This window comes from Urocitellus parryii, chromosome 2, assembly GCF_045843805.1.
Source record: "Urocitellus parryii isolate mUroPar1 chromosome 2, mUroPar1.hap1, whole genome shotgun sequence".
In the NCBI taxonomy this organism is placed as follows: Eukaryota; Metazoa; Chordata; class Mammalia; order Rodentia; family Sciuridae; genus Urocitellus; species Urocitellus parryii.
Genome location: NC_135532.1, coordinates 126309040 through 126453218, shown reverse-complemented (window position 1 = coordinate 126453218; position 144179 = coordinate 126309040). Strand labels below are relative to the sequence as shown.

Here is a 144179-nt window from a genome sequence, read left to right as displayed (position 1 = left end):
AAGGGACTTGATATGTACATATAAAAAGGAAAGAAACATAATGATATTTCTGTGCTCAGCCTTTATGACCACACAACAATTAATTCTATAAATCATTTCTGGATGAAAACTTGTCCTAAGCACTGGCATACAGTTAGGAATCATGAGACAGAGCTTCTGTCCTCCTGGAAAAGATTATCCAGATGGAATACAAGTTAGACAGTTTTAAGATACTGCTTGCATGCATGTAGGGAAGTCTTTCTGATAAAATGGCATTAAAATTCAGATTATAAGGAAGAGTAGACATTATTGAAATGCAGTTTCATAATTGGATGAATCAACACAAAGTTTCATTTGAAAATAACATGTTGAAGGATATCAAATGGATGCAGAGAAACCATCAGGATTTTGCCATAGTGAGGAGAGAGATGTGGTGACAGTATGCCCAGAGACTAGTACCCAAAAGATAGTGAAGACACAGAACCAATCTACTGGTTTAGATAATTGTTCAATTCAGTGATAGAATAAACAAAATTACTATTAACTTTGAGTAAATTAAATGTTATATATTGATATAGAAGAACTCCAAAGCAGGGAAAATTTGTGGGGAAAAACCTTGGTATATCTGAGTTTAGACATTCTGAGCTTGAGGTGTATGAGTTATTCATTAAACACAGACAGGCTACAGTTGGGAGAATTATCTTTCTACTCTTGGAAATTGTTCCTCTAGATTGGATATGTACATCAGGATATAAGTTCAAATACGTATTTGCTTCTTTTTTCCTTTTGTGTGAAAGAATCTTAAATATGCTTCAATATGGTTGGGATATAACCAATGAAAGAAAGAAGAGACAAGACTAAAATGGAAGACTTTTATAGCTGAAGAGTTTTGGGGGAGGGGCATTTTTGTAAGTATTCATTCATTGTAAGGAGAGTGTTTTATGGTAAGAAGAGGGTCATTAATCTATTGGATCAAGTTTGTTATTGTCAATAGAGAAGCTTTACACAGGGCTGGGAGTAATTTTAAGCAATGAAACAAGGATGGATTTTTGAGAAATAAGGCTAAGCTCACTTTAACTGAATGAACAAAGAGGAGATTGAAACCTGATGAATAATACTTAGAAGTTGGAACAAATGGTTCTGGCTTCTTAGGAAGGAAAGGGTAGTGACATAATGCTGCCAATAATGTAAACACACTGTCAAAAAGACACTAGACACTTTACAGGGGTCCCTTGGATCAATCAATACATGCATCTACACTTAGAGCACAACTTTATTATATGATGACACATAAAATCAGTGCCAGAACACAAATTTAAATATGATTCTTAGGATAAACATACCGTCACACTTTAATGACAGGAAAACATTAAAAACAATAGGAATAAATGGATAAAGAAGGTGGATCTCGGGCTGAGGTTGTGGTTCAGCAGTAAAGCCCTCGCCTAGCATGTACGAGGTCCTGGGTTCAATCCTCAGCACCACATGAAAACAAATAAATGAAATAAAGGTATTGTGTCCAACTACAACTAAAAATAAATATTTAAAAATTAAAAAAAAGATTGATCTCAGTTAGATCAACTTGTTAGGAACATGGATAAAACAAAGTTGTTGCCAGTTCAATATAGGCAAAATATGGAGAAGTAATAAAGGGAGGGTATGTGAACATACAATACAATGCCACTGAAAAAATGCCTAAGAACCTTGCTCAGCATAGTGGGAGCCATTTGCCCACCCATGAGACAGGCTCAATAGCCAGATCACAGTTGTGATCAGGATATACAGAGTAAAAGTGGGGAGAGATTTAATAATAGTCACAGAGTCCAAGCAGACAGAGAGAAAAAAAAAAAAAGCTGACTCCATTTTGATGATGAGGTATGACATTTTCCATTCTCATCATGATGCTTGTAATACATTAAGGAATCAATGAGAGAGATTTAATTCATTTGTGATTATTGGTTATGTTCTTGCTCCTCTTTTCACAAGGCTTTGTGGAACGTGATAGTCTCCTTTCTATTTCCACATATGTCTCTACCCATCTCACAATTTTCAGAGGTTACCTCCTGTATTAGTTTCTTATTACTGTTATAACAAATGGTTACAAATTGATTGGCTTAAAACAACACAGTTTTAAGAGCTGAACTGTAGTTCAGTGGGAGCATGTGGGACATACAGGGTGAAATTAAGGTGTGGTCTAGGCTACATTTCTTCATTCCTGCCCCCAGCCCCTGACACTGACCTTCCAGTCCCCCTTCTATAAGGAACATTTTGATTACATCAGGTGTACATGGATCACCCAGTGTCTCCTGTCTCAAGTCTATTACATTTCAGTGTTCATTTTGTCAGGTAAGATACAATGTCTACTGGCTTCTAGGATTAGGAAACAGATGCCTTTGCAGGACCATTATTCTGCCCACCACACCTCACAGAATGACACTTCATGCCAGCAGCTGACAAGTAGTTTTACAGAGGACTATGTCATGGGAATTGATTAACAGGACCTTTGTTTTTGGTATGCCAGCAAAGCTTTTACAGAAAAGAAATAAATTGAATCGAATTTTTAAGATTAGATGAGTATTCTATTGTCAAAGAAAGATAAATTCCTAGGATGCACATAGAGAAGAATGTAGCATGAAGAAAGATATGGAAGAAGAAAAAGATTTTAAAAAGAGATTTGTAGTTGGTAGAAACAGAATATTTGCATCAGGAAATGATGGCAGCTTGAGAAGTTAGATTTGGAAAAAAAGTGTGGAAATTTTTGAAAGTCTACCAAAAAGTTTTCATTTCAACGCCAGATCATGGGTTTTCCAATGATATTGGTGGTAGGCTGTGGTTAAAAAGAATTAGAGAAAGAATTTCAAGAGCTACTTCAGTGTGGAATCATAAGGTTCAATCTTGAAGTTCCAAGTGCCCACATGCATTAATGAGGTATAAAACAGAAAGCATTAAAATGCTGGATTTTACTTCAAATTTGAATGCAATCTTTATTTGTCATATATAGATATATAAAATATATTTGATGAGTATAGATAAATGTGACTAAAACATTTTATTATTATTTGTCAAATTTATTGTCAGATTTTTAAAAACTGAATGAGAGAAATCTTAGCAATAAATCAAATTGTAATGTTTATATAATTTATAATTCATATTTATTCATCAGTATGCTTTTACATATTTCATGCTTTTCACCTGGGCATGAGTAAATATTGCTGAAATTCAAGGTTAAAGCTAAAGTCCTAATTTTTTAAAAAAGCGAATTTTTGTGCTAATTTTATATATTGACACTATTTAGAAGGCTTGTTTTTCTTCTTTGCTTGGTATTAGTAGCTTCATCATCACATACTGCACAGCCTAAATCAAAGCTTGCTCAGTTGTCAGAGATGTATCACATTATCACAAAGGTGAGAAATATAAAACTACAAAAAATACTATATGATTCATGAGCAATTCTTGTACTATAAATGTAGAAGTGAATTTTTTCATGACAAAGACATTTAACCCCACATCTCAGAAAATAATTGATGATTTGAAAATAAGATATAAAATAAATACTGTTTTTTTAATATTACATACAATCAATGGAAAGATATTATATAAAAAGATGGGGAGACATTCAGAGAATAATTTGCTCTGTGGCAGGTATGTTGTATCATTTAATTCTCATAATGCTACATTCTAATGTGAGAATACTAAAAGTTAGAGATAGTTAATGTCTCAGCCACAGAACTAAAAATTGCTGGTAGGGGCAGTAAGGTTCAAACACAGTATTTTTATACTTGCTACCCTGTTGCTTTAACTCTCTATATTTGATAGTGTTGACTCTTTGAAAATTAGATATGCTTTCCAAGAAAATGTACTTTCTAGTACTCACATTCTATAAACATTAGTTTATCTTGGAAAAGAACATGAATCCTAGTTCTTTTATACTAAACTTTTAATAAAAATAAATGATTATTTATGATCTAATTCAAATTATGATCTAATTCAAAAACTGAGAAGTATAAGCCACAAAGCAAAACAGAATTCTTAGTAACTAAATTGTTTGAATAGTTGAATTGGTGCATAGTCATTAAAATTTTTTATCTAAAAGTTATATTTTAAATTTGAATATCCAAAGGAGGGATTGTGGCAATTAAATTTGTTATGAATCTAGCAGGAACTAATGATTCTCTGAACACTTATCAATGTGAAAAATGTTAAAAAGAAAAAACAAAACAGCAATAAACACGAACTAGTACATATATCAATAGATTGTAGATTTTTGTCAGTGTTTTTCAAACTCCACTCTACATTTGAATCATCTAAGGGACTTTTTAAGAAGACCAATATCTGGACCTCTCCACCATGAAAGTTTGATTTCATTGGTATGTCATGAAATCAATTTATCTATATTTTAAAATATCACTTTCATTTATAAGGTTGTTGTGATAAGAACCTCATTAAAAATACTGAGGGACTATGGTCCTCCAGTCATACCCATGCCACAATATTTATCTCTTTTACAGTGAGTTTTTATGGAACAATGAATTACTAAATAGATGGTAGCTACACTAGGTATTTCACAACACTAAATGTTCTTACTGTATGCCAAAAGAAAACTCTGGAGCCATAAGATGAAAATACAAACATTAATTATTTTTTGAAGGTGATACCAATGCTGTTTAAATAGTGTATGTTTTCATTACACGTGCATATATATGAATAAATGTATAATGTAAAAATATATATGTACATTTTCTTGTTTTTTTTAGTATTGGCCATGGATGAAGTATTTTCAGAATATAAATTTCACAATAAACAATGCTGAAATATTGTATCTGGTAGGCAATTTGTTGAAAGAAGAGATGCTGAGGGAGAGTCGAGACTATGCTATGTGTCCTAATATGGCCTTATATTTTTATGTTCTCTATAAGTGTCACAGAATGTTGATATTCATCCTGTTAAAATGTCTCAAATAGACAAAGAGAAAACCTAAAAATACACAACTGTTCTTGAGCTGGTTTCTTCTAAAGAGTGTTTAATGGTATTTGAGGGTTTATTTTAAATATTAACATTACTAATTTTAAGAAATCTCTGTGAAGAGAATGATATAGAAATCCTTAAGGCATAATAGTACAGGTATGGTCCCTCATAGGCCAGTGTTTGCACATCGTTGGTTTGTATTTGGAAATTCGTTGGCTCTCTCACTGTGAACAAGCTGTGAGGGATGGTGCATGACTAAGCCTATTGTTCCAAGTTCAGGATTTCAACCTACTATCTCAGAAAATGAAGCAGGAAGATTTCCTTAAGTAAAAGTGAAAGTTGAACTGCAAATATTTTTACTGTTAATGCTGGGTAAATAGTATATCTTGTGAGTCACATATGATGGAAGTAGGGATCCATCTGTACATGTTTGGTTTTGAATTTTTTTTTTCAAATAAAATGCTGGCAAAAGAAGAAAGCATGCTCTTCTGCATTATGGAAACTATTCTGAAACATACTTGAGATCAAACATCTTAAGAATGTCATCTTGGGAGGAAAACTCTGGAATAATATCGTAAAGTCAGGAGGTGAGTATGCTTGCCCTTCCTTTATCCATCATGGAAAAAATTAGTATTTAGAAGGAATTATTTTTTAATGACAAAATACTCATCTAATCTTCAAAATTCTACTGAATTTACTCTCTTCTGTGATGACTTATGTGGCAGGCCAAATTGAAAGTTTTTTCCTCAAAATAAACTCCTGTGACATGCCCTCTGTAAAACATTTTTTGACTGCTTCCTTGCAGCTTCATTTTGTGAAGTGTAGTGGGCACAATAATGGGCCTGCAAAGGTGACCTCCTCCTAATCCTTGAAGCCTGTGGATATTGTACCTTACCTGGCAAATGGACTCTGAAAATGCAATAGACTTGAGACAGGAGACACCGGGTGATCCATGTGCATCTGATGTAATCACAAGGGTCCTCCTAGAAGGGAAACTGATGGGTCAGTGTCAAAAAAGGATGTGAGGAGTGGAAAAATGGAAACTGGAAAAGGCAAGGAAATGTATTTTCCCCAGTATTTCTTTTAGAAGGAATGCAGCCTGGGCCACACCTTGATTTTAAAACACTAAAAATTGTGTGATGTGTTGACATTCACAAATATTGATATCAATTATTTTTGCTCATAATTTATACTCTTCTCATGTTCAAAAAGTTCCCATTATATAATACCTTCAATTTCACTTATGAATAAATGATGGTCTCATTTATTAATGACAGTGAAATGTTATCCAGCTCTAGTTTATTTAAATTTTAAAATATAAAGTTTAGTAAGCCAAAGGAAACACATTCAAAGATAAAAATTTATACATTCTCATAGTAAATTTTATGAAACATAATAAAAAATAGTATGCCATACAATAGACATATTTTGTATGCATGTGAGATAAAACTTAGATTTTGTCTACTGAGTTACATTTTTTTCAGAAAAAAGACATTAATTCACATAAAATGCCTGAGATTACATTTTTTTATCTAAAGTTTTTCATGATATTGTATTTACATTATTAGTTAACAAGAATGTACCTTTTCTCTTGTTGAACTCAAAGAGCTATATAGAAATGCATATTTGATAATGTTACACATATAGCTCAGCTGTTTCTTGCCAGATTGTACCTTAAAGGAGTTGCACTGCATTTTCATGCATATTGCCATGCACTCTTTTCAATCGTTATGATGCATTCGTAAATGATTAATTAGAATATAGAGTACAAGATGAGATATTTCATTTTTAAGCACATAGAGATATTTTCACCAGGTTTAAAATTATCCAGCTGAGAAAATAATTCCTACAGTTTTTCTTTAAAGTTAGCAAGTAGTACAGAAAGTGAAATTGTGTCCTTACTATTGTACACACATTGTTTTTTTTTTTTTTTAAATTCATCCTTTATCATGAACTGTCTTCTAACTACTGATTAGTAGGGCTTTAGTCAGTTTTTTGCGCTGTGACCAAAAGACCTGACAAGTACAATTTTAGAGGAGAAATCTTGGCACTCATGGTTTCAGAGGTCTCAGTCCACAGACCATCACTCAATAAGTCTGGTCCCATGGTGAGGGAGAATATTGTGGAAGGATAGTGGAGGAAAGCAGCTCAGCATATGGCCACCAGGAGGCAGACAGAGCTCCCCTCATGAGGAACAAAATACATACCACAAATAAACATCCTCAGGGACCCACCTCCTCCAGCTGCACCCTACCTGTCCAAAGTCACCGCCCAGTGAATCCCCACCAGGGGATCAATGCACTGATTATGTTGACTCATAACCCAATCACTTCACCTGAATTTTTTGTTTCACATGTGAACTTAGGGGGAACATCTCACATCTAAAGCATAACAAATCTCATCCAAAAATATCACAAAAAAAGAAAACTAGAAACCAAGAAATTGAAAGTAAAATAGGGAGAGTCCCTTTGGAGCAGGTTATTTTATCTAATCATTTTTTACTGCCTTTTAGATATGGAATAAAGGACCCAAGGGGTAAAAAATGCAAGTATTAAAATAAGATTTGTTGCATTGTCCTGTTGATGATGCTTTTCAGGTTCAGTCTTTGTGGAAGTTAAGAGCTTCCTGTCATTGTGTACTCATTCCGTAAACCCATAATGGTCACATAGTATATCAAATCCTGAGCAAACATAGTCCATTGTCTATCTTTTCTTAAAGACTGCTATTTTTGTTGCTTTACAGTCACTTAAAGTCCAAATCTTGAGGCTCAAAAATATTGTTTATCTATTTTATTGATAATTTATAGCCAAATTAATACAACATTAGTAATATTTTTTAACTTGGTTCTTTGCAAAAGACAGTACAATCTTTAACTACTAATGGGATTGTATTATTTTATGGTGACAACTAGAAATGGAATAGGAATAGTAAAGTCTACATGAATGGTATGTTTTGTGACTATGGAAAAGCCAGATTTATAATTGGAAATAACATTAATAGCTGACAATGTTTAATCATAAATTATTAGGAATCATAATAGGAAACATAAATGGGTATTTCCTTTAATTTTTAAATAATTTCTGGGTTAGATCCAATGAAACAAAGCTTAGAAAATTTGTGTAACCATTGTGGCTTTTTAATGAAACTGTGTGAACAAAGAGAAAGGCCAGTAGATGTGAAGTCAGAGAAGTGGCTTTGAATTAAAAATAGACTGAGGCAGATAAGTGTATAGAGACAGCTGAGAAAGCTGTAGTAATAATGCAAGTGAAAGACAATGGTAGCTAGGATGCATGATAAAGGTGGGCAGGTACTGCAAGTATTTTCTGTATGTCTCCTGCAAGGATCACTGTTAGCTTATATTTAAAGTACTCTCAAAAAGGAAGAATAGAATTCTCTTTAATTTTATATAGGAAAAACTTGAAAGGAGCAGGTTACTGAAGACAGGCTTTCCCTCTGTGCTCTAAAGTCTGGAGGTGACAAACTTTGCTGATCTGTAGAGAAAACTGCCTGAAAATGAAACCAACACAGAGGAGAGCAGATGCATTAGATGGGCAGAGAAAAGCTCCCATTTGCTTTCACAAAAATCACAAGCTGGCTTTCATTCATCTCATCCTTACTTGCTGGTTTCCAGCCACAGTGACATGCTTTTCATTTCTCATACAGGTAAATCTCTTTCTCATTTCATTTTTTTCCACTCACTGTTCTATTTGCCTAAAATACTTCCTTAGTTCCTTGGACTGCCTTTTGCATACCTTTCAGTTATTAACATGAGTATTCACTTCCAAGAGCTATATTCTGCATTCTTTAATTGCCCAAAATAAAGTAGAACAATCTATTGTTACCTGTTACATTCACCCACTATGTCTTTTATTATATACATGCAGTAATGTATATACTACAGTGTCTATATGAACATATATACTTCATATATATATATATATGAATATACTTCATGTGTTCATATATATGCTTATTTCATTAATATGCTGGCTCATTATATATCCGTTTAATCAACTTAGTTTATTAATTAAATTTAAAAGCATGAGGCTATTATTTACTGCTCTATTCCCAGAATTTATCACAACCCTTAGAATATACAATATGTGAATGAATTAATAAATTTTCTTTGCTGATTTTCTGTTGTCTTTGTATTAGCCGCCCTCCTCCTCCTCCTCCTCCTCCTCCTCCTCCTCCTCCTCCTCCTCCTTCTTCCTTCTTCTTATTTTTCTTGAGACAGGGTCTAAGTTGCTGAGGCTGACTTTAAAATTGCAATCCTCCTGCCTCAGCCTCTGCAGCCACTGTGATTATTATAGACATCCACTACCACATCCAGCTTAATATTTAAAATTTTAGAACATTATACTTAGAAATTCCACAGTAGGTATCTACTTTGTATTCAGATATAACATTCATGCTAACTATAGAGAAAACTCTTAGTATAAATGTCCTGAGCTCCTGCCCAGAGACTAGCATTAGTAAGCCCTCACTTCTGTTTCTCTAAATAAAATAACCCCTACTCCTTTTTTTCCTCTGGAAGTATTTACATTTGCATATATTTACTATAGTTTTTTTCAGAACTCAATGAATATATTTCTAAATTATATGAAATCACATTTTCATCTTTATAGTAAAATAGTGTGGATAGAATGTACTTATTTCTTACAATTTAGGTTATATAGGTATCTTATGCTCATTTTTTATGGTTGGTAAGTATCATATTCTGTATGATTTTTAGTAAACTGACAATGACATTATTTTATAATGTGAAATTAAAATCAATTTCATTATATATGAAATTTTGAGAACTCTCTCTTTTTATGATAAATGTTTAATATTCTTCTGTATATCAAGTTATATTTCAGTTTTATTAAATACATAAATATAGGAAATTATAAAAGTCTTATAAGAAAATCTCCATAAATATTAATCAAGGTAGAAATGATCTTAGATTATGAAAAGAGAAACATTGATAAATTTTACTACTGCTGAATTTAAAGCACATATCAAAATCAGTGAAAATTGCCAGGCATTGTGGCACACACTTGAAATCCCAGTGGCTGGGGAGGCTGAGGCAGGAAAGTCGTGAATTCAAAGCTAGCCTCAGCAAAAACCAGGGGCTAAGCAATTCAGTGAAACACTGTCTCTAAATAAAACCCAAAATAGGGCTGGGGATGTACCTCAGTGAGGAAGTGACCCTCAGTTCAATCTCTGGTAACTCCCCCAGCCAAAAAATAAAATAAAATAAAATAAAATAAAATAAAATCCCTGAAGCTAAATTAAAAATGTATCTAGAAAAATGGTTACAACAAAGTGGACAAGCAAAACTAATGTCTATATTCATAAAGATTAAAGATGTATGGGATGGCCATCTTCAATAAAGAAAGCCTGTCAAAGTAAAAAAAAAAGATTAAAGGAGAGACAATTCCAATAGAATAATATAGATAAAATATGAATGAGCAGATGAAAAGCAAAAAATGAAATACAAAAGGCCAATTAATATAGAAGGAAATTTATTATCTTGAACTATCAAAATTATCCACACGAGCTCTGTTAGGAGCAGAGGTGGATTAGGATTTACAAATTGTGTTCCTAATTCACACAAAGAGAGATGGCATTTAGAGTTGCTCACCAGGGGACTTTAGGGTAGCAAATCCCTAGATGCCATTTCTAGCACGTTGCCTAAGTCAAAGAAGAACAATTTTATTTAATTGAAAGGCTGAAGCATTGGAGTTTAATAATTCCAAGCACTATTGTTAATGGGAATGTTAGATCATGTAATTTTTTTAAAATATTTATTTTTCAGTTGTAAGTGGACACAATACTTTTATTCAATTAATTAATTTATTTATTTATTCTTTTATGTGGTGCTGAGGATTCAGGGTCTCACATGTGCTGAGGGAGCGCTCTACAGCTGAGCCACCACCCCAGTCCAAGATCATGTAATTTGATTTGTAATTTTTATTCAATATAAGAAGACACTAATTGTTTGCATGTTAAAAACGATTTCCACAGAATGAAGTATAATTTAAGCCCACTAGTATACAAAATTTTAGTGTAACTGGATTTGGTAAATGAAATAATAAAACTAAGTTACTGATATTTCAAAGTATTTACATAATGTAGTCTATTTGGTGAGGCTATCTTTAAGCTTCCATATCTATTGTATTTTAAATAGTTTTAAAGATACGAAATCTTCTCAAGACTTCCAGACTGTGTCCTGATAACCTAATTCTAGACCTTCAGAAGCATCATCAGATATCAAAATGCTTACTACTTTAAGGTCTTCTCACTTCTCATTCCACATACACCACCCCTCTCCAAATCAACACTTGAAGTTTAATTATTAAATCTCCACTACAAAATCCTCAAGGAAACAATGAAAGCCATTAAGGGTCTGTTTGAAAATGTTTAGGAAGGAGAACTTGTTTCTTATTAAAATGCACATTCATAAATATGTGAAAAAATACTTTCAAAGGATGCACCTAGAAATCTACTTGATAACAGAATCCTAACAGGGTCTAGTGGGGCACATAGAGCGATGTTTAGTATTTTTGCCTGATCTCTGTGCCTGTCCTAAATTACAATTTTCCCTTCCTAAGCGGTAACTTAATGCTGAATCCTGACTCCTTCAGTTCTGGGATGTTGATTGAATAAGGTCTCTGTGTACTGATGGCTCTTGCTGATATTTCCTTCTGTTCCTTCATTGCCTTGCATGTAGTATGTGATAAATAAATATATTTAATTCTCAAAATGTGTGGAATAGACTTGAAAAATCTTAATGCACTCATAGCCACATGAGCATTTTTTCTTTTGTTGAAACAAATGTTTATAATAACTACAAATAGCCTAGTTGTGTGTTAACAGTTTCTAAAAACCACAGGTAGTGGATCTCCCATGGAAATGGAATACCTTTCATAACTTCTATGCTCAGGTCATCTACAGGAACAGCAAAATTGGAAAAGTACATTTTTTTTAAACTGAAAAATCTACCACTGTTAAGTCTGTGTTATAAAAAAAAGCTGAACACCATGAATCTACCTTCAAAGAGCTTATCGTTCAGTAAGGATGATAAAAGATGCACACAGAGAACTGCAAAACAGACAAGATTTTGAGAGGTTGGGTGCTATATAAAAGTTACAAAGAAATTGAAGTTTTCAAACACTCCATTGTGACAATATGCATGCCTGTGGAGAAGTAGAGCCAAGATTTTGGGGGAGATATGTATAGGTTATCAATTTGCAGAAAGATTTTTTTATTCAAAATAAACTTGACATTTTGAAAAAATATATTTTTGCTTTTCTTATTTATATTATTGCATTATATAGATCCAGAAAAAGGAAAATAGTTAATACATAAATTCTCAAGCATAGAAAACTCAAATCTTGACATAGTGACTCAGGCTTCACAATTTTGACTTTTTAACATATGGATCATTACTGATTTCATCTTAATTGATATGACAATTCCCTTTACACTCTGTAGCAACATTTGGTGTTGTGGTTTTACTCAGAATGAATAACTCAAATATCTGACATCTTAATTGAAGGACATCTGTCAGTCTCAACTAAACTGATCATTGATTTTTCAGCATCAAAATATTTAGAATGTAAGGTGATAGAATATAAACTAATCTCCAAAATAATTTGATCATTTTCTATAAGTGTGCATTTAAGTCTAAAAGAATATGCTTGTACAATATATATTTTAAATCTTTTTCTTATAAATATTAACATATCAGCAAAATATATCACCCACGGTTTTGTGTTAAAATAAAGTTTTCCCTATGGAATTGCAAGAAATTTTTAAATTTCCTTTTAGTGAGATAGGATAAAATGGATTCTCCTTTTGGCTGATTTCTGAAAGATTTTTTTTTTTTATTTCTGTTACAATATCTGACCCACAAAAGAAAAAAAATTAAAAATATCACCAGTAGTATATCTTGTGATTTTTTCCCCAAAGTTTTAAAATAGCAATACCATGTTGAAATTGGTAAAATAGTGGCTGACAAAAAATGACATAAAAGATTCTCAACTGAAACAGATTTTAAAAGTCTTTAAATTAATTACCCCCACTGTGTTCTCTTTCACACAACCCCTTCTCCTTCCCTTTACTGATCACTGCTTTGGTCTGCTGTTGGTACTGACAGTGCTTTCTATTCATTATTTGTGTGGATTAACAGGCAAATGGGAATTATTTCCCAAGTGATTTGTGAGAGGGACGGCTTTTGAGAATCTTTACATTATAATGTTAAAAAGAACTTCATACTTAGTAAAAATAAATTTTTTGATACTATAATATTTAGACAATTTTCCTGAACAATGAGGATAAACACAAATTAATTCTATTCCTTTCCCAAAACTGATCATAGATAGAATCATTCTTTCTATTCAGTCTTTGCCTTTTTTGATATGCTCCCATGAATGTTAGAAAAAATACATATTGGAATTATGTTTTAAGAATTACCGAGAGCTTTGCCAGTTGTAATTATTAGCATTAAACATGGAAGAATGGTATCAGAGCCAAAGCCTGAATTTTCACTGATGCTGATGTAAATGTTTCATGGCTCATATTTGGAGAAATATGAGTCTGAAACTGTTTGAATTTTAATCCTGGTCTGCTTTCTTTCTTTTCTTTTCTTTTTTTTTTAAGTTGAGACACCTCAGGCATTACTTATTTAATGTAACTAATTCTCAGTTAACTCAACTGCATGCCAGAAATAATATGTTTCTATTTTCTAGAGTTGTGGAGAGGATGCAGTGATGTTATGCATCCAAAGTATTTTGCCCAGAGGCTGGTCCTAAGAGAGAGCTATCAAGTTCTAACATCATCATCATCATCATCATCATCATCATCATCATGAAATAGACGTCCTGTAGAACTCCAAACTGAAGATATTTAAAAGAATCTTCCCTTAATGCTTATTGCTTCCTTTGATAATATACTAGTTTATGTTTCATTAAAGTTTGGTAAGATATTATCTAGAATTCAATTTGCTTCTATGTTTTGAGCTTTTTTGGTAGGGAGTCCAGGCAGAGATATTTTTCCCTAAATATAAAAATATTTAGAGCTAGTTTACTAAAGCAATTTTTCATTTTTGTAAATGTTGCAGATTTCCAAGCTATTTTAGGTGAAAAAATAAAATATTAAATTATACCTAGCTGGGAAAAGGGAATAATTTGTTTGCCTTCAGGAATAAATTTGTTTCTTTTCTCATGATAAAAGCAAACATTCCAGGGCTGGTAGCTGCTCTCCTACAGAGAAGAACACACAGATTGTTCTTTATTCTCCTGTTATGCCACACATGAGGCAATTAAGAATTGAAGAAAAGATCCTGATCACTTTGCTCAAATATGTGTGTATATATATATATATATATATCCTGCAGTTTGGTATACCAGCAAGGCAAAAACAAAACAAAACAAACAAACAAAAAACCCATCTGAAACACAGAATTTCTGCCCTCCAATCAACAGGAGTGAGAGGGTGCTTAAGACTGGTTCTAAACAAGGTTATATTGAATGAGAAAATCTGACAGGACTACCATATTGTTTCTGGTGACTTCACTGTTCTAGGATTTGTACCCAGTTTTTTTACTCAGAGAATTCATTTGCCCAAAAGGTTTTCATAAGCAGTGAGTCAGAGGTGGGGCATACATCCACTTTCCCAAGTGATTTGTGAGAGGGACATATTTTGAACTCTTCCTAAATCTGAATAAATTGATAGTCTTCTAAATGTTTTCCCACTTGGTCCTCTCTCAATTCCCTTGAAAAATCACATTCTTTAAAAACTTCTTGAAACAATCTGAAATAATGAAAATGTTCTTTATCTTCATAGGGTGTTTTTTATGCTATTTGCACCAAACTCATTTATTTACACAATTAAAATTATATATTAAAGGTCCTATACAGAAATTTTTCAGATTTAGAAAGGAAGGACTTCTCTATGTTGATCTATATTTGAACTTTGAGGTGGAGTTTTATACTGGTTTTTATTTATATTTTTTAATTGTTAAAAGAATCATAAATATGTACTTCTTCTTGTTCACTCACAAGGTATTAAGCTTGAGTGTCAATTATTTGGTGCCCTTGTTATCTACTTGAAGCATGTTACCACTGGAAGAATAGGATTTTAATGGAAAATTCCAGCACAAAGATGAAAAATGGAAAATAATGTTTTCAGAATGATATATTCAGCCCTCATAGTTTTACAGTTCTTGTATGAATTTGAGACCAATGTATGATTTAATCTATGAAGAGTATATAAGGAATGAATATCTGATAAACATTTCTCACAACCTCCAATGTTCCTAACAGATTGTAAGGCAAAACAGCACACAATGTCCACTTTACAAGGCTACTTTGATGGACACAGTTTAACTCAGTGTATTACCTCCTGTACTCTTGTGCAAGTCAAGCAGTGCCCACTTGTGGAAGGCTCTGAGTTTGTAGAACAAACATCCTTATTCTTTTCACTTACACTCTTTTGAGATGGAGATAGAAGAAAGGACAAAATCCACATTGTTTATGTATTTTGGTGGATAAGCTCTGTTAAATAGAAAATGTATACGAATTGATTTTGTCCAGCATCCAGGTAAATGCTTTCACCTGTGTAAATGAAAAGCAAAAGTAGACACAGAGGAAAAGAGCATTTAGGGAACATTGAATTTAAAAGGCAAAGAATTAAAAGACACATACTGAAAATATGTGAAATCAGGTTATGATATATGTAGTTACCATTGGCTTCAGTTGTGAACCCGATATAATACAGATCACTATCACTGGGTTTTAGATGTCAAAACAGTCTTTTTGAGACTTAGATTTTCAGCGTTCCTACATTACTAAAACATTGACACCCAAAGTAAATAAAATTATACAGTTCATTCGTCAGGCACTTTTTGGTTAAAAGGGAATTTGTAAATCCCTGTGTATTATTTGCTAGACCATGTTAAAAGAACACAAGTGGTACTGACTCCTAGGATTAAAGGCAAATGCAATGTCAAGAAATGCATGTAAGTTTAATAGAATTATTATAATAAATTTAAGGTAGGAAAGAGGAGGGACAGGAATCAGTCACAGGACAGGACACTAAAGGGGGCTCAAAGGTTTAGCATATTACTAGTGAAATCTCCAGGCTTTCTGTTACCTGTCTAAATTTTCCAATGGCTTCTCTTTATCTCAGGGCAAAAGCCAAAGCTCTGGTTATGATCTAATCTACCCTCACTTATCAGTAAGTACCCCTTTATTCAGTCTTTCTCAGACACAACTCCCTCCTTGCTGTTCCTCAGAGGCAAAAAACATGGCTTCCACAACACACAACTGTCTGAAGCTGGTACCCTCACTTCCTTCAAGAATTTGTTTGAATGTCACTCTCTCAGTGAAGAGCACCTAATAATAAAGAACATTTAGGAGCCCTTTCCCCTATTTCTTGTTTTCTATGAGACTTTGCACCCATCACTACATGATGTACATGGGTATTATGTTAAAGTCCTATTCCCCCAACTGCATCCCGCCAGGAATTTTTGTCTTTTATTCACTGATGAATGAACGAGGAGCTACATGTGGCATGTTTAAAGCAAAAGATATTCAGGATTTCCTGATGCTACAGGATACATATCATCTATGTGCCTTAGTCCATTATACTCCTGACACATGGAGACATCAAGCAGCAAGGGCCATCCTTGAGCACAATCTCCTTGTTAGGGATTTTCCCAGAATAATACTCCAAAGACCTTACTGTTTAGCTATCTCTCTGATCCTTGACTCAAATCTCAGGACTATACCTCAGATTCAGGTTTCTTCGTATTGATGATTAGTTTGGGTTATAGTTGAACTTCTTTTCCTTCCCTCAACATCTATATATTATATTCTTGCTAACCATTCATCCAGAATCAACTCTGTCATCCTTCTTAAAGGAGGAGGAACTGACAGAAGCCTGTTTCATAATTGCTCCCTTAAAATATGCAGCCTTCAGGCAAGCAATTTGCCACCTACAAATTTGTACTTATATCCATGTCTGCAATTTTTTAAAAAATCCCTGTTATAACATGTAAAACATGAGGAGGAGAGGCTTTTTCCCCCATTACTTCTATTTCATCATCTTATTTCCTTTGTTCTTCAATCGATTTTCCTCCTCTTTCTGCTGAGTGGCTTGCCTTGGGGTTTCTCAGTGTCCTCTGGGCCTGCTTCACGTGCTTTGCCTCTCTATAAGTTAAATTTCAGAAGCAGGTGTGGAGTGTAGGCACCTGAAGCACATCATCTGCCAACAAAGTGCAGTGGCAAACACTGAGTAGAGGCCAGGGATGAAGCAGGGAAGAGGACCAGAGCCAGGGCTGAACTGGCTCATGTTTCTGAACTGTGCAATAGGAGTCAAGGAGCCAAGAAAAAGAGCCAGATATAAACTTTTCATCATATTGAGGTTTAATTCTGGGAATCAGAAAGATTTATTTTTAAGTCTTGGTGTCATCATTTGCTAGGGGTGTTAAGAGTTGAGAAAAACTTTTACTTCTGCTATTTTCATAAGGGTCTGGCAAAGACAATCTTTGCTGAATACAACTGACAAACCCTGAGGTCCTCCAGCTCCCCTGCCATGATCCCAGTCTCTTTGGGTTGGTGCCTTTGGGTAAGACTTGTGGAAAGGCGCTGTGACTTGCTTCAACTCGATACAATTTGGCAAAGGGGAGTGATGCGATGTCACTCCTGTACTTGTTATGTTATATAAGACTCCATCTTGCCAGCCGACTTGCTCTAGAGATGCTCTTTGCTAGCTCAATGAAGTAAGCAGACATGCTTGGAAAGTTAATGTGACCAAGAATGCATTAGCCCCTTGGGTCTGGGAAACCTCTAGCAGCTGAGGGTGACCTCCTGCTTCTACTAGCCAGCCAGAAGCTGGGATACTCAGTCTAACAGTTGGAAAAAATAAATAAATAAACTCTGTCAAAAACCTGAGTGAGTTTCAAAATAGAATGCTTTTCAGTCAGATCTCCAGATGAGAGAATAGCTAGCTCTAGCTGACTTTCTCTGAAGCTTTATAAGGCCCTAACCTAAGCAAATCTATTCAAGAAGGTTCCCTTCCACATTTATAAAATTATTAATTACTTTTACTCCAATAAACTTTTCTTCTTTTCTTTTCTTTCAATATAGAACTAAAATCAAGTTCTTATTTAAATTTTATAACAAACATAAAATACTCCTGACCAACTCATTTTCTAAAATCAATATAACATCCTAAAACTAGTTATTTAACACAAATAGTCATCTAGTTCATCAGGATATCATGTACTTACTATGTTTTTAGAAATGCACAGCTATCCCTCTATATTGATAGGTTCTGTATCTGGTAATTTAACCAATCACAAATGGAAAATATTTGGAAAAAAAGCTTTGCAATTTTACCTACATTTTTTCTGATTTTCATTTCCTAAACAATACAAAAACTAGTTGCATGACATTCACATTATTATGTTATTCTAAGAATCTAGAGATGATTTAAAGTAAATGGAAGATGTGTGTAGGTTATAGATAATTTTGAAACCATTTTATACAAAGGACTTGAGCACCTTCAGATGTAGGTGTGCCCTAGTAGTCTTTAAGCAATGTCTTGAGGATGAGGAAGGGAGATGGTACTTTGTAAAGGCAATGTTATACTGAATGGCTTATAGGGATAATGATATATAAGAAATACTTTAGAAGAAAATATGCAAACAGCCAGAAATACCTAAGCATTGTGAATTGAACATTGAAGGTACAGCATTAATAGAAGTCTGGTGAGTAATTTTTTGCATCAACATGGCTCAGCCACAATGACTAGATATATGGTAGAATATTATAGAGACTTTTAGAATACTGTTCTGGGTGTTTCTGTGAAGACATTTTACAACAACAAAAAACCTCTGAAGTAGAAAAATTTGGATGATTTGCACTCTATTTCTATTTTTCATCATTTGTATAATTATATTTCATTAGTGCTAAAAGACAATAGTTATAATTGCATACAAATTGAAAAAGAAAAATTTATGTGCCAATTAACCATGTTCTAAGTTTTGATTCTAAGGAAATAAGTTAATATGCATATGATTCCAGCACAAATGGTTGAAGGTAGAAAAAAAAATCTAGGTAGTATTTTCACCAAAACATTGAACACTGTTATTCTTTTCATGCATTTTGTTTTTATTCATGAACTGACCAGAACAACTGCTACTTGATTATCATTTGGTTAAGAGATATAAATTTGATATTGTTATTATATTTATTTTCAGTGGTTATTCCATCTTTACAATGCTTTTAAAAGCTAATGGTCTATAAAGAATTTTCATGCATACATCATCAAAAGCATCTACATAGAGACACAAAATAATTTATTTTCCTGATAATCTATCCATGTTGGCAACTATGTTTCTTTAAACAGATGGCACTATGATAAATTATCCAATATGTAGGAATCATGGCATGAATCTGGAAACTTTGCGCAGATGCTTATAATGAGATGCTCATGATCACACACCACTTGTACGTTCAGAGAATGACAGAACCTTCTGTTGTGAAAGACGTTTATATGCTGAGGTTTCTTTTAGTAATGTTTAGTCCTGCTGCTTTGGTTCAAGAATGATATATTCCCTGGTAAATATATTTATTATATATAGTGATTTCAGTTCTTAAGATGAAATATTACTAAGATAAAATTTGGGTAAAACAGATCAACTGAGACTTTATTCATTTTAGTAAAAGGAGCTGAAAATACTCTAAGCTTAAAGGTGTTTACAAAACTAGCTTTCCAGAGCTCAATACAATTTTAATTTTCAACAGCAGACCTCTCCAGGCTATCAGGAAAAAAAAACTTCATTTTCTAATATGGAAAAAAAAATTGTTTCAAATGAAAAATAAATGTTGATATCAAGATTTATGAATTGTGGTGCTATATCAATTCTCCTTGAAATACAGGTTACAGAAGAACAGATAAAATGGACCATTCAGAACAAAAAGCTTTTATTCAAAGGCACAAGGCTAATCAAACTTGAGTTGTAAAGAACTTTAAGATAATATAGCTAGGGAGCTAGTGACTTGGAATGTTGAGTGATGATTCCTGAGGAAGGCAGATAAATCACTTCACATAACATGAATACAAATAACTGGCAGGAGCCCAGTTATTTGTATTCATAACAATGTATTTCCTGGTTCTTTAATACTGAACAATTTAAATCTCTAATACTGGAATGTCCAAATCTCAATTCTGTGACAATTCCGATGTTTTTCTGACTTATGATGTATGGAGAAAAACCTAGATTCTAGTACATTCTAGGCCCTAGCTTATTTATATTTACTCTCTTTTTTCTGTGTATGTCTCATACATAAGCATCCACACATATACAGAATTTCTAAAAGTTTAATTAAAGCCGATAAGAGATGATTTGAGACATGTACACAATTATTTAATGTTTTAAATTCATTTTAGACTTTACATATTCAACATAAGAAAGGTTATCTATGTATGTTTATTATATTGTCAGTTACTATTAATCTTTAAGTGTATAAAACAGTGCTGATGAATTAGATGTCTAATTGTGTACCACCTATTTTCAGTTTTTTTATTTCTAAACTGTATCACAAACACTTTTTACCTAAGCACATTTGAGAGTTACTTAAAACTAGGTATAATTTGGACTAATATATATTTCATTTCTCTTATAAACATTATATCATCAGGAATTTTATTGAAGTGAAAAAAATGAAATGGTGGTATAGAAATTGAATCCCTGATCTCTGAAATCTCTAAGTTTCACATTATTTTGATTCTTCTTATATAGCTCATAAATCATCATTTTCTCATTAAGAAAATAGTAATTTGCTACTGGATCAGTATGAAAATGTGAGAGCTATTTTTTCCTTTAATTTGTACTATAATGTCAATATACCTTATTTAAGGAAAAATTTTTAAAAATATACAAAAGCAATTATGAGAAGATGAATTATGTAGAGGTAGAGAGAAGAAACAGTATATCCCTGTATTTTTCTCACTTTCTATTTCTTCACTATTTGCTTTAACTTACTTTACTTACATTGTGTTATTGTGCTTAGAGGGTCTAACAAAACAAGAAAACTCCCCTTGAATAAATAGGTCAACAGTTTTCCAAAAAGGATCCAGGGATCCCAGATGTTTCTGAGACAGTCAGGAGCTTTAGGATATCAAATTATTTCCAGAATACTGAGATCCTGTTTTCCTTTCCACATTCTCATGGGGTCCAGTGGAATTTCCAGAGGATGCAGAACATGTGACATCCCAACAGCCTAAAGGCTGAAGTAGACATGAAAATTCAGATGACATCTGTTAAGGCTGACACTGAAATAATTGTCCATGTGTAAAGCATACTATTCTCTGACAGAAATCTCTGACCAGAAAAACAAAATACATAAAAATGTACATTTTTACGTAAAAAATGTGTAACCTCAAAACATGTTTATTACTGTATTTTAAGTGAATTAATAGATAAAAATATTTTAAATTTCTTTAAGTTATGATACTGTAAATGTGAATAGGGCTAGCTCTCATTCAAAAAGAATTTGGAGGGACTGGGATTGTGGCTCAGTGGTAGAGTACTCACCTAGCACAGGTGAGGAACTGGGTTCAATCCTCAGCACCACATAAAGACAAATAAATAAAGGTATTGTGCCAATCTACAACTAAAAAATATTTTAAAAAAGAATTTGGAATCCTTAACAATTTTTAAATATTTTATAAAGAGTTCAAAGTTCGAAAACTTGAAGACTTCTCAATCCAACCCTACCAATACCTGAAATAATTGCTATTTTTAGAAATGTAAATACTTAAAGTGATTTGGTTTTTCTGGTGTGTATATATATATATATATATATATATATATATATATATATATATACATATACATACACACACATAATGTTAACCTATTTGATAAAAACATATTAAGAATTTTACTACTCAAATCACCATGCTAAATATTGGAGCTAAAAATTATCAGTAAGACCCCATATCTACCTCACAAGTAAACACTTTTCTGGAGATGTTAATAGTCTTCTAACGACTATGAGGTGGTTATCCTCTTACAATATTGTTTCTGATGCAGCATGTTTGAATACTTGGAGAATTTTTGTTGTTGTTTTTTGCATTTTTACATTGATTATTATTTTTCTTTAGGTGGAATTATACCAAAAAATCAAGGTGACTGCATTTCCATACCTAAGGTTCTGGTCCTGCTCTATGCATGCTGCCTCAAGGAATTTTAACTTTAATATGGAAGAAATAGAAAAATAAAATTAATTTATATTTTTTCTTATAAAACAGACACTTCAAATGTTTATTTTTAAATCAAATCCCTGAATTTATAAAATTTGAAGTTTTTTATAAGATTTTTTTTTTGGTACCAAGAATTGAACCTCAGGGATGCTAAGCCACATTCCATAGTGTTTTGTGTTTTATTTTGTGACAGAGTGTTACTAAATTCTTAAGAGCCTTGCAAAATTGTTGAGGTTGGCTTTGAACTTGTGATACTCCTGCCTTAACCTCCCAAGCTGCTGGGATTAAGGCATGCAACACTGTGCCCAATGAGAATAAAATATTCTTGAAAAAAAAAAAGCAAGTCACTAAACAGTAGCACAAAAGTTTAAGTCACAACAATAATTGGAGGGTAATAAAGACGTGACTTATTCCAGAAATATGTAGCTCATCTGGCCAGAAAGGAGGTTACCAGAAGAGAATGACATCTAGAATAAGAGATGAGGTTTAGGAAGATTGCATATGCAGAAGCAAATACAGTATCATAGGCCTGGATAGCAAGGTACACAGAATCCTCTCAGAGCTGCATGGGATCCATGACAAGGCTTAATCACATTAATTCTCACATGAGCACTTGCCTTAAACATGCTGAGATCTGGAGGCAAGTACATTATGCTTCTCATCATTGCCTGGCAAGGGTGTTGTTTAACAATTTTCTCCAGGATGCCCGTGAATCATACCACAAAAGTGATTCTCACCTATGCTACAAGACATTTTTTCTGAGCTTCATTCAAAAGTTCCACTGTGGTCATTAAATATTTACCTACAGAACTCTTGCAAGCCCTCTATGTAACATCATAGTATCTACCAGGTAGATTGATACATACAGGAAAGATCATAAATACCAAACAATAAACTCCAAACTCAGATCTTTTACACGTAAGGATCTATATCATTAGCACAGAGTTAGTAGTAATCCCTAGTGGAAAACTCTAGGCATTTGAACACAAGGTCATGACTATTTATGAAAACACACATGTGCATGCACGCACCCCCTGCACCCCTCCCCCCCAAAAATCAAACAACAACAATAACAACAGTCACAAAAAAAAAAACCTGGAAATTCAGGAAACATAAGAAAGGAAGAAATTTTCTTTCTTTTCTTCTCTCTCTCTCTCTCTCTCTCTCTCTCTCTCTCTCTCTCTCTCTTATTTTGGTACAGAATATAGATTTCCACAGTAACAGTTCAGATGCTTCTTTTCAAATATTGAGATAAAATTTAGAGGTCTGAGCATAACTATTTGCTAAAATAAAATTATAGGGAAGATATCATATATAAAGTGTTATGTTGTGACCTAGAGGATCTTTGAAATCCTAGAATTTCTAGAAGATGCCAGACCCAATATGGAGACTAGAAAAAAAAATGCAGCTGAAAATGTGGATAGTGAGTTACGTGAGTTGTGTTTTTGAAATTTAGAGAAACATATCACAATTAGTCTTGCCATTATTTCAAATGTGAGGGCATTCATATTACTCTTGAACCAAATGCATTTGTAACTCACAACTGGATAATGATGAACTACTTCTCAAAGAAGTTCAACTGTGCTGGTGACAAAGTTATTAGGCAAAGAAGTGAAAAATTTTTGGACTATGTCAAACCTACTAAATTAGAGACATTGAGGGAAAAATCACAGAAATCTACTTTAATATGCCTTCAGGTGATTCAGATGCATAATTACTTGGAGAATGATGGTTCTCAGGTAAGACATAGTGCCCTCTAGTGTGCATATATACAAATAACAGCCAACTCCCAGATTTTACCTTGCCAAACTTATGAAAAACAGGTGATAGAAAAATCAAGCTTGAGGATATTTGTCTTGCAACATCTAGGATTAAATGACATCCTTGTGTGAGAGACAGTGTGTTTTCCAGGTAAACATGTTTTTACATGGCTAGGAAGACGCTAGTAATATCCTGCAAATTACAATTTGAATTATATTCCAAATAATCTCAGTTGTACCATACTATATACATTTTATTAAAAGAAGGCCAAATACAATTCAAATAAATAGTTAATTGCTTAATTTTTAGTTAATAGTTGAAACATTGTAGACTATAGAAAAATAATAACCATTGATATTTTTTTCCTACATTTTAGATGCTTCTTTTCAAATATTGAGATAAAATTTAGAGGTCTGAGCATAACTATTTGCTAAAATAAAATTATAGGGAAGATGTCATATATAAATGATTTCAGGACTGCTTCAGTGTGATTTAGGAAATACATGTTTTAGCAATGACATAAATATAAATACACAGAATAGAAGTTTGTTAAGATATAGAGGAGGTCTCTGAGAAGGCACCTGTGCTGAAAATAGGGAGAATATAAAAATTTTAAAAAGGTAGGGTAGGGAACAAACTGGGAAAGAAGAAAGACCTTGCCCCTAGGTGGACAGTAATCACAGAAGACTAGAAGTAGCAGCTTGCCATGCACAGGCAGAAAGAGAGGCAGAAGTGGGCAAAGGAATCACAGCACTTGCTTGAAGCATAAAGGAACTGCAGAGGTTCTTTGTTCTTATCTGAAGTGGTGGCAATGTCAAGAAGGCCTACAAAGTTCCCTTGGGTAGAAAAATGAACCAACAGAATCTGAAAGCTTTTGATCCAAGACGATAGGAGGCATAGAATCAACATCATGGAATGCCAACCTGAGGGGTCTAAAACCAAAAGGAATGAGGGGCACACCAGCAGACATCAGTTTAGGATGGCCTGTCAGGAAGAAGCCCAATGAGGACAAGACGATGAATGGACAATACCTTTTAAGACAATTAAAAAGACTTACCTTGAACCAAAGTATGTTAGTCTAGTATCAATGACTATATGCAAAATACCTGAGAAAACTGAAAAGGGAGAAGGAGAAATTTTGACTTACACTTTTATAAGTTTTAGTCTATAGTCACTTGGCTCTGTTGCACTTAGGCCTTTGGTAAGGCAGTACATTATGGCAGAAGCCCTTGGCAGAGGAAAGCTGCTCACTTCATGGTAACCAGGAAGTTAAAAAAATAGGGAGAGCTTTCATAACAAATGCCTTCCTCTAAGAATCAATTAAGCTATGAATTAATGCATTCAAGAGGTCAGAGGCCTCATGATGAATCACCTCACAATTATCCCAACTGAACACTGCTTCATCAAGGACCAAGCCTTTAACACAAAGCTTTTGAGGAACATTTAAGAAAAAAACATAATAAAGGGTACTGAAATCTGAAAGTTACGTCAGGAAGAGACCATTTGAAGTAGAGAATAGTCCTGATAGTATGTCTTAACTTTATATTTACAGAATATTCAAGTAAAAGTAACTATACCATATAAAAATATTATATTTAATAAACAAATTTAAGACCCCCTCCTATGTTCCACCATAAACGGGAATGTGTGCTCCAAGAGACAGTGATGTCAGTTATAGACGATAAAGTTATATTGTCAGGGTTAAAATATGTAACCCAACACAGAAAAGGATTTGGGGTCCATGCACCTATGTTTTTCAGTGATCGCAAGCGTTCAAAGTAAAGCCTTTCTTGCAGCAAACGAAGAACTTTGGTAACACCTCAGGTGAGTAGAACAATTTTCTGTCCAAGACGATTTTATATTTGCACTTAAGTAAATGCATACTCCTTATCAGAAACAATAGTTATGGGCAATTTATGTACTGCATAAAGGAAGAAATAAGCTATATTTTGTTAAAATAGAGTTTTAGCTATCATACTAGAATCTCTTCAAATAAACTTGAAAATAAGCTACAACAAACAAGTTTCACAGGAATATTTTTTAAAAAACCTTAGGACTTCTTTACAAAGCTAAGCTGAGTAACATGGCATGTGTGTTTTTCAAATGCTGGCATCCATTCCAAGCCATCAGATATAGCATATAGCCAAAGTTTGAGTGCAAACAATCCAAGATATGCTACATAAAATGATGCCAAATGTGATAATAAATGCCTTCTATAAAAACAAGACTTACTCATAAAAGGCATTCTTTGTGGACAAATAACTCATGCTGACAGCTTGTGAATTCCAGTATTCTTCAGGCAGTTTTCTACTGGCTTTCTTTCTGGCCCAAGTTTATAATGTTAACTGAGCATCAAAAAAGGCAGCTAAGAATGCATTTTAAAAGCAGACTTTAGATAGCTTTGGATTTACAATGGCATGCAACAAAGAATACATTATATTGTCCTTCTAGCCTTGTAGGCAAGTAAAGGAATCTGATGTTAAAAGATTCTAGCAAAACGTGCATGGTTATATAATTAAATTTGTGGCTTTATCCTGAAGGTTTCTAAATGGTCCACATTTTAAAAATGCAGCTATAAATCTATTTAAAGGGCTTCTTATATTCATGCCTGCAAACCTTGCATTGTCTTTGTCAATTTGTCTGCAGTCCGTCCTGGCAGGTGACATTGTACCTGAGTGGTAATCAATTGATGTCTTGGTGCCATCTGGCATTCTGCTGCCGAGCACAGCTGCAACAGTGTAAGGTGAGATGTGAGTGACAAGAAGCAGAGTTCATGTTCATCAATATGTAGCAGTTCAGACTACATGGTCAATAAATCCTTCCCATGCCAGGCCAGTGCCATGAGTTGCTTCATCTTAAGAGGTGATGAAATGTCTTGGCAACTCTTTAAAAATATAGAGAGAAAAGTAACCATTCTAATGAGATTTTGAAGACCTTGCCTTGTTTACAGAGTGATCCCATGAGGAACAATACTCTTCATTGTTAGGATAGAATATGAACAGATCACTAACAGGTGCATCCTCATATTCAAAAGACGTTAATGAAAACTGATTTCATACGTGTTTTTCATCACTTAGAAATGTCTCTCTCATGGACTCCTTTTCACCATGTAGTAAGGGCCTATGTAATCTGTCACTACATTTCTAGAAAAAAGCCAACATTATTTATAGTTATGCAGAAAATAAGCATACAAAAGGAGTGTCCTAGACAAATAGAGTTTAAGTCTGTAATCTAGAAACTGAGGCCCATTAAGTATTGTAAATTCTGACTAAAATAGCTCTCAAATATTACTAATTTTGAAAACATCATAAATAATCTGTGGTGGAACTTTAGGCAAACCTTCCTCAAACCAAGTATTGTAAGATATTGATTGCAGCTGCAAATACTAATGCCTAAGCAAACCCGTCCATTCCTTTAAGTGGCTCTCTGCCATTGCACCTCATAGTTACCACCATCAGGAAAACCCACCTTGGGAATATATGTGACTAATTCAAGAACACCTTCCTGATTTGATATTCCACTTCTTCCATGGTTTCTCTTAGACAAAAGAGAAATGTCTAGGCTTCAAATAAATTGCTTCTCTGTGTGTCTCCAGCTGGAATAAAACTGGCTCAGAAAACACCTTGGAGAAAGGTACTGACACATCCCCATATTAGACAACCATCTCTAACAGATGAATGACTTCAAAAGAAGTCCCGAATGATAATAGACATCTTTTAAAAATATGTGTGTTCTCTTCCTAAGGAGGGAACTTAGAGAAAGAGGAACATTGTACATTTAATCTAGTTCAGAGAAAAATGATCCACACATTTTACACCTTCATTAATATATTCAAGCAACCACCCAAATTTTCTACTCTGTATCTACTCTGTGTCAGGGCACTTGCAAAGTGCTGTGAACACAAAGTTAAACAAAACAAAGTCCATTCTGTAAACTCAAATATGAGATGGTGGCCCTTACGAAGTGGTATGGTATTGACTCAAAAATGTTCCTCCTCATTTTCTCCTCTTGCCTCACCCTATACAATATTTTACTTGAAATAAGCACAGAGTACAATTTTCACTTAAGAATGCCTATTATTTTTTGAGCAATACAGATGAAAAGGAGGAAAAATAGAATAAAATTAATCATCCATATCCTTGCTTTGAAAGCAATGAGCTCTTGTGATATGACCATTCTTTCTCAACTTCACTGTGACTGGCCTTCAGTAGATCTTGCTCACTCTGTCTCCCCCACCCCACACCTTGCTTGAAGGTTGCTGTTTCAGAAGACCTGCTATATGCTTTCACAACAGAAGCAGAGATACTTCTCATTAATGCACTTATCTTAAAACCAGGTGAGAAGAGGAATCTAATCATCATTGACACTAGAATTTGTGTTTAGGAATAAGAATGTGATTGACAAAAACAATCTAAATATTTTTCATTTATATTTTTAAACTATTACTAATAAGTGAAAAATTAACTAATGACACAGAGCATGTACATCATCCAAGATACAACTTTAGATATATATAATATTTTTTGTTATCTCTTACTAAGGTACATTAATAAACAAATGGAAAAAATCTCATTTACTTATATAAAAACTCATGCTGTGAAAAAGCAAATTTTACTGAATTAATGGAATTATTTGATGGAATTTTAAAAATGACCATGCTGTGGGCAGACATCAGTTAGACTCAAAGAGAAGAATATCATGTTTATAGAAGGGCACAGTAGAGCATGCCTGTAATCCCAGTGGCTTGGGAAGCTGAGGCAAGAGGATCACAAGCTCAAAACCAGCCTCAGCAAAAGACTGGGCTGTTAAGCAACTCAGTGAGACCTTGTCTCTAAATAAAATACAAAATAGAGCTGGGGATGTGTCTCAGTGGTTAAGTGCTCCTGAGTTCAATCCCTGGTACTAAAAAAATAAAAATAAAATAAAATAAAATAAAAATTATGTTTCTTTCATATAGAGAAGCTAAAAGTAAATTAAAAGTGGGTGGAGGTTCATAAAAATAGAAAAGAGTAGTAGGATAGAGAAAGGGGGTTAGGAAAGGAGGAGGGGAGGTGAGGTACTGGGACGTGAAATTTATCAGATTATGTTTTATATATTCATGAAGATGCCACAACAAAAACCATCACTTTGTATAATTAATATGCATCAATAAAAATGGTTTCCTCTTCTATATGAACCTAGCTGTTTTCTTACTAAAAAAATTCTAATTTTGTTTAGGGTGGCAATATGGCATGTTAAAACACTTTCTCTTCCATGGATGTGTACCTCCATATTTTTTATGTTTATTATGTAAGAAATAATAAAACACATATTGACTTAAGCTATGATTAAGTGTTATGTTGCTCTCAAAAGGCATCAATTCTAGTGGATAGCTAGATCATTCAATTATTTTTTAAACTTGAAAACTAATTTTGAAATTTCACTGGTAATAACAAACAGAAGATCATATTATTTTATTAAAAATGTATCACAAGATACATTTTGAAGATCCAGAGAGTAAAATACTGTGATAGATACAAGAGAAAATATAGAACAATAAAACAGAAAAAGGAATCAATAGGCAAATTTACATTTTGTATGATGAGTGTGCATACTAAAAAAAGGAAATGATGATTAAATTAAGCTTAGAAAGTTATTTATGACAATTATATTAGCTCTGAACTTCATAACAACAGAAGGAGAAAGTAGTGATATACAAATTTTTAAACACTACATGATAATGGAAGAAAATATAGAGTGTGATTTAATTGGAATGAAATAGGGAAAGCCTATTTAGAATATCTAAAGCATAAATGTGTTTATAGTTAAATAAGTGAAAATTTTAAAAAGAGACATTTTAAGTAATCAAGTACACAATGATTGGACAAATAAAATAAGTGTGGTTAAGGTGGATACAGGCATTTACTCAATTCAATACATATGTAATGAACACTGGCCACGTGCTGTTAGCTCTGAATGCAAAAAGCCAATTAAACAGACTTAGTCCTGTTCTCAACGCTTAAAGTCTTTGAGAGGAAAACACAGTAAAAAATAAATAAATAAATAACTCTACAAATATGTTTATAGTTTAAAAATTTAAAAGGGCTATGGTGGAATCAAGAACAAATTCAATAAATATAGATATAATACAATTATATTGTTTTCCTCTCCAGAGAGAGCAATTATCCAAATATTATATTTATATCACAAAAAATATGTTAGTAAACCAGATATAAGATTAGTATGTACTTAAAATTTATTAAAATAGTATCATGTATTAAAAATGTCTTTTTTCACTCAATTTTACAGCACTGAGTTATGTGTATAGGGCCAAGCTACATTTTTCTAATGTCAATAAGAAAAATATTCTATGTGTACCCTTAAAAAAATGAAAAATCTTTATTATACAAATTTCAATATTTACCTAATTATTCCCAGATATGTTATATATATTTTTTTCAAAGAAATTCATTCTGTTTTTCTTGTTGCTGTATTTATTCCCACTGACTTCTATTTAATTCATTTAGAGTCTAATGTATGCAATTTCTAATGTTCTAGTTAACTTTTTTCCCCTTTTATATTTAGTTGTAAAATAAAAATTGTGTATATGAATAGGTTACCATTTGATGATTTGATGCATGTATGTATTGTTTAAATCAGGACAAAGATATCTCTCTCCGCCAACATTTATTATACTTTTTTGGTTAAAACATTCAAAATTCTTCCCTCTAGCTTTTTGGTATAAATAGTATATTATTGTTATCAAGTGTCTACCCTATGTTATGGTTTGGATCTTAAATATTCCCTGATACTTCATGTGTTCATAAATTAGAAGCCAAATTCTGGTTGGTGTAACCTTTAGGAGATGGGACATAGTGAAAAAAAGTGAGGTCCCTAGAGGCATGCCTTGAAAGGGGATATTTGGTTCTGACACCATGCTCTCTTTCTTTTGCTTCTTGGAAACCATGAGGTGAGCAATTTTCCTCCACCACATGCTTCTGCCATGATATATAGACTCACCATGCGCCCTAAAACAATAACAGGGCTACATGGACTGAAATAATGAGCAAAAATAAATTTTCCTCCTTTTAAGTTGTTTATCTGAGGTAATTTTTCAAGGAGATTGAAATATGACTAACACACCATGCTGAACATAACAAAGCAGAATTTCTTAATCCTATTTAACTGTAACTTAGCACCCATTATCAACTCTCCTCTATCCATTCATCCCTACTACTCTCCTTAGCCTCTGGTAGCAGCCATTCTACTTTAAGCTACCACAAGATCAAATTTTTCATAATGCATATATGAATGCAATAATGCCACACTTATTTTTCTTTGCTTGGATTAAATCACTTAATAGAATGACCTCCAGTTCTTCCATGTTGACATGAAGAGAAGGATTTAATTCTTTTTATGGTTGAATAATGTGTGTGCGTCAGGGAGGCAATATATAATACCATGTGAGATTTTGAAATTTGTGTGTGTCTGTGTGTATGTATATGTGTGTGTATGTGTGTGTGTGTGTGTGTGTATTGCACAGATGTGAATCTATATAAAAATATGGTATATATAATATATACATATATTTGAATATATAGGATATGTTTTTTTTCCACTCATTGTTTTATGAACAAGCATTTAAGTTGTTTCTATGTCTTGGCAAAATTGTGAATGCTACTACCATTAATGTAGAAGTTCTAATATGTCTTGATGTACTGATTTCATTTCCTTTGGGTATATATTCAGAGGTGGGATTGCTGGATCATATGGTAGTTCTATTTTTAATATTTTGAAGTCCTTCCATTTTTTCCATAATGGCTTTACTAATTTACATTCTCTCCAACATTTTACAGGGATTCTGCTTTCCTTATATCTTTACCAGTATTTGTGATTTTTTTTGATAATTGCCACATTTTCTGTAGTGAGGTAATATCTTATTATGATTTTGATTTGCATTTCCCTGAATAGATTTGGTTGCTCCAATTTTAGGTGCATATATATTTCAAATTGTTAAAAGGTCTTGCTGAAATAAGTATCTAATGACCTACCATTTGGTTTCTTTTATCTGATATAATAGGCCTACTCTTATTTGGGGGGGGGGTTCCATTTGCATTTACTCCATGCCTTCAATTTTCATTCAATGACTACCCTTCAAGGCACAGTGAAGTTTTGGCAAGAGTCACATATTTGGCTTTTGTTTTGTTTTGTTTTTCAATTATTTATGTCTTTAAATTGAAGAATTTAATCTATTCATATTTAAAGTAATTGTTAATATACTATAGCCATTTGCATCATATTTTCTATTTTCTTTGTAATTCCTTTGTTTCACACTGTCTTACATAGTGGTTAAGTGATTCACTCTGCTAGGGTGTTCTGATTTTTTATTATTTTGGGCTGGTCTATTATAGATTTTTTCTTTGTGGTTACTGTAAGACTTACAAAAAGCTATTTTGATTACAATAAGCCATTTTTAAATGATAGAAATATAAAATAATTTTAAAACCTTAGTCATCAAGGAAACAAAAAAAGAGAAAAAACATACTAATAAAAAAGTATATAGCCTACTAAATTTGTACTCCTCACCATATTTGTTCTTCCTCACATTTTAATTTTTTGACATCCCATGTTACACCTTTCTAAATTACTTAATATACAAATTGTTTATCATAATTTAATTGTTTTGTTTTATAGTCTTCATACTAAAAATGTAAATATTTGCTTGCTATGCTCACAGAATTAGAATAACTTGAGTTTCTTTGTCATTACTCTTACCCATGAGTTTTATACCTTCCTATGTTTTCCTTTTACTCATTAATGTTTCTTTCATTCTTTTGAAGACTGTCCTTTAACGTTTCTTGTATAACAGTTCTGATGGAGATACATTCTGCACTCTTTTGTTTGCCTTGGAATGTCTTTATATCTCCTCTTCATTTCTAGACATTGCTAGACACAATGTTTGCAGTCACGGGATTTTTCTTTTCGTACTGTGAAAAATGTCATCTCACTCTCTGCTATGCTTCTCTGTTAGCATATTGAAACGTTTCTCTGTTTTCTTCAAGTTAATTGACTTTTCTTAAACAACTGGTTTAATTTTCTTCTTAAGAATTCCCCATGCTAATTATCACCTGGCCATTTTTTTTTTCTCTCCTTGTTTTGTGTGCTAGAAAAGGTCATGTTTTCCTGAAAGTTCTTTATACTTTTTGGTATGCATATTGTCTAGAAATTGAAGGATCTTTTACTTATTACAGTCTTCATAATCTGAATTTTTTGTGTGTATCTTTCTAAAAATTCTAAACAAGTTGTTTATTTTCTCTTAGCCTATAATCGCTTCCACAATTTCAGCATTAGATGGCATCTAAATCCATATTTGTCAGGATTCAAATATTTGTGACTTGTTAGTTGGTATCAGAGGCAATCCAAGTCCACATTTGTCCCAGTTACTACTGGGGTGTTATTGTAAAAGAACCAGGTGAGTACCCAGAAAAAGTAATCTGCTGTCAGAAATCTCTCCCTTAATCTAGAGTAGCTCACATTCCTTGTTGATAGTTACTAACCTGTGATCAGATACTGCAGGACTTTGTCCATCTCTGAACAGTCACCATGGATGGATTAACTTCAGGCTAATGACATCACACCTATATCCAGTGATGCTACTAGTTGTGTTACACCCTGAACCAACAGCCCACCAAGAATGGTACAACATTTAGGACCAAGGTCTCTGGTGCTATGTACTGCCTATTGCTGAGATAGAGTCATGAGATAAGAGGCTAATTGGAATAGAAGTCTGATAGATTATTGCTGCAGCTTTTCCCCTGGCACTGGAACTGTTTCAGAAGCTCAATCCATAGACAGGCTGGTGAATGGGGTCCAGAGCATCTGACAAAGTATTAATCTTTGCCATCCTAGAACTAAGTTCCAGGACAAAACCTTGTGCTTACAACCTATCTTATCCCCAGAATATTGTTCTTGCACAACACTATGCTACTTAAGTTCTGCGTTATTTTAGTGAAAAAAGTCCCTTGGCCACCTAGGCAGATGCTCATATGGGTAGTGACAGTAGTGACAGTCTCATAGCTGCAAGGACCTGCATAGTCTCAGTGGTGTACTCAGATCCAGAATATAGCTGGGGGTGAATTAGGTAAAAACATGATCCCATACTGTCATGGCACGTCTCTGTCTAGTGCCAGAGCATTTCTCAAGCTCATCTCTGAGATCTGCTCTGATTATAGCTCTACTGCCTGAGATTGTGGGAGGGTGGTAGAAGCAATCTCTTAGCCACCAAGTCTTATGCTTTGAACTTCAGTCTCACAACCATAGCAATAATCATGGTCATGGGAGCAGAGCAGGTGTGTCCCAGAACTATGCTAAGGCTGGAAATGACAAAGACCCATTTGTGAGTCTGTCCCCTTGTACAAATGTCTCTGCATGATGTTGAACCAGTCTAGAAGCTCTGTCTGAGAGATTTGACCTTCATTTTCTACAGGGCGCTTGATCTCACTATGGCAGGCCTGGTGAGCCTCAAGGTAACACCCTATAATAGCTTTTTTGCCCTATTCCTGAAAAGGTAAAGTCTTGTTCCTCAGTGTAATGCCCATGGTTAGAAAAGTGGTGGAGTGAGTCAGTCACCTGGCCAAAAGGAATTTCATGAACTCAATCTGTAAGCATTGTCTTGAGAGTAGGGTCCATGAATCTTTGCCCAGCCTTGGATTTCACTGTGGTGGCTCTGGCTCTGTGTTTCAAATCCAAGGTCTGAACTTTATTCTCTCTTCCTCCCCCAAGCAGAATATTTTATCACTCATCTGGGTTGCTTGGAATTGGTAGGGGAGTCATGTGACATATCTTTTTTTTCTGCCTTCTTTATTATGTCTTTGGACTTTTTTCTTTTTTAAATACTAAAAGCAGACATTATGTTCTCTCAGTTGATTTCCTTAGCTCTTGTGAAGGTCATGTGGTGCATTAATAGATGTTTAATTTGATATGTCTACTGAGAGACTATCATAGGAGTCTCTCACTCAGCCCTCATCTTCTGCTACCTCTCTGAATTTCCTTTTAATAACAATTCACTTGCCATGGCTTAATCTGTGGTGTTATTATCACACACTAAATGCTAAATGTTAATTTGACTTTTTTTTTTTAATCCAGGAATAGTTTACCCATTGGTTTAAATCCCCATCCTATGAGGTAATAAAGACCAAACTGGTATCTATTTCTAATTATATTGAACTGCCATTAGAAAACTTGGTCTGTAGTAGAAATTATTTGGTATTTGATGTATCATTTTTTGTGATGTAGTAGTAACTGAATTGTGGAAGAGATCCCAGCATTTCACTATTTTGGAAACACAGACTATGTGTGTGTGTGTGTGTGTGTGTGTGTGTGTGTGTGTGTGTATTTATATTTATATTAGATTAGCTTTTTTGTTTTTGCTTTTTTTTTTAAACCAGGGATCAAACCCAGAGGTATTTAACACCTGATCCACATCACCAAACATCATTTATTTTTATTCTTTTTATTTTGAGATGGGGTCTCAAAAATCCCCTGGGATTACAGGCATATTCCACTGCACTTAGCTTAGATTAGCTTTTTTATTATAATGTTTCTAATATTCAAGATTCCTGTATTTTAATCTGATTAATGGAATGATTTCTTAGATAAATGTGTAAAATTATTTGTCTAATATTCCACCTTGTACCAGTATAGCTTTTTATTTTTAGAACATACATTTGTCAAACCTGTGTTTTTCAAATTATTATATATTATGATGAATTTAATGATTATATTATTATATAACAATTCTCTGAATCTATAGTTTTAATTTTGTCCCTTGTGTTTAGTGTTCTATAGCTGTACCATAATTAATATTTGTTTAGTATGAATTTTTCCATTCCATACTTCCCAAAGTTTTTAATATATTTAGGCATTTTCCTTGTAATAGAATACAACTTTCTTCTTAAAAATCCAATTTATAGCCAGGCTCAATGACACGTGCCTTGAATCCCAGTTATTAAGGAAGTAGAGGCATGAGGATACCATGTTCAAACCCAACCTAGGCAACTTAGTGGGATTCTTTCTCAAAATTAAAAAATAATAACAAAAAAGACTGGAGACATAGCTCAGTTGAGAAGTACCTGTATTCAATCTTCAGTAGTGCAAAAATAAATGAATAAATGTAAAATAGAATAAATAAAAATTCAACTTATATATTTTAATTTTAATCTTATTAGATTCCTTTTTTTTAAATATCTAGTTTGATTTTTTTCTTAGGTTTGAATTAGGTTTGATCTATTTTGAAAACAAATTTTGTGTAATTTTTACTATACTTCTCTGCTTTTTGTTCTTTCCAACTTTTAATATGATTTATTGAATGTTCTCTGCTTTTTAAAAAGTTTCCTGACTGTATGTTTTCTATCCTATTGATTTATAATTCTGCATTTAAATTTTTCTAGAACCAGTAAATTGATATCTCTACTGTTTTACAGAATAATATATAGAATTTGCATTACTTGAATTTGATCAGTCTTTTGAATTTATTAATTTCTGTCTAGACGTTAAACTCTGTATTGTTTTAATCTCATAAAATTAGTCTATGTTAATATTCATGTATGATGTTTTATAGTCAGTTAATCTTCTAATATGCAAGTTGCTTTAGACACCATAATTTCCTTTACTCGAGTTTTTTCTATCTTCCTATTTGTTTTGGAATCCTAATCCCATGTTTGTAGTGTATATTTAATAACTATTTCATCAGGGGTCTGTGAGATGTAAAATAGTTTTACTCTGTAAAGGTTTTTATGACAATTTATGGTACTAAAATCATATAAGCCTCTTCTTTGGAAAAGGAAGTTCTAATTATAACAATAATAGTTTCATTTTAGAAAGGAAATTTAATTTACATCTTAAATAAGAAACAGTTTGAAAAAATATGAATCTGTGACATTAGCTGAGTTTTAATTTTTCTTTCAAAGAAAGACATAAAAATGGCCACCAGTTATATGAAAAGGTAATCATTGATTATCAAGAAAATATAAATAAAAACCATACAAGGTTATATCCTATATCTGTATATCCATATCTATATGTAATATCTATCCTAACATGTCATGCATCATGCACGTATACAATGTCTATATACATTTAAATTCGCACACAGACATGTGACAACAAGAGTCGGAGAAGATGTAGAGAAATCTGAACCTTCACCCAATGTTTTCACTATGGAAAAGTTTGTAGGTTATTCACAAATTTAAAAGTAGAAATGCCACATGATATATCAATTCCAATTCTTTGTATTTAAAAACAAATTGAAAGCTGATCTCAAAGAGATATTTGCATTTCCATGTTCATTTTTCTACTATTCATTGTACCTAAGTAACCAAATGAAATGTTCACTTACATATGAATAGTTAAAGGAAATGTGGTGTAGACATACAACTGATTATTGTTTAAACTTAAAAATAAATCTTGTCACGTATAAAAATATGATTATAGATAATCATAAATGAAATCAGCATAGATGAGTATAAGTGAAACAAAAACAAAGACTACATGATTTAATTTACTTGATGTCTTCCCCTATTTGTGCTGCTATAATAGAATACCACTGATATAGTTAGGATGTGTGGTGTTCTGCAAAAACTCATGTGTAAGACAATGCAGGAAGGTTTAGAGGAGAAATCATTGGGCTATGAGAGTTTTAAATTAATCAGTGAATTAACCAACTGATGGGATTAACTGGGTGGTAAATGAAGGAGAGTAAAGGTCTAAAGTAGGTAGGTCCCTGGAGCCATGCCTTTGGGGTATGTATTTTGAATCTGGCTAGTGGAATCACTCTGCTTTCTAATCATGTGAGCCACTTTCTTCTGCCACCCTCTTCCACCATGATATTCTTGATGTTCTGCCTCACCTTGAGTCCCAAGGAATGGAGGTGACTATCTAAGGACTGAGACCATAGAAACTGTGAGGCCTAAGATAAACTTTTCCTCCTCTAAAATTGTTCTGGTCAGTTTCTTAGTCACAGCAATATAAAAGTGGACTCAAGAAACCAAAGACTATTTATAAAGAATAGAAATTTATATTTCACAGTTCTGGAGGCTGAGAAGTCCAATATCAAGGGAGTGCCATCTGGTAAGTGGTGCTCTGTGCTTCCATGATAGTATCTTAAATATTGTGTGCTCCAGGTGTGAGGAATCCTGCGTCTTCACAGGTCAGTGACGAATAAACCAGAAGGGAAAATCTTCCACTGGTAAGTTCTTTTATAAAGGCATGGATCCATCATTCATGAGAGCAAAACCATCATGATGAGAACACCTCCCGCTGCTTTGGCATTAGTGATTCAGTTTCCAACATTCAAATTTTGAGGACACATTCAGATCATAGCATATGAGCTCTATAAAACTGTTAAACTCATACAAACACAGAATTGAAGGTGGTTGGCTTGGGCAGGAGTAGGGGTACATGGCAATTATTTCTCAATTATTTCTTAAGTTTCTGTTATGCAAGAGGAAAAATTTTCATAGATCTACTGTGCAACATATTGTTTATACTTAATACAGCCTTGTAAACTTTACAATGTGTTTAAAGACTGAATCTCCTGTCAGACATTTGTGAACAAAGGAACAACACCCAAAAGAACACCAGGAAAGTTTGGAGAGGTGATGGATATATTCAGTACTTTGCTTATGGTGATAGCTTCACAGGTGAATGTATCACATCTGAACACATTAAAATTAAATGTGTTGGGATGCGGTTGTGGCTCAACAGTAGAGCGCTCGCCTAGCACGTGTGAGGTGCTGCATTCAATCCTCAGCACCACATAAAAATGAAATATTGATATTATGTGTTAACCTACAACTAAAAATATATATTAAAAATATTTAATGTGTTATTTTTAATTTTTAAAATATTTGTAGCTTATGAAGCAGAGTTTATTTAAAAAGGGGTAAGTAACATATACTTCTACCCAAAGGAAGAAGTGGGGCATAGCTAGTATCCTGGTACCACCAAATCAAATTTTCTTGTATGCCGGTTTTAACTATATATACTAAAAATTGTAAGTAAAAAGAAATGTGGACTTTTAATCCAGATCATTGGGTTTATCCTTTCTCTTCATATTGACTATATCACTTTGAACCAACTTAAATGAATAGTCCAACATATAAAATTAAGATAACAATTAAATAATTGTTGTACCTAGAAACTTCATGCATTTTAACTTTTTAAATCCTACAGTTATCCTTTAAATTGTGTGCTATTTTTTTCTGTAATGTTTGAATTTGGCTATCATCTTCTGTTTCTGTGTATTCCTGTCTAGGTTTTGGTATCAAATTGTTCTCTACAGAAGTCTGTCTGGTAGTCAAATGTGTTTTAGCAAGTTGTGAAAATTGTAAAATATACATAGGACAAGAGAGAAGAATAAGTAATAGATACCACTTAAAATTTCAAATATAATTAAAAATAAACGTACAATAAACTAAAAACAAATCAGTAAGAAATGATTGATGTCTTAATTATTTTTATGAGTAGTAGTTCTAATCACATTGTTCTCCAACAATATAAATATTTCACAGAAACTCAGTGTTTACAATGGCTAATTTTCATTTTCAGTTTCTTTGAGCAATTGCTTATAACTTTGAAAAAAAATAAAGTTATTTGTACTGTAGATACAATGGAGAATTTTTACCTAACATTAGTCCAAGATCACTTTCTTAAATACAACTTCAGATGGGCATACAAATCTATACTGTCATTCTCAATGATAGGTATATAGGATTGTATTGTCTTTTTTTTTTTTTCTGGGAAGTACACTGTCTAATTATTTTGTAATTGTTAATAATTGCATTTGTATTTTCATTCTGGACTTACAATCATTTTTCCTCCAAATCAGAGTCATTTCATTTTATTCATAAATTGTGGAAAATTCACTTGGAATTATTATTTTTCTCTTCAGTTGTTTCCTTCTGATATTCGTCTGGGATTTATGTCATAAATTTGATCTACTATTCAATATGTTCAATCATGTTCAAATACCAAAACTTCCCCTTGCTTAATGTGTTTATATCTATTTTTTGTTTTTATTTTTATTGCTTATTCCCATCTTTCTTTTAACCAAGTCTCTCTTGATATTTGATTTGCTGTTTTCCTTTCCATTTAGTGTTTTTATTCAACTAATATAATTTTTTTATGGATACCTTCTCGTTTTTTCTTCGTTCTAATTAGTTGTACATGACAATAGAATGCATTTTCACACAGCATACATAAATGGAGTACAACTTCTCATTCTTTTGGTGTACATGAGGTAGAATTACACTGGCCATGTAAACATATATGCACATAATGAAATAATGTTCAATTTATTCTAATATCCTTCCTACTCCCACACCACCTCCCCTCCCTTCACTCCCCTTTCTCTAATCCAAAGTACCTGTATTCTTCCATTGCACAACTCCCCTTTATTATGAATTAACATCCTCATATCAAGGAAAACATTCAGCTTTGGTCCTTTGGAGTTGGTTTATTTCATTAAGCATGATTCTTTGGCTCCATCCATTTACCTGTGAATGCCATAATTTCATTCTTCATGGCTGAGTAGTATTCAATTGTGTGTATATACCACATTTTCTTTATCCATTTATCTGTTAATCGGCACCTAGGGTGGTTCCATAGTTTAGTTATTGTATGTTGAGATGCTATAAACATTGTTATTGCTGCATCACTGTAGTATGCTGATTTTAAGTCCTTTTGGTATAATTGAGGAGTGGTATAACTTGGTCAAATGGTGGTTCCATTCCAAGTTTTTTTGAGGAATTTCCATACTGCTTTCCAAGTTTCACCAACTTGCAGTCCCACCAGCAATGTATGAGTGTACCTTTTTCCCCACATCCCTACCAACATTTACGGTTGCTTATATTCTTCATAATTGCCATTCTGACTTTCTTGAGTCTTAAATATCCACAGCTGTATTTTCTGTTTCTGTAGTGGCGTATTTCCTTACAAATATCTCTCATTCATTTGGGATTATTTATTTTGAATTCCCTAAGAATCTTTTATTATCACTATTGGTTCCTTAGAATTTTAGTCTTGATCGCCTGGGTTTGCTGAGTCTCCATTATAGTGTTTTTGCAACAAATGTGCTTCTGCATTTTTAACAACTCTTGTTTCTATTGTTGGTATTTTCCTTCATGTTTAATTCCTTTATGCTCTGAATGAGGTGATTGTCTCTTCAGAAACATGTTGAGCTTTTCATTTACTTCTTTTGGGACTCTCCAGAATTTCATTGGTTAGGAACTAATTCTTATGTTTCTTAGCTTTTAGATTCCACCATCAAATAAAAAAATATATATATATAAATTCAAATTTCTTGTGCACTTGTAGCACAAGCTTGCCTTGTGTTTTATGATAAATATATCACTCTATTTGTTATTGTTCAAATACACCTACTCACTGCTTTTTCAGTGTGACTATTTTATGCTGGCGGCAATTCTCTACTGAAGGCAAATTCATTTCACTTTCCAGCTTTACTTTAGAGTCTCACTTTTAGCTTCTGAAGGCATGTGGACCAAAGATAAATATTCTTCTAGAGCATAGTATTTAAAATATCAGGACTCCACTGTAATAATCTCAAATTGACATAATTCAATCTTCCCATTCATATAAAGCATTGCAGGAAAGAACCTTAAGGAGCCCAGTGTATTAATGCATGAATACCAGGGTGGATATGCCTCAAAAGACTAGATTTTTAAGTCCTCATTTTACCATTCGTAAGCAAATTATAACAGTTTCCTGACAATGTAAGAATATTTATAAGAAACAAAGCTAGTATATATATGAATAGTGACACATATTTAACTGAGAAAATATGATAACATCATAATTGATAACATCTTTTCCTTACATTACTTCATATGACTTTTCCCAGTATGAAATAAAATTGGCAAGACAGAAATTCATATTATCTCTTTGGGTTTTGTATTAGGGTTCTCCAGAGAAACAGAGTAGAGTATATATAGATATGTAAGAATAAATTAATTATGGAAATTGGCTCATATGGGTATGAAAGCAAAGGACTCCTGCCATATGCCATCTTCAAGCTGAAGAGCAAGGAGAGATGGGGCTGTAATTCACACTGAGTCTGAATGCTCAGATCCAGGTGACCTGAACAATGGTGTAATTTCCAGTCCAAGGTAAAAGGCCTAAGAATCAGATGGAGGATGATGTAAGTCTTCGGATCAAGAATCAGGAGCTTTCGTGCCCCAGGGCAGAGGATGATAAAGTCCTACCTCAAAAAGAAAGTGAATGTGTTCTTCCCCTGGCCTTTTTGTTCTATTTGAACATGTTTTCAAGGTATAGAAAACACTTGCCCACATTAGTGTGGCCAGATCTTCCTTAATCAACCTACTGCTTCATATCCTATTTTTTTTCTGGAAACTTCCTCACAGACATACCTAAAATAATATTTTATCAGCATTTAGGGCATACTTTAGCACAGTCAGGATGATTCAAAAAATTAACCTGTCATGTTTTTTTTCTATGTCCACTAATGTAGATTTAAAAATGCTGATACAACCATAATTTTAACAACTTATACATGAAAATCAGTGTGTGTGTGTGTGTGTGTGTGTGTGTATCAGCACGCGCGTGTATATAAACATTTCTCTAAAAATTACTATATAGAGAGAGAAATGTTTATATATATATATACATATATATATATATAATACATATATGTATATATATAGTAATTTGTAGAGAAATGCTTTTCAAGGTCTACAAATAGGTTCACTCTTCAAGTTGTGTTTCTTGAGACTTATAAATCTAATCTCTATTTTATGTCATGTTGATCATTTAAGCATATCCAAAAATAAGACTTTGGAAGAATAACCATGCAGATTAAGTGCTGAAGTGCCATGTGATGTGTTTAAGGAAGAGCTCAGAGTTAAAACCTTTATTAGGAGGAAGCAAGATGTCATGTCATTTTCTCACGTTTGGGGAAATAAGCTTCTACGAATTTAGGAATATGCTCTAGTTAAATCTGCTTTGAATAATAAAATTGTCCTATGAATGCAATTACACAATGTGAACAGACTGAAAAACAATGTTAAGTCACAGATTGTGCTAAGATAGAGCAAGATTAATTATTATTTGCCTGATTATATTTAGTAACTGCAGTAATACACTAGCAATCCAGAGCTCAGCTAAATGTCAGACTACTTGGCATTACCTTAGTAATCCAGTTCCAAAACAGAGGTGGATCTCAGCAATTCACTTTTTTTTTTCATTGTGACTTTTGACTCTTTTACTCTCTATTCCTACAGAAAATAAGATTTAAATTTTGGCATTTGCAATGCCATTCTGAGGTGTTAAAATAAATTTTAGAGAAGCAAAAGAATGGCATACATCTGGAAATATTGCAAGAGGATAAGAAGAAATAAGATACAGAAGAGAGAAAGATTGTTAGAGGAAAAGAACAAATCCAAGAAGACAGGGTCACATTACTGTGGTTTTGAAGGTTTAGATCCTGCTGTGGAAGGCAACATTGGTTGCCCTACTTAAAAACTTATCTCAAAAGTTACTGCAAATATGCTCTTATGGTGATCAAGTGTACTTAGTGAGAAGCTTATGTTTGATTTGAGAATATTTTATGAAAATTGGGAATATTTTCAAATTAAAAATGGAAAAATATCATAAAATATTTACAATTTCTCACCTCACAAATATAGTAGCATAACATTCCTTTTAATACTAAGCAAAATTCTGCCATCTCCCCTGTGTTAGGGTCAGTTCTTTGTAGTTTTGCAGCCAGTGTTTTTCCAGAATTTTGACACACAGACTCAGAGATATAAACAGGCACTCACACATGCACCCATGAGCATCTGTCATGACCTAATGAAAAGCAACCTTAGTCCCTACTGACAAATTTGAGTAATATGAAGAGGAATTTACACCTCACCACAAATTCATTCTTAGAAATCTTTATTATGCATCTGTCTCACTATCATATATTCTCTTTAGATCACTCCTTCCAAACCGTCTTCTCTTCAACTTTCATCTGCCTCTCACTTTATTTATCTCTCATATCTTAAAAAATTTTTGCACCACTTTCTTGAACTGAAAATGTTTCTTTCTTTCTGTCTTTCTTTCCAAACTGTCCTTAATGTGTTTTTCCATGGAGTTTATATCATTCCAATGACATGAATTGGGAAACTTTGCCTTCTCTCCAGTCTCTGAAGTGTTAAAAGTTAATTTATTTTTCATAATTTTAGGTGAAAATCTTAAGCTGGATCATCTGAACATAAAGTTCAGGACAGAAATTTAACTCTTATTTTTTTTTTAAATGTGATTTTCTATTCACACATATATTTATATAAACAATAGTTATAGAAACAGTTCATTCGAATTATAGAACATTGTTAAATAGAAACAAATACTTAGAAATGGTTATTGTATATACTCACTATACAGCAATAACCACTATTGACATCTGAATGTATATATTTCCAAATATTTCTGTGTGCATATTTACATATATAACAACGGGGTCATATTTTTCATAATGTTCTGTAATATATATGTAGTAATCAAGAATTTTCAACTCAGTTATTCTTTTCAGAGCTAATATTCAGAAATTATTCAAATTTCCAAAATTGGCCCAAAATACTCTTTCTGATAACCAAATGCATTTTCTTTATGAGCCAATGTGCTACTTCTGACATTTTGTTCAACCTACACACGTTTCTTTTTTTTTTTTAAATTTAATTTCTCTGTATTTTTTTCTCTTTCTACATTTTTATTGTTGCATTGCACTTGTACATAATGGTGGACTTTTTGTTAGATATTTGTACATGCACACAATATAACAATATAATTTTTCTTATATCACTCCCCAGCACTTTGTACACAAATTTGTCATTGTTTTGTTGACAAGACCATTTCAGGAAGCCCCACATCCAGAATTTCTCTGTTTGCTTCATTGTGCTTTAGTTTGGTTCTTTCATTATTTTCTTTGTTTCCTGTAAAATACAAGTCATACACTTAAAAAATAATAAAAATTCAAATAAAAATAATAACCTAGATGATGTATATGCTTAATATCCTATATATTCTACCATTCATTATACTAAAATTGAATTTTACTTAAGTTATGAAATTCCAAATGTAATCTGTGTGGTTTCATATGAATTTCACAAATATTGTTCATCATCAGTCATACACATAGTGACTTTAACAACAATGGTTAGCTCTTCTCTGAGATAATATTTTCATCAAGATTTCTGCAATCTTGTTCCTAACATATTGTCTCATCTACAAACATTAGTTTTTGTCTGTTTAACATTAGAAATATCATAAAATATTTACAATTTGTCTCTCAAAGAGAACTATTATATTTATTTATTGTCTCTCAAAGAGAACTATTATATTTATTTATTATTTATAGACAGATGGAATTCCATAGATCTTTTTGAGCATCTAGAGTTAAAGGAGCACAGTATTACAAATAACTGAAATATATCAGAAAAAATAATATGCATATGCATACAGATACACACACACTACACAGACATAGAGATAGATTCCAAGTTCTTCATCTGCTGATTCAGCCAACAGCAGATAAAACACTCCTTTTAAAAAAATTGCATTTTTACTGAATATTTACAGTTTTTCATTGTTATTATCCCTTTAACAATAGTTTACCAATTATTTTATATAGCATACATAACTTAAGACTGATTAAAAGTATATTGGAGGTTATACCTAAGATATATATAAATACTTTGCCATTTTACATATAAGACTAGAACATCTGCAGATTTGGGTGTCCAGGGAACCTACCTGGAACCAATCACCTGTTAATACGAAATGACAACAATGTGTGGGTATGTATACGTAAATATATAATGTAGATATATATGTGTGTATATATCCATATTCTTTGTAGATATATTCTTCACATATATGTTTGAAGAGAATAATATTGAAAATAGATCAAAATATTAATGGGTAGTAATATGGGTAAAAATTGTATGTGAGTTCTTTATACTGATCTGAAATTATATCTGAATAAAGCTTAAATTTCAGAAACCCCATGAAAATATATTTGATTTTAACAACAAAAGAATTCATCATAAATTGTCATACCTTTACAAATTTAAATGTAAAAAAATGAAAAAAAATGTGTAATGCCTTGTCTTTTGAGCAAAAGACATACATTTTCCTAGACAGCTGATATGCATATAAGTTGCTAATATTTCATGGATGTAGTTGGTCACATAGGTCTTATTTATAATAGTAAAAAAAAAAAAAACTTTTGAACAATTCTGGTTTAAGTGATTATTCCATGAAAAATAAGAAGTGTTCAAAATATTTAATCATATTCATTTTCATATTATTTTTTTCCAGGAAAATTCAATCTACCTTTCCAATGAAAATACACTAGGTAATTTGTTATGCTACATCCATTAAAAGTGTTAATATAGATAATATGACAAAGTTGAAAAAAAATGATAGCATTATTTTGAAGTAACTTAAAATTGGTTATATGAATATAGCACAAAAAAATATATGTGACACATCCCCAAATTACGGAAAATTGCTTAATTATACATGAGCAAAATAAAGGAAAAAGATAAAGAATAAATTTTGTAGGACAATTTCCTCAAGATATAGGGTCAAGGATTTGCCCCTTTCTGGTATAGAACTTCTCCAAACAATCTCAAAAAAATTTCATGTAAATTACAAGCATCCTTGTATAAAAAGCATCACAACTTCCTGTTACTCACTCTCCCTGAATTCAAAAAGGACAACTTGCTTTACTGATGCCCTGCCCACAGGCATTTTCATATTAGTTGTTATCTTATTCTCAAAGTGTTTTATTATTTGAGTAATTGGGCCCACTTTGAATGTCTGCTGAGAAATCCATCTTCAAACACCTGTCACATCTGGGAATGAATGTCTAGTTCTTTGGCTCCAGAGACTTGTTGAGATTTATTCTGATTAAGAACATTTCCTTTGCCAAGACTGTTGGATACATTCCTATTAAATAGTCTGTGGAGAATCTCAGAAGATGAAAAACTACTTTGTTGTAGTGATAGTCATTTATTACATTTCTGGATAAATAAAGAAAATAGGAAAAAGATATTCAAATATCCATATATAAAATGCCTGTTATAGTTACTGATCTCATGAACATTAGAAAATAACTTCAATACCTTCATAATTTGAGGAATAATTACTTAAAACTCTTTGTGGCTGAATTTCTTCAACCAAAATTAAGGATAAAAGACTACTTACTTTTAAAGGTGATTATAATTTTTAAAAGAATTAATATATTCAAAGTGTATATAACAGTGTTTGTAAATAATATTTATTATCTAAAATTATTATCATAATATAACAAAAGATAAAATAATTATACGTGTATGATAATATACCAATAATACAATGATTTAACAGGTAATTAGTACCATGAAATAAAGGAAAAATTATATCAAATCATGCAACCAATGCTATATATAGCCATGTAACCATAACCACTACAAGATTTTTCAAAAGTAAACAAAATAACCCAAAGTGATCTTTCCTGCTTTGTGACATATAAATTGTAGAAATATATTTTTTATAACTGTTAAATTATTTTTTGTAGTTGTAGATATATAGCATGCCTTTATTTTATTTGTCTCAATTTTATGTGGTGCTAAGGGTCGAACACAAGTTCTCACTCATGCCAGGCAAGAGCTTTGATACTGAGCTTCAGCCTCAGCCCAGAAATGTACTTTAATTTGCAAACCACGCTTTGTTCAGAAAATACATTTATCTTGTTAAAGAAAGTATTAATAAAGAAAATATTAGAACACTTTTATGGCATCATCAGACCTAAGAATAGGCATTTTTGCTGAGGCTGGCTTTGAACTCATGATTCTCCTGTCTCAGCCTCCCAAGCTACTGGGATCACAGGCGTGCACCACCGCACCCGGCCTCTCCTAGGAGTAATGTTAGACTCACGGTTTAAAATCTTTCTTGAATCAAGAAAACATCCAGCCCCTGATAACTGAGTCACAATTAAACCTTAAGAACTCAAGGCATCCAGGCTGGGTAAGTGGAAGCCACTGTAAAGACAAGACCATAATCCTTGCCAAGACCAAGTTTTAGCATATGTAGCTGCAAAACCTGAGCTGTATTAATGTTATGTCAAGAGTCTGTGGCATTTCTTCAGTGTCACTTTTCAGCATACTTAACATTTAACAGCAGGATCGCTAACCATCGAGGATGTGAATAATCCTTGCCTACTAACCCTGAAACACACTCACTATGTGTGACCTACATCCTCCTGCTAGTAGTGTCAGAAAAGAATGACGCCACCAAAGCAGATCAGCTGCTCTATGTTGAGCCACAGAGGAAACCACTCAAGTATGACAGGAAGAAGAGATGCTTTAAGGACGAAGTAAAGTAATGCATCTGACAACAGGGCATAGCTTAGAAACCATGAGAGTGGTGAACTAAATGGGCAAGAGCTAAAGATGACTCACTCGAGTAAAAACAGTGAGCAGAAAAAAAAAAAGTCAGGTTTTGTGATCAGTTTAAACATCTGCTTGTAACTGATTTTGGTTTTAGCATCCTTTTTTTCATAACAAAAATTAAATTATGTGTAAAAATGTGATATGTTTTGTATAGCATTGAGTGGGTATTGGGAGCATGCAAAATACTCTGCTGAATTCACTAAAATTAAAAATCCTCAATAATTGCAGGGTTTGAAAATAAGATTAACTATATACTAGCTTAGAAAACAATGCAATGGAGTTGTGTGGGTAGAAGAATTTTGACATTTGGATAAGTAAATCACTACATTGAACTAATGGCCTCTCTTGTAAGCCATCAAAATTAATGCATTTAAAAGCAAAATGCCATTACTTTGAAACCCATAGCAAAACTGTCAGCATACTTCCTCTTAAAAAGACTTTTTCTGCATTTAGATACACCATGAATTCTGTTACTTTTCTTTAACTAGGTTATTAGAAAAACTATATTCTAAATACATTATAAATCATTATTGTGAAGTTTATTAGCTAGTCCATACTGCCTAAGTAGTAATTTTCATTAAAAAAAAAGACAAGCTGAAAACAAAATGACTTTCACCTGGGAATTAGTTGACTTGAAATGATGTCAGATAAATCCATGTTAAAATTCTGATTCCCACAGCTACTTATGGTAGGACATATAGCAAATTTCTGATTTTTTCCAAGCCTTTAGCTTCATCATCTGAAAGTTTAGTTAATAGTGTTAACTAAATTTTTAAAAATATATTCATGTAAATTGTTAGTTTTAATGCTTGATACACAATAGAATAACAACAGAAATTGCCAGGTTTTATGTTTGCTTTTTAATATTTAAAATATTGAATACCGAAAATCAGCCTTTCTACAAATACATGCCTTCTGATTAGTCCTCAGTGAGACCAAAGATAAGAGATTTAAAAGTGAAAGATCTCATTTACAAAAGATGAAAAATGAAACAGCACTGAGAAGTCAGGTATTAAAGAGTTCATTAGAAGTATTTCTTTTAAAAATTTTACCTAATATGTATTTCAGGGAAGATGAGCATGAAAGATTAAAATACATCCTCCTCTGCATATGCACTGCCAGCTACCAGCTACAAAAAGCCTTTTTTACAGAGTTTGTTGAAGATCTTTCATGGTATTTTTTTATTTCCTTGACTTGGCCAGAAAATTGCAGCTTTTCATTGCGTACACCTGCATGTAGGGCTCCCTGAAAAGTAAATTACTATGAACAGTGAAATTTGTATGACTTAAATAAGTGTTGAGACATGGGGAATGAAAAGGGACACATATCAGAGATGTTCATTTAGTTAATAAAACTAGGCATTTGATTTGAATAGCTTTATATCTACAGAGTGATTGTCTCTCACTTTCTTTTTTATGATGCTTTAAAACTACATAATTTTCGCAGATTGAATAGCAAATTTCAATAACATCATTTCTTTACAACAAAGTGTGCATCTTTAAATCTTAAGCATAGGAAAAAGCTATAAAAGGAAAAAAAAAGTTCTGATAGTGTTAAGAAATCGTGTATTTTCTGTTTACAAAAGCTTCCATATCTTTTTTTTTTCAGTCTTAGAAGACTGCCTGTGATTATAAAGCATGATCCAGTAATACTTTTGTAAATGAATCACTACTGCATTCATACCATTAGCCTCTGAACAGATGTCAGAAAGTAAAGATTGGCTGCCTCTAGATCAAGTTGCTGCTGCCAATTCTCGCGAGCTTTGTCAGTAACAGTTGATTGTAATGTCAGTGCAGTCCAATTTACAGGCTGGAGCAGCAGCTGCATCCTGCATTTCCCTGAAGTATTGCATGATTTCTACTCCTTGCAAACTTTATCATCTTTATTTTTGCAGAAAGTCGGGTAAGTTGATCTGAATTTACACTTTTTTTGCAGAGATGTAAGTTACTGTGAGGCTCATTCTGTGGGAGGAGTGTGGTTTCTTCACATGTTTGTTTGCCCTTTGGTGCTCTGTGGGGAATAGTCACTGAAGCTTGCAAATGGGACAGATGAAGCAAGTGAGCCGGCACATGCATCAGATCTTTCTATTTTCCTGGGAATGCAGATCTAGTCCCCATAACTGTTGAGGGAATAGGATTTTATTCTCCACATAAAGGGCCATATCACTTGTGGAATCAAATATCACTGTGATATTTGTTCTTTCTGAGCTCCTTAAGGAAATATATTTTACACTACTTTATTCTTATATGCACTGATTAATGACTCTTGCCTTGAAAGAGTAATAAAAGTGATCTTTGACCAGGTTTGATCTATTTTCTCCCCTTTTTGAAGTGGCATAACATTAATAGTTCTCTTACTGATTACTTTGCAAAGTAATTTCTCAATCAATATTTTGTACTCTGAAACTTTCACATTATCAACAGACAGAAGCTCAACTTTTCTTTTATGTAAAACAAAAATCTGTTTCCTAAGTTGATTTACAAATGTTTTCCCTTTGCCTGGTTAGACTTCTTTATTTTTTTTTACAGGCATTTTTAAATAGTAGCAAAATATCTTATATTTACTGTTATTTTATTATTTAGAAATATTAAGCAAATAAAGACTTTCTGCTGATGTTTTAATCTTCTAAACTTAATGTTACTTTTTTGACATCAGTAACCATCAATAATCACCAGGGCATTAAGCTTTAAAAGTATAAAATGTGTTAAATTGAAAAAAGACTGAAATGTGAACACAATTGTTACATTTTTTTAAATTTCTGTTTCTTATATACATTTTTATTTTTGGAGTAGGTCTTCTACCTTTTTATTAATATATGTCAGTTAAGAATGTTATGTGTAATGTATCCCTAATATAAACTATTACTAGTGATAAATGAAACTTTCTCATTTATAAATTCTTTACTTGAGGATAAGATTGAGCATTTGAAGTGTGGCATATTGCTTAGAAGGGTATTCCTTAGAGTTCTCTGTAGGTGTAAAATAACGTGGTCTTTGGATAAAAAAAAATAATTTCTAACTGGATTTTCAAAGTCATATTTTATTTTCCTAGCTGTGTTATTTTTGTTTATTTGCAATGTCCCACTTTTTTAGTTGCAAAAAGCATCCAAGACCTATTCCATATTATATTTTATAAAGTATAAGCAAGTATTAGTTTAACAAGTCATATCTTCTGTACAAATGTAGTACCTTCTTTGATTTATTTATAGGCAATAATAATACATATTTAAATTATACAGCATGTTTGTTTTGATGCTTTTGTTAAAATTTGCTCACTCTTACAAAAACTGGACTGTCAAAGAGAAATAGAATAGATGACAACCTCAGAGAAAATTCAATTTCTGGAGAAGACCTAGAGATCTAAATATTAAGGGTTCAAATTATTTCTACAGTGAAAGTGTGTGAGCACTTTTCTTGATTGAGGACAGACACAGATCTTGTGCTTCTCATACCTAAAATATTGTCTTCTCTCTGTATACAGCCTTTCAGTGCCTACCAGATAACTGAGAGAGCCCTGAGAGACAGTGGCATAGTGAAAAATAGTCTTTCTCAATTTCCCACTTTTTTTAACATGATATGAAACAAGGTTTGGGGATTTGGTATAAGAACTTAATTGTTTTAAAATGACCAAATCATTTTAGTGTTTCGTGTTCTAGATCATATCAATATTATCTAGATTGCTATTACTTCAACATTTTAATAGGACTTGTTTTCAAATAAGAAGATACATTTTATTGTGATTTTTTAAACATTGGAAAACTAATAAGCAGAGAAGACTATTAGGAATATTTTTGACATTTCTTTATGTAGGCACTGGCTGGCCCATTATTTTAAATACTTAGTTGATATCTAATTATGCCAAATAAGTGGTAAATATATAATTCTTTATTTAAGTCAGTTAATCACATCCAGTATAGTATAACACAGCATATTTACTCTTATAACTGACTGGAGAATTTTGACAATTTTTAAATTAAAATGCAAAAAGAAGAAAGTTATTGAGTTTCATTTTTTAAGTTATATTTTTGAAAGTTCAGAATTTCAAAAAAAAATCACCACTTTAATTTGTATGTCCTGGAGCATTTGATAAAATTGGAGTTTATTAATTTACTTTTGCCTCATCTTTCTTTCAAATATTATCTACTACTTCAATAGATTAATTGATCTAAATTCCTTTTATTGTTATACTTGTGCAAATTTGCCCCATTTTTTATGATAAACTTGGTATGAATATATGTATTCAGTGGCAGTTGCCAATTATAACAGAATTTATGAAAAAATAAACAACGAATTTTTATTGAATATTTTAATCATTTTTAACAATTTAGACATGTAGACTGGTAACATTTTGTTAGTCTTCTTTTATTTATTTCTATTTTAAAAACATAAATTGGAACACTGTATAACCAATGTGTTAAAATACAGAATATCAGATTATAACAACAAAATGATGTTTATTTAAACAAAACAATGAAGGTGAATATAAAATTCTCAAACTACACAATGTATGTGAACATTTGCAAATTTTCTTATGAAGATATAGATTTACTTTTATGGTATATAACAATCTTCAACAAGTAGCATTTGGGTCAAAACTACATAGTTATCTTTGCAGTAATTGTATGCTTAAAACACTTGTTTTTAATGATAAAAATAAGATTATTTATGAGGTAAAATCTCATAATTATTGAAAAAATTCTCTAATTTATATGAATAGTATTGCATAAAATTGAGATATACTTGAAATGTAGATAAAAATATTTATGTAAATTAATGTAAGTGACATGAAAATGATATTGCAACCTTTTTGATGAAATAACACCTATTGTAAATGTAATAAAGTTACCATATTTATTAATTATATATGAAATAATGCACTTGTTAGTAATCGTACCTGCATTGCAATAAAATTAGTAAAATGTTTGTAGAAAAAAAAGTTTTTAAACAATCAGAGGCCAAAAAAGAGCTAACATTTTGTTTGATTCTTAAAGATAAACCAATATTTAAGTAAGATCAAGGAAACAATAGAGAATCTTTTCATTGGTCAGGGGGACACTGACTCAGCAAGCCAAGAAGGACAAGTGATAATCAAGAACCTGTAATTAATTTGTTGAAAGGGTGTAAAGACTAAACCTGCTTTGTATCTTATTCCTTTTGCCTTGACAATGTAGGTTTTTAAAGAGGGAACCATCCTGCACAGTACTTAATCTCATCCATTTATTTATGTAATAGGACTTACTAATTATTAGGAAAAAAGAATAAAAAGGACTATAATAGCAGTGCCTCTAAAACTCCTGTTAAAAGTCTGTAACTCCCATAGTAAATGTTAGGCTACCAGAAACTGTACATTATTATTACATATTACTTGCCTATTGTTATTATAATGCAACAAGTTACATTTACTATAATAATAATAAGTTTTAAATATCATGAGCACAGAAAATGTTAAAATATTTCTGCTTCATTAATATATTTATTGATGTTAGTACACATTCAATAGTATTAAAGCAAAGGATATAAATATAATCTGTGATGATTTAAAGACAGAACTTATTATAACTTATTTTATATATAGATATTTTTGTACTTACATATAAATATTGATAGTATTATATTTTGATGTGGATAAGGTCATAACTAGTAAGCTCTAAACTAAGTGATATAAACCATGGTTTAATTTATTCAGATATATGTATGAATCAAAAGTTGTTTTTTTTTTTTTCTTAGCTATCCTATGAACAGTGGTGAAATAAGCTGATTTTAAACATGAGTATTCAAGGTCTGGAAGAATTGAGAGTTATTCTACATACCAGGAGAGCTCTTTATTCTTTGCCTTCTAAAACAATCTAAATTAACAAAAAAAGTAAAAACTAATACAGATGTTCAAGGCTGACAGGATTAGTTTCTTGGTCATGCAAGTTGGATTTATAATTACAGCATCAGAAAAAAATAAACATTTTATATATATATATATATATAAAATATATTTTATATATTTATATAGATGAAAACCACTACTTATAAATGAATATTCTAATTGTATTTCTTGTAGTTATATAAAGATGTTAGTTCTTTTAAAAAATATTTGAGTTACATTTTTCAATCCCTCTTTAGAACATAGTCTTTGATGTGTTTTTAATATTTTTATGTAAAAGAAACTTAGATATCCATTAAAAATTTTTGATAAAACTTAGATCTATCCAAATGACATCTTTATATCATCAAAAATAGTATTTAACAAAATTTTAAATATTTATTATTTTGTAGTTTGCAAAAATTATTTTGCTTTTTTCAATTATCCCCTCAGCTATAGTCCTCTCATTTCAGTCATTTTGTCCACCATCAAAACAGAAATAACTCTTACTGTGCTAACACATTTAACCAGTTACATATTCTTCAAGAAATTAACAATTTAGTAGATGTGCATTGTGTACAATTACTTCTAAGCCAGTATCTTCTTCCATACAATTATAATATCAGTCATTGTTCTCACCACCAGATTTGTAATTCAGACAGAAGCTCCTCATCCTTATTAAATTTCAGAAAAATTTCCCTTGGATGCATCCCTGGCCCTCCTCATTTTTTTTTGCTTTAATAATGGAGCAGATTTGTTATTTTTTATGATTTATAAAATAAGCTGCAACTGTTATATTTTTGTTACTTAACATTCTATGAATACGTTGTCTAAGTCATTTCTTGACAATAGACTAAGATTGTATAGAAAGAGAAATCAGTAAGTGAAAGGACCATAAAAGGGACCATGTTGCAAAAAAGGGTAATAGTAGAAGTCTATGGATCCTAAAAAGTTCTTAATGTACTTCACAGTTTTGTCATGAGCCAACAAGCCAATATTTCAAAAAATACATGAGCTTGTATTTTGTCCTCTAAGGCAGAAATTATACCTGACATACCCCTTAATGCCATATTTAATGTGGCTGTACATAGTGCAGAATTGATATTATATATGCTTGGGACAAACTTCCTCTTTAAAATATAAAATCTTTACAGATCATGAATATTTCAAAAGCAAAGTTACTTCTACTTTCCATTCTACTTATTTTTCTTCTAAATTGAAAACTAAAATAGCCTCATTTTCTTGTCCCCCCCCCCCGAAATTTATGCCTTTGTAGTGATAGCAGACTTTGTAGTGTTCATATTTTTTAGGATAAAAAGAAGCAATATGTTTTAGTAAATTATCATCAATAAAGCATAACACTTTATACATAGACTAATCAAAATCTCTGCTTACCTCTCTTTCAGAAATCAACATGCAGAGCAAGCACTCATTCATAGGTATTCAGTTTCTCTTGTGGTTTCTTCTGCTCTGCATGCTTATTAGGAAGTCACACACTGAAGAAGATATGATAATTACAACCAAGACCGGGAAAGTGAGAGGGATGAGCTTATCAGTACTTGGTGGCACTGTCACTGCCTTTCTTGGAATCCCTTATGCACAGCCACCCCTTGGTACACTTCGATTCAAAAAGCCACAACCCCTGAATAAGTGGTCTGACATTTGGAATGCCACAAAATATGCAAATTCTTGCTATCAGAACATTGATGAAAGCTTCCCAGGCTTTCTGGGATCAGAGATGTGGAATCCAAACACGGACCTCAGTGAAGACTGCTTATATCTGAATGTGTGGGTTCCGGCACCTAAACCAAAGAATGCTACTGTAATGATATGGATCTACGGTGGTGGCTTTCAGACTGGGACATCCTCTTTACATGTCTATGATGGCAAGTTCCTGGCTCGGGTTGAAAGAGTTATTGTAGTTTCAATGAACTATAGGGTGGGTGCCCTAGGATTCTTAGCTTTACCAGGAAACCAAGAGGCTCCAGGGAACATGGGCTTATTTGATCAACAACTGGCTCTTCAGTGGGTCCATAAAAATATAGCAGCCTTTGGCGGAAATCCTAAAAGTGTTACTCTCTTTGGAGAAAGTGCAGGAGCAGCTTCAGTGAGCCTTCATTTGCTTTCTCCTAGAAGCCACCCTTTGTTCACCAGAGCCATTCTTCAAAGTGGATCCTCCAATGCCCCTTGGGCAGTAATTTCTCCTTATGAAGCCAGGAATAGAACCTTGACCTTAGCTAAATTCATTGGTTGCTCCAGTGAGAATGAGACGGAGATAATAAAATGCTTTCAAAATAAAGATCCCCAGGAAATTCTTCTGAATGAAGTGTTTGTTCTCCCTTATGACACTCCTTTGTCAATAAAATTTGGTCCCACTGTGGATGGTGATTTCCTCGCTGACATGCCAGACACACTACTCCAACTTGGACAATTCAAAAAGACTCAGATATTGGTGGGTGTTAATAAAGATGAAGGGACAGCTTTTCTAGTATATGGTGTTCCTGGTTTCAGCAAAGATAACAATAGTGTCATAACAAGGAGGGAATTTCAAGAAGGTCTAAAAATGTTTTTTGAAGGAGTGAGTGAATTTGGGAAGGAATCAATTCTTTTCCATTATGCTGATTGGTTAGATGATCAGAGACCTGAAAACTACCGTGAGGCCTTGGATGATGTTGTTGGCGATTATAATATCATATGTCCTGCTTTGGAGTTTACCAAGAAGTTCTCAGATTTGGGAAACAATGCCTTTTTCTACTATTTTGAACACCGATCTTCCAAACTTCCTTGGCCAGAATGGATGGGAGTGATGCATGGCTATGAAATTGAATTTGTCTTTGGTTTACCTCTGGAAAGAAGAGTTAACTACACAAGAGCCGAGGAAATTTTGAGTAGATTCATAATGAAATGTTGGGCAAATTTTGCAAAGTATGGGTAAGTGATGATTTTTGTTGCTCTCTGCTTTAGTTGGTTTTGTTTTGCTTGATCTCTTGATCTTTTGTGTAGACTTTCTTAAAGGCATAGAAAAGTTTGGATGATTTATTCTCTTTGTATCAAAGATAATAAATATTTTTATTATGTAGTAAATTTCAATTCTTTATATCAGAGGTGCTTTGCAGAAATCATCATAGAATTTTCATGAAAGTATTTCTTGATTTCATTTCCAAACTATTGCAGAATACTTTAACAATGCTAGTCAAAATTTGTGTGGAAATAGCTGCTTGCCTGAACAATTGAAATTTTTGTTACAGTGCTTTCTAAGCCTCCAGTTTATGATATTCACAGATTTAGGCAAGAGTAGAAAAATATATCTTTTTTATGTTTCTAAGCCTTGTAGAGTGATTTCTGCTACATGAAGTGATAATCTTTGCTCAGGAAAATGAAGGGACAAGGTGGTGATGGAATTTGCACTCAGATTATCCGAAATACACAGTATTGTTCATTCTATGAATTCATTTTCCCTAACAGATTTGTTAGAGCTCTCAGAGAGTCTGTGTTTGACAGGACCTATGAGAATCTTCATGTTTAGCTAAGCTGTTCTCCAAAGAGGTCTTATGGTTGATGTTAGATAATCAGAGACTTTGCCCTAGAAGATGTTTTTCTTATGTATTATAAATATTGCAATATATGTCTTCAAGAGTCAGAAGAAAATACATGTACTTAGTGAATTATAGATGGTTCCAATTATGCTTTGTCTATTTATTTTAAACTTACAGTAATGCAAATGTGATACCATTCAATAGAAACGGTACTTTGAATTTTGAATTTTGATGTCTTCTTGGGCCAGCAGTATTAGGCACGATACTCTTCAGGATGCTGGACAGCGGCAGCAAGTCTCAGCTCCCAGGCAGAAAAAAAAGAAAGCCAGAGTAAACAGGGGATATAAACTATAGGCTACTGTGTTGCTAAACCATAGCTTGCTCAGTAGCTTAGGTGTATTCAATGTGTTCTTTGATTTATGATATTTTCAATTTACAATGGCTTTATCAGGATATAACCCCATCATAAATCAAGGTGCTTAGAGGACATAACCCACTCATAAATCAAGGAACAACTGTAATCGGTAGGAAAAATATTTTTGAATGGGGGTGTATTCATGTAAAAATAGAATCTTTTCTTTTTCACTACATGTATATTCTCAAAAGAATTTTATACATTAAAGTAGTTTATATCATTGTGAATAATAAAAAATAGAAATTTACAGAACCTGCTTTAAAGGGAGTGTATGTCCATGTATCAATCATAAAAGTTGATTGCTTCTTTAATTAATCTGTGACAATTTCTTTAATAATTAAACATAATGTTGATAATGATATAATTGGTTTCTGGTGTTCTTAATTTAGCTTCCATTTGGAATTCTTCATTTCCATGTTATTATATGGATCATTCTGCACTATCAGTTACATCATATTATTCTCAAAACTGCATGTTATGTATTCACTGTGTGTAAAGTTATAAATTTTCCATGTAGTTTTTAAGGGCTTCTATAATCTCTCTGCAACACACATTATCTAACAACATCTGGATATGTGGTAGACCAGTTTTCTCAGAAATGCAGACTCCAAGCAGAACTGTACCCTGCAGCTGTGCTCTTGCTCTGTGTCTCCATTAAAACACCTACACTTTTCACTTTCAATCACTGAATCCTCCACTTTGTAAGATGCTGATCAACTATACATGTCATCCAGTGTTTCTTTACTACCTAGAAAAATTTCTTTTAACATCTTTTTTTATTGAGATTAATTATAAATTGTCCATATCCTTGCCTTCAATATAAGCCAATTCTTCTAAACTATATTAAATTACAACTTCTTGAAATAGAAAGTATGATTTTGATGAAGACTCATTAAAGAACTGAGATGGGTATATCATATTTAAAGATTTGGTTAATGATTGAATGAGAGTGAAAACTTGTTTAATTTTTTTAAAAATTCTTTCAAGATATGTGGGTTATTATATTTTCTGTAACTGTGAAATATTTTATGTCTTCTCAACATTCGTCTGAATGTCTACTCAAGACAAGAATCATCATATTATTTTTGAGATACATTAGAATTACTTATGTCTCATTCTGTTCTCTGCCTAAAACCTACATCCACATGGGATCATTTCAATGTTTTGAATTTTTCTTACAATAGAATTTGCAAATTATTTAAATAAAAGTATTTTTTGAACATGCATGTTCATAATTTGTAAAGGATTTAATATTTGTTGAAATTATGAAGGAATCTATATTTTGTCATAGTGGAGAACAGTAAGAATTAGATATGTTAAACACATTTTTATATAAACATAACAGCAAATGAATAAGAGAATCTTTGGCATAATAGAAACAAAATTTAACCCTCCTGAAAGGCAGGTATGATTAATATTTTAATTGGAAATAAAAGGTTTAATTTTTAATTATAATGATAAATTCATAAAACAGGTATTATAAAATACTGAAGTTTAAAGTCAACATAGTATATTATTATAACCATAACAAGATGTTACTTTATAAAAGGAAGTTCCTTTCTGGTTTATATTTGCATGATGGAACAGAGAAAATGATAATTTGTCATATATGTTGAGAGTTGACTTTATGGCAAGAAAAATGATAATAATAAATGGACTTCAGTGGAAATAAAGTTTGTAAATGTTAAGTTTGGAAATCTGACCACAGTCATGATGTTCCAACTCTTTAGCTCTCAAGAGGGGAAATTATCATCTATCCATCTCATGCCTGGATCTCATTTTGAATGTTGCACTTTGGGATGAGGTAGTACTAGCAAGGTGTAATCTTGTATCTGACATCTTTTGTTAGCATAATATATTTTCAACTCATCTCTGTCCTATAAATCAGAAGTTTATTTCTTACTCTCATAGTGATTGCTATTCCCCATGGAAGATTATGCCATAGTATGGTCATTCATCTGCTATTTGTTTTCTGCTTGGGAGTATTATGAATAAAGTGTCAATAAATATTTTGCATAAGATGTTTGTAGATATTGTAGATATTCTTTTCTCTTTTTGAGTGGTGAAGACCTAGGAAAGATATTTCTGGGAAGTCAGTAAGTACATACTTATCTATTCTAGAAATTGTCTTTATTTAGTTTTCTTTAGTGGAGAATATCATATTTCCAGAAAAAAAATGTGCCAGAGCTCCAATAGGTTCACAACCTTAGCAACATTTGCAATTATCAGTCTTTCCTGTTAGCTCTTCTGCTTGCTTTGTACTGTGATACCACAGTGGTTTTACTATTTACTGATAACTAATAAAATAGAACCCAATTTCACATGTTTACTGGTCACTTGTATTTTATATATATATATATATATATATATATCAGTGTATTTCCTATTTTTAATTAGGTTTTACTTATCAGTGAATTGTAAGGGTCTTATATAATTAGTATAAAAATTCTATTGATTTTGAACACTTTCTCCTAGTCGGCATCATGACTATGAATTTTTAAATGACTTTCTTAATAATATATAGAGCAGGATTTTTAATTTAATTATTTTTCATAGAAATACTTACATATTTCATTATTATTTATTGGAAAAGATACTTCTTTAGCTATGTAATTATGTTGTAAATTTTTTTCAAAATCAGTTGACCATATGTGTGTGGATATAACTGAGGACAATTTGTTTGTTCTACTAGGTAACCAATATCTATTTTTATGCCAGTATGTCTTCAGTAATATGGCTACATAGTATGGTTTTATATTGAATCATTTAAAAACATACAATTTAATTTAAAAATAAAATTTTAACTTGAAAAGCATGTCAGTCCTAGGTTTGAATTTCTTAATTAACTTCACATTCTTATTAAAAATTTAGTTAGAATGTTACAGTTATTGATAAAATTGAAGAGAATGTTGATCTTAATATTATGGCTTTCCAAATCCATGAATATGATGTTTGTAATGTTATTTTGTTTTTTTGCTTCAAAATAGAATTTAAAAGATTTCTGTATAAAGGTCTTGTATATGTTTCAATTTATCAACAAAGATTACACATATTTTTAAATTTTATTTTTCAATTTAGGTTTTGCTGATACATGGAAATTATAATTAATTTTTATATTGACATTACAGAATGAACCTCACAATGTCAATACTAATTTTAGTTGTTTTTGCTGCTGCTGCTGTTGTGGTTATTATTGTTATTATTTTGGAAATGGGATTGAACTGTGGACCTACACTTAACATAAGTGACAACTGAGCTCTGCCTCCAGATCTTTTCAATTTATTTTGAGACAGGATCTCACTGAGGGATATCAGCTATCCTAGAACTTGTGATTCTGCTTCTTTAGCCCTCTAGTTTATATTTGCATAATTGAATAGAGAAAATGATAATTTGTATTATGTGTTGAGAGTTGGCTTTATGGAAAGCAAAATGATAATAATAATAAGTGAACTTTAGTGGAAATAAAGTTAACTTAGATTATAGGCATATGCCTCCAAGTCTAGAAATTTCAGTCATTTTATAGAGTTATTAAGGATCACTTCATTGGTGATAAAAAACCATTTTTTAAAAAATTTTGGTAGACGGCTTGCCTTTTTCCTATCAATATTTGTGTTTTTATTTTCCTTGTTGCTGATTTGTTATTTCATTATGATTTTAAAGCATTAGTAATAATAGAGGTGCAGTATATAATATTTCTTTAAATCTTAGAAGATGTGTTTATTGTTTCCCTACAGTAGTACAACTTTATACAGTTTTACTTTCCAAGGTTTCATTTATCTGCAATAACCCATATAATTAAAATATTATTAGAAAGTTCAGAAATAGCAACTCCTAAGCTTTAAATTATCCTTCTGACTAACATGATGAAATCTCACTCTGTTCTGACATGCCCAACCTGGAACATGAATCATTCCTTTGTAACCACATGGTATGTTTTCCATCCTGTAGCAGTTGAGAAAATGGGAGACCACATCCACATAACATTTATATAGTACATTGTTATAATTTTTCTATTTTATTATTAGTTATTATTAATCTCTGTATATAATTAATAAATTATAGTTTATCATAGAAATGTGTACATAGAAAAAATATTATATATAATATATAATATATCAATATAAATATATTATATTATAATATATTATATTATGTCCCAGGTGGGACAGAGGAGAAAAAAGTGAGATTTCATCATAATGCTCAAAATGAAAATTTAAAATTTAGAAGTTGTCATTTAGACATCCATTGGCATTCTTGGAATGTATCCTCAGTGGATAACAGGGCTGACTCTATTTTCAGTAATAACAAGTTTTTCTTTTCATCAAATTGAAGATATTCCCCTATAGTTCCAGTTTCATAAAAGACTTTAAGGATGTTAAATGATAATGAATGCTCTGTCTGCTTCTATTTAGAAGGCTACACATTTTTGTTGTTATTTTTGTTTTTCTTATTAATTCTGTTAAGGTGGTGAGTTACATTGATCCAACTTTTGAATACTGAAACAGTCTTGCATTCCAAGGATACAAACAACTTGTCACAATATACTGTCTTCTTAATGTATTTCTGGATTGTTTTGACAATAATAAATATAATTTGTTGAGAAGTTTTCCTCTTATTCATGAGGATGATCAATATACATTTTTATTTTCTTTAATTATTAAGAATGAAGTATCAGAATACTCTTCCTTCTGCTTCAAAGTTTGGACATTGTACATCATAGGCATTATTCCTTTGATATTTAATATGCTTTACTAGTGAAGCCATTTAAATCTAATGTCTTTCTTGTAATTAAATTTTTGTATTATAAATCTAGCACTTTGATTGAGACAGTGCTATCTAGATATTCCAGCTCTTCTAGATTCATTTTTGGTAGTTTACATTTTTATGATATTTTTGCAATTAATCAAAGTTATCAAATCTCTTGGCATTAAACTGTGCATAATATTCCCTTATTGGTAGTATTTTATTGAATATTGTGTTTTCCTTCTTGAAATTGTTAATTTTCTCTTTTCAATCCCTTGATTATTCTTGCTTAAATATTTTTAGTCTTTTCAAAGAATTATTTTAGTCTAATTTTATCCTTTTCAATTTCATTGCCTTTTGTTGAATAATTTTCTTCTTTATCTTCTAGGGTTAATTTTAGTCCTCTTTTTTAGCTTCTTCATAAGTAGGTAAATTCTTAGGCACTTTTTTCTTTTGTAATACAGACGTTTAAATTATGTTTCCTTCTAAGCATTACTTCAGTTTCTTCCAGCAATTATGATACATTATATTTTTCATTATGATTAATATAATTTTGGATGTTCCTTTAGTATTTGTTTTACCTATGGGTTCATCAGTAGTCTGATAATTAATTTCCAATATTTTGGGAATTTTTAGGACCCTTATTGTTATGCTCTTCTAATTTAAATCAATTCTTACAAGATAATATATTCTATAAAATTTCTCCCTTTTGAAAATTATTTATACTTTCATTGTTTCTTAGGATTAATCCTGAAATTTAAATATATCATGATTGTTCAGATCTTCAAATATGTGTACTGATATTTTCTGTGTGTTTCAAATACTCTGAGAAAAGTGGTAAGATCCCCAGTTATAATTGTGGTTTTATTTATTTGCCTAAAATTTTTCTTTTAGTGTTTTAAATCTAGGTTATTTTGTGTGTGAACATTTTATTATTATGGATTCATGATTAATTGACTGCTTCATCAATGTGTAATATCCTCCTTTGTCTAGCTAATTCTAATATAGAGCTAGGCCACATTTTCCATGTTTATGTTTGCATAACACATGTTGTTACATCCTTTTATGTTAAACTTATCTATATATTCTAAAAAACACTTTTTTATATTATTTGTTTTTAATGTTTTTGATATCTAATGTAATTATTGATGTTGTTTGTTAAAGTCTATCACTGTGCTCTTATTAAATTCATCTTTTCTATTCTTTCTTTGCAGGTTTTTAAAAATTTAGTGAGCATTTTTAATATTGAATTTATTTTATATAGACTTTTTAATTTTACTTTTAACATTTCTTCATGATGAATTTAGAGCCAACAACTCTTAAAAGTTAACTTTGGACACCTTAAAACTTGACCCAACACATCCCACTTTTTCAATACCTGTTTTCTATTTTATAAATCATTCTTCCTTTTTTCTTTTTATGTCTCACCACTTTACATATGTAAGAAATTTGAAAGATCATTTAATGTATTCTCTTCCATGTTTTCCTTATTCTTGCTGTGTTTTTATAACAATATGTAAAGTAAGCCTATATTTATAATACTTTTTACTTCATTAATCGGTTATATCTAAGTAAATTGATAAACACACAAAAAATCTTTTATATTTCTACATATACTTGCTATTTCCAAAGTTCTTTACTTTTTCCTACAGTTTCTAATGTTGTGGGTTATAGGAATTATACTATGGTGAATTTCACTGTGGCTTATTAATACATACATATACTATAATTTGATCAATTTTATTCCCAGTATCTCCACTTGGCCTCTCCTTTGTCCTCCTCCAACCCCCTTTTTCTACCCTTGGGTCTCTCTTCTACTTCCTGTCTTTCTTTTCTTTTATGCCCCTAAATATTTATGCATATGAGAGAACACCTATGGTACTTTTCTTTCTGTGTCTGGCTTATTCACTTAACAGAATGCTCTCCAGTTCCATCTAATTTTCTGCCAATGACATAATTTTCATTGTTCTTTATTACTGAATAAAATGCCAGTGTGTAAATAAACCACATTTTCTTTATAAAATTCACTTGTTCACAGTCACCTAGGCTGGTTCTATAACTTTACTACTGTGAACCATGTCATAATGAACATAGTTATACGTCTATTGAGACTTTAACTCTTTTGGCTAAATACCCAGGAGTGGATTAGCTGCAAAATATAGTAGTTCTACTTTTAGTTTTGAGGAAGCTCCAAAGTAACTTCCTTAGTGTCTTCACTAATTTACATTCCAATTAGCAGTATATAAGGGTTTCTTTTTCCCTACATCCTCACCAGCATTTATTATAATTTGATAATAGCCATTTTGAATGGAATGAAGTGGAATCTCATTGTAGTATTGATTTGTACTTCCATGATAGCTAAAGATGTTGAAAATTTTTTCATGTACTTGTTGCCCTTTTGCATGTCTTCTTTTGAGAAGTGTATGGTCAATTCAGTTGAATGTATTATTTGGGGTATTTTTTTTATATCGAATATTTGAATTTTTTTTATATTGGGGAAACTAATCCTCAGAAGAGTGACTGGCAAAGAATTTTGTAGGCAGTCTCTTCATGCTGTTGCTTCCTTTGCTGACAAAAAGTTTTTAGTTTGTCCTTATCCCATTTATTGATCCTTGCTAATTATTTCCTGAGCTGTAGAATTTGTATTCAGGAAATTCCTGCTTGTGCCTCTGTGTTAAAAGGGTTGCCTCTGTATTTTCTTCTAAGCAGTTGAAAAGTTTCTGTATTTTGAGTTTATTTTTGTACAGATTGAAAAATATGGACATACTTTTATTCTCCTATACCTGGATATCCAGTCTTCCCAAAACAATTTGTTAAAGAGATTGTCTTTTCTCTAGCATATCTTTTTGGCAACTTTGTCAAAAATAAGGTAACTATACCGTGTGGGTTTGCCTCTGTGTCTTCAATTCTGTTCCATTGGTCTAATGTGTCTGTACTTATGAAAGGAGCATGCTGGTTTTGTTACTAAGGCTCTGCAGTATAGTTTAAAATTAGGTGTGAAGATGCTTCCACCAATGAATGCCTCTTTTGTGGGGGTTGGGGATTGAACTCAGAGGCATTCTACCATTAAGCCACATCCCCAGCCCTATTTTGTATTTTATTTAGAGACAGGGTCTCATTGAGTTGATTATTGCCTCGCCTTTGCTGAGGGGGGATTTGAATTCACAATCCTCCTACCTCAGCCTCCCAAGCTACTGGGAATACAGGCATGCACCACTGCACCCAGCAGCAATCCTCTTTTACCTCAAGATTAAACTTTTTCAATTCTGCATCTTTTGCCTTTCCATATGGATCTTTTAACTGTTTCTTCTTGTTCTGTGAATAATGTCATGGCTATTTTGATGAGGATTATATTGATCTATATAGATGCCTTTGAGTAATATGGCTATTTGATAATATTTTTAGAATCTTTTTTATTAATTTTTATTTAATTTTATGTATGACAGCAGGATGCATTACAATTCATATTACACATAAAGAGCACAATTTTTCATATCTCTGGTTGTATACAAAGTATATTCACACCAATTTGTGTCTTTATAGATGTACTTTGGATAATAATGTCCATGACATTCCACCATCATTTCTAACCCCATGCCCCCTCCTTTCCCCTCCCACCCCTCCGCCCTATCTAGAGTGTCTATTTCTCCCATATTCACCCTCATTACCCCACTATGAATCAGCCTCCTTATATCAGAGAAAACATTTGGCATTTGTTTTTTGGGGATTGGCTAATTTCACTTAGAATTATCTTCTCAAGGCCATTTGGTAATATTAATTTTGCCAATCCATGAGTTTGTGAGGTGTTTCCTCTCATAGTGTCTTCTACAATTTCTCTCTTCAGCATTTTATAATTTTACTTTTAGAGATTTTTTACCTCCTTGAATAGATTTATGCCTATGTAGTTAATTTTTTAAACCTATTATGATTGGATTTTATTTTGCTGATTTCTTTCACAGTGGATTAATTGTTGGTGTTTTTATAAAGTAATTGATTTTTGTGTGTGGATTTCTCATCCTGCCATTTTGCTGAATTTATTTATCCTTAGATCTAGAAGTTTTCTTGTGGAACATTTATGGGCCATCAATATAGGATCATATCATCTATGTATATTTTATTTCTTATTTTCTTATTTGTAAATCTCTTATGTATCTTTCTTGCCCAATTTCTCTGGCTAACATTTCAAGTACTGCATTTAATAAGAGTGCTGAGAGTGAACATCCTTAAAGTTTTCCTGATTTTAGAGGAAATACTTTTGTTTTTTTCTCCATTCAATATGATATTGACTTTGGGATTGTCCTCAATAGCTTTATGATGTCTTAAATAGCTTCTCTTCCTATGTCCTTCCAGGTTTTTAACATGAAGCTGTCTTGAATTTTCTTGAATGACATTTCTGCATCCATTGAGATGATCACTTTTGTTGTTGGTTCTCTTTATGGCACATTGTGTCTATTGATGTGAACATGTTGAGTCATTTTTGCATCATTAGAATGAAGCCAATTTGATCATGCTATACTGTCTTTTTCAAGTGTTGTTGAATCTTATTTCCTTATTTTTGAAGGATTTTTACATCTATATTCATCAATGGTACTAGTCTATACTTTTGTTTTCTTGAAATGTCCTTATCCAGTTGATATCAGGGTGGTACTGGCTACATAAAATGGATTTCGTTTTTTTTTTTTTTTTTGAGATATTCTCTTTCTCTCTCTCTCTCTCTCTCTCTCTCTCTCTCTCTCTCTCTAAATGTGGGTGTTCACAGCAGTAAACTTGTCTCTGTATCCTGTAGCTTGTGCTTGTATTTTGTTTGATTCTAAGAATTTTAAAATTTCCCCTTAACTTCTTTAATAATCCACTCATAATTCAAAAGTACATTGCTCCATTTCCTTATATTTGTATAATTTCTGTATATTTTCTTGCTGTAGATTTATAAATTTATTTTATTGTCTGAAAAATGCAAGGAACTATTTAAGAATTTTTTGTTTGCTAAGGCTCACTTTATGGCCTAATATGTGATCAATTTTGGAGAAAGTTTCATGAGTCTCTGAAAAGAAAGTATATTCAGCCATTGTAGATAAACTAGTGTGTAGGTGTCTGTTGAGAGCATTTGTCTATAATATAGTTTAAATCAGGTGTTTCTTTGCTGATTTTCTGTTTGGATATCCTGTCATTGGGAGTATGTATTGAAGTCCCCTGCTTCAATACATACTGGCGTCTTTCAATCCTTGTATATTGAGTAATATTTGTTTAGTGAAGTTCTATGAGTTAATATTCTTGGCATAAATATTTACAATAATAAAGTCAAATGCTACTGCAGTTTTAAAATTCCATATTAATGAAAGCCCAATATCCTATGTCTCCATTTGTAATTTCAGATAATTTTAACCCTTATATATTTCAGTTAGTTTTTGAAAACTCATTTTCTATTACATTAAAAGATTTCATGAGGGTTGGAAGTGAAGCTAAGTGGTAGAGTATATGCTTAGTACACATGAGGACCTTAGTTCAACTTCTAGCACCAAAAACACCCCAAAAAATATGAAAATGTTTAAATTTGATTTATTGGCAGAAATTATTAAATTATTCTGTGATAATATGAAATAGTATTCAAAGTTTGCATCTTTAGTTACAATGTTTTAGATTTCTTACAAATAGAAGATAGAACATAATTTTGGCCTTTCCTAAATGTGATTGCTGCCTATTTGTATTTTGCTTGTTCCTGTTCTTCTTCTAATCCCATCTATAAAAATGAACTTAAAACCTTATCCAAATAGCACATGTTCCATGTGTGTATTACAGAGAATAGCTTATAATAATATATGTTATAATAGCAAGACAACATATTTTTTTCCACCAACAAATTATCAAAGCAATGACTTGGTGGCCACAAAAATAAAATAAAATTTGTTAGCTGCACTTAGTGATATACTGTGAGCACTATCCAAGTGATAAAAGAAATTGGTAAAATCAAATTTGGTTTGTTACAGAGAACAGAAGGCTAAAGAAGAAATATAAGCCAAAATATAATTCGTACCATAAAATAGAGAAAATTCTTATTCCAGTAGGCCTCTGGTTCCTTCCTACTCTTGCAGAGAATTTTTTTTGTTTCCTATGTCCTCACTGAGTTATATCCAGAGCTTCTTCAGTGTATAACCTTTCAGGAAGCCATTTACAATGCCTGTACAGAGTCTTCCAGATTCATGTGTTGACTACCTTGCTGTGCCCAATGTTAATCTTTCTACAGATCCTTTGCATATACAACCTTTGGTGAGTTACTTAAAATTCCCTGATATTTTTCTTATCTGTTAACTGTGAATATAAATATACCTGCACCATTGACATATTGAAATATACTTTATCATTGGCAGGGAATTGCATTCATCCTCTCTATTTACAAAACAATTTCCCCCTTACCAGGCATAAAATGCTTAGTCATATCTAAGATTGAACACAGTTTTCCCCTCAAAATGTACAAATGTTTACTTTCCCAGTTTAGAACTATTTAACTAAACAATTACGTTTTCAAACAAATAACAGTAAACATCAAAATTAAGGCCATTATCTCCTTCTATATTTTAGTAATAAATCATTTATTCAGAACCCCTCTATAATTGTTAGTGTTTTCTAATGCTTTTTGTCTGATAAATATTATGACACATAATCTTTATTTTTTTCTTATTTTCATAACTTGAAACCAAAATTTATTTAGCAAAGGGATTTGGTAGTAACATTCAAGCATCCTACTGCTGTTCCCACAGAAGAGCATTTTCTTATTTATTGTGTATCACCTTGCATTTTAAGGAATTTATCACAGAGGAACAATTTATTAAATATAAATAAAATGAATTATTAAACTTTTTGATGCCATGATTAACTGACCTAGTTAAAAATATAAGATGTAATATTAACTTTTGCAATGTGGAGTAGGTTAGATTAAATTAAATTCTAAACCATAATTTGTTAAAGCACTTTTAAAAAATAATTAGGACAATTTAAAAATAGGCATAATTCTATGTACTAAACTGACAAAGTCATAATAAATTACACATTTAACAGATTTCTAAAGCAAAAAGTATTGTCTTTTGTTTAAAATGCACACACACACACAAACACACACAAATAAGAAGAATGCTTCACACTGATGATCACAAATTCATTGTATTTTTAGGAATAACAATGAATTTCCTAATTCATTGTATTTTTAGGAATAACAATGAATTTCCTAATACTTATAAGGTAAAAATAGTTTAATAATATTTGTCATTAAATTGAAATATTTCTATTAAATAAAATATTTCTATTTTATTTACTTGTATGTCACAGGAAGTAAAATAATTAAAATATTTGAATTCCACTTATTTTCCAAATGAATAATTTTCTTGGCATGCCCTTTGGTTTTTCTCTTGGAATCATTTTGTATTTTCAACAAGCAACAGAAAAAAAATGGGAAAGTCAATAAAATTATGAATGGAGAGCCAGTGCTTCTTCATTATAAATCATCATATAGTAATTTAGCATGTATCTATGTTCATAACTTAGCACTCATGTAAATTACTTTATCAATAAGTACATTTCAAAATTACACATGAATGTACTTTTTATTATATTTTTCAATTAAAAATAAATATTCTGTTACTTCACTACAGCACACCTTTTAATAGGAGGTATTTTAAATATGCTAGAGGGATATCAGTTAAAGTTACTTTTAACATGAATAATACCATCACGCTAAAAAGGTATTAAACATATGGATTCTATTATTAAGATAAAAATGATGAAACTATCTCACAGCTTTTCAGAAGAGAAAATTATGGGCCATAGAAGAAAAGTGAATTGCAGCCAATCGGTGACAGAACAAAGCTCAACTATAACTTATAACTATTAACATCTATTTTCTTATGTTGTATATTCACAAGCCTATCTTCATTATGAATTATTATAACCTGTTATTAAGTGTGCTTTGAAAATTCATTTATCTGAAAACTTATAATATTAACATGTTAGCATGCTGATATCTGTCTGGTTAATGCTTCATAGATAAGGGATGAAAGCAGACTAAAAATCAGACAACATGAACTACAGAGACAAGTTTAAGTATTCGAAAAACTGTCATCTGACCATCTACTCAATTATTACCAGACTTATAATTAGATTTTTTGACAGATAATGGTTCATGTGATTTCCAGAGTGAAGAAGAAAAAATTCTTATCTTCGTATTCTATAATTATTTATGGTACATTACCGTAATTAAACCAACTGGAACATTTTGATGATTTTGCAGAATGATCAAGACTTAAATCTTCATGGATTTATTTTATTGCTATCATGACAGCATCAAAGTTCTATCACTTCAAATTCCTTTCCTCCCCTTAGGGATTAGAGGAGTAATTACTCAAAAATGAATAAAACAATAAATGCTAACTGCAGCATTCCTGTAACTTGCTTCAACAGATAGAATATAAATGTAGGTGAAAAAACCTGATGCATTAGTACAACTTATTTGAAAAGGAAGAATTACATTATAAGACAATTTAAAGCATACTTAATAAGATCACTTGAAAAACTACTTTAGAACACAGCAGTATTTTACCATCAATGACAGGGGAATGAGATGGAAAAATCAGATGCCCCCAAAGGGACAAATTTATAAAATAAAGTATGTTCGACCAAATAATTCAGAATACTCATTCATGGCATAGTAGGGGAAAACTAATGCTTTCTTAGCATAAGAGGGTACATTAAAACATAATATATATATATATATATATATATATATATATATATATATATATATATTGCATCCATTTACTTGGAAATCATTTAATGTAATTTGTTTCTTATGTTTCCCCAAATGTCTTCTGTATTTGGAAAAATTATAACATTCAAACCACTTGGACATCTTTTCAGTCTAATATTAGAATCAATCTTTTTATATAAATCAAAGTAATAATCTTAGAAATGTTTCCAAATACCTGTCAGACACAAAGTAATATTTTCAAATATTACAAAGTAACAAAATACAGTAATCAAATATGACTTTAAATTTTTGACTGCATATATTTTTCTGAATTTTACAGTCAGATATCACTAAAATGTGGTCAAATTGATGAGTTCCAAGAAATTATTCTTTTTCCAATGCTTCCCTAGTTGATAGCATTCAAGATCATAGACAAAAAGCATAGCATCCCTTTTATGTTAATATTTTGCTTCTACTCCTTTACAACAACAGTAAAGGTACTATTAACCAGTAGAGTTATCAATTGGTTTATTACAAATGAATTATTAATATTAACTAGTCTACAGACCTTGATTAGGTGAAAACAAGAGAGTCTTCATACAGATTAAGCTCAATTATTTATATCAGTCTCTAAGAACTGATAAAATATTTCTGTTTTATGAATAGAGTTAAAATATTCATTTGGAAACTATTTTTAATCAACCTTTCAAAAATCATGGTAATAATTCATCATTGCCACAAATATTAGAATTTCAGAGTTTGCTTAAAAGCTATAACATCAGTCACAATTTTTGATTTGATTTGATTTGATTTGATTTTTGAAAGCACAAAAGCTGCAAATTTTATAAAACTCCTTTAAATAAAAGCATGCCTTATTTTAGAGTGCTACTTAATCACAAGTTAAAGTTGTTTACATGATTAGGTCCCATATTACCATAATTTGTATTTCTAATTTTTCATTTATTCCTCTAACTATTTTTGTAAGCCTATATGTATCAAATATTACTAAGTTGATAGTGTTATATAAATAAACAAAATATAAACAGGGAAAGAGGAAAACGTTTTTCACAGTAGAAGAGAGGGAATAGGAAATATTCACCTTGAAGGAACTTAGAATCTAGTAGAAGAAGAAAAAAAAATCATATAATGTAGTTCCCCTTCATCTGTGGTTACACTTTCTGTAATTCAATTACCAAATCACCTGCCATGCAAAAATATTAGGTGAAAAATTTCATTTAAAAAATGTCTTAGTTTCATTTCAAATTGTGTACCATTCTGAATAGCATGATAAAATCCTGTGCTATCCAACTCTGTCCCTCCATGATGTCTATTATATCATTGTCCACTGTTTCCATACTCTATATACTACCCCCCTTACTAGTCATTTTGTAGCCCTATTGGTTGTCAGATCCACTATCACAATAGCAGACTCCTTGTGTTCAGGTCTCCCTTATGTAGTAGCCTAACTCAATATCAAAATGCTGATGCTAATTATGTCCCTTCTTCCTATCTTGTAGGCACTATATCATCTCATTTATCATGAGAGGAAGAGTGAGTAGAGCACAACAACATTCATTCAGAGAGAGAGACAGAAATCATAAACACATTATTTTTATAGTATATCATTTTACCAATGCTATGTATTATTAGTTGTTATTACTCTGTAACTATGATTTATTTGTTTATTGTTTATTTATTGTGGTTTTGGGGAGTGAAGTAAGGGCCTCACAAATTCTAGGTAAGCACTCTAATAAGGAGTTTTATCTCGAGGCCTGCTATGCCTAATTTATAAATTAAACTTTATTATAGGGATTCAATTGTAAGAATAAAGACAACAAACAGGGTTCAGTGTTAAATCTTTAATTCCAGACCTCAACTGATGGTGTTAGAATGTATTCCCCAGAAAAAAAAGAGGAAAATACTGAAATATGTACTAATATGATGAAATCTGTGAGAAAAAAAGTATATTAAACATAGGCAGGGTCATAGACTGTGATAGGAATTAAATATATAATATTTTGAAAAGAGTCATAAAGAGCCTATGACAAAGTTATATTGAGTGAAGAGAGAGTAAATTATGTGGACATCTGTGGGGGGAGTTTACTTAGTAAGGAGCAGACCTCTAAGGTATTTAAATGTTTGAGGAACGATGCTATGATGTGATTGGAATAGATATGTGAAAGAAAAGTGATACATAGTAAAGTCAGAGATGTACAGAGGGCCAAGTTATTTAGGATTTCAAACTTAGGCAAATCATTGTAACCCTGTCTGAGTGAAATGTTAATCCTGGTCCATAGAGTGGCATAATTTGACTTAAACTTTAAAAGTAGTCCTCTGACTGGTAAGTGCACAGTAATGAAATGGACAGAAGAGCTAGAAGGCTGTTTAACATTTTAGCTGATAAATGATGATGTATATGGGATAACTGAAATGAGATGGTCACATTCAGGATACATTTCAAAGGAAGATCTAACATGATTTTCTGGTAGACTGGATATAGAATACAAGAAAACAAATGAAGAGCAGAAAGGTTTTTGACCTGAACCACTGTAGGAGCAGAGGTGTCCTTTTATTAGATAAAGACCATTATGGGAGGATGTGGTTGAGACACTGTAATTAGAAGAGCTATTTTAGACATTTTAAGATGCCTCTTTTGCAGACACATCAAACATTAAAAATCACTATTATGACAAAGAAGTCTGGAATTCCAAAGTAAAGTATGGGCTAGAGATAAAAACTTGTCCATGAAGATGACCTTTAAAGCCATGACACAGGATTATATCACTTGGGGAAGTGGTAGAAAGAACAATTGTATGAGCACTCCAAGGGTAGAGGGCAGCAGCACAGGAAGAAACCCAGCATGGAAAATCAATTGACTAAGTAAGTTAGAAGGCAAAACTAGGAGAACAAGGTGTATTCCTGACATGGTTTCATATGGTTGCCATGTGATTGCTTGAGCCTCACTATGGCAATGTAAGAGAAATGCAATCTTTAAGAGGTACAGCCTAGTAGGAAGTCCTTGTGTCACTTCCTTGCCTTCAGAAGAAAGTAAAACATTTCTCTTGAAGGCAAATTGTTAAATGAGCAAGACTGACCACTGAATCACTCTCTGGCTACCTGGTATATCCTCTTGGTCATACTTCAGCCATCTATGAGATTCTCATCAAACCCAAATTGATGCAAGCTCCATCCCTTTGAACCTCCAGAACTATGAGCTAAATAAACTTCTTATATTGCTCAACTGGTTTCCAGGATTTTGTTATAGTATTAAAAATGGACTTAAAAATACCTCAAGAACAAATGAAGAAAGTTTTTCAAGAAAGAAGTAATTTCTGCATCAAAAATAAAAGAATCATAATGAAAACTATATGAAAATATGTACTTGTGGATTTAGAAATGTGATTATTGGTAGCAAAGGCCTGTGAAGTTTGGATGACATGATAGAACCTAAAACCTTAATGGAGATTCAAAAAAGCATAAGAGGAGAAGAATCATAAATTACAATTTTTAGTAACTCTTTCAAAGACTTTTATTCTGACATGAGCAGGGAACTAATTTGGAGGATGTGGACACCAGCAAGTGGGAGGCTTTTGATTGTTTCCGAGAGATATTGTTTATGAGAGATATTGCAACAATTTTATGTGCTGATGGAAATTGCACAGTGATGATTGTGAGGAATTTGGTTTAGAGCCAGCACCATAACTATCCTCCTTATCCATTTATTTATTTATTTATTTTAGAAATTAATGCTTGTAAAAAAATGCAAAGCATTTGATTAGAACTTAGGTTGTCAGTAACTTAGGCAGTCAGGACTGTGTGGAACACAAATAAGAGAAATCAGGAGATAAGAAATGTAGAGCTCCTCTGTAGAGGAACAGAACCAAAGAGGAAAAAAATGAAAATATATATATATATATATATATATATGAATTTGAGTATTTGAATATTTATTGATCTAGTATTTATAGATCAAAAAATGGATAGTCCCACATGGTTGTTTGCAGGCAGAGAACTGTAAGAATCATAGCTGCTCTTGTGAAGAAGACTCAACCTCCAAAGAAACAGGACCAATAAAGTTCTAAAGGGCCAATGAAGAAGCCCCTGTCTGTGACTGAAGTCCAGGAAGCTCTCAACAGAATCACTGGTCAGAGTTGGATGGAATTTGGATTAGTGAAGAAGCTGGTGTATGATGTCTTCTGGCAATCACAGAAGCAAAGGAAGCTCTCACTCAAGAAAAGTGGACTTTGCATTGTGTTGGTTTCCTCTTTTTTCCCATTTTTATTTCAAAAGGGTCCACAGCCTATTGGACTGTGTCATCCACATTCAGGACAGTCAACTCCTCAGTTTGCTATCCCACCTGCCTATCATCTCTGGAAACACCCTAAATGACACAGGAGTCTCTTAATCTTAGGCATCTCTTCATACAATCAGGTTGACAATCAGATTAACTATCACAAGAAGCAAAGGACAAATGAAACAGCTACCTACACATTCTAAACATCAGAAAGAGTTATCCCAGAAAGAGCTCATTGATATTTATTCCACAAAGAAAATTGTATTGGAAACTATTGGCTTAAAATATGTGCCCTATATTCCACAATAATTACTCTTTTATTTATGAACTTTCTTTTGATCTCTTGTGTTGCTCAGGCTTATATCTAGCTAATGATCTCAAGTGATCCTCCTGCCTCAGCCACCCAAATTGTTGAGACTCCAGACACATACCACTATAACCCGATATTCCTTTACTTTTTAAGATGCACGAAAAATAAATAATAGCTTTGTCAGTAGGTTTATACAGGAGACAAGAAACTTTACAACAGAACTGTAAGGACTCAAACTAACTGGAAGATAAAAAATTGGGGAAAGGTTTAGAAATGATCTCTCTTCCTTCTCCTTGGACTATACCCAAAGGACTTAAAAACAGCATACTATAGGGACACAGCCACATCAATGTTTATAGCAGAACAATTCACAATAGCTAGACTGTGGAGCCAACCTAGATGCCCTTCAGTGTATGAATGGATAAAAATAATATGGCATATATACACAATGGAATTTTAATCAACAATAAAAGAAAATAAAATCATGGCAGTTGCAGGTATATGGATTGCATTGGAGAAGATAAAGCTAAGTGAACTTAGTCAATCCAAAAAAAAAAAAAAACAAATGCTGAATATTTTCTCTGATATAAGGAAGCTGACTCATATTGGGATAGGGAGGGGGAGCATGGGAGGAAAAGATGAATTCTATATAGGGAAGAGGGGTGGGAGGGAAAATGAGGAGACAGGGGATTAGCAAGGATGGTGGAATGTGATGGACATCATTATCCAAAGTACATGTATGAAGACATGAATTGGGTTTCAACCTACTTTATATGCAGAGATATGAAAAATTGTATATATGTGTAATAAGAATTATAATGCAAAAAAGAAAATACATGTATAAAGACATGAATTGGCGTGAACATACTTTATATACAAAAATGAAAAACTGTGTTCTATATGTGAATAAGAATTGTAATGCATTCTGCTGTCATGTATTCAAAAAAATAAAATCAATTAAAAACAAAAGAAATGACCTCTCTTAGGTATGCTGGTATAAGCAGTGACAGAATATTGACCTGAGGACATAAAATATGTAATATTTTCTTTGTTTTCTTGAATATTCATCAAAGCATTATATGATATATGAAAAAATCCAATTTTTAAAATGAATGTGGTTATAATAAAAATAACACAGCTCTGAAAGAATATACTTTTCATGTAAAATACAAAAAAATTAATTTAGCTTATTGAATGGTAAAATGTACTCAGATACTAAGTAGCCTTTAGTAATTTTAAACCTATGGTCTTGTTGGTATTAATAACAATAATTAAAATTTTTGAACAGTTAACATGCTAGCTCCCTGCTCAGGAGTTCATTTTCATTATCACAGCAGCACTTTAAGAAAGTATAATCAACATCCACAGGTGGAAGGAGATAGTGAGTGTTACATTGGCTCAAATATCCACAGCTAATTTTATAAAGCAGAGTTCCAAACTGCACTGGAGGAGCCCAGGTACATGGTTATTAAATTTTACTCTTCCTGAGTTGATTGACTTTGCATCTCTGTGACCAAAATACCTGATAAGAACAATTTAGAGGAGAAAAATAGCAGAGGAAAACTTTTCAGTTTATGGCTGGGAAGCGGGAGGGGGGGGAGGGGAAGGGAAGAAATGGGAGGGGAGGAGAGGGGAGGGAGTTCTGAGAAGAATATAGACCCTTTTAGGACATGTACCCAGTGATTTACTTTCTCCAAATTGGTGTCACTTCTAAGTAGTATATTTAGCTATTAATCCACTGATGTAGTCAGATTCCTCATAATCACAGACTTCATAATACAATGATTACCCACCTCTGAACCTTGCTGCCCTGGGGACTGTGCTTAAAGCACATGAGATATTGGGGGACATTCCACTGACAAACCATAATGCTCTCCTTTAGAATTTTTGTGTACTAGTAGCAAAAGGAAAGAATAAATTATTGCATACCTCTTTCCCTTAGTTTCCTTTTCTCTGAAATGGATGATTTAATTACCTATGTCTTGAGAGATGTAAATTTGAGAAATGATATATACTTGTGTGTGTGTGTGTGTGTGTGTGTGTGTGTGTGTGTGAGAGAGAGAGAGAGAGAGAGAGAGAGAGAGAGAGAGAGAAAGAAGCAAAGACAGAACTGTAAGTGAAATTGCCAGATAAAATTAGGATATCAGGTTCAATGTGAAGGTCAGCTTGAAAAGAAATAATTGTTTGGTACAATGTTTCCAATAAATCTTCACAATACATCTTTATAGTAAAATATATTTATTGAGCTGACCTAAATTTTTTTCTTTCTTTTTCTTTTCTTTTCTTTCTTTCTTTATTTTGGTAGTGCTAGGATTGTATCCAGTGCCTTGTACACACTAAGGAAGCACACAACCACTGAGCTACTTTCCCAAATTTGACCTTCAAATTTAATTGAACTGTTTTGTTTTGTTTTTGCTGGGTGTAATAATTCTAACTGCAAGTTAATGGCTTGGGAGAAAAAAAAAAAAAAAAAAAAAAAAACATCTAGCCCTAGTATGAGGGGTCTGATGAAAGCCAAGAAAGATATCTGTGGTAATATCAACAAAGGGTATGCAGGTTGGTAGGAAGAAAAAAAGTAAGGATCAGAACATCAAAATTAGTTGTTTTGACGACCTGCTCAGGTCAGCAAGGATGGAAGTTCTCAAGGGACACACTGAATTTCAGAGTTACTTACTTTATTCCAGAACACTGCCTCGGGGCTAGGCTATGTTCAGCTTGTAGGTTCCTGGTTTACCTTAATGGTCAATGAGTTGAGGAACACAAGAATAAACATCACAGGGGTGAAGGTTAGTAAAAGCTGTTAACATTTTATGAGAGCAATAGAGTTTTCTTCCCCTTAGCCGGAGTCTATAAAACTCTAAATATATGTTTACATAGATCTCATTATTTGTTTGCGTTTTTTTTTTTTTGATTCAGAAATGATAACCTCTGGATATGAGTGTTTTTTAACCTGTACTAAATATACATTGAATCATTTTAGTGAAACCCAAAAATAATAAAAATGAAAAATAAATCAAAAAGCATGTTATTTGTAGACTCTTGAAACTAATTCTGCATTACTCTTTGCATCCTTGGATTTAATTTAAATGATCTATTACTAAATTATTTCCTTATAATTACTCTGTACTTATCAAATATGAATTCTTAGAAAACAAATGATTCAGACCTGGTACTATAAGGAAACCACCTACATTTATTACAAACAAACCATTGTGAAAGTAAAAGAAACTTAACATTCTTAAAAATGTCTAAAATTCCAGTATATTCATGTTTTAATTCATCTATCTGATCTGTCAAATTTGGATTCAGATATTAGTTACATAGGCCTATAATAGACTATGTGTAAACTAAAACAGTTTTTTTCCTCAGCCTTAAATTTTAGCAAAGAGCCCCATCAATTGTTTTCCTTCTCTATTTAATCACAGTCATTTTTTACTTTTCATAGAGTGAAAATCATTTATGTAAAATGAATATGTAGTATTAAAGTAAGACAATTATTAACTTTTAAATATGAAATTAAATTTCATCTTTTATATCCCCTTTTCATATGCTGTCAACATTTGTAGATATTTGATTTAAACTCATAAATTTCTTTTAATTATATTTATTTCTTTCACTTAGAACTAGGAAGGATTTTGGTATAAATAAGAGAGTTCAGATGTAGAATGAATTATAGTACAAACAATATGCTCCCAATCAACTTTTCAATGTGACTAACTAAGAGTCTCCATGATTACTATTTGTTAAAGTAGTACTTTATAAAACATTGGAATGCCACATAAAAGCTTTCCTATATAAAATGTGCTCTATATGTGTAATATGAGTTATAATGCGTTCTGCTGTAATATATAACAAATTAGAATAAAAAAATTAAAAAGTTTTCATATAATGTTTATAATACATACCATATATATACAAATATATGCTATAGATATAAATATGTAATCAAATATATATGTATGTATGTAAAAATGAAAGATAACAAAATGAGGAAAAATCACAATTTGTCTTCATTCTTTATTTAAAAATTAGAAGTTATTTATTTATTAATGGAAAAAGATATGATTATGTCAAAATCAACATAATTATTCTATCATTTGATACCTAAAAAATTAAAAATTAATTTAAAAATAGAAAAATTCCATCTATAAATTATCTTTTAAATTTTTTGATTGTTTCCCTTAGCAGCATGTCATCAAGAGCTGATTTATTATAATTATGCAAATCTTATGGTTGAATTCTGTGTAGCTTCTCTTTTTACCATATTTGACTTTCTGGTAATTGTTTCAAACTGTTATCTTGACAAAGAAATATGTTGTAAATATTCATAGAATATCTGAGAATGAAAGATCAAGCAGTTAGAGAATTATGGAACTCCTGTTACCTTATAAAGGTGTCATCAACATTTCTAGTAGCTTGAAATAATAGACAACAGAGAAAGGAGTCTCAAAAAGATCTGGAAGAACTAAAGCCAGTGAAAAGGGTACTGGAGCACAGTCCCTGAATGACTAGCTTGGATTTATGTACCAAGAAGTAGTATTTCAGAAAGTACTTAACACTCACATACTATTAGAGTTTGTGAGCACTCACAACATTATGCTTTCTTCTGCATTTATGGTTGAACATTTTTTCACTAAACAGTAAATAACACTTTAGAAAATATAACAAATACATAAGAAGTATAAATGTTAGAAACTGGCAAGAAAATGTGGGAAGTTTTTAGGCAAAATATTTAATTTATCTTAATTTTCTGATACTCTGAATGAGTTGAGTTCTAAATCCAAACAAGAGATGATTTTAAAATAAAATATTTTGGTCCATGCAGTCAAAAATATCAATCTAAAACCCCCTGTAAGACTTGGATTGTACATTTACTTGAAAGTACAATGTAATTTTTGTATGGTTTCCTTATGCCTAACACGTGAAATAGATTGTTATACAAAATGAGATAATTTCTTAAACTTTAACACAGAATTTTAATAGTATTAAATATTTTATCTTTTCTGTCTTATAAGAGTGGAACATGAAATTTCAGAAAAAATTATTTGGATCCCAATTTTTATCCAATTATGGATTCATTTCTAAGAAATCATTGTATAAGAATATTATAGTATTTACTTGTTTTTCAACACTTTTAAACTATTGATAAAATTGTATATCTCAGACTTGATACCAAAGTTTGAGACTGGAAAAAAGACCCTAAACAAATTCTCTTAACAAATTTATATTTGTTCTTAATAGAATTGAGGTAGTTATTTATTCTTTAAAGTCGGTATTCACAGTATTTAGGGTCCAGCTTGCAAATATTCTGAAAATTTGGAATGATCTATGCTAAAGTAAATCTCTAGAAGTTTAATGATGAGAAAAACAGAAAGGAAAGAAAGGGGAAAATGAGGCAATATAAATTTACTGACTTTCTAATATTGGATAATATATTGAGTGACATATTAACTCATTTAAATTTGAGAAGGAATTCCTCAAAAAATATCTGTAAGGTGAAGAGAACCAGTTAAATTGAGCAAGTCCAAATTTCTAGACACAGCTTGAAAGAGGCTTCTGACCTATTTCCACAAGATCACTGAGGCATGTTGATATACTCAATTCTAATACTTTTACTACTTTTTAACCACTACTGTGTTTAGCATTTATTCACTTTTTCTTGGCTAGGTTGGAACTCCACTCAATAGAATGTTAAAACAACGGTTATTCATGTAACTTACCACCTTGCAGTGTAAATATCAAGTTAAATTATCATATTGACTTCACTTTATCTCAAATACATTTAATATTTAAAAGCTGAAAACCAACATCCCAAAGTAGAATTTTCAAATGCAAATGAAGCGAATATTCTTTTTGTCAACTGAGCTTTGTGTTCCTTTGCAAATGCAAGTAGTTCGCTTACTCCTATGACATTGCTAGCATCTATTGACGCACACCCTCCCATATGTTTAAATTTTTAAATATTTTATTATGTTTCTCCTGTCCCACATTCTTGTAGTTTATATACACACTTATACTCCTCCATTAGCTATAGATATTAATAGATATAAATTCATGAAGATATATGTATGCATATTTTTACTTTTACTTTGGATTGGCATACTTTAGAATTAAATGGAAGTTTAATTTGAAGAAGCCTTTTAACTTTCACCTGCATGTACAGAATCACTTCCAGTTTTGCCCCTTCTGTTGGGTTATGACTGCTTATTAATTATAAGGTCCAAATACCATAATTTCAGACTTTCTTGCATTTTACATTTTCACTTTTGAGCAACGTTGTTCAATTCCTAGGCTGTTATAGTCTAAAATTTAAATTGATTCTATTTTCATAGCTAAATTTAAAAATAAAAGATTTATTATATTTCAAATCCCAAATAGTACTTGAAGTTTCATTTTTGTCATCATTTTTTTTAATTGGTACTGGGGATTGAACCCAGATGTACTTAACTACTAAGCCATATCCTCAGCCTTTTTTATTTTTTATTTTGAGACAAGGTCTTTCTAAGTTGCTTAGGGCCTCACTAAATTGCTGAGGCTGGCTTTGAACTTGCAATCCTCCTGCTTTAAGTTCCCTAGTCCCTGGGATTATAGGAATGCACCACTGTACCTGGCTTGTACCACATTTTCTTGATCCATTCATCTATTGAGGAGCATTTGGGATAATTCTATAATTTGACTATTATGAATTGTGCTGATTTAAACACTTAGGTGGCTGTGTCACTCTAGTATACTGATTTTACTTTTTTTGGAATAATACCATGATTCTATACCTAGAAGATCCTAAAAGTTCCACCAGAAAACTTCTATAACTAGTAAATGAATTCAGCAATGTAGCAGAATATAAAATCAACACCCATAAATCAGATGCATTTCTGTATAATCAGTGACAACAAATCCTCAGAAAGGGAAACAAGGAAAACTACCCCATTTACAATAGCCTCAAAAAACAAACAAACAAACAAACAACAACAACAAAAAAAAACCTTGGGAAACAACTTAATGAAAGAAGTGAAAGCTCTATATAATGAAAATTACAGAACCCTAAAGAAAATCAAATAAGACCTTAGAAGATGGAAAGAACTACCTTGCTCTTGGATAGACAGAATTACTATCATCAAAATGACCATACTACCAAAAGAACTATACATATTTAATGAAATTCTGATCAAAATCCCAATGGCATTCCTCATAGAAATAGAAAAAGCAGTCATGAAATTCATCTGGATAAATAAGAGACCCAGAATAGCTGAAGCAATCCTTAGCAGGAAGAGTGAAGCAGGTAACATCACTATACCAGACCTTAAACTATACTACAGAGCAATTGTAACAAAAGCAGTATGGTATTGGCACCAAAACAGTGCGGTTTAGACCAATGGTACAGAATAGAGGACACAAAGACTAACCCACTAAATTTCAATTATCTTATATTAGACAAAGACACCAAAAAATGCATTGGAGAAAAGATAGCCTCTTCAACTAATGGAGCTGGGAAAACTGAAAATCTATATGCAACAAAATTAAATTAAACCCCTATCTTATCATCACTTTTAATAAATTTTATTAATTTTCATATAAATAAAATTCCAATGAGAACATGTCACTCAATATGTTTTAGTCAAAGTTTTAATGTATTAATCTTCAGCTAAAATCTTCTGTTCTTTCAAGTTTCTCTTCCATCTAATCTGCTGTTCTTACTCAGTGTACCCTTTGAGATGAAAGCATCACACAAGTTCTTCATTTACAGGTAGACTAAAAAAAAAAAGTTAAACTTATTTATTCACTTCAAATACTAGTAAGAAAATTGAGTCTAACAACATAGCATTTATTCAGGTGGAGAACATGATTCTACAGATGGCCACCAAAGCATAGCTAATGAGCAAGTTACTCCCTTACTCCCAGTGATAATCTAACTAGTACTATTTGCTTTTCTAATTTCCCTGTTCCCTGCTTTGTCCACTATGCTTTTAGTAGATGGTCGGAATGACTCAATGTCTTAGCCTAATCTCAGATGGAAGGCTGGCAACAATATAACACTCCAATAACAAGGGGCAAAATTATAAAGTAATAAAGCTATACAAAATATTCACTGAATATAAAAGATAGCCATCAGTCCATAAATGAATAATGAATGAAATGCTCATTCTGAGAATTTGCTTTCTTGTCGAATATATATCATATATTATATATACATATATGTATATATAATCTGTTGAAATATTTTGAGTGAGCACAGTCTTTGCAATAGAGACAATATAGGTAACTTTCATAGATGTTTTCTCTGCCTTGGAATCTGCTGCTGGAGAATCACATTATGAACATAAATATAATTTACCACACACTGATTACAACTATAGATAACACAACTAATTCAGTGGCCAGTTATCTATTTTTAAGCATTCATGAGCAAAAATGCATCCTATTTGAAACTTGCTTTTTTTTTGTCCTTATAATAAACTTCAAATTCTTAGACCAATTTAGAAATAGAGAAAGTGTTTAATTGCAATTTAAATACCATGGAATCACAATAAGCATGGTAAGTATGTATGAATGATATTTTTTAAATGATAACCTATTGTTATAGTCATAAAAATAAAAATTCTTAAGATTATGTCAATTCTTGTGAATGCTGTAAAATACCAAAGAAATTGGGACATTTTTCAATAAGCCATAACAAAATAAATTAGCTTGATAACACCTTATTTTAAAGTTTGACAGTTAAAAACTAAAAACCAATAGTGTTTGGAAATACTTCTCCTCATCTTCTTAAATGGCTGCAAGTTCAATTATCATAAAAACCATGGCATATATCTTAAGGAACTTGGCTACATTATCATATCATGCACTTTTCCTTAGAAAGTGCTATAATGAAAAAGCATGTTTCTTTTGTATTACAAAAGTACATAGTCATATGGGTGAGGGGAATATATCTAACAAACATCTGCCTTAGCATGTTTTGATATACTTTTGCTAAGTGGAACAGTTTTGTAGATGAAATTATTCAGACATACACAAAATGGAAAATAATGTATTTTAGAGTATTTTAGGTGTTAAAACATCAATCAAATCTATTCATTTATCCAAAAATGAGGCAATAAAAATTATCTTGTATTTAATTTTTATTTGGGATGCCATGCAAGAGACCCAGGAACACTCAAATTTGGAATAATATGATGTTATGACATAAAAACAAGAAACTTATATGAATTTTTATTATTAAAATTGGGTTTGTCTATCATTTTTGTCTAAATTTCAATATTTTTGTTATATTGGCTTAATATTATCCTTCCAATCCTACAAAAAGTACAACAAAATCAAGACTAAACATTTTTAAAATATAGAATTATGATAGTTCATAAAAATTCTGTCTTTCATGAACTGAATGCCAAAAATATTTTGAACACTCATTAAAATAAATCATAACCATTTCTAATAAATATTAAAATTATATGGATTATTTGATTTTTAAATATATAAAATAGTCTTTGTATTTTTAAATATTTATACAATATAACATATAAAATCAAAAGGAACAAATAACTGTAAATATATCACTATATAATAGTGATAACTTTTTTATTATCTCACAAATAATTTTTTAGAACTTTTTAATTATATTTTACTTTTGAAATTAATTCAGAAATAAGATTTTATTCTGTACTTTAGGTCTCTATTTTGGTGATATGAAAGGCATTTTAGAATTATGTATATAGCAGTCTAAATGCTATTCAAATATTGGTCTTTTGAGTTATAAAAGAAAGTTACTATAGTATATTCATAGTTATTAAGATCAAATATTTAATATTTTATGAAAGAAGACTAAATTGATATTAATTTAAATAGAAGATATTTTCTGAGGGCAATATTATTACATATTGGATTAGATAGCATTCGTTCCTAAACATTTCAAAGTGATATACAACTTTTCTTGTTGTATATGTAATTCTTACAGAAAGTTGAGGTATGTATTTTTTAAAATTTTTTTTACTTGTAGATGGACACAATACATTTATTTTATTTACTTATTTTTATGTGATGCTGAGAATCAAACCCAGTGCCTCACACATGCCAGGCGAGTGCTCTACTACTGAGCCACAGCCCCAATCCCTTGAGGTATGTATTTGATGATTAAAAAGAAATTTTGAAATCTGTTTCTCATAGTCATTTATGAATTCATAAATGGCATCTGGCATATATACCACTCCTTTTTCAATAGCTTCAGCTGAAATATTTACCATTTTTTAAAGTGGGCAATTATACTAGGTTGTTAGTTTGTCTTAAAGAAATTCAACTCAACAAAATATTAAGCATTAAACATTCACTATGAGTTATATTAAGAAATTAATAAGTTTTTATTTGATCTCAATTATTTTTAAATGAATATTTCATTATACTTACTGTACTGATGATAGCTGTTTTTAAAACAGCTATAAGTGTTTTAAATGTATTAAAATATTATTGTGCTCCAGAGAGAGAAAACTTCAGCTATATTTCTTAAGGAAATTTATTGGACAATAGAATTTGGGAAAATATTACTTTTCTTTTAAAAATGTCTTATTGTGAAATATTTCATAAAAATTGCATCTTGTACAATACACAAAAGTTGGACAAACATTATAGTTCAAATATAATTTACACAATATTCAGGGAATTTCTTTTGAACTTATGAAAAATGGTAGATGTTGGAAATTTCTAATTAATGTGAGGAACACATTTAAACATTTTCATTTGGTTCTGTAAACTTTTAACTCAATTAAGAAAGAAATGAAAATTATGAAGTATGTAAGTGTTATTCTTCACCAAAGAAATAAAACAAAGGAATAATCTCTGAAAGATAATATGTATAGTTATTTATTTTTTTATTTTATTTTTATTTTTTTAAATAACCTGGTGTGGGAGGAAATTCATTCAATAAATATTTTTTAATATTCATTTTTTAGTTGTAGTTGGGCATAATATCTTTATTTCACTTATTTATTTTTATGTGGTGCTGAGGATAGAACCTAGGGTCCCACACTTGCAAGGCAAGTGCTCTATCACTGAGCCACAACCCCAGCCCCATGTATAGTCATTTAAGGTTTAGAAATTAACTCAGCAATGGCATGCTTGCCTACCATGTGTGATTCCCTGGGTTCCATCCCTAGACTGCAAAAAAAAAAAAAAAAAAAAAAAAAGATATTTTGATTCTATTTATTTAATATAAACCCACAAAGAAACATAAACCCATAAAGAGAGACCAACATTATTTACAGTTGTATAAAATCAAAGTGTTCTGCCATATTATTTTTTTCCACTCTAAACTAACACTGCATTGTACACAATCAATACTGCCACAAAAAGACCCAATTTGGTACTTAAAATAATAAGAACAGTATTTCATCTATTTTGTCCATTATTCAAGCAGATTAAAATAAACTACATAATTATGATCATAAAGATATAATTATACCATTATGTCGGCATCTGGTTCTAGTCCCTTTTTGTCTTATTCAACATTATGAACTTAAATGATGATTAAAAAATTGAGTTTTATATTAAATTTACCTCATATCTGTATAGTATGTTAAAAATTTCATTAATTTAACCAATGTTCATAGATTACCAATAACAAGCCAGTTACTGGGATAAATGCTGTTGCACTCAGCATAAAAATATTGCAGAATGAAGGAAAGCCCAGTATCACAGAGCCTACCATTTACTGCTAGAAGGTAGCAGCAAATAAATAACTTACCACTACAATGAGAATCATACCACGGTTAATTACAGACTGGGGAACACAATCTTAAACAACCTCAATTCAGTCCAGAATCATAAAAAAAAAAAAAAAAAAATCTTTTCTCAGGCAGATAAAAATTTCTTTGGGAAGATTAAAAGTATATTCAAAGACCTAGAGGTGATAAAACAAGCAAGAAAAATAATAAGGCTTGTGTGGGGAGACATGAATCTGGAGAGCTGTGAAAACATCAAGTTACAAATTTATAAACCATGTTAGTTTGGGATTACTTGCCAAAAATGCCTGGTGAAACCCTTTTTTATTATTAATTTCAAGGGAGCAAGCTATCATATTTTGATTTTACAAAGATAATTCTGTCTAAAGAGAAAATGCCCTATAAGGGAGCAAGAAAGGTGAGAGGAAGAACAATATGGAAACAGGTCACATGGTCCAGGAAAGCAATAATAATGGTCTATATTAGGGGATAATGTTCAGAACTTAATAAAGAAAAATAGACAAAGGATGTAATTGAGCAGATTAGCAGATAACCCATGGGCTTTGGTGATTGCTTGGATAGATAGGGACAGTATAAAAAAGAAGGACAATAAATGTTATCAGTTTTTTTTTTTTTTTAAGCCTCAGTAAGAATCAGGGCCTTTACTGAGTTTAGAGTATGTGGAGGAATGAAAGTCACCATAAGTAAAATTAGAAGATGTGTTATTTCTGAAGGCAATGAAAGTAAGTTTCTCAAAAAGAAATAGAAAACCTTGGCAAAGCAAGGACTGAAAGTATGACATTTATAAGTAATGATTGAGGTCATTGCTGTCATCCACCCTGCTATATCTCAAATCTTACAGCACTATGGCAGAAGCAATCTCTCTCCATCTGTCTACACCCGTATGAGTGTACAAACATCATGTGCCATATGCAAACTATGTAATAAAACAGCTTATGCCATTAGGAGACATTAAAAGATTATTTTGGAAATGTATTTGTGTTCCTTTAATAACCTAAACTGAAATCTGCATTAATCAAATTTCCATATTTTCCAAACTTCCAAAACATGGGTGCTTCTGAGATTCCCAGCCTGGGGGAAAAAAAATCTTGGCAGTTTGAACTTTTAAACATTTCCTAACTGCTTGGCTTTAAAGGTTCTATTTCACTATCCACCTTCACAAGTGCTAGCTGTTTTTATTCTACTTCTCATGTACCACTGAGTCATATATGTCGGCCTGAGTGCTGTTTAGCATTTCTAAAGCATTACTCCTTCCTTCTCAAAAGAAACTCTGTTGGAGCAGATTCTATCAAATGATACCCATCATACCCCTTTCTTCCTGTTGTCCTCTGCTTAAACCCTGCTGAATCCTTTTCATTCATTGGTGATTTTTAGTATCCTGCTTACTTTCCTTCTCTCTGCTATAAATCCTGTAACATTTAATATCATTTCAGTGTTCATGTCAAAATTTTGTTCAATGCTTTAGCCTCTTTCAATATTTCTCACCAGTGAAAATCACAACCTTACTTAAATCTAAATATGTGTTTACCACCAGACAGCTTAATTTACATGGAAACATACACAACACACACAATGTGCTAATAAATTCAAGACCTTAAACCTAAGAGTGTTTAATGTGCCAAGCATTATAGGTTCTTAGCTAGTTCATTCTTCACATCTTTTCTAAAGAATATCTTTTCTGTTCTTACAGCTCAAAAATTTCTTCTTCCATCACACTTTCATTTATAAACTTGCTTCCTACACTGAAACAGCAATACAAACAACAACAAAATTTAGGATCAATTAGTCTACCACATCAACAAAGTTAACAAATCCATATACAAGCCCCTCTCTACCCCCCTCTTGTAATGTCTGTGCTATCCTTGTTACCCATTTTCATCCTGGAGAGTCCATGAACTCACAACAGTAAGCTCTTTGCTGAAATTATTTTTCGTTTCTTCTTCATTTTGAAATCTCTTTTTAAATGTTTTTAAATCTCTACTGCTTCATTCTTGTATGTTTGCTAATGAAAATAATATTTCTTATTCATTCTGAAAAAGAATAGTTGCACATTGTTCTATAGCTGTTTTCCCAGTTTTCTATTTTACTTGAGAGGAAAAATTGCTAAATAAAATACCTCTTTCAGTTATCTACTTTTCTCCTCTGATTCTATGTTTTAACTATTTTATTATCCCAATCACCTCCTATAAACTACTTCCATGATGCCAATCAAAAGATCATGTCTCAAGCATCTTTGTTAACCTATATTAGTGTTTGATATCTCTACTTTTCTCCTCCTTGAAACCTCTTTTTCAAATGAGTCATGGGAAACCTGAACTCACCAGCTTTACTCTAACTTTTCTAGCCTTGCTCTTTAGTTTCTTTTATTGTATTTTTTTCATTTCACATCACTGAATATTGTAATGCCTATGTTCATTGCTCAGACATCTCTTTTATGTATTTATTCCATAGTAAATATAATGTAGTAACACTGCTTTAACTACCATCTATCTACTGATGCCTTCCAAAGTTATATACAAATACAATTTTTCTATGAAGCCCTGGGCCTTATGTACATATTTGCTTACATATTTAATGAATATCTCAATTTTTATATATCTATGACTTAAGCTTAATATTCTCCTTATAGGCTTTTCTATCTCAGATAAAAAAAAATCCCATTCTCAGGGCTGGGGTTGTGGCTTAGCAGTAGAGCACTCACCTTGTACGTGCAGGACCCTGGGTTCAATCCTCAGCACCATATAAAAATAAATAAGTGAAATGAGGGTATTGTGTCCAACTAAAAAAATAACTATTAAAAAAATTTTATTCTTCCACTTGTTATGCGGAAAGATTCAGAATCAACATTGGTGCTTCTATTTTTATCATTCTCCACAGCCAGTTTATCAATAAATTCTGTCACTTCAACCTTTCAAAAATAACCAAGCCATAATTCTCTTCAAGAAAATATACCTTGCTTAAAATCTTTATGTGCATTACATATTTTTAATGATAACCTGGGCATTAGGTAACAAAGAAATATTAATATTAAATATATTAGATGTGACAGTGTTGTAGTTGTAGCTAAGTAGAAGCATATTCTCTGTTCTTGGAAGTGCATGCTGATTGCTTAGTATTACAATGCTTTGATTTTGTACTGCAGAATAAAACAAATATCTGCAAAGAGTTAAAAGCTTCCTACAGATTCTCACACATGTAACATTTCTCTCTTCTACTGCTTTTAGTCCCCTTAGCTTTTATTATTTGTCTGATTGATCTTCTTCATCATCAAGTCTGTTTTTCTCCATAATATCAGCTCCAGAAAGATATATTTTGTTTGTTGCTTTTATCCAAACTTTATTCTCAGTACCTAAACATTATGTGGTATATAATCAGTATTCAAAAATAATTGTTGAGTAAATGTGTAAATAAAACATTGAAAATATCCTTCTCCTCTTTCCTACCTCTAAATCTCCCTCAGAGCTTCATTCTTAGATCTCTTTTTCTATATTTGTTCCTAAGTCAGCTCATCTATTGCCATGGCATTAAATATCATATGTACACTTGTGAATTCTGTTTGTAGTTCCGTAAATGACTCTTTGATTTAGTTACCAAAAAGCCAAAATCTTTGCAATTTTTTTTAATCCTTTCTCCACCTCACACCAGCAAGTTCAATCAGTGCAGCCTCAAAACACATATGAAAAAAATTTAGATCGCACCATCTTCAGCTGCAAGGGTAATCTAAGCCACCAAGGAGTCTTTTCTGTTTTGCTGCAATAGCCATTCTCCCTGGTCCCACTCTTCCTCTCTCTAGTTCATTCTCCTCATTGTTGTTGGAGTGATGTTTTCAAAATATAAACCTTATCTTACCTCTGCCTACATAACATCTATTTTGATATACAATAAAATTCAATTTTTTTTATTATTTTCTATAGGGCCTATAAGACATATTCTTTGTCAACCTCTGTTGAGATTCTCTCCATGTTTGAGTACATTTCTGCCCATTTGGCTTTTTGATACCACTTGTTAAAAATTAATGAGTAAAATGGCTCTAAAAGGTGAATAACTTCATGTAGGAGCAATTACTTTTAAGTAGCAGTCTCTAGATGCAAAGCCTGTGATTTTAAACCATGTATCATGCAGTTCCCCACTTTAGGGTTTAATATGGTAACAAGAACAAGTCAGGAACCTTAGCTAAACTGAAAGAGATAGGTAGTGTGCTTTTGAGAGGACTGTGTGGGGTTGAGGATTAAAACAGCTTCTTCCTTCTACTACTCCTTTGTTCTCATTCTTATTTACCTTCCCATTGAGAATCACTGAGAGAACAAAGAGAATTTAAGAGTTTATTTGAAGAGAGAACAGTTCATGAATTGGGCAACAATCAAAACTAGAAGGAGGTCCAGAAAGATCAAAAAGCATTGCAAACACCAAGCTTTTATAAGCTAAACATGGAAACAAATCAGAGAAAACACTTGATTCTCTATAGCTAGATATCTGTCTTATTAAAACATGATATGATGAAGCATTTGTCTTATTTGGGCATAGTCTGATCAGTTGGTTACCTGTGCTTCTCTGAAGTATAGCTCTGTGTGTGTGTGTGTGTGTGTGTGTGTGTGTATGTGCGTGTGTGTATTTATATATATATATATATATATATATATATATATATATATATTTCATTTTTGATGTTTTTATATGCTAAATAAGTAGATCATGTTTTGTTCCCTGGCAATATAAAGTACAGACATAACCTCAGGCTAATGTCCCTCTGTTCATTTAATTTAACAATAGTATAAGAAGCTGACACTCACCTAAAAATATATTTTCAACTATACACTTAAAAGAGAAAGTTACAGCATAAGGTAAAATAATGGTAGTAGTAAAACAAGATTCAGTATGAAAATAAATAAATATTTTAATTAAAATCTACCTTGCGGAGAACACAGTCATCACTGTACATTTGAATAATAATATGAGTTACTGGTAGATACATGTGTGAAGGAAGGTACTTCCTAAAATATTATTGGGATGATAATGTTTTTAAATTATAAACATTCTTAGCAGATGCAATAATTGCATTTTTATTACTTTTGAACCCTAAAAATATTGCAATAATTCACGTTAGAAGCTGAAAATCTAAACATACACTGGAGTAGGATTTTTTATTTTTATTTCTCAAATCCACAGGAAACAAAACCTTTTTTAAAAAAATTGAACTTCCAGAATATTAGAATGCAATATTAGAGGGAGACACACTTGATTTTGGAGCTCATGTTTACCACAGAGTTGTCAAGCTAATTAATCCCTCTGTGTGTCTGTTTTCCTAATAAAAAGCCATCTGACAAGTTTATTGCAAAAATTTGTCCAGTGGGTAATATATATACCCACTATGGGTACATAACATTATGGATATAGTACGGGGAAGTCTGCAAGCAACCTCTGGATTGGCTCTGGTGGTCAAAGGAACTTTTTTACTGTCATCAGAATTGCCATTGTCTCTCCTTCTATCCATTCATCCATTTTTTGAGTTTATTATTAAGATCAAGAACAAATTTTAAACATTTTACATGAAAATTATACATATTCTTTACAATCAGTTTGTAGAACCATTAATATGTCTATTTTGTAAATAAAATCACTGATGATTGGAGAATTAAGTAAATTTCCCAAAGCTGACATAACTAAAAAATGTTCTACTGTTTATTGGTTTTATAATTGCTTTTAAACTATGGAGTCCAAAATAACAGTTCAGAATTCTTTATATTACTAATAAACTTAAAAACTTAAGATAAATATTTTCTGGTAGGAATATTTATCATTTTCTTTGCAAGGCTTCCAACCTCAATGCTGTACATGAGCTCTTATTCTTTCCTTAGATTGAAGATATTTTACAATTTTCAATTTCAAAAAGTCTTTATTACATTTACTAATTTTTATGTATTATTTATGCCATGTTAATGTAAAATTTATTTGATTCTTACCTGTTCATATAAAATGTTAATACCTGATCATAACAATATTTCTATAGCTCTAAACATAAAACATGCTTTTGCTTCTTAATCATTTCCTCCTATAAGATTTTACATAATATTCATGAGACAATTTCCAAGGTACATTTCCTTTAGATTTGTAATTGTTTTAATTATGAAAATAAATAAAGAATTACCTTTGCAGTTCTTACTATGACTCATCTGCTTTAGACATAAGAAATAAAATCCCCTAGGGCTTTAGCTGTAATTAGCAAGTCATTCAGAAATCACATTCATCACTGTCAGTGAAAAAGAGTCTGGGAGGAATTGCCTGAGCTGTATTTAGCGTCAGTGAATACTGCAAAGTCCAGGCTGTTCATCCTTCTCATGTTTCTGTTTTCAAGTAAAAGCCACATGACTGTAGCCAAGAAGGGAAGGAAGGAAGCTTTGCTTCCAATACTCTTCTTTAGTGGATCTCATAGCTCCTATGACTCAGAAACCAGTTCCAAATTACTATATGATCTTTCAAGTTAGTTACTTGGTTATCCTGCTTACCTTGCTGACCATATTTATGATATATATTAACTTGTGCGTTTATTCTCCGCTGATTCAATAGGTAAATCTCTAGTGTCAGATACTCTGTATTGTCCACTATTATATTCATTACCTACAGACAAGTTCCTGGTACAGTGAAGACAATAATATCCAATAAATAACAAAGAGCTTTCTTAAAAAAAAAAACCCAGCATTTTATTTTGGATTATTTAAAAAAAACGACAACAATTACTGACAAGCATATTATACAATGCCAGGTAAGAGTAACCTCATTTTCTCACACATCAAAAGAAACAGCGGAAGGAAATTAACAAAATTCTACTACATACATACCCAGTGAATTCCACCTTTATGTATATCTGTAAACCACCAATTTAAAAAAATCTAGTAATTATTTTAAGTCTTTAATATAGATCTATTTTTCCAACTACATTTAGTAATGAATTCATTTTCCAGGGATTGGAATCTCCTTGTCTAACAAGTGACACACATCCCATTGTAGAAAGTAAACTGAAGTTAGACTAGTTTTATGCCACTGTTGTAGAGAAAACAAAAGCTAAGTGGGAGATTAGGCTATATTACTTCAAGGAAGCCACTGCTTTTTAATTCAAAAGGCATAATATTTATTTTTGACCAAAAAGTAAAGTTATTTAAGTAGTAGACATACTATGAAACAGTTAACTGAAATGACTTGAAAATAAAAAATCTTTTATCTTAACATAGTTTTAGATTACCTGGTGACAAGATAGGATTTTTTTTTTTTTTTTGTACTGTGGATTGAACTCAGGGACACTCAACCACTGAGCCACATTTCCAGCCCTATTTTGTATTTTTATTAGAGACAGGGTCTCACTGAGTTTCTTAGCGCCTCGATTTTTGCTGAGGCTGGCTTTGTTCTTGGGATCCTCATGTCTCAGCCAGATTAGCACCCAGCTAAGATTAGGATACTTTAGTCATAAAAAACTGAATGCTAAAAATGGGACATCAGAAAAGTTTAAATTATGGAAAATGTAGATAATTTTTAGTTGGCTAATTAGTTGTCAATTAATTAATATAAGAATTATTGGAAAAACAAATGAGATTTTATATTTTATATTATTAATATTGATTTAATGTTATTTTCATCAAAGGTTTTCCCCAGTTAGTAAAGTATCTTAAATTTATCATTAAAAGAAAATAAGGCTATTTCATAAGCAGCACCATTTTAAGGATTAGAAATTCTATTTGCTTAGATGCTCAGCTTTAAACTTCACTATGAAGGACTTGCCTTCCATTCTGTTCACAGATGTATGGCATTGAAACTTCAAGCATTTTCTATGCTGAAAGTTTCCTCCCAAAAAATAGTGCCATTGCTATCTGTGCACCTTAACATAGCACATTTGATTGTGTCACATTTCTTTTCCTAGAAACAATGTCTTATATGGAGATACACGGAAAAAATCAAATATGCATAATGTATTTAAAATTTTAGTTTGCACTATATTCATTATGTTACCTAAAAGTTTTCTTTGCACATTAGATATTGTGCATATTTACACATAAAGTAACACTTGGTTAACATTTTAATGTTTTCCCTAAATTCCTTCACAATATACCACTTGTATCAGAAGCATAGGTTTAAGAAAGTTCAGATTGAAAATTTGACTGAAATAGTAATATCTTTTCCAAACGCATGAAGAAATGTAGGGTAATAATATTCTCATGAGTCCAAGGTGAGATTTGTGCCACTTGGAAGATACAACACTAAATAGAGAACAGATTTTGAAAAGTGGGTTGAATTTTTATAAAGAACAAAAAAAAGCAAAAATAAATATGATATTTCAACTTGAAAGCTTAAAATGTTTCATTTATCAAATTTTACCCAACATTCTCTGAGATATTATGGGTATGCCTTCTGAATATGTAATAAAGAAATAAGAAGATGAAATAGTCACCTACAGCCATGACTACTATAGTAAACACTTTAATATTTCAGGTTCTGTCATTGAATATTGAATGCTTTCATATCTTGCTTTTGAAAACTGCATAAAACTACATTTCATTAGAAAACAGCAATATAAAAATTCTGATGTTCATTTGAGGCATATAGGTGAACCATGAAACAGCAGATTTGCCTTTTTGTAATTGTGGACTTTGGGATCATGGAATACAACCTTCTGAGTTTGAAGTCTTAAACATTACAGTTGTGTGAACTGGGACAAGTTTCTTTATGTACCTCAGCTTCCTTTTCTATGAAATCTGAATAATAATGTTACCTCCTTCAAAGAACAGTTGTGAGGATTGAGTTATTGTATAAAAAGTGCATACAGCAATGTCTAAAAGATAATAAAAAAGTTTCAAAACAGGTTTCCTGAAGTGTATCATTCTTATTTATTTACACACCTCTGAAATAGGTCTCACATGATGTCAAAATATCTTACCATGCACACTAGTATTTTTTATGAGAAGAAAAAAAAACAACTTGGTTGTTTCATTTAGACAGGCAGAATATAATTTATTATTTCATGCAGTATCATTCTGAACACTTTAAATTTTCATTCAAAAACAATCGGTCAATGGATTTCACAATGAAACAAGTGCTAAGGTAGGTAAAATCTTTATGAAACTGATTTTTCTTGGAGCATTGACCATCCTAAGCTGTGGGAGTGAACAAAACAGACATTATCTGTTCCCATGGACCTTTACAATCTAATGGAGGTGATTACTGAAATATGAGTACCACCCATGAATCGTGACATAATGAAAATAACTGTGAATTCAAGAATTATTTGATATGCTTAAAATACACATTAAAACATAATAATTAAGGCTTTTCCCTAATAATAATTTTCTGAAGCATCTGAAATCCCAAGTCCTTCTAATGTTAAAGTATTTATTTAAAATCAATCTATTTTAAGATTTGTAAATGCTACTCCAGAACTAAGATTCCAGGACTTTTTCTTGGCATTTTCTCAGCCCATTCCTGAAACTGTGGGCTTGCTGCCATCAACTTTATGGCACAGACTAGAGCAAACAGACATGAATTGAGCAAAACTGATAGAACTTGGAAGGCTCAAAAAAAAAGTCAATTTGTTTCAAGTTTGGAATTATTTTCTTATCCACATTTAATCATATTTAATGCAAAGCTTATTCTCTTATTAAAATAAATGCTCTAATGCCATTGTATGAAAGTACATTTCAAGTTTCTGCAGATCATTGGGCTATAGCTCCTCTGGGATTCATGATTGCTTCCAAAGGGCAGTATTTGTTTTGCTCTCACGAGAACACAAAAATAGGTACAAATATAGTGCATTTTCACATTTAAAAATTAGGCAAGACATCTGGATATACTTGCCAAACTGATGCAAAGAAAGGAAAGAAGAATTGAAGAAAGAAAGAAGGAAGGGAGAGAGGGAGGGAGGGAGAAAGATAACACAGGAATCAGGAAAGAAAGAAAAAAGGGAAGGAGGAGGAAGGTTTTCTGCTTCTCTTTAAATTGATCTAGTATTCAGCCTAGTTCATTTTCTGGAGAGCTGGAGGAGGATAAACATTGCCTGGTATTTCTCTTTAACTCTCCAACAAATTACACAAACAATGCATAGGAAAGAAGAAAGAATGATCTTCCAGACTATGAAAGCTTTGTTCATCCATCACACCAACAGTATACTACAACCCTTTGCCCTTTCAGCTGATGAACAAGTGAAGATGTGCAATGCAACCTAATTACTGAGAACTGAGCAGCATCAGGAATGAATTTGTTTTCATAATGCTCTCCAGCTACTTTAGTGAGGTGTTTAGGACAGTGTGTTAAGTACACCACCCTCTTCAAATATGAATTAAGATTTAAATGTTTTCATAAGATATAGATACATGCTTTAACATGAGAACTTGATTTTCAGATATAAGCTTAGAATTAAATTTATTTATATATTTTAAAATTAAAATTAATTTTTTTCAAAGGAGTAAAAATGTGTTGAAACATTTTTAGATTAAAAAGAGAAGTATGGTTGTGTCTACTGAAGGCATTTTTTTATTTCATTATTTTCTTAAATCTAATTGAGATACACAACACTGATTAATAATCTGTGCAAGCTACTTGTTAAGATTTTCTGGTTTAAAAAAAAAGAAAAAAGATTATGTTAAGATAAGATGCCTCACACCAGAGATCACTCAAGAACTCTCACCTTATACATAGGGTACAACATCATGGATATCTTTTTATCCTTCAGACTCAACATTTTCATACCACATATCTAGCTATATTATATCATAATTGGGCTTTTCTTATTGGTAGTGCTAAAACTTCACCTCATGTTCTGCATGCTTCTTGTTCCTGTGGCTATTATTATTCTTAAGTTAGAAGATGATATGCAGCTAAATATATCTCATCTTTCTAATGTTCATTTAACTGAAATGTAATTTGTTATTTTTTAATAGAGTTTAAAAATAGAATTTTTTTCTTGGAAAGTTTAGTACATTAACATGTGTTGCCTTTTGATTAAATTTGTTAATAGGATCAATAATACAAATTATTTTTCTCTTCCTCATTCTTTCCCTTCTCTTCTCATTTCTTTCTCACAAAAGGCTATATTCCTATTGCTCAATAAAGGTCAGATATTTAGCAATCCAGTAATTAGGATGACAAAAATAAATAAATAAAAATAAAATTTTGATAAACAACTTGACCATGAACTCAGTTGACATGGTATATTTGGATCCAAGAAGTCATCCTTAGTGAATTATTATGAGTTATTATAAATTACTAAGGTATGCCATAACAATCCTGTCCTTATGGGTACTTAGATTCTTGTCTATCAAAATAAAACTTAATGCATACTTAAGGAATAATTTACCAAACTAATGAATCTAGGAAATTCTTTTCACGAATTAGTTCTCTCATTTCTACAGTTTGTAATAGAAATATTAGGAGATGTCAGGAATCAAGTAACCAAAGGGAACCAGATTTTGATCTTCATTTTAATATAATTCACATTGCAAATAATACATCTATAAAACTTCTCTGTGTACAACTGCACTATTTTATAGTTCATATTGCTTTGGTAATTAATCCAGTTGCCCTTATTGCATCCAGAAGGAAAAATGTGCACTCATTAAAAACTTTCCTTGTAAACTGTAAACTATACTGAGCCATGATGGAGAACATGGGCCCTGGTAAAACTGAGTTAAATTTCAATGTTAAATTTCAAGCTTCAGAGAAAATCCTACATATGAAGACTCTGTGTGAGCTGATGTAGTACACTGAAGTCAAATGCATTACTACATTAGGGCACTTGAAGAATAAACATAATTTTTTAATTGTTCATTTTAAAATAGTAATATTTATAAGAGTCTATATTTTCTCAACTTAATACTTGAGAATAAAGAGGTACTTTCCTCTTCTACTACTCTATTTTTTTATTTTATAACTGATACTGAATTTTTGAACATCCATTGAAGTTCACACAGTTCTAATTTCAACAAGCTGTTTAAACATATAATTTCTACCCTGGCTTATGGTAGTTACCGAGCAGGCAAAGATAAATAAAATGTGATTATCTCTGAATATTCAAATACAATTCTTATTTATAAATTTTGGCATTATTACAGTATGTTCCATTAGTGTGATATTAAAATATGAATTCAATTTTTCATAAATGATGTTTGGTCAGTTGTTTTAGATATTCCTAATATTGAACTTACCGAATGTATATACACACAAATGCATATTTCTGTGCATGTGTTTTTGTGTGCTATATACTGAAAGTTTGTGTCTCCATAAACTCATATGTGGAAATACTAATTTGTAATGAGATATTATTAGGAGGTGGACTCTTTTTCCAGATGATTAGATCATGAGAGCAGGGCTCTCATGAATGGGATTGATGTACTTTTATCACAAACCTAGAAAAATCCCCCTTCTAATGGCTAAATTAGCCATAGGAGGACAAAGTAAAAAGAAATTTCTTCCAGTCAAGATGTGGGCTCTCATTAGGCAAGGAATCTGTCAATGACTTTATCTTGAACTTCTCACACTCCAGAACTGTGAGAAATAAATTTCTATTGTGTAAAATTACCCAGTTTATGGCATCAAGTTATCACAATGGAGCCTCAATGTGTGTATACATGTACATATGAAAAGAAAAAAAATAATTATTCCATTTGTCTTTAAATCTTATTTCTGTGAGCTTTTATAAAAGGATATTTCATTATATGAAATTTTATAAAACTAACCATTCAGCCTAGGACATTGTCTCTAGTGTTAGGAAAACTTAATGTTTGCACATAGCCTATGTGGAAATTACTTGAAACTTCACCACTTTCTTTTTTTACACATGTAAACTCAAAATTATACACACATAAACTCAAAATGGTTCAGACTTAAGTATAAGACCTGAAACTATAAAACTATGAAAATACTAGAGGAAAACATAAGAGAAACACTTTGAGCCAACTGTAAAGGCAATTTTTTTTGTAAGATCCCAATAGCATGGGGAACCAAAAAAGAAAATGTAAATGAGATTACATCAAATCAAGAAACTTTTTCAGGGCAAAGGAAACAATCAACAGAACCAAGATAAAACATACAGAATAAAACAGGTTGGTTTTTTTTTCCAAATTTTTCATCTGACGAAGGACTAATGTCCAAATTACATAAGGAACTAAAAAGTTTTATAATAAAAAGCAAATAAAACAATGTCAAACGGGAAGATGATATAGACTCAAAAAAGATATCCAATGGCCAAGAAATTTATGAAAAATGCTCATAGATAAATACAAACTAAAACCACAATGAAATAACTTTGCCCCATTATAATGGCTATTATCAAAAAGGATGGATAGATAGGTAGATAGATAGATATAAATAGGTACAGATACTGTTGAAAATGTGAAAAAAAGCAAACTCATACATTATTGATGAGAAAATAAATTAGTATTTACCATTGTGGAAAACAGCCATTATGGAGGCATATCAAATAATAAAAATAGAACTGCAATATAATCTAGCAATCCCACTACTAAGTATATATTCAAGTAAATATAATTGGTTTGTTGAACAGACATCTGCACTCCCCTGTTTATTGTATCCCTATTAACAATAGGTAAGAAAACAAAAACAACCTAACTGTCCATGCACTGATGAATTGATAAAGAAAATGTGACACACATGCATAAGGTAATTCTATTCAACTGTAAAAAAGAATGAAATCTTTTTATTTGTGGCAACATAGATGGAAATGAAGACCATTCTGGTAAGTAAAATAAGCCAGGCATAGTGCTAAACAATTTTACTCACATATGGAAAGTGAGAAATTTGATCTTATAGCAGTTAAGAATAGGTTGGTGGTTCACAGAAACCAGGAAATGTGGGGAGCATAGTGGGATGGGGAAAGGTTGATTAACAAGTACTAAATTATAGATAGGAGCTAGAATTCCTGTTGAGCTATTTCATAGTAGGGTGATTATAGGTAATAATGTACTGTACAGCTAAAAAAATGATAGAAGGTATTTTTAATGTTTCATCACAAAAAATAATAAATGTTAAAGAAAATAGATGTTTTTCAACCTGATTTAAAATTACACAATGTTCTAATATATCAGAACATTTCATTACCTGATTAATAATACAATTTTACATTTTGGTCTCAGTTAAAAATAACTTTAAAAAATAAAACATAAAATACATCTACCACATGTGAGCTATTGGTATTGTCCTCCAGACATGTTCTTCTTGTAGTCTTACCTCTTACAGTATAGTAGCTCCACTCATTCTTCCAGTTTCTCAGGCAAGGATGCTTGGAATCATTAAAATTGACACCTCTCTTTACCACAATATCTACCTATTGGTCTATCATAAGTACTCCATCTTTAAAATATATTCAAGGCCTCATTACTTCTCTTGATTTACTACCTCCCTGTTCCAAACAATCATCATCTCTTACCTAAATTATTTCAGTAATCTCTTAATGGTCTTTCTGCTTCTAGCCTTGAGCCATCTATAATTTTTTTTACAAACACTGCAGCCAAATGATCTTATAAATAATGCAAGTCTGATCTTATACTTTCTTTGTTCAAACCCTCTAATTCTTTCTCCTCTAAGACTAGACACAAAGAATTATAGGGTATGAAAAAATGTAATAGCTTTCCTTTCACTTATCTCCCAGTATTTCTTTTCTATCCTCCTGAAATACTTTCCCCCAGAATAACTGTACTTCCTACTCCTTCTTCAAGTTTCTATTTAAAAGGCTTTTTTGCTATTAAATGTTGCAAATCTTCTCAAACTAAGTTAGTCAAAGCTTAATTATCCATACTGTACGGAGCATAGTTAGCCATACTGCCAAGTCAACCCAACCCAAGATTTCTGACATCATTCACAAGCTCAGGATCCCTACAGCTTCTCTCACTTCAGACTAGCCTGCTACAAATCTGGAATCACATGGATTCCCTCAGGTTTGATAATCCCCTAAACTACTCACAGAACTCTGAAAAGCTCAATAATTATAATTGTAGTTACATTATAGCTTGAGAATACAAATCAGAATAGGCAAGGAAAGAAACAAATAAAGCACGATCTTGCATAGAAGACTTGAAATGCAAAGTTTTTCTGTTCTTGGAGATTCATTACCCATATGTCACACCATTCCAGGAAGCTGATCAGAGATTTGTGTGTATAATATTTATCGGCATATTATTATACAGTCATGATTGATTGCATTATTGGTCACATTGTTGATCTTGATCTTCACCCCCCTTCCTTCCTTCTACATCATAGTAAGATTACATGGCTAGAAGTCTCAACTCTCCAATCATATGATTGAACTTTCTGACAGGGTCAGTTCCCGCCCTAAGATTATCAGTGTAACCAGCTCCATCCTCAGTTATCTTATTAGCCAAATTATCAGGTACTCACCAGGAGGCTCTTTGTTAGTATAACCTATCAGATTGATGTGATACTTCAAAGTCTTAGAGGTTATATCAAAGAAACCTGGAAAAAAACAAACATGCAAAATATAACAAAGGTGATCTCATAGTAGTTCACTATGGAATGGTGATTACCAAAGAATGGGATGAGAAGGGGAAAGCCAGGGATGGAGAAGAGTTGATCTAAGTACTAAAGTACTTAGTTACTATTAGAACTAATAGTACTATTAGTTCTATTAGTACTAATAGTACTATTAGTACTATTAACAATAGTAACTTAGTACTATTAGTACTAATAATAGTAACAGTATAACTTAGTACCATTAGTACAAATAGTACTAAGTTACTATTAGAATTAAGAAGTTCTGATGTGACATTTTGCAGTAAGGTGACAATAGATAATAATAATATGCTCTGTATCTCAAAAATCTAAGGAGAAAAAAAAGACTTTCATCATTGTTAGTCAGTTTTTCACTTCTGTGACAAAATACCTAAGAAAAAAAACTTAAAAGTGGAAATATTTATTTTGGTTCATGGTTTCAGAGACATCAGTAATGGCCACTTGGCTCTGTTTTTTCTGGTCTTGTGGTGAAGCAGAATATCATTTCAGGGAGTGGATGGCAGAACAAAACTGCTCACCTCCTGGCATCCAGGAAGCAGAGAGAGGACAGGGTAGCAAGATATAATCCTCAAGGGCATGCTTTAAGGACTCACTTCTTTCAAGTAAGTCTCACATTCTACAGTTCCCTCACCTCCCAGTAGATCAGACTTCTATGAATTCATCGTTGGATTAATTCAATCATGATGTTAGTGCTCTCATGATCCAATCACCTTCCAAAAGTTCCACTACTGGGTATTGCTGCTTTGGGGACCAAGCCTTCAACACGTGAGCCTTTGAGGGATGTTTGAGATTCATATCATAAAAACCATGAAGCAAGCCAGAATCCATGGCACACACCTATAATCTCAGCACCTTTGGAGGTTGAGGAAGAAGGATCATGAGTTCAAAACCGATCTCAGCAAGAGCGAGGTGCTGAACAACTCAGTGAGACCCTGTCTGTAAATAAAATACAAAGTAGGGCTGGGGATGTGACTCAGTGGTTGAGTGCCCCTGAGTTTAATCCCCAGTACAAAAACAGAAACAAACAAAAAACATGAAGCAATAATAGATGTTTCAGAACATGTTTAATTTAATATAAACATTATATAATGTACATGTGTATCAAAATATCAAATGATAACTCATTAATATGTATAACAATTATTTAAGTATCAGCCTCAAAAAACTAAAAAGGACAGTATTTATTTATTTTGTGGTACTTAAGATTGAGCCCCAGTCCTAAAGTGTGTTAGGCAAATGTTCCATCAACATTTGAAATGCATATATTTCGATGATCATATGGTTCTTATTTTTAAGTCTATTGATGTGGTGAATAACATTTATTGATTTCCGTATATTAAACCAGCCTTGCATCCCAGGGATGAATCCTACTTGATCATGATGTATAATTTTTTTGATATGTATTTGAATCCGATTCGCCAGAATTTTATTGAGGATTTTTGCGTCAAGGTTCATTAGAGATATTGGTCTGTAGTTTTCCTTCTTTGATGTGTCTTTGTCTGGTTTCGGAATCAGGGTGATGTTGGCGTCGTAGAATGAATTTGGAAGTTCTCCCTCTTTTTCTATTTCCTGAAATAGCTTGAAAAGTATTGGTGTTAGTTCCTCTTTAAAGGTTTTGTAAAACTCTGCTGTATACCCATCCGGTCCTGGGCTTTTCTTAGTTGGTAGTCTTTTGATGGTTTCTTCTATTTCCTCTATTGTTATTGGTCTGTTTAGGTTGTCTATATCCTCCTGGCTCAATCTGGGCAGATCATAGGACTCAAGGAATTTATCTATGCCTTCACTATCTTCTATTTTATCAATAGATGCAGAAAAAGCATTCGACAAAGTACAGCATCCCTTTATGTTCAAAACGCTAGAAAAATTAGGGATAACAGGATCATACCTCAACATTGTAAAAGCAATCTATGATAAGCCACAGGCCAGCATCATTCTGAATGGAGAAAAATTGAAGGCATTCCCTCTAAGATCTGGTACAAGACAGGGATGCCCTCTCTCACCACTTCTGTTCAACATAGTCCTCGAAACACTGGCCAGAGCAATTAGACAGTCAAAAGAAATTAAAGGCATAAAAATAGGAAAAGAAGAACTTAAATTATCACTATTTGCAGATGATATGATTCTATACCTAGCAGACCCAAAAGGGTCTACAAAGAAGCTATTAGAGCTAATAAATGAATTCAGCAAAGTGGCAGGATATAAGATCAACACGCATAAATCAAAGGCGTTCCTGTATATGAGCGACAAATCCTCTGAAACGGAAATGAGGACAACTACTCCATTCACAATATCCCCCCAAAAAATAAAATACTTGGGAATCAACCTAACTAAAGAGGTGAAAGATTTATACAATGAAAATTACAGAACCCTAAAGAAAGACATAGAAGAAGACTTTAGAAGATGGAAAAACATACCCTGCTCATGGATAGGCAGAACTAACATCATCAAAATGGCGATATTACCAAAAGTTCTCTATAAGTTCAATGCAATGCCAATCAAAATCCCAACAGCATATCTTGTAGAAATAGATAAAAGAATCATGAAATTCATATGGAATAATAAAAGACCCAGAATAGCAAAAACAATACTAAGCAGGAAGTGTGAATCAGGCGGTATAGCGATACCAGACTTCAAGCTATACTACAGAGCAATAGTAACAAAAACAGCATGGTACTGGTACCAAAACAGGCGGGTGGACCAATGGTACAGAATAGAGGACACAGTAACCAATCCACAAAACTACAACTATCTTATTTTTGATAAAGGGGCTAAAAGCATGCAATGGAGGAAGGATAGCATCTTCAACAAATGGTGCTGGGAAAACTGGAAATCCATTTGCACCAAAATGAATCTGAATCCCTATCTCTCGCCATGCACAAAAGTTAACTCAAAATGGATCAAGGAGCTTGATATTAAATCAGAGACACGGCATCTGATAGAAGAAAAAGTTGGTTATGATCTACACGCTGTGGGATCGGGCTCCAAATTCCTCAATAGGACACCCATAGCGCTAGAGTTAACAAATAGAATCAACAAATGGGACTTACTCAAACTAAAAAGTTTTTTCTCAGCAAAAGAAACAATAAGAGAGATAAATAGGGAGCCTACATCCTGGGAACAAATCTTTACTCCACACACTTCAGATAGAGCCCTAATAACCAGAATATACAAAGAACTCAAAAAATTAGACAATAAGATAACAAATAACCCAATCAATAAATGGGCCAAGGACCTGAACAGACACTTCTCAGAGGAGGACATACAATCAATCAACAAGTACATGAAAAAATGCTCACCATCGCTAGCAGTCAGAGAAATGCAAATCAAAACTACCCTAAGATACCATCTCACTCCAGTAAGACTGGCAGCCATTAGGAAGTCAAACAACAATAAGTGCTGGAGAGGATGCGGGGAAAAGGGCACTCTTGTTCATTGCTGGTGGGACTGCAAATTGGTGCAGCCAATTTGGAAAGCAGTATGGAGATTTCTCGGAAAGCTGGGAATGGAACCACCATTTGACCCAGCTATTCCCCTTCTCGGTCTATTCCCTAAAGCCCTAACAAGAGCATGCTACAGGGACACTGCTACATCGATGTTCATAGCAGCTCAATTCACGATAGCAAGACTGTGGAACCAGCCTAGATGCCCTTCAATAGATGAATGGATAAAAAAAATGTGGCATTTATACACTATGGAGTATTACTCTGCATTAAAAAATGACAAAATTATAAAATTTGGAGGGAAATGGATGGCATTAGAGCAGATTATGCTAAGTGAAGCTAGTCAATCTTTAAAAAACAAATACCAAATGACTCCTTTGATATAAGGGGTGTAAACAAGGACAGGGTAGGGACGAAGAGCTTGAGAAGAATATTTACAGTAAACAGGGATGAGAGGTGGGAGGGAAAGGGAGTGAGAAGGGAAATTGCATGGAAATGGAAGGCGATCCTCAGGGTTATACAAAATGTCATATAAGAGGTAAGGAGGGGTAAGTCAAGAGAATACAAATGGAAGACATGATTTACAGTAGAAGGGGTAGAGAGAGAAAAGGGGAGGGGAGGGGAGGGGAGGGGAGGGGGGATAGTAGACAATAGGACAGACAGTAGAATACATCAGACACTAGAAAGGCAATATGTCAATCAATGGAAGGGTAACTGATGTGATACAGCAATTTGTATACGGGGTAAAAGCGGGAGTTCATAATCCACTTGAATCAAACCGTGTAATATGATGTATTAAGAACTATGTAATGTTATGAACGACCAATAAAAAAAAATAAATAAATAAATAAATAAAAAAAAAATGAAATGCATATATTTCAATATGAACTTATATCCCAGACCTTTTTTTTTTTTTCCAAGATAAGTTCTTCCTAAGTTACCAGTTGCAAGGCTGTTCTTGAATCTGTGATCTTCCTACCTCATGAGCAGCTGGGATTAAAGTTGTGTACCATTGCAACTGGCTCCAAAGTCTATATTATGTACTCCACTAACAAGTTCTTCCAACTGAACTTATTTGCCATTTCCTATTATACCCATTCCCCATTTTTATCATCTCTAGAACCTATTACTATCATATATATATATATATATATATATATATATATATATATATATATATATCTTATTATATACATACATATATTATTGCTTGTTTTCTTTCTCACAGAATCAAAACTGAAATATGTAGTAGTTTTATTTTATCTGTTAAATCTCCTGTGATTCAAATTATTTTATGTCATATATACTCCATAAATATTGGTTGAATTAATTAATGAATTTATTTTCTAAATTCCAATTCTCTTACAGCCATTCTATTCCTTAAGGTATATTTTTATTTAAACATGTTTTTATATGTCATATGAATACAAGAATATTTGCATTTTCAAGCTATTATTCAATGTAAACTGTCTCCAGTCAACCCTCTTATGAAAAAAAAAATATTTCAAGTGTTTTTTTTTCAATTTAAAACTACAAAACATGGATTCATTGTACTAGATTTTAAATCATATTGAAATATATGCATTTCAAAATTACTGTGTGTAATTAGAATTAAGTATGTTAAACAAGTTATAAATGATAAGCCTTTAAATTCTTCATCAAGGAAAATCTTAATTCCTGTGTTAGAATTGGGTAGAAAGATTCAGATAACTATCATCCCAAGAAAATTTATACATAAAACTAAGTTCATACGTCTCCACAGGGTCATCCTATATCAATTCATTTTTTTTTAATTCATTTCTATGTCTTTTTTAATATGTGCTCAAATATCAAAGACATGCATGTAATTTTCTATGGCACAGATATTGGATGACAATGTCTGATTATTTTACAGTCTTAGGTTGTGTCTTCCAAACTTTTAAACCTACATAAGAGACAAATTCTAATAGAGCGTCTTCAGATCATTTTGGTGTAACAAAAAAGTAGAAAAAGAACTTGAGAGTAAAAATATAGTATAATCTTCAGTATTTCTTCAAAATTTTCAGGTATAGTCACTTTGACATCTTATTTTGTGGCAAAAGCAGAAAATATATTTGAGAAATAGCCAACTCAAGATGTTTTAAAAGTATCATGTAGTTTTGAAATCAAAATTATATATTGTTTCAGAATTGTTTTACCTGGGAAAAATGCTACATTTTACAACATTTTAATTGATGCAGACAGGAAGAGAGATGTATCTCTTGTTCAGTTTTCAATTCTTAGGAGATTTCTTCAAATTATAGAGTAAAATGCTCTATCGATTCAATAGCTACTTCAATCATTTTTTTTTGAAAACTATATCTGCATCCATAGGAAAAGGGATTTTATTATCTTTGAATTACAATTTGGAATGTCATGAGTTATATCATAGGACAAAGTTTGTTAAATGAACACTGGCAGTGCCATTAGTGCTTTGCTCTTGAACTCAAGTACAAGTCAGTTCCGTTTAAGTCACATTTGTAGAAGCCAGAAATGAATGTGCAGTTAAAATGGTGCCATAAGTTAATTAGGGTGGAATTAGAAGGAAAGTGGGCAATTTAGGAACATTAGAATTGCTGTACCGAATCAGACCAATGGTTCTCCTGGTTTAATATCCTGCCTGAAGCAGCTGTACTTGTTAGTTTCTACAGCTTTAAAAGAAAAGAAAAAGACTACATAATTCTTCTAGACAAGTGTGCCATCTGTGATCTGGAGAAATTTTCTTCTTGACCTCTCTCAAATAACACCCTAAAGCAGGAGGTTTCAATCCTACTATGATTTTGGTTTAGCTTGAATAGCTATGGTTATTAATAATCCTTATTAAATCATCCAATTGCTACATAAAATCAACTAGTCCATCAGGAAGCTATTTATCTGTAAAGCTCCTGAATTCACGGTTGAGTATGCCTGCTTCTATGATAAAATATGAATTTATGGTGCTTATTCAATACAAGTTTGTGATGGCAAAACCTGCCACTTGAGAACTATGCTGGATGAATGCTTTTCTTTCCATAACTCTGCTGAGTTTAGAGGCTTTTGGTTAACACCTTTCCCCAAGTCCCCCAAAATCATGTATCTATCTACTAACACTTCCAAATTTATATTAATGATCTACAGATCTATTTGAATGATGAAGAATTTGAAGTACTAAGAAAATTTCAAATGGAGTTTGCATGCATTTTTGCTTAAGGTAAAAATAAACCTAAGAGAAAGGATTGCATTCATTGATTATCTTTAATAATTTAGTGTTCTGTGTCTGGGGTAGAAGGAACTATAACTACTTCATAGACATTTTAAAAATTACTATGAAGACCATCTTCAGATTAATATTTATAAAATAGTGCATTCGTGACAGACTTTTCATCAAAAATCCCTCAAGAGTAGTAAATCCCTATAAGCTAAACTATTTACGTAGGCTACCAGATATTAATTTGATAACAAAAGTATCCTAAATTTTTAGTTCTTCTTCTAACTTAGAATTTGAAATAATATTTTTATCATTATTTGAACCAAGAAGCAAATTTTTTACTTATGTCTCTCTTTATTCTTTTCCTTTTCCCTAATCTTCCCCACTTGCCTTTTTGATTCAGTTTCTTATTACTTCAACTAGAATCCCTTTCTTCCAGGTAATTTCCTTTCAAGCATGTAGTGAATGCCCCTTCTTCTGACAAATAGTGTCCTTTGTTTAGACATGGTTCAGGATACTTTGTCCTGTTGGTTCTTTGTATCCATTAATGTCTTTACTTATGAATTCCCTGAGGAAAACTGTATGTCCCATATTTATTTGTATCTTTATAAACTAGATTAGTATCTAACTAATAATAAAAACATAAAGATGCATTAATGAGAAACCTATACACTAGCAAATAACCAATTAGAGCCATTTTTATGATATCATGATAATCATGTTTATGGAGTGCTAGAAAGGTATAAATGGACCTAAAAATAAAAATGGAATCAACTTTTTATTGAAATCACAATTAAAGATTTGGAAATATAAACAAAAATATATTATGAAGTTTTTGAATAAATGTATACCCATGAGATTGGTAAATAAAGAAATTCCAAATAGAATTAGAAGCTGGAATAAAGGCAAAGAAGTAAAATAGAGCTGAGAGCTGACAGTTACAGAGAATTGTCCCTAGTTCCTATTGGCTACTTTATGAAAAAAAAAAAATATGTGAAAATAAGCTCAGCAATGTGGCTTACACTATATTTTTAGCCTTACTCTGAACCCAAGAGGGAATAATTGAAGATTTTTTTAATCAATTGGATCTATGAGAACATAAGAAGATCTTAAAAGTAAGATGAAGCAGTTTCGTAGATTAATGAGGTCACTACATAATGAGGAGCTATGTCTCAAACATTGAGTAGATGGTATTCATATTCATGGTGAAAAGTTTGGGTCTGGGAAGAGAATGGAACAAAAATTACATGTTCTTTTGAGCATGTTTAGGTATAAATCAATAAATACTTTATTGAATTTGAAAATATTTCCCTGGTATATTACATATAAATGCATGCAATAAACTCATCTTTACATTTTAATTTACGTAATTTTTACTAATACACTGCTTCAAGATACTAAAAATGATCAACCCCGTTCATTTATGTTTGAGATCACCAAAATATATCACCATTTTTGACTGATTCAAAGTGCTTGTTGACTGTTTTACAGAATAATATTCTTATTTTGTTTAAAAATTATCTTAAAAGAAATAAAATGTCTATATTTAGGCATCCAAATGGGACCCAGAACAATAGCACAAGATGGCCAGTCTTCAAAAGCACTGAACAAAAGTACCTAAGTTTGAACACAGGATCTCCAAGTGTGCACACTAAACTACGTGCTCAACAATGCCGATTCTGGACACTGTTTTTTCCCAAAGTCTTGGAAATGACAGGTATTTGTGTGTTTGTTATTGTTTGGTTAAATAATAGATTGCAACTGTATAAATGAGAAGAGGTCTACTATTCAAGGCATTATTCATGTAATAATGTTAATATTCAATATTATGACTTTACAGCTACTTGATTCCAATGAGTCCATAATTTTAATAACATTTTTTTCCAGCAAATTTAGACATATGTTTTGAGCACTAACTATATGAGTAGTACTTTAGTAGTATTTTAGTTGTTAAATAAATAAATAAATAATAACTTTCCTCCTGGAGAAGTATAAAATTTAAATTGGGCCCTACTTACTCAGCCATCATCATGGAATGAATTAATGAATATATGAATAAATACATAAAATAAACAACGTATAGAATTAAAAAGTATGTACTAAAAATAGGTAAAATTAATTTGTTAAATAGAATCTGTGGGATGAAAGAGCTTCAAAATTTACATATTTAAAAACATAATCAAAATGTTTTAAGGAATCTAAGATTGAAAGTATTTAAGAACATACACACATGTGTAAATTACATAATATTATAAACAAATGTGGTTAACTAATCTTCCTGGTGTAATTGCTTAAAACTATATAAGGAAATACTATAAAAATAAGTTCTGATTATCATTAATTCAATATTCCTTACTGAGAAAATATTTTAATTAGCTTGAGTGATCAGACATATATCATCCTACTATGATGTCTCTGAGAAGAGTGAAATTCATATTCAATTCATTGCCAAGTTTTAAAATACCCAGTCATTAATGATTCATGTTGTTCCTCAAATCTATTTTTAAATTTTACTTTTCAAATAATTGACTTTCAATCAGCTGGCCTATTGCTGCTGAGTTCCACCATCTTGATTGTCATGGTTGTCTGTAATTTTCAGCCTATACAAATAGGATGTTGCAACATAGTATGTTTTTATTTTCTTGTTTAGAGATTTTAGGGGTTAGTTTCAGACAAATATGAACATCTTAGAGATGCACTGGATTGTTTAATATGCCTTTTGATTATCAGACATTACTCACCAACATTATGATTGTGTACTCCATCTGTTTAGGATATGTTTCTTACATACCAGTGCTCTGTGTATTGCCAAATGTTGTGTGACATAATATATACCCAGAGATGGGTCTCTGCCTCCCTTGGCAAAGCAACAGTGCAGTCCTTGTGTCCTCCACATGTGAATAACAATGAGTTAACCCATTTAATCTGCCAAGAGACCCAAACAGATACTATTTAACATATCACAGACTACATATTCATCTTTATTTAAAATATTTTGAATGAGTGCATCCTAATTTGAAGGAAAATAAGTGAGGGGAGAGGGCAATGGTGATTTTAAATGACTCATTTATTATATGAAAAACTGAATCCTTTTCGTCACAAGTTGTCTATGGTAATTTATTTGTTGATAAAATAAAACTCAAATACTAGAAAACATTGAAAACAGGCTTCTAAAATCTCTCTGTCAATATACTAATCTGCTACAAAACAGGTTGAATAAACACATTCCAATATTTTGGACCAGCTGCTGCTGCTTGCAATAATGCTGGACAATGTCAGAGCTTGAGCCTCACTGAGCTCTATAGAAATACCTGACTTGCTCTGGGCTAGTACCACACTAAGGTTAGATCCAAGGTGGCTTAAAAAGATAATTTTGTATTTAAGCACCATTTTTCTTCTAAAAAATTCCTCCCCCAAAACACTTTTCATATTAAATATATGAATTTGTAAGTTGTAAACTAAATATATGCCATGATTATAGTAACATCAACAATAGATTCATTAATTAAAAATCATTACTTTTAAACAAACAAAACCAATTTGAAGTTACATGCTTTAGGTTTCATAAATAAACAGTGTATGGGGATTAAAAAGTTTAAGAACACATGTTCTGGCCATCTCTCATTTTTTCCAGCCACAAAACTTCAAATATTTTCATATTTAATTTTTTGAAAATTAGTGTCAATAAGATAGCTGAAGGACTTAGCTATTTTTTAAGGTAGCCCTACAAATAAATGAAAATTTCAGAAGATAACTACTTACTGGTTTTCTTAAAAGCAGAAATGTTTACTTCACGTAATACCAGAAGCTCACTAAACATTATAAGTACTACTTCAGTGATAGTTTACATTTGAGCAATAAACGTTCTCAAATAGACTGATTCTTAGAACTTGTTTAAACACATGAATTCTAGCACTTCACTTCCAGGCTATACTTCAGTCCATGCCTTGGAGCTATTGCATGCACCTGTAAAAAATAAAGTTACAGTATTTGTTTCCAATTCTATCAAATTCTGCTTTTCACTATATCTCATGCTTATCTGAATAAAGAAAGGTAAGTAGAGGAATTACCCATTATTTGTTCTCAATGATATTGTCTTTTCCATTAAAAATGAAAGAGTAAATTTATTTAAAGTAAGAAGTTATTTGACTTTTATATCATCCCAATAAAGAAAAATATTAGATACAATGGTTTTTCCATTGGCCTTTGAATAAATCATGGGATACTGTTGCTTGCTAAAATTAAAGAACACCAAATAAAAAATTGAAGAGGTCAGATATCTTTTGGATTGGTTACTTTGTAGTTATTTACTTCTGTTTGCAAATCAATAAGTAAGACTGACAACCAAAAATGAGAGCAGACAGGTGATTTGGAGATAAAAATTCAAACTGATTTTTTGTATTAATATGTCTGAATTCTCCACTCATCATTAACAGTAAATCAAAACAAAGACAAAGGTGTTGAGTAACTTATAATGAAATCAACTTAATTGTACAAGTCTTCACAATGCCAACCTGAATTTAAAGTAGTTCATTCTATCATCTCATCCCACATTAAAACTAAAATAGGAAATCTAATATATTTGTGAGCTACTACATAAAAATATGAATTCCCTGATAATTTTTATAACTAGTCCATGATAGGGAAATAAATATAAGATGGGGGATGAAATAAATTTTAATGAACTCTCGAATACATAAATTATGGTGTTTTAATTATCATACTTGGCACAATTCAATGTCAATTTCATGTCTTCTTCTAACTTACCTCCAGTAAAAATTTAGATCAATTGATCAAACTGTATTTTAATTCTCTCCTTCTATGATCTGAATGTCTGTGTCCTTCTAAAAATCATATGCTGAAATCTTAACCCACAAAGTGGTGGTATTACAAGGTTCAACCTTTGGTAGGTGATGAGGTTATGAGAGTACAGATTTCATCATGGGATTAATGCCCTTATAAGAAAGGTTTGAGAGAACTTCTTTGTTGCAACACAGGGGGGACACATGATAAGACAGCCATCTATGAAAGATGAAATAGGACTACACCAGACTTCAAATCTGTGGATGCCTTAATCATGTTCTTAGAACTGTGAAAAGTACCTTTCTGCTGTGCACAGGCCACCCAAAGTGTGTCATTTCATAATAGAAGAACAAATGAGCTAAAACATCTTCTAATTTCTCTGAATTAAATAAATAGACTAAGTTCTGCTGACAAGTTGCTCAATTACTTTTATTAACAAAACAAAAAAAATCTTATCATTATTATTCTTCTCATAAGGAAAAAATAACATTTTTCTCAAATAATACAAAATATGGGCAAAATAACGGTTACAAAAATGTGAATTAAAAAATTATTTTCATATGTTTATGAAATTACTTTTTCTTATTTCTTATTATTCTCCCATTGCTATTCCTTTCTCTTTCTCTTGTATCTTGTCAAACAAACAAAAAAATTGATCCTCTTCTTTTATACTCCCCAAAACCCACACACATAGAACAGGTTGTCTCTGTTTTATATTTTAGAAAATATTTTGTGCCATTTGAAATAATTTTAGTTAAATTACTCATCTAAATGAAATTGTAAAAAAATGAAACAATCTCATTTAATACTAGGCATAATAAGAAAGTTAAAAATAATAACAAATTAATAGAATGTATTTATCAAGACATATACATGAATATATAAAAAAACTTTAAAATACATTTATATTTATGTAAATGAACTCATTACACTTGTGATGTAATATTATGCCTTATATATTCATATTAAAATTGCTATCATAAATATGGAGGATTACTCTTTTTCTAAGGAATCTTCATGTAAAATCATAAATTTATTTATGCACTTATTATCATAAATATTCAGATTCTCTGTGTTTATTTTTCACTTTATCATTCAACAGTTATATTTCAGGAAACAAAAACTGCATTACCTATTATTTTTTATAGTACATAAAAACAATCCATAATCTTGCAGAATTTAGTTTTATTAATGAAAGCCTAGTCATTGACTCTTTTTTTTTTTTTTTTTTGGTACTAGGGATTGAACTCAGGAGCACTTGACCACTGAGCCATATCCCCAGCCCTATTTTTTATTTTTATTTACAGACAGTGTCTCACTGAGTTGCTTAGTGCCTCAGCATCACTGAGGCTGGCTTTGAACTTGGGATCCTCCTGCCTCAGCCTTGTGAGCTGCTGGGAGTACAGGTGTGTGCCACCATGCCCAGCCCATTGACTCTTCTCTGGATTTTTGAAGAGTAGCTTTGACTTCAGATTATAAAATGTACTTCTATCTATATTAGGAGATCAATGTGTTGTCAAATTACACATTGGTATGAGTAATGCTTATATAGTCCCCTCCTCAAAATATTACTAAATTAGCATTTTTGTTAAGAAAGATGTTTTTTGGGGGGTGGTAGGTGCACTGTGAGTGGACAATATTACTTTTGAAATTGACATTAAAAAATAGAAAATAATTTCTAAACAATTAAACAGGTGTACCGAGTTTGATTGGAGTATCTTTCCTAGGTAGTTAACACTTCACTACTTACTGAGCATTTTCTAGAGCATGTTATGACACGTATAACAAAATATCTGGTAGAAATATGATTTCTCTTTTTTTCTATTTTTTCATCAGTTAATTTGATAAATTTTTACAGAGCTTATTGTCTGCTGCTGTGTCCTAAGAACTGCACTATCAGCTAGAGCTACACAAATAAAACTGATAGAGTTTGCTCACTCACAGTGAAGTGGTGGAGTCAGGGTGCATGATCATGGAAAGCTTTTAAGAGAAGATACCTGCACTGAATCTTAATCCCAAGGATAAGTGGAGAGAAGCCAGATAAGCAGGGACTAGAGATGAAGTGTCTCCTGTGTCATGCAAAGGAATTTAAATTCTATCTTAAGCAAAGCCATTTAGTAATTTTAAATGGAATTCTGACATGTTCTGGTTATTAATTCCTGAAAGTATTAGATTTCATGGCATGCAAGTTTTTCTACCTAGTCTACTTAGAGTTTCTGGAAGTATTATATGGCATCAACATAATAATTTCACTTCTGAGGCAATACTGTATATCCAAATAGCTGCTTTCGTTTGCTTGATTGTATCAAGAATATATTAGCTTCTCTTATATTCATTCATACTTTATATTTTATTTATATTTGTTTTATTCTTTAAAACTTACCATGAAAGTACTTTTTCCTGTTTTAGTATGAGAAATTAAATTTAACTCTAAATGGAAATTTGTATTCAAGGAACAATGGAGATGAGTTAAATTCTACAATTTAATTCTACAATTTATTGTTCTTAACATGTATTTAATATTTCAATAGTGCTTTTAGTTCCTATGTTTCACTGTGATACTCCTTTGTTTAAAAATCATTGGAATATTTACTTTCATTAGTAGTGAAGATTTTTAATCTTATTTCTGAATAATCATTTACTTATTTAAGATTTTGAACTTGATTAATTTCTTGTGTTATTCATATTGCCCTTATTGTTTCTTTTATTTATATTTTGCCATATATTTGTTCTTGATCTTTTACTTTTTACTTTTCTATATTACTTTATTTTGCATATGTCATTTAAATGACATAAGTTGAAGATAATTAGTGAATAGTATTGCTCTATTTTTTATATTACAAATGAGAAGATATTTGTCCATACTTACATTATATCAGAATTGTATGGAATGAATAAAGAGGACATCACATTCTGCATAAAAACTGGGGAAGGCCTATCAACTGATCTGTACTTCTTCATAAAAGTTAATTAATTTTAATATATCTTGGTGATCATTCCATTGTTTCTAGTGCCCAAAACATAAAGTATTACCACTATGGAGACAAAATAATAATAATAATAATAATAATGATAATGATAATAAAACTCTTCAAGTTAGAATTCTTTCTTTCTAAAGAAGTTGAAAGAGGATTCTAAGAATTAATTTATTTGAAGACAATTTCATTGCAATATTAAATGGTATGAGTAATGCTTATATAGCCCCCTCCTCAAAATATTACTAACTTAGCATTTTTGTTAAGACAACATAAGTTTTTTTTTGGGGGGGTGGCGGGTTTCATGGTGACTGGTGAGTAGACAATATTACTTTTGAAATTGACATTAAAAAATAGAAAATAATTTCTAAACAATTAAACAGGTGTAGGGATGTTAATCAATATTAACATGGTGTTACTCAATATTTTAATTTGATTGCTAACCATTCACTTGTTTTCTATGTTCTATATTTCCTTTCATTTCTTAGTCATTCTAAATTTTATTAACTTTTTTCTTTTTAACAAAGAATATTTGTACACATATAACATATTACTATAATTAGCACACTTATGGACTTTCAGATATGACTGGTTATGATGAGAAATATTATAAAACAAGATTAATTTTCTACGATTACTATATTCAGACAAAATTTATTTTGATGGCTTTCAGTTATACTTCTAGTTTAAACCCTCTATTTTGATCAATATAGGAAACCCATTTTCTTAAGCAGTGTCACTCTGTTCTAAGATATAATTTGATTAATATTAACTTTAGATCAAATACGATTTACTGTAATGGTCTTTCCTCTCTTAAATTTTAAATAAATGAATAATTTTGAAAAAATTATAATCCTTAACTGTGACATTTCTCTGTACTCAAGTTAAGTGGTTTTGTCACTGGTTATCTCTAATATTGAAAATAATGGAGACATTGTCCCATGACTAGATTTGTATGTTCTTAGGAATAAGCAAGCTAGTATAAATTGAGAAGCAATAAGATAAAGAACAAGAGGAAGAGAAGATGGGAACGGAGAAAAAACTTCTAATTTTGGTTTGGGATATAGTCCTCAAACCTTCATTTTCTTCTTATTATAATGGTATCTTAACTTCTTTTGGATTTTGCTGGAAAATAATTAAATGTTTCATATTTTATTGTTTCAGTCAACACTATTTTTAAAGTCAAAACAAAAATTCCTAAGGTTTACACAGCATTTGTGCACTAAAAAGTTTTTCAAAACACTAAAATGTATAGATATTTGACTATGAAACATAATGATTATGAAACAACTTTACATTTACATGTACATGAATCACTAGATTTGGGACAATTCCACAAATAAGAAAAGGAAGTCAGATCCAGGATCTTTTCTGTAACTATTAAAATTCATGCCCTAAATGCTAAATTACCAACAACTTATTTTTTATATAAAAATTTTATTATTTTTTTAACTTTATAGAGTCCTCATTTTGTCAGTAACATTTAAAATAGCATTTAATTATCATTAAAGGAAAATAAAAGGGGATTATTTGGTATGATATTTAAAATCCTTTTTTTCACATTTAATGTGTTTTTGACCCTTTAGGAAAGTTCTATTATTAACAAAAAAAATTATAGTGTTTGATCTTTGAAAGGCTATTTTTATATAACAGTGGGACATTTTATATAAATTCTCAAATATTTGTCCAATGTCCAAGCATTATAAATACTCCAAACCTAAATATATCTTAAAATACAAAGGATATTTAATGTATATTCAAATGTTTTATACATTTTGATTTTCATGCAGACTGAAAGTGGATCATTGAATTGTCTTCTCCAAATTAATTTCTTACAAAATTACCATTAATTTCAAAGTTTTAAACTGAAAATATATATTAAAATAAATTGTCAGTTTCTATCATCAGCATTCTTGAAATTACTTAATTTTTTTTTCAGTTTAATGATATGACTCAGAATCTTAAACATTTAAGAATGAAGATAATCACAACTGTATAAAATGCTTATAGATTTATATAACTTAAACGACATTACAGTTCTATCTACTTATATCAGAAACATTTAGAGTTTTTAATTTTCACATATATTAATATACTTTCAAATAAATCAGGATTTTGAGGTTCTTGATATTCATAAAACTTTTTTTGGTTTATTGCCTCTTTTTATTTCTGGCCAAACACTCCTTTATCCAGACACATATGAATACTTTGTGAACTGCTTGAAAAGAGATTTGTGTTATCTTTCTATTTTACAAAGAATTTAATAAACTGCTTTCACACAGTAAGCAGCTAGAAAAACAGCTAAACATTGTTTGGAAATTAAATAAAATGTAATATGTGTAAATGATAACCTCACAGTTCTCTTTATGCATTGATAAACACTCATGTGTAAGCATTTTACCAACAATACTGTTCTGCTATATAATTACATATTTTAAAAATGCTTTACATGATTTTTTGTTATTTTGAAAAGGATTAATGAAAGTGAATCTACATATCTTCTCAGAGGCTAAAGAAACATGTTTGGTAATTTGACATAGTATTATATATGAACCCATTTCTTCATTTTATTTATTTTTACATTTTATAGACATTTTACACACATGTTATTCATATTTTCACATATGCATTAAAATTGTATTAAAAATTTATCAGGTAGAGATAGAAGCTGATAATAAATATTGAATAAAGAATTGCTATGTGGTGTACTTGGAGAAAATGGCATCTATAATCAAAATTATTTTTCAATTAATGTAAGCAGATTAAAATTTAGATTAATGCAACTTATTCCATGTTCTACAGGAAATATTGATGAAGCAGAACAAGAGTGGAAAGCAGGATTCCATCGCTGGAACAATTACATGATGGACTGGAAAAATCAATTTAACGATTACACCAGCAAGAAAGAGAGCTGTATGGGTCTCTAATTAATAGATTTACCCTTTAGAGAATGTGCATTTTCCCATAGATGAAGGTAAAATATCAGTAGCTCTCTACATACCTTCGAAGAAAGCTATTATATAGCTGAAACAAAACTGCCAGAAGGGTAATATTGATCCCTCACATCTTTCACTTAGTATTTTACCTAGCATTTCAAAACCCAAATGGTTAGGCCACGTTTAATTAAATTTCACAATATGAAGTTTGACAATTAATTATATGCATATTAAAATGATGTGCTGCTTTAATCTTTATTTTCTGAATAACTAAGTGTTTTTCCCCAAAATGTATTTTGTTTTTAGTGGCATATGTATTTTCATTATTATTCTTAAAAAAAACAATGTTTTTAAAATGAATAAAATCTTGAAACACTGGATGCTATAATTTACAGTGTGGTTTCTTCTAATCAGTTGGCAAGATTAATGCCAATGTGAGATATTAAAACAAGCACAGACAATAATTCCCCTCTTTTTTGTTTTACAAAGGGAAGAGAGAATCCTAAAATGAGAGGCTGAGCATATTGGAAGTAATGATCATAAAATCAAAATGTTGCCATCAAGAGACATAATCAAGGAGTCTCTTTATAAAGCAAGAACAAACTAACTTATATCCAAGGTGGGAGGAGGAGTGGTTCATGGGATCATTCCATGTGTTTAGGACTTGTCATATGAGGCATCTAAGTGTCCTGCACATATTAATGGTGGGTCCCTAATTACCCTTCTCACAGATGTTCTCTTAAAGTACCTTTAATGCTGATGATCAAACATAATCCTGTTTCATCAATCAGAGGATTTTACATCAAATGACTTAAGTGATTAAGAAAAATACTAGAATCCTGGAAAAATGGCCTCCAAATCCATGATTTTGCTGTATAAGAGAAACCCTGATAATTCAACTACCTTTTGTGTGATTGTTCCTTATGAGAATGAGAAAGGAAATATAAAACAAAAATGTCCACTTACTGTATAACATATATGATACCAAATCCAACCTGGGTTTTGTCACAACTATCTTTAATGTAACATGAACTGTGAGTGACTCTTTGAGTGATGGCCATTAAAAGGGCAATTTAGATGCAGATTCTAAATCAGGAACTCCAAAGACAAAGTGGGTGCATGAAGATATAGAAATTCTTGTCTCTGATTTCTCGTTGGAGGTTTATATTTCAGCTGGCTCATGATGAAAAATTTTGGTAAGTTGAAATATCAACATTTTGTAAAGTCCTTTCTCTAGCATATACACAGACTCATGGGAACTATCACTTAATCTTGGTACATGTCTTAAAAACTGATAATTATACATAAATCTGTAACAGAGAAAATATAGTAAATCCATTAGTGTCAGGACATTAGCTTGATCAATTATTTACATAATGGAAAAAATATTTTATTGTTTAGTATTCAAAATACTTATAAGGACTAAGGTAACAAGTCATATACCTTAAAAGAAACAAAATTATAACTAGTTTTCATTTTCTAAAAATTGGTTATGGAATATTTTCTGCAAAAAGAGTATAATTGTAAAAGTAAACTAATTAATTTCTGGCCAATTTGAAAATAAATTCCATGAATAAATCTTAACATAATTTTAGCTGTGACATGTTTTGCCAAGTATTCTAATAAATGTAACCTTCTGCATATTGCTGAATAGGGTAATAAACTCAACAGTGAGTGAAATTTCTCTTTCATAGAGAGTTTGGTTTAAAATGAAGGTGTTCAGGAAGAAAAAGAAACTTAGCTTTTGTTGGATCTTCCTAATGTAAAACAAACTGGAAGCACTATCAATCTTCAGACTATGGAAAAGTAAAGCAAAAACGTCAGATTTAAACACACACAAACACACACACACTTACATACATTTCTACAAACAGGAGTTTATTGGTATTCAGCAAATGATGATATTAAAGAAATTCACTAAGTGATCTCATGCAGGAGAAAATCAGAGTATGAGACAGAGTGTATGATGGTCATATGATAGTTATCTAATTAAGCATCAAAATCAAATGTAAAATAACATAAAATATATTTTACAAATATAATATCTATAATTTATGCACATGTAATAATAAAAATAGTTAACACATATAACATATTAGAGGTGGTTGTGATAAAACACAAGAATTTTTTTCTATTTCCAAGTAATTCTATAATTGGCATTACTTTTTTTACAAATTGAAAGATGGAGACATTAAATCAATCATATTGTTAGTAATTGAGTGAAAAATACTCTTAAGCAAATATGGAGAAGCATTAGAGGTTTTTAGGGCAAAGAATGATAAAAACTCTATATGCCATTCCTCAAATCTACCAGTAACATCCAAATGTGATCATCTACAAATCATAATTTTTTGGAAATAAAGAGAGAAATCTCCTTTTACAATAAGCCCCAGCTTCTGTAAATTAGCTTACCTTGTTTTTTTTCTTATCTTTAGTTGAAATTTCACCATGACTGAGAGGTGAGATATAAAGACAAGAGAACTGGTATACTAGTTTTACCAGCTGACCCTAATAAAAATAGCCATGCGTAGACAACACAGAAACTCATATACCTAATCAAAAGAAGGCTGATTTTTCCTCTAAACATTGCCCATTTTCTTAGGTTAATTTCATTTCTTACGGTTACCCTACTGGTGAAAAAAACTGAATTTTCAAGGCAATTAGCTGTCAGAGCTCTGCCATCATGAGAGTCATTTCTGGATGCTTACTTAATGATTGCTTGTACAATGCTTCCACAGTGTGCTCCATGCTTGTTGATTTGAGTAGATGATTCAGGATAAGAGGCAACAGAGTTGAATTCTTCTATATGAGAAGACAATAGCACTGTGAATCTTTGGGGAACCAGAAGGAAACATGAAAAACAAAGGACTAGGAGGGGACAGGGGGAAGACACAACATTGTAGCCACCTCGAACTGAATTTATCAAAATGTGCCATTCAGACTTGAGGATCTCAATGTAGAAGAGTAGATTAGTTAGGGAATTGTAGATATATTCAATGAATCAGAATTTCACATAGACATGTGGAGCATTTAGCTCAATGATTCCCAAACTTCAACCTTAACCATGCATTAGAAACTTTTGTATAACTTTGGTCTAAAACACACTAGGCCAATTGAATTAGAATCTCTAGGAATGAAGCCTAGAAATTGGTACTTTCAAAAATTTCCCTGATGGTTCTGACTTATTTCTCTATGATGGCACTAGTTATCTTGACATACTTGAGGTCAGTGCTTTTTCTAAGAAAGAAGTCCTAGATGAATAGTTTCAAAACTTTGTTATATATTTGAATTAGCTGAAAGGAAATTAAAAATTCCAAGAGACATGCCACTCCCCATACTAATTAAATTATAATGGGAAAGTGGGTGACAAGTATCTGAATTTCTTATAGATCCCTGAATAGTTTAAATGTGTGACAAAGTTTGGAAACCCATGCCCATCCTAGATGGTTAATTTAAAGTTCTGGAGGAATTTTCATATTGTAATACTCACAAGATTGTAAAATCTGCAGTTTTAGGTGAGAAAGAAATGTACTTACTACAAGTAATTATAACAGCAATTGCTGAAAGTGCACACTCTTGTCCTAAGACCTAGACACTAGCAAGTTATCTTTTCAGGATATCATTTTTTTTCCAATAATTATATGCTTTGGAGAAAGGTGTATTTAAAAATTAAGAAATATTAAATTTTAAGTGCATATACAATATTTTATGGTGGGTTTATATAATAACAATCATTGTAAGCAATCATGGTTTACTTTGAGCTAATCTGGAATTTTCTCACTTGATTATAATTAATGACATTAATTCAGATTTAAGATAAATAATTATAATTTTAATATTATGTTCCAGTGTATTTCTAATGTAAAAAGTGTTAACTATCCTATAAACACTCACGATTATAGGTAAACCTTCTTTCTGGTCTCATAAAAAGATGTTCTTTATATTAATTACCTAATGATTATTGAACTAAGTAGGTGAATATTAAGAATTGTTTTTCATTATGAAGTACTGGACCAAGTTTTTTTTTTTTTTTTCCTGAGGCAATTATTCTGTTATCTTGTTTTCTTGAAAAGAGACCTTCTATTCTCCTTCAGTTGTTTGGTATCTTTCAACACATCAAGAAGACCAGGAAAAAAAAGTTATCAAAGAAATATAGTAAGGCTAAAGATGCATTTAAGAATGTCAAGCATTCTAAAACAATTTTTAAAGTACATGCAAAGAAACTCTACCCATATATCATCTATCCATCTCTCTATCCTTTGACCAATTAATCAACTATTCAGGATAGCCACTCCCAAATTTATCCAAAGTTGTAAAAAACAGAGGAATGTACTAATTGACCTAACCCAATCTGAATAGAAATTTAAAGGAGAAAATATGAAATTGAAGTTAACAAAATCATCCTATGTGTACATATAAATATACCTCAGGAAATTCCACCTTTATGTATATGGAGAAAGCCCCAATTAAAATAAATAAATAAATGATAGAAAGGAAGATCAGTAAAGGAAGAAGAATAAGGGGAGGGAGGAGGGAAGGGAAAGGGACCAACAGGGGCTGAAATTATATAAATCAAATTCCATGTGTATATGATTTTATCAAAATGAGCTCAACTATTCTGCATAAAAAAAGAAATAGAGATGATCATATGGTTCTTGTCTTTAAGTCTATTGATGTGGTGAATAGCATTTATTGATTTCCGTATATTTAACCATCCTTGCATCCCAGGGATGAATCCTACTTGGTCATGGTGCACAAGTTTTCTGATATGTTTTTGTATTCGATTTCCAGAATTTTATTGAGAATTTTTGCATCCAAGTTCATTAGAGATATTGGTCTGTAGTTTTCTTTCCTTGAAGTATCTTTGTCTGGTTTTGGGATCAGAGTGATGTTGGCCTCATATAATGAATTTGGAAGAGCTCCTTCTTTTTCTATTTCTTGAAATAGCTTTTGACAAAGTACAGCATCCCTTTATGTTCAAAACACTAGAAAAACTAGGGATAACAGGAACTTACCTCAACATTGTAAAAGCTATATATGCTAAACCTCAGGCTAGCATCATCCTAAATGGAGAAAAATTGAAGGCATTCCCTCTAAAATCTGGAACAAGACAGGGGTGCCCTATATCACCACTTCTATTCAATTTAGTTCTCGAAGTACTAGCCAGAGCAATTAGACAGACAAAAGAAATTAAAGGCATAAAAATAGGAAAAGAAGAAGTTAAATTATCGCTATTTGCGGATGACATGATAATATACTTAACAGACCCAAAAGGGTCTACAAAGAGGCTGCTAGAGTTAATAAATGAATTCAGCAAAGTGGCAGGTTATAAAATCAACATTCATAAATCAAAGGCATTCCTGTATATCAGCAACAAAACCTCTGAAATGGAAATAAGGAAAACCACTCCATTCACAATATCCCCAAAGAAAATAAGATACTTGGGAATCAACCTAACAAAAGAGGTGAAAGATTTATACAATGAAAACTACAGAACCCTAAAGAGAGAGATAGAAGAAGATCTCAGAAGATGGAAAAATGTACCCTGTTCATGGATAGGCAGAACTAACATCATCAAAATGGCAATATTACCAAAAGTTCTCTACAGGTTTAATGTGATGCCAATCAAAATCCCAACGGCATTTCTTGAAGAAATAGATAAAGCAATCATGAAATTCATATGGAAAAACAAAAGACCCAGAATAGCAAAAGCAATTCTAAGCAGGAAGTGTGAATCTGGAGGTATAGAGATACCAGAGTTCAAACTGTACTACAAAGCAATAGTAACAAAAACAGCATGGTACTGGTACCAAAACAGGGGGGTGGACCAATGGTACAGAATAGAGGACACAGAGACTAATCCACAAAGTTACAACTATCTTATATTTGATAAAGGGGCTAAAAACATGCAGTGGAGGAAGGATGGCATCTTCAACAAATGGTGCTGGGAAAATTGGAAATCCATATGCAACAAAATGAAATTGAATCCCTTTCTCTCACCAGCCACAAAAGTTAACTCAAAATGGATCAAGGAGCTAGATATCAAACCAGAGACACTGCGTCTGATAGAAGAAAAAGTTGGCTACGACCTACATATTGTGGGGTCGGGCTCCAAATTCCTTAATAGGACTCCCATAGCCCAAGAGTTAACAACAAGAATAAACAAATGGGACTTACTTAAACTAAAAAGTTTTTCCTCAGCAAGAGAAACAATAAAAGAGGTAAATAGAGAGCCTACATCCTGGGAACAAATTTTTACCCCCCACACATCAGATAGAGCCCTAATATCAAGAATGTACAAAGAACTCAAAAAATTAAATAATAAGATAACAAACAATCCAATCAACAAATGGGCCAAGGACCTGAACAGACATTTCTCAGAGGAGGACATACAATCAATCAACAAGTACATGAAAAAATGCTCAACATCACTAGCAATCAGAGAAATGCAAATCAAAACCACCCTAAGATACCATCTCACTCCAGTAAGAATGGCAGCCATTATGAAATCAAACAACAATAAGTGTTGGCGAAAAGGGTACACTTGTACACTGCTGGTGGGACTGCAAAATGGTGAGGCCAATTTGGAAAGCAGTATGGAGATTCCTGGGAAAGCTGGGAATGGATCCACCATTTGACCCAGCTATAGCCCTTCTCGGACTATTCCCTGAGGACCTTAAAAGAGCACACTATAGGGATCCGGCCACATCAATGATTATAGCGGCACAATTCACAATAGCTAGACTGTGGAACCAACCTAGATGCCCTTCAATAGATGAATGGATAAAAATAATGTGGCATCTATATACAATGGAGTATTATGCAGCACTAAGAAATGACAAAATCATAGAATTTGCAGGGAAATGGATGGCATTAGAGCAGATTATGCTAAGTGAAGCTAGCCAAGCCCTGAAAAACAAATGCCAAATGTCTCCTTTGATATAAAGAGAGCAACTAAGAACAAAACAGGAAGGAAGAGCATGAGGAAAAGACTAACTGTAAACAAAGACGAATGGGGGGAGAGAAAGGGAGAGAGAAGGGAAAGGATATGCAAATGGTAGGAGACCTTCAATGATACACAAAAGTATAAGAGGTTATGATGGGCAAGGGGGAGGGGGGAAAAAAGGGAGAGAATTGACAACAGCAGAGGAGGCAGAGAGAGAAGGTGGGAGGGGAGGGGAGGGGGGATAGTAGGGGTTAGGAAAGGTAGCAGATCAAGACAGTCACTAATATGCCATTATGTAAAAATGTGAGTATGTAACAGATGTGATTCTGCTATCTGTATTTGGGGTAGAAATGGGAGTTCAAAACCCAATAGAGTCAAATGTATGAAAGATGATTTATCAAGAGCTCTGTAATGTAGGCTGGGGATGTGGCTCAAGCGGTGGCGCGCTCGCCTGGAATGCGTGCGGCCCGGGTTCGATCCTCAGTACCACATACCAACAAAGATGTGTCCGCAGAGAACTAAAAAATAAATATTAAAAATTCTCTCTCTCTCTCTCTCTCTCTCTCTCTCTCTCTCTCTTTCTCTCTCTCTCCTCTCTCACTCTCTCTTTAATAAAAAAAAAGAGCTCTGTAATGTTTGGAACAATCAATAATAAATAAAAAAAAAGAAATAGAGGTACTCTTGAAAATCTGAAGATGTAGCAGAACTTGAATTGTAAGAAGTGTTGAATATTTAATATTTTAATGGTCTTTAGACTTCAGATAATTTGCATACCTCTATTAATCTCATGTTGTTGCCATTTTTCAATTAAGTATTTCTTTATGTTCTCAGAATTTTTTTTCCTTCTTCTTTTCTACACAAAGTGAAATTTTCATGAATAAGCATTTTTTTCTATTAGAATGTCTCCAAACAAATTGATTGTTTTATTTTGCACATACAATTGTGTTTTTGTTTTGTTTTCTCTCCTGTCATGTCTTTTGTATCTTCTTTTTCCCCCTTAATGACAAAGAATTGCTATAGATCATTGGGTGGTAGTGTAGAAACCACTGTTGATTTAAATTTACATATGAAGGCAAATTTTTAATATACTGTTAGGCATTTGGGGACAGATCCTAGGAAATATGATTATCCCAAAGAAAGATATAACAGGAAGCTAGGATAACTTAACCTGAAGCATACTCATTTACAAGGACCATTTTAAAGACACTGCATATAATTTTGTTTTCGTAATTTTACATTATTTATCTTAAAGAGATTTCTCAAAGGATATGTTTCAAGATGTATAAAACATAGTTTATTTAGCTGTTTTTCACCACATATATGTGAATCTGCCATTAGTCTTTAGCCCCAGGCACAAAATAATATTTTTTTGTTTAAAAGGATAATTCCTCTCTCTCTTTTCTTAAAGACAATTTCCTAATTTTCTTTATTTATAATATGTTTTTTGGTTTACATCATTGTAGTATAATTTGGAAGTTACTATCTTTGCACAAGGAAATAAGTGAATGAAAACTCACATGCTAATATCCACAATGGCATTTTGATTTTAAATCAAATTTGTGCATAACATTCTCTTTGGTTAAGAGAATTATCATTTTTCACCTAATCATGAAAGAAAAAATTTAAATAGTCTCCCTTGGAGTTGTCTCTTTGAAGTCATATGCAAAATATTAAGTGAGAATTTCAACAGAACACTATTCCTTCTCTCCTTCCTTTTAAAGGTTTTAAGAACTTTCAGAGACAGTAAGTGAATACAGTGCCCTCCCTCTCAGTTTATCTGGTGTAACAGCCAGTTAGGGAGATTCTATTTACTTATCTTACTGTGGACTGAATGGAAGCTAAGAAGGAAAGTCTCAAGTTCCAAAGTACCTAAGGTTCTTGATCACTGATGGCACAGATGTATGGAATTCACATGAAGTTTTCAATGTCTGGAAAACTTTGTCTAGAACCTATTTTAGCTATTTTTTCCCAACCCATTTTTAACTGTCACTATCCCTTAGGAGAAGCAGCTAAGGTCCTAAGGAGCAGCATTTGATTTATCACATTACTATTATCATTCCAATGCAGAGGGTTCTAATTCTAGTGAAGTGAACTCGGTACACCTGTCCTCTAAATAAATTCAGTGGTAGAGTCTTTTGGTATATTTTTCCCACTTTAGGTACTCCTACTAAACAGATTTTAAAAGCTGCCTCAGAGGACAAATCTTACACTATATAAGAAAACAAGGACATGAGACCATCTATCTTCAAAACAATTTGATAGCTGTGTAACCATAGCCCAAATAATTAATATCTTTTTCTGCTTATCTGGGGGAAAAAAGTGTTAATAGTGGTACTGGTCTTGGAGATCAGTAACAGGTCCTTGTTCCCTGGTGGAATTTCTCAGGTATTTAATCTTCAACACCTGGGAAAAAGGTCCTATTCCTGTTCTCCAAGATTGGTATCAATAATATAGGCCTTCATTAATTATTAAAAACACTAAATATTAAACATAAAAATATTAAAAATAGTACAAATATGAAAAAAACTGTAATTATACTGACCCCTATTTTGAGATCATATTTTATATTTTATATATGGAATATGTATGTATGTATATAAAATTATGATTTGTATATAAGGCATTCTCCAAAAGCTCCCGTATTAATACAGTAATATTCAGAAGTAAAACGACTTCATTTTGAGAGCTGTAACCTAACTATTCCATCCTACTTTGAATGGACTGGATAGTAACTGTAGGCAGATGGGGCACGGCTGGAGGTGGGCCATTGGGGCATTCCATAGAAGGGTGCATCTTCTCTGTTGCCCTTTCGCTCCTCCCTCTTTCAGCTTCCTGGCCCCACCATGAGCTGAGCAGTTCACACACACATATATATATAAAACATATAATCATATAAAATTATATACCTTTATAAAATATATAGTTCAAATTATTAAATTGTAACACAGGACATACCAAGACACATTTTTCTTTTGCCATTTAGCAGCTATTATTAATTTTCATGTATACTTTTAGATTCTGGGCATATAGCAGTGTTCAAAACAGAAAATTTTATTGCTCTCATTGATATCATATTCCAGTGGTATGGGATGCACAGAGAAACAATATACAGCTATAAAATTGCATAATGTCAAAGTCATGAATAAAACATTGTAAAACAAACAAGTGGGGATTTACAATGGGGTAGGGCAAATCTGAGGCGATGACAAATGACATGTCATACCTGAGGAAAGTGAGGCAGCATGTTATGCAAGTTTTCAGAGGAAGGTCAGGCCCAGCAGAAGGAAGGAAAGAGCAGGCTGTAGGGAATTCTACTGAATGAAGAAAGGGAGACCAGTGGGAGTTGAGGTGCTCAGGAAGTCAGGGGAAGAGTAGATTGGAAGCCTGGTGATGGTTTGAGCAGACAAGTAATATCACCATGCCCATAATTTATTTTGGAAGAATCATGTTGGCTTTTTGAGGCTAGTTATAGATATTGAAGAAGCAGTTTAACTCTTTCAGACAAGAAAGGATGATGGCTTGAGCTAAGTGGTGACTGTGGAAGGTATATTTCTAAGAAACAGCTAACAGGACTTTGCCAAGATAGGAGTAAAAAAAAAATTCATGCAAGACTTTCTACCTAAATCCTCGTTGAATTGTGTTATTTTCTGAAACAGAAATGTTTTCGTTCAGCAGGTGTAAATAGAGAAACAAGCATTTTGTTTAGAGAATATTAACTAAGAAAGAGAGAAAAACATTATGTTAGATGAGAGTGGAGTTAAGGAACGACTTCTAAATAGGAGTGTCCAGCATAAGATGATATATACAGCTGTAGAAATGAAGGAGATTAGCTAGAGATTGAGTGTAAATCTGGATCATGCAAAGCCAGCACTCCAGCACTGAGACTCAATTTGCTGTTTAAGTCTCTGTTAAGCCTTTTGTGTTTATTGTCAGACCTTTATAAAGCAAGTTTTTAACCTTGACACATCTCCAATTCATTAGCAATTTAAAAACTGTTTTTTAAAACTAATGGTAAACAAAGTCGTTTTGTAGTTGAAAAAATATTTTGATTGCTATCACAAATACATGAATATACTTGGTTGAATTTATAATCACTATTAAAATACATTTTCATAAATTCTATAGAATTCTCTACAGAATTTTAGAAATGCAAGAGCAACTAGATTTTTTTCTTTTTCATATACTCTTTAACTTCTGCTCAGATACTTGCATTATTCATACATACATATATAGATATGTGCAGGTTGAATAGGTTGCAAAAAGGGATCCACTTCTTAAACGGTGGAACTTTTGAATAGTCTATTGTAAAAAGAATATTACAAGTTAAAAATAAGGGTGGGAGTCCTATTCTGAGTTACTCACTTGGGTACCAAATGTCATCACATGAAAAGGGAGGCTTGACCAAAAGAGGAGGAAAAGGCAATGTGCTATAGGCAGAGATTAAAGGGATACTGTCACAAACTAAGGAATTCTAGTAGCCACCAGAGGATGCACAAGGCTAGGAACTGATTTTTCTTTTGAGATTCTATGGAGAGAGAATAGCCTTGCTAGTACCTTTGTTTCAATTGTGTGTGTGTGTGTGTGTGTGTGTGTGTGTGTGTATAATTTCATCAAGATATATCTAAATAAAGATTTCTAAATATTATTTGTCATTTATCTAGCATAATTTTGCCTATATTTTCAAAGGGTTTTCAAACTGTGTGTTTGAATATATCTCCCTCTGGTGAAAATTTTCAGATATATGTCTTTGTTACTTTTGCTCTGTCTTCTCATCTCCATCCTATTTTAAATGATAATATTCCCCAAATCTGATTCAACTTAGCCATGCTTTATTTTTTATTTATTCCTTTCCTTATAAATATACTCTGGGTAAATTTCTCTCTATAGTTTGCTCTTTCTCTCAGATTTGTCTTTTATATCAGAACTATGATTATCATCATGATTATTACAATTACTATGTTTTTTAATTTTATAATTTTTGTTTCATACTCCTAACTTATGTGATATGAATATGTAAATTATAGAAAAACTTGGTGAAAATTTCTAGCTGAATCCCTCAGACATTGACCTATGTATGTATGTATATACTCGTATATAAAGATATATATGTAGATATACATATAAATAAATATATTTATTTATTGATTTAAATATAATTTTTTTAAAGAAAGAGTGAGTGAGAGAGAGAGAATTTTAATATTTTTATTTTTTAGTTCTCAGTGGACACAACATCTTTGTTTGTATGTGGTACGGGGGATCGAACCCAGGCCGCACACATGCCAGAGGAGCACGCTACCACTTGAGCCACATCCCCAGCCCTAAATATAAATTTTATTATCAGTGTGGAAATCTAACATTTTGTAGGGATTTAGAGGAAATTATAGTGGATGGCCTTGCCACAGAAGGGGTGTTTATCTGGGGTGCAGAAATTTATTTTCCAAGATAGATGTAACAGAAATCTATCACAGAAATTTGCCTAAACAACAGCCCATTTCAGTATGGTTTTCATTGGGCTGTTTATTCCATTCCATTTTATATCAGCTTGCAGGTTCGTGGTCACTGCATGCACCTTCAGAGGTCTGTTTGCCTTTTTCCTGATTTAGTTTTCAGTATGAGGGATATGATTAGTCCAAATGGTAGAGTCATACAGTCATGCACTATCATACAGTGGTATAGAATTTTAAAACTTAAAATCACGAAAAGGTGTAGATTGTGATTATGTGTAATTTCAGTGCAAATCTTTTTAAAAAATTCAAATAATTTAATGTATTTCAAGAATAAGGGAAGAATGTTCTAATTTAATAATGTTCTTAGAAAAATCCCTCCAGCACAGTATTTCTGACAGCTATTTTATTCTAGACTCAATTCAGGTCAGGAAACCAGCACTGGTTTACAGAAAAATGTGAGTTTATAAAGGAAGATAACTGGATAATAAAGGAGGAAGACAAAATACTCACTAAAAAAGAAAAATGATTCCATCAAGTAGATAAAAATTGTGACCAATTATATTGCCATTAAATATGGAATTCTTGGGCTGGGGTTGTGGCTCAGTTGTAGAATGCTTGCCTAGCATGTGTGAAGCACTGGGTTTGTTCCTCAGCACTACATAATAAAGGTATTGTGTCCACCTACAATTAAAAAATATTTTTAAAAATATGGAATTCTTAATAATAAAGCAAGAAATTATGTAAGTCAGAGGCTTACAGCAGAGATATGAAAATTTAGAAAAGATGCTATAGATAAAAGAGTTAGTAGAGCCCAAAAAAGTGGAAGGCAAAAAAATTAAATCAGTTATGAAGTCCACATTTGGATCAACATGAATGAGAACAATCAAGAATTAAAACAATGAAGATATGACAAGATTAAAAATAAATGAATAAACTGAAATCAAAGAAATATTTTTAAAAGATATAATAAGAGAGAAATATTTAAAAGGAAATCAAACCCAATCATTTTATTAAAACCTGAAAATTGCAAAAAGGAGGACAAAATAAAAAATTAAAGATATAATTCAAGAAAAAAATATTATTCTCTTGTCTGAAAATTGAAAAAAAAACGTATTTCTCAGAGGGAAAAAAATACTGTTAAAGTATGTTCTAAGATGTTACCAAACCTTACAATTTTTTATTAGAAAGAGTAGATAATAACCTAAATATCTACCAATAGGAAAAAAATTCAGATTAATCTTGGTAATTTAAAATAGAATTTCATGTAGTAGTTAGATAAAGTAATTCTATGTGCTGATAAGTTTTATATGCTTGAATATGCATCGATTATCTATGTAGAGACATATTTAAAATCATAACAGTGAACACCTCTGGGGAGAAAACTGGACAACTGTGATACAGATGTAGAACTGAAAATCAAAGCTTTTATTCTAGTTTTCAGTTCCTTTTATACTTTGTAGCATATGCATGTATTAACTATTCAAACAAATAATAAAATTAAATTATATAATGGCAGTCAAACTCGTTATTTCATTCTTCTCAGGATGAGAAAAAAATGTATCAACAATTTAATACCAGTGTTTTTGGGGGCAGAGATTTTTCAACATTATAATAAATAATGCTAAATAATACCATCCAGTATGTTACCATCTTCAAGAACTCAGAGAAGCCTTTTGCTGCTAACTGAATCTGGAGGCGGGTCTCTGAGATTTCAACCAAAAAAATATAGCCTGTTATTGGAAAGAAAAATAGACAATATGACTCCTTTAATGAGAATTCAATTAATTTTATTTTACTTTTATAAATATATATTAAAAGGTCCACTTATAGTTTGCTTTAGTCAGTAATTGAATGTTTTTATACCCTAATGGATGTGAGGACCTTCCTAAAACTCATGACATTTTTTCTTCTCATAAGATAGAGAAAGAGAAGAACCAGAATTTTAGAATCATTAACATGTTCAGACAGAATGCCTTTAAACTTCATTTAACCTGTTCGTACTCCCACTTTTCCCTGCTAAAAGATGGAAGAAAAAGAAACAAAATAGGGGAAAAATTGAAATGGCATGCCAAAATAGATTCTTCATCAGGTTATCAGATCTGCTTTCCAAATGATAGACCTGTCTCTCTGGAGAATTTTCACCATACTGGCTTCTGTAGTTTCTGAATAAACCAATAAACTCTAGGATATAAGATATTACAACTGATGGTTTTTGTTACACAGCAAGATGTTCTTAATAAAGAGAGAAGTACCTTATTTTATGTTCTGGCTAACATTCCTTATTTCCATTTCCAAATACTCAGAGAGAACTTACTTAGAAGACACTTATTAGAGTATATTCCTAGCAGGTGACGGTAGGGGTTGAGGGCGATTTTAAATGCCTCCCAAGTCAGTGATAATTAAATCTGAGATGAAAATGCAATAATAAGATGGCCATGCAAAAATCTGAAGAATATTCTAGGCTAGTGTAAAAACTCTAAGGCAAATATAAACATAATATTTGAGAAAATAAATATAGTTTAGAAAAGATGGAAAGAGTCACAATGGATAACATTGAATGATATAGGGTCTCATAAGAACATAAGGTCTTTGTATTTTGTTCTAAGCTCAATGGAGAACTGTTGAGAGAATAACACAAATGGGAAATGGTATAATTAGATAGTAAAAGAGCACAGTGACTGCTATGTGGCAAATAGATTCTTGGGAAAGTTAGTCCTAGCAGAAGCAGAGATACAAATAAAGAGGTCATTTAAATAGTCAAGACTGAACATAATGTTTGCTATAATGATTGTGACTTAAAAGAAAATAGTAATGTTAAAAGTACAGATAGGAATATGGACTAAGCTTTGGAGTTAAAATCAGCAGATACTTTTAATATGTTGAATATGATTTATGAACAAAATATGTATCTGAAAATGACTAAAATTTTTTGCTTGTTCAACTCAGCATATTGTGGTACACTAAGATGAGCTAGAAAAATTGAGATGTAGTAGCTCAGGATATAAAGTAAATTTGATACCTGAGGTCATAATTCAAATATTCTGTTCTCAACATGCTTATATACTTCTTTTTTATTATTGATTTTAAAAATAAATGACAACAGAATGCACTACAATCCTTATTACACATATAGAGCACAATTTTTCATATCTCTGGTTACATATAAAATATGTTCACACCAATTCATGTCTGCATACATGTACTTTGGATAATGATGTCTATCACATGCCACCATCCTTGCTGAACCCCTGTCACCTCCCACACCTCTGCCCTATCTAGAATTCTTCTATTCCTCCCATGCTCCCCCTCCCTACCTCACTATGAGTCAGTCACTGTATATCAGAGAAAACATTTGGCATTTTTTGGGGGGAATTGGCAAACTTCTCTTAGCATTATCTTCTCCAACGCCATCCATTTACCTGCAGATGCCATGATTTTATTCTCTTTTATTGCTGAGTAAAATTCCATTGTGTAAATATGTTACATTTTTTTATTCATTCATCTACTGAAGGGCATCTAGGTTAGTTCTACAATTTAGCTATTGTGAATTGTGTTGCTATAAACATTGATGTAGCTGTGTCCCGGTAGTATGATGTTTTAAGTTCTTTGGGTATAATCGTAGGACAGGGATAGCTCGGTAAAATGGTGGTTCCATTCCCGGTTTTCCAAGGAATCTCCATACTGCTTTCCAAATTGGCTGGACCAATTTGCAGTCCCTCCAGCAATGTATGAGTGAACCTTTTTCCCCATGGCCTCACCAACACTTATTGTTGTTTGTTTGCATAATAGCTGCCATTCTGACTAGAGTGAGATGAAATCTTAGAGTAGTTTTGATTTCCATTTCTCTAATTGCTAGCGATGATGAACACTTTTTCATATATTTATTCACTGATTGTAAATCCTCTTCTGAGAAGTGTCTGTTCAGGTCCTTGGCTCATTTATTGATTGGATTATTTGTTTTTTTGGTGCTTAGCTTTTTGAGTTTTTTATATACTCTAGAGATTAGTGCTGTATTTGATGTGTGAGGGCAAAGATTTGCTCCCAAGATGTGGGCTCTCTATTCACTTCACAGATGGTTTATTTTGCTGAGAAGAAAGGTTTTAGTTTGATTCCATCCCGTTTATTGATTCTTGGTTTTAATTCTTGCACTATAGGAGTCTTATTTAGGAAGTCAAGGTCTATCCTACAAGATGAAGATTAGGACCTTCTTTTTTAACTATTAGATGCAGAGTCTCTAGTTTAATTCCTAGGTCCTTCATTCACTTTTAGTTGAGTTGTGTGCATGGTGAGAGATAGGGATTTAATTTCATTTTGTTACATATGGATTTCCAGTTTTCCCAGCACCATTTGTTGAAGAGGCTATCTTTTCTCCAATGCATTTTTGGCAACTTTGTCTAATATAAAATAATTGTAATTTTGTGGGTTAGTCTATGCATCTTCTATTCTGTACCATTGGTCTACTATTTTGGTGCCAATACTATGATATTTTTGTTACTATTGCTCTGTAGTATAGTTTAAGGTCTAGTATAGTGATGCTACCTGCTTCACTCTTCCTGCTAAGTATTGCTTTAGCTATTCTGGGTCTTTTATTTTTTCAGATGAATTTCATGATTGCTTTTTCTATTTCTATGAGGAATGCCATTCGGATTTTGATCAGAATTTCATTAGATCTGTATAGTGCTTTGGGTAGTATGGTCATTTTGATAATGTTAATTCTGCCTATCTAAGAGCAAGGTAGATCTTTCCATATTCTAAGGTCTTCTTTGATTTCTTTCTTTAGGGTTCTGTAGTTTTTATTGTATAGATCTTTCACCACTTTCATTAAGTTGATTTCCATGTATTTTATTTCTTTTTGAGGCTATTGTAAATGGGTAGTTTTCCTCATTTTCCTCTCAGGAAGGAGATTTGTCACTGATATTCAGATATGCCTTTGATTTATGGGTGTTGATTTTATATCCTGCTACTTTGCTGAATTCATTTACTAGTTGTATAAGTTTTCTGGTGGAGCTTTTTGGATATTCTAGGTATAGAATCAACAAAGATTGCTAATTTAAATTCTAAAATATTAAATTTAAATATTGTCAGCAAAGATTGCTAATTTAAATTCTTCTTTTCCTATATTTCCCTTTAATTTTTTTGTCTGTCTAATTGCTCTGGCCAGTGTTTCAAGAACTATGTGGTGAAAGAGGGCATCCCTGTCTTTTTCAAGTTTTTAGAGGGAATGCCTTCAATTTTCCTCCACTTAGAATGATGTTGGCCTGGGGCTTAGCAAAATAGTCTTTATTATGTTGATATATGTTCCTGTTATCTCTTGTTTTTCTAGTTTTTTGAACATAAAGTGGTGCTATATTTTGTCAAATGTTTTTTTCTGTGTCTATTGAGATGATCATATTATTCTTATCTTAAGTCTATTGATGTGATGAATTACATTTATTGTTTTCCGTATGTTGAACCAACCTTGCATCTCTGGGATGAATCCTACTTGATCATGGTGCACAATCTTTTTGATATGTTTTTGTATTTTATTTGCCAGAATTTTATTGAGAATTTTTGCTTCTATGTTCCTTAGAGATATTAGTCTGAAGTTTTCTTTTTTTTTTTTTTTTGGTGTGTCTTTGCCTGGTTTTGGAATCAGTGTGATATTGGCCTCTATTTCCTGAAATAAACTGAATCAGGGTGATATTGGCCTCTATTTTCCTGAAATAAACTGAATACTTTTTTAAAGGTCTTGTAGAACTTAGCTGTGTATCCATCTGGTCCTGGGCTTTTCATGGTTTGTAGGCTTCTGGTGGTATCTTCTATTTCATCACTTGATATTGGTCTGTTTAAATTATGCATATCATCCTGATTCAATCTGGCAAATTGTATGACTTAAGAAATTTGTCAATATTTTCAATATCTTCTATTTTATTGGATTATAGGTTTTCAAAATAATTTCTAATTATCCTCTGTATTTCTATAGTGTCTGTTGTGATATTTCCTTTTTCATCACATATGCTGGTAATTTGAGTTTTCTGTCTTCTTTCCTTTCTTAGTGTAGCTAAGGATCTGTCAATTTTATTTATTTTTTCAAAGAACCAACTTTTTGTTTTGCCAATTTTTTCAATTGTTTCTTTTGTTTCGATTTCATTGATTTCAGCTCTAATTTTAATTATTTCTTGCCTTCTACTGACTTTGCTGTTGATCTGATCTTCTTTTTCTAGGGCTTTGAGATTATAATGTTAGTTCATATATTTGTTGACTTTTTCTTCTTTTAAGGAATGAACTCCATGTAATGAACTTTCTTCTTAGTATTGCTTTCATAGTTTCCAAGAGATTTTGATATATTGTGTATATGTTCTCATTTAACTCTAAGAATTTTTTACTCTCTTCTTTGATGTTTTCTGCAACCTATCGTTTATTCAGTAGCATATTGTTTAGTCACCAGGTCTTGGAGTAATTTTTATTTTTTTATTTTGTCATTGATTTCCAGTTTCATTCTATTATGATCTGATAAAATACATGGTAGTACCCTACTTTTTTGTATTTGCTAAGAGTTGCTTTGTGGCATACTATATGGTCTATTTTAGAGAAGGATCTATGTGCTGCTGAGAAGAAAGTGATCTGCTTGATGCAAGTTGAAATATTCTATATATGTCAGTTAAGTAAAAGTTATTAATTGTATTATTGAGATTTATAGTCTCTTTATTCAACTTTTGTTTGGAAGATCTATCCACTAGTGAGAGAAGTATGTAAAGTTGACCCAAGATTATTGTGTTGTGGTCAATTTCACTCTTGAACTTGAGTAGAATTTGCTTGATGAACATATAGCTGCACCATTGTTTGGGGCATATATATTTTTTTATTGTTATGTCTTCTTGTTTTATGCATCCCTTGAGCAGTATGTAATATCCATCTTTATCACTTTTGGTTAACTTTGGCTTGAAGTCTACTTCATTTAATATGACAATGAAAACCCTTGCTTGCTTCCACATTCCATGTGAATACTGTGATTTTTACCCTACCTTTCACCTTCAGTCTGTGGATGTGTTTTCCTATCAGATGAGTCTCCTGGAGGCAGCATATTGTTGGGTTCTTTTTTAATCCAATCTGCTAGCCTATGTCTTTGATTTGTGAGTATAAGCCACTAACATTCAGGGTTATTATTGAGACATGATTTGTATCCCAGCCATATTTGTTTATTTTTGTTATTTAACTTGGCTTATTTTCTTCTTTGACTCTTTTTTTCCTTTAGTGTACTACCTCTCTGTGCTGATTTTCATTGTTGTTTTTTTGTCTCTGCTTCATGGAATATTTTTCCAAGGATGTTTTGTAGTGCTGGTTTTCTAGCTATAAATTCTTTTAACTTTTGTTTTTCATGGAAAGTTTTTATTTCATTTTCAAATGTAAAGCTTAATTTTGCTGGATACAATATTCTTGATTGGCATCCATTTTCTTTCAGAGCTTGATATATGTTGTTCCAGGGTTTTCTATCTTTTAGGGCCTGTGTTGAAAAATCTGCTTTTATTCTAACAATCTGCTTTTATTACATATAGGTTTTCCCTATATGTAATCTGACTCCTTCCTTTCATGGCTTTTAAAATTCTCTCCTTATTCTATATGTTGGGCATTTTTTTTATAATGTTCCTTGGTGTGGATCTGTTGTGATTTTTGTATATTCAGGATCCTTTGGCTTCTTGAATTTGGATTTCCAATTCATTCTTCATGTTTCAAAAGTTTTCTGATATTATTTCATTGAATACATTGTTCATTCCTTTGGTTTGAACCTCTATGCCTTCCTCCATCCCAATAACTCTTAAATTTGGTCTTTTTATATTTCTTGAATGTTCTGCTTGTGGTTTCTTACCATTATCACTGTGTGGTCTACATTCTTTTCAAGATTATATATTTTGTGTTCATTGTCTGATGTCCTATCTTCCAAGTGGTCTACTCTGTTGGTGATGTCTTCATTTGAGCTTTTAATTTAGTTTGTTGTTTCTTTCATTTCAAGGATTTCTGTTTTTTTTCTTTTGTTGTTGTTGTCGTTTTGTTGGTTGGTTGGTTGGTTGTTTTTTTTTAGAACTTCTATCTCCTTGTTGAGGTGATCTTTTCTTCCTGTATTTGTTTATGTAGCTCCTTGTTGAAGTGATCTTTCACTGCCTGAATTTGCTCTCTTAAATCTTCCTTGAGTTCACAGAACTTTTTAACCATGCACATCCTAACCTCCTTTTCTGTCATTTCTTCTGCTGTGGCTACCAATGATTCTAATAATGTGGTGTCTTGATTTGTTTGGGGAATTTTCTTCCCTGGTCCTTTCATGTTGCTTGTATGTTTTCCTTTCCAGCTCTGTGGGTCTGGTGTGTTACTGTTTTTAATGTATAGGTTTGCAGTGCTCTTGTAGGATTCCAAGACCTCTCTTTTGTTGGAAAGGGCAATGTTAACAGATACCAATATCAACAATATAACACCTATGAACAATTATTGTTATTAAGATGTTTACAGTTTAGTCTCAATGTACAGAAATGTTGGATTTAATTATTATCTATAATATAATCAGTAGTTTTGTAAAAGGGTTTACAGTTTCTGATGGTAAACATTGAACTGGAGGTGGAGCATAGAATGATATGTTGGGGAGGTAGGATGTGAGGATACAGAGTTAATATATCTTGGAAAGAGAAATCTAATAAAGAGTGTCAGTAGCAAGAGAATAGACAGGAAGTCATTTAGGGTAGATAGTACATGGGAAGATAGTAGAGTACATTAAACAAATGCACATGTGTATTTAGAAAAATACTGGATGTTAAAATAGTTTGTAGTGGAAAAGAAAAGTGAAAAAAGAAAAAAGAAAAAGAAAAAAGGGCATATACAACACCTCTATATTATATTATTCAGATGACTCAGTCTTCAATATCTTATTTCGTGCAAAGTTCTTGGTTTCTCATATGTTGGGGATATGAGGGCTGGAGGATAGAGGGGTAGAAGGAAAAGAAAAACAAAAATACTAGAAGGAAGAAATCATGATTCTTGCTGGTTCATTCCTGCTTCTCTTCTCATTCAATAGGTGGGGTTGTCTGTTGCAAGCTGGTGTCTCTGCCCTCAGGATGGTGGAAGTAACCAGGGTGGGAAGGCTTGTCCTGGTGCAGGGTGCCTGAAAGTGGGGATTGTCACCTGCCAGTCCCTGCAGGGAGATTGTACCTCATGGATCTCTTTTTGGGACCCCTTGTATGACTTGAGCGCCCGGTACTATCTCCCTATCTTGCCTGGAGATTTCCCAGTTCCTGGTCTCACTTTTAAGCTCCAAATTTTAGCCCCATATCCCCCTCCCTTAGCAGTTCCAGTTGAGGGACCTCTCACACTGGGACTCCCATGGGTGGAATCCTGGTTGCACTGCACATCTGCCCAACTGAAAATTGTTTTGTGTTGGGCAGCTACTGTGTTCGGTTACCATCACTGGGGAGAGGGAGGAGTTGGAAATCTGCTACCTGGTCAGCTGGAGATCCAATCTGATAACTGCCCCTACCAAATATGGTGAGGAATTTGAGCCAAGATGGAGACAGTCTGCTTCCAGAGTTGGGGTGTCTGGTGAGGTAGGGGAAGTCGGGCCATGGTGTTGTGCCAAGGGTAGGTAGCAGCTGAGTGACCTGGGTGGGAGCAGAGTCCGGGAGTTCCGCAGAGGTGCTGATAGGTGATTCTGCTAAGGCAAGAATCTGTGTTTGATTCTGCTAAGGCAAGCCTTGTGTTTGTTAGAACTTCGGGCTTTGGGTGTTGGGAGTCAGGAGTCCAGAGTCCTGCTCAAATGCTGAGGCTCAAAGCCCTGCATGGGGTCACATTGCTGGTGATTTCTGTGGAAAGCAGTGGTATAGGGGTCCTCTAACACTCTCAGAGATGCAATATTCTGACTAGGAGATATCTGGATCATGGAGCGACATACAATGCTGCCTCCCTCTGACCCACAATCTTCATTCTCTCTAGACTCCATACTACTTAAAAAAAATTTTACATGTTTAATTCTTGCCTAAGACTGTGACTCCAGGAACCTCTTATTGGTTAATCCACATAATCAACCAAATAAAAATATGTGAATTAAAATCCAAACATATGAATCCCATCCTAGGTGGAAAAAAAAAACTGTTATTCTGTTTTTATCTGTCCAAATACTTAATCTCTATGCTTTTCTTTCTTCCTTGTTTTCTTTCCTTCCTTCTTCCCTTCCTTCTTTTTTTCTTTTTCTTTCCTTCCCTTTCTTTTTTCCTTTCTTCTTTTCTTTCTTCCTTTCTTTTTTTTCTCTAACACAACTCCATGCTAGTGATTGAATGCAGAGACTTTCACACGAGACAAGCTCTCTATTACTAAACTATATCCCCAACTTTTATCTGCATACTTTAATGAAATATCACTCACCCTATGAAGTTTAAGACTATGTCAGTTTCTTTTTATAGCTACCCTAACCCTCATCAGGCAATTATTTTCCCTCTGAAGTATTATTTTACTAATTCTTATTTTTAAATAAAAGTCATCATATTGACATTCTTGCTGTCTCAATCATGAGTTATTCAAGGAAGAGTGTACATTAGTTCACATTAGAGTTTCTGGAAACTAGCTCTATGAAAGTCTTCTCACTAAAGAGAAGCTCATATGCACTAATACTGAAACACAGCCCACAGTAGTATTTGCAGAAATGTTTTAGTCAGCTTTTGTGTTTCTGTGAACAAAACACCCAAAAGAACAACTTAGACGAGGAAGTTTATTTAGGAACTCATAGGTTTTATAGAATTCAGTCCATGAAGACTCCACTGTTCTGGGCTCAAGATGAGACTGTACATTCAATGGAGGAAAGTTGCCCAGCTCAATGGC

At 32.0% G+C, this 144179-nt stretch overlaps 1 protein-coding gene across 1 annotated transcript; it reads left to right on the top strand.

The window, feature by feature from the left end:
- The first annotated feature begins 50265 nt into the window (after positions 1-50265).
- On the top strand, positions 50266-121327 carry Bche (butyrylcholinesterase). Its single transcript, XM_026403651.2, has 4 exons — positions 50266-50363; positions 55721-57245; positions 111790-111956; positions 120820-121327. Exons 1-4 carry the CDS (start codon positions 50312-50314, stop codon positions 120942-120944), a joined length of 1869 nt encoding a protein of 622 aa, XP_026259436.2. The 5' UTR covers positions 50266-50311; the 3' UTR covers positions 120945-121327.
- Positions 121328-144179: the final 22852 nt, after the last annotated feature.

Coding starts and splice junctions, on each gene's coding strand:
- Bche (XM_026403651.2), top strand. CDS start 50,312: ATGATTTCTACTCCTTGCAAACTTTATCATCTTTATTTTTGCAGAAAG. Junction 50,364..55,720: donor TTATTTTTGCAGAAAGTCGG/GTAAGTTGATCT, acceptor CCTCTCTTTCAG/AAATCAACATGCAGAGCAAG. Junction 57,246..111,789: donor GCAAATTTTGCAAAGTATGG/GTAAGTGATGAT, acceptor GTCTATATTTAG/GCATCCAAATGGGACCCAGA.